The sequence below is a fragment of the Thermobia domestica genome, chromosome 15 (assembly GCF_964235325.1).
Source record: "Thermobia domestica chromosome 15, izTheDome1.hap1.1, whole genome shotgun sequence".
NCBI classification, from domain to species: Eukaryota; Metazoa; Arthropoda; class Insecta; order Zygentoma; family Lepismatidae; genus Thermobia; species Thermobia domestica.
Genome location: NC_137468.1, coordinates 74,476,901 through 74,600,189, shown reverse-complemented (window position 1 = coordinate 74,600,189; position 123,289 = coordinate 74,476,901). Strand labels below are relative to the sequence as shown.

Below are 123,289 nucleotides of genomic sequence, written 5' to 3'. Positions count from 1 at the left end.
TGTTCTTTGTTTTCGTCACATGTACGAATCCCTTTCCCTCTGAGAGATGAGGGAGAAAGAACGGGTCTGAAAAAAATTGGCAACAAATGACAATCGATTCGTGTTGCGAAATGTGGAAGGAAAATAATAGGACATATTTTTTTCGCAATTGTTTCGCTACTAAAAGGAGATGAGTTAGTGCGGCAAAGGGTATTTCGTGCAACTGGTGATCGTATCTGAATCTGTTTCAGGTGGAAGAGAGAAAAGAATAAAGAATGTGCCGTAACGTTCTGTAGCTAATAGCATGCCAAAATTAAACATTGTGTACGAATGACAATTTAATATTGATCTTTATTACCTACTGTGGGTTTAGGTACAAAACCTCGCGGTCCTGGTCTTGGGACACAATCTCGCCTGGTGTAAACTACGCGGAACGTAATCTCGTCTGGGAAGAAATGTCGTCACGACGATTTCTTCAATGTAGAATGCTCTATATATTGTTATATGTATATATTTTGTAATAACACATAATTGCATTAAAATAATGAGAAGAAAAAAATTCTAATGCGAGCTTTGAAAATCTATCCTATATAAAAAGTAAAATGACTATGTTTGTGACATCATACCTCTTGAGCCACCCGATCGATCTCAATGAAATTTTCAACATAGATGAGGTTCGGGCCTGGGGTTTATTTTATAATTTCACTTTGACGACACAACGAAAGGAAGGGGGATATATATAAAAATAAGTAAAACTTAATAACTCTTGAACCATGAGACCAAATTCGATCTAATTTGTTACACAGATCAGGTTAGAGCTTAGGATGACTTTTATCATTTCACTTTGATGGAAAGGGGGAGACCTATAGAAATACAAAAATGAAAGTGGCTGCGTTTGTGACTTAATAACACGTGAACCACCCGACCGGTCTCTATCAAATTTTCAACATATATGTGTTTTGAGTCTGGGATGGTTTTTATTTCATTTTGACGGTGACCTTAGGAAATTGTAACAAAAAGGAAATAATATCTGAGTTTTTACATCCCTCGATTATGTCTTGTAGGTTAAAGGCAAGGATGTTATAAAATAGAGGATCTGCCCATACGTATCTTCATCATATAAACTCAATGAAGCCAAAAAAAACAACCGAGCATCGTCTCAACTGATTGGTTACTCTCGTTTCCGCCATGATTGTTGGCTCGAAACACTGCGATCCTAGTGGCTCAGAGTGGGCAGAGTGGGTGTGGCGAAGCTGTGATGTATGGCTTCACGATTTTGTTGTATGGGCAGATCCTCTATTTTATAACATCCTTGGTTAAAGGAGAGTAGATGATCAGGATGAAGGAAATGATGGAAGGAAGAAAGAAGGAGGAAAAGGGAATACCCCGAAGAAGTCCACGCACGATGTTTTGTATCTCTTCTTCGTCTTTTTCTTCTTCTTATTATTATTATTATTATTTGTAATATGGAATTGCATATTAAGAAACTCATTGAGTAAATTTTAAGGAAAGGTTTCATTCTGCGAGGTTTTGACCAGGCGAGATTTTGGGCGGCGATGTTTTGGGCCAACCGAGGTTTTAGCCCCGCGAGATTTTGTCCGTATCCCTAGGTTTTTATATTGTATCAATAATTTTTACTATTTATAAAATACTAACTAATACATAGTTAATAATTAGTTGCCGCTTTAGAAACGCCTATATTACATTCTATAATAGTTTTTACTTCAAAATACATATGTTTTCAGTAAGTTAGCCTCGTTTCAGTAGAATCAGTGCTACCGAACATTGCCAAGTTTCACTTTACTAATACGAAATTGTTACGTTTCATATTGAGTTTGGGTTTTGTGTCGTGCTTCCTTATGCACCATCGAGGTTATGAACTAAGGACCTTGTATTAACATGAACCTCCAAATTACCGCAGTTGTTTTGTTAACACTAACAAGACTTCAAAATTCTTAACTTTTCAGGAGAAGCGTTTGAAAATTTCAGGACGCAATGAAAACAAATGGGCTCTAAAACGACACAAAGTTCTCTCTAGCGTCCAGTTTTGGAAGCACAACTGTGAAATGTTTACCAGAGATCGACATCAACATTAGCTTTCATTTTCTGCCCATAAGTCAATAATGGCGAGTTTTGAGCTATGTCACTCTTGAAATAAACAAGCGATGTGATACTCTTAATCTTTGTCGAGCTCCCTCTTGGCTAAGAAGTTAGTGTACTCGCCTTTGGCGTAGGGGACTCGGATTCGATTCCCGGCGGGAACCCATGTGGTTCGAATCCCACGTTAAACAGAAAGTCCACGTCTTATATAGCCTCGCTGCTGATAAGGATGCTAAACTAAACTAAAATCAAATCTAATCTATTATTTGTCATTGTTATATTATGTTGGTGTGAATAAAATGTCCAACGCAGTTGCGTCATTTTCAAAGGCCAAACAAACGAAAACCATCATCATAATAGTTGCCGTCTGCGACCACATAATTTTGTCTTCACTCGGTCAACAATTGGATTCCGCGGGAAAAGAAATTTGGGGCCTTATGCAGAGTCGTTCTGACAAGTGATTAGTGCCATACTAAAGAGTTCGACTAACATGCTTCCTGCAGTAGTCAGGCCTTTAGTATGACGCTAACTATACGTCAAAACGACTCTGCATAAGGCAGTTGGATTTTACGATAGGAATAAGTCCTCAACCGCATGTTGCACAGCCCGCTAATCAGGGAAGTTCTTCTTCTTAAGAAATGTTCGAGATGTGAGGAGACGCCAGCAGAATACACTGGGTAAGGAAGGATTTCATACTTACACACGACATGTAGGTGTAAATTATCATGCAACATGAAGATATCATGTCAGTAGATCGTTGATAGATGCTTGCGGAAAAGTTCGCGGTGTATTTCATGGAGTTTAATACTGTAACGAACTGCATTGATAGTTTCACCGCACCTGAGAAAGACATAATGGGTGGTATTCAGAGAGAATTCGTTAATCAATAGTTAGTCACCGACTAGTTAGTGTCATACTAGCACTTCAGTAAGGAAGGTGTACTTTTTGGTATTCAGAGTCTACTTTGAGTACAACTAAAAAATTGATTTGGGTATGATTAACTAATATAACCCAATGCATCAGGCGAGAAAAATAAATGTGGCAAGTACGGAAAAGAGATGTGCGCATGCGTAGTCTGTAAAAATGGAAATACATGACATACGAAATCCGAAATGTGACGCACAAGGTAAACCGTGGCTAAAAGGGTACCCTCTGCTCTAGATTAACTAGTCACATGTAATAAACTCCGTCGATTACTACGTCCTAATCAGAAACTCTGAATACACTTTTGATAACTATCTGTTAGTCAACCTCGTAGTATTGCCTTAATCAGACGTCAAAACGACTTTGCATAAGGCCCAATAGATCACCCCCTCCGTAGACTACCACACCACAAAGCCCTCTGTGGACGAAAAGGTGGTTTAGGAAACCATCCTGATATTTTATCACTATCCAACTATTCTCGTAATTAATCAAAATATGGCATTTGGCCATATTACAAGAAATCATGAATAATACTATTTATTGTGATCTTTGACCACATTTGTCATTTTATGGTTGCTTCTTAAATTTTGCTCACCTTTGTACCGGAAATATAAGTCACATTGCTTACAGTTGTAGTGGAATGCAATTATAGAGAGCAGGAGCGGTTCTCTAATGTAGTCTCAAAGTCACATTCCTTCCCAATTAATATGAAGAAAAATCATTAAGAAGAAATATTGATATTTATTCCTGTATATGAATGACAAACACTCAAAGAAAAAAGATCTTAAGTTCGCAACCTTAATTGATGCCTACGAAAGATTTGATAACATAGTCTAAGTCATGATGCTTGATACTACTCTCTGTTCCCGTGTTCTGGCTTGGCTCTTTCTACCGATCGCCTCTCTCACACAGAGTTGTAGTGTCAAATTTATCTGAAAGATAAGAGACCAAAAAAACACAATGTAAACATAAACACAAAACTGAAATCAAATTACGAATGTTTATATTTTATTGTGAGACAATACATAACAGAAACAGCCATAGTATGTACTGGTTGTTTTTCATAAAAGAATATCCTTTTTTGTTTGGAAAAAGGGAAGGAGTAAATTAAGGAGGGGAGACAATTAGCTGAGTAGATATGAAAAAAATGATGGCAAGTAAGCTAATCAATTAATTTTCTGTTTACCTTTGATCAAATATTAAAAACAACTTTGAGCACTTCTCCTGTATGTTAAAAGTACGTTTTTCATTTTTTTTTTATTTCGTCTTCCCTGAACTAAAAAAGCAGGTTTTCCTGATTTTGCTCCGGAGTGTCACTTCTCCCTCAAAAGGTGTAGCGAACGTCGCTCTGCTCTGGCTTCACTACAGCTTTGGCCTCAAAGCAGGCCTTGCTCTTACGTACAAAGTAATCACACATTTTTCGTGACTAACAAAAGTATACATTTCGATCAGCAAACGGGACCGCGGGAGTAACAGTACTTGTTTTTCTGATTTAAGTTGTTCCTGTTCCTTGAAAATAATGAGTTTAAAAGATGGTTGGAAAGTGATCATTGTCACATGTATTAAAATAAGTATTCCATTCTGAATCGATAAAATGTTTATTTTTAACGAATGTTAAATTAGGCATACTGTACCCATTGACTGATATTCTCATTGGAGAACCATCATTAAGGAAAAATAAGAAGTTTGAGACAAAACTTCTAGTAGATATTCGCCTGCGTTATCAGCTCCATTAGAGCCCCGTAAGATCTAATGTATGCTAAGATCATCATCTATATAGTCAATTTATTTATTTATTTATTTATTTATTTTTTTATGTTTCCAAAAGAAAACTGTCGGTCATGAAAATCTAGTTGTTTGCACAAATTTACACACGCTTACAACTGCTAAAACATGTGCCAACTTTTGTCATACTTTCTGCGAACTCCAATCTAATCTATGAATTTAACCTATTCCTAACAATAATGCAACCAACTTTCATTCTGGGTAACAAACCGATTCAAGAAACCATTTTTAGAGTTCGGAAAATCAACTGAGATGTTACACGTTTGGGTTTCTCATCGGCGTAAAGTTTGAATACCTCGCGGAAAGCTCTTGTGTTACCATCTGATCATGGATTATTGACCAAACACGTTCGTTGGGTATGTGCAAGATGTCAGTTATCTCTTGAACTGAAATTCCTTTGTTACTCAAAATCAGGTCATGAATCTGATCCACTTGTCTAGACTTGACATTGACAATGGTCTCCCATACCTTTCATCACCTTCCATTAAAAAATTACCACGGTTCAACTTTGGGCCAGGTGTAAAAGTGAGGGAGAACGCGAGTCCCCTCACGTCCCAAAAATATGTACGGCCTCCTCCCAGTTCCTAAAAAAAATTACAATGGGCTAAGATAGGCAGGCGGACTGCGGGACGTCATGCCGCGACCTACAATCCCCCTACCTTTTCTGATTCACTTTTACCCCTGGTTTGAATGTTCTTTTATTATTATTATTATTATTATTATTATTATTATTATTATTATTATTATTATTATTATTATTATTATTATTATTATTATTATTATTATTATTATTATTATTATTATTTTTACAGTGGAGTTTGAAGAGCAATCCACACCCAATGAGTATAATGTCTAACCAGAAGTGTTCTTCGGCGATTTCTGCTACAGGAAGAAGAACTTCATGACTTCTCGCAACTTCGTGGCGAATTCAACATTTTTAGCTGCGTCGTTAGTGCTATGATCATTCCAGATGGACAAAAAAAGATCAATGATAGGAAGAAATGAGTCAATCCAATTGCATCTAAGTATGTACATTAGGGCCGAGAGAGAAGAATATAAAAGTCAAACAAAAGCTAATGGGTATACAACATCAAAAATAATCCAGGCAGTTCAATTATAGAAAGGAAATCAAGAATTGTATGTGTAGGTTGTAACCAGATATCGACTACAAACGAATGGAATCATTTGTATATTAATTAGCGTAGTAGCACAAAAAGGTATGAAAATTCAAACTTTTGATGTGAGGACAGCTTACTTGTACGGTAAGTTAAACGAGAATGTTTACATGGAACAACCTCTTGAATATGTAACTAAAGGTAGTGAAAACATGATATGGAAACTTGAGAAAAGCATCTATGGTTTTCTTGAAAGCGGTGTAATGTGAAATAATAAACGAAACATATATTACGAAGTATAGGGTGTATATGACTTCAAAATGATTTTTGATTACAAAAAGGTCAAAATTTATATATATATATATATATATATATATATATATATATATATATATATATATATATATATATATATATATATATATTATATATATATATATAGTGTCCGGTGAGGAAAGTCAAAGATTTTGGGAAGTGATAGGGGAGGTCATTCTAAGAAAAAATGCTTATGTGAAAATAGGGTCTATTTCCCTTCGTTCCGGAAATAGGTGTGGGGATAACTTTTTTGCCTCTTATACTTGCCTATTTTCGTTTGAAATATTCTAGCACACCCTGTAGTTGGGGTTATTTTACATGTTATACCTCGTTTGAAAGCTAATGAAACAGGCTTGCAGGTGGTATACAGATTGTCGCAGGTACTACATACAAGAGGGAAGTAACGAAGGGAAAATTTTCGAATTTCCCTATAAAATTCCCTTTTTTAAACAATTTTGCACTGGTCTTCAGTGGAAACACTGTCGCTAGAGAAACAGTATCTAACTAAATGAAAATGATACTGTATACCGAAGATCCAGGTGAGGTGTCAAGTTGTTAGCTTCATTAGAAGTCATACAGAAAGCATTCTCCTAACTCCTTACTCTAATAACATACCAATGTTCCAACTTTCCATTAATGACATTGGTCACGAATGTTAATAAATGAACGTTTTTATGCAAAATTGGAAATACTATACTATTCCCTAACATACGAGAGCTCTTCATTTCTATGCGGGAACACTAATTACAGTTCTGAACAACAGATGGCAGTAAAACAAAACCCACTTGAATTGAAGTTTTCGTACAACATACTACACTAGAATGTCCATTGCAATAGAGTTGTCGGAGTCATAAATAATTACTTCTATTACATAAACAATGGTTACTTCTAGTACATACAAATAGAGACATAACTCTACAAGCGTCAACCTTCAACGTAATTATTTTGTACATGCAGCAAATGTTCAATGATCCTCCTCAATGCACTTTGCACACCCTCCCAAGCAAAGTCCAAATGAGTAAGATTCGGGAAGCGGGGTAGCCAGTAAATAATCGACATCCGTCCTCCGCGACCCATTCATCGATGTAGAAACTTGTAGTCAAGATATCGACATACAGCTTGTGTTGCATGAGATGTAACCCTGTCGTGCTGGAAGTACATGGACGCACGAGTTTGAAGAGTCACATCTTCCAGTAGTACTGGTAATTCATGGCGCAGGAAATGCAAATAATATTCACCAGTCAAATGCTGGGGCAAAAAAAAAAAAAAAAAAAAAGGGACTAATGTTCCGATCACAGATAATCCCAACCCAAACATTTACAGAAAATCATTCTTGATATTATTTTACGGTGATTGCCCTAGAATTTTCGTCACTCCAACGGTGCCAGTTGTGGATGTTGTTTAATCCCATTCCTGGTGAAAGTGGCCTCATCGGTGAACAAGATGAATGGCGAAACATTAAGATGCTCCTGTACACATTGGGAGAAACCAACACGTAGTTCACTGTCTCCTGGATGAAGATGTTGCACTCTTTGTGCAAGTTCATTAGAAAGTCTCCTAATGCTGGTGGTTGGACTTCGCTGTACAGCCTAAATAACGTTGTCTTCTTGTTGAGGGGTGTATTTTCAAGCTAGTTCAGATAGCTTCACGCTGAAAAGCGCATCAGTTTCCCGAAGTTTAGTATACACCAGTTTGCCGCAGTTAGTGTGCATTAGAAGTAATTATTTAGAGGGTGCGAATTACCGGGAGGATGAGGGGGATTTTCCCCCTCAATCACATTTTGTACCCCCCCCCAAAGAAGTCAGCTGAAGTATCCCAACCGGAGATGCTTGCTTTTCCCCCCAAAACTAAGCTTGGTATAATCCCAAATTTCACTGATTTTGTCGTTTCTTGTAAGTTTAATCTTCTAGCTGTATTTCGAAATGAGCGATGTAAACTATTCACTTTTGGTCATTTCTAATTTTCCCAACTAATTTCATCGTTGTTTAGTTGAACTATATTATTATGAGTACGGTTGTTACTTGCAATCGTATCTTCATACCCTTCAGTTCGTCGTCGTTCGTGAATTTGAATGTACTAATTGCGCATAGCAAACTCACAAATGGATTTATAAATGCTCTTAACGGTTGGCCAAGAAGAAGTAAATAAATAATTTCTTCCACCATACGAAGGTCGGACATGTTATATTCAGGGACGTAGTGTCCATTGAGGCTATAAGGCTTAGCCTAACCATTTATTTATACATCAGCCTGAAATCTTGCTTTTGGACATTGATACAATTAATTTTATTAAATTGATTTATTTTATGATGCACTGTTTAATCATCACGCGAGAATAGATTGAAGCTTCTGCAAGAACGCATTGTAGGCTATGAGCCGCTAGCCTTCCGCTTTTCTCATGTAATCTTAAGAATGGGGCGGTGACAATCGCCTTCCCGTCACCCTCAGCAGACGAAAACCATGAGCAATACACAAATTCAACACGATGCAACGAACGTGGGCGAATGTTGACGAAAGGCTAGCCTTCGGGTGTTGGGGAAAAAAAAGCGAAAAGACACGGTCTTGTAAGAAAGTGTAAAACAGAGAGACTATGAAAAATTTAGGAGCTCGCATTCAGTAACAAGTTCTGAGAAAGAGAAAAAGAGAGAGAGAGATTTAAAATCTAACTATGAATAGTACTAATACATTAGGGATCTAATTGCGTAGTGGTTTCCGCTATCGCAGCGTAAAATTTGCATTTTAGTTGGCGATAATTGACATAGCAATTATAAATGCTTGTTGCATTTTTTGCGTTGCGTTGCGGCCCGCAAGTTTTGCGAAGGGCGGTATGAATGAGGCCTCAGATGAGGTATAGTGCCTTTTGTCGTACTAGCTTTTTCTGTTAAAAGTTCCTCTAAAACTAGCTTTATATATATATATAAAGCATAAATTGACTGTGAGCTGCAGCACTACTGTTTTCCATTAGTATGCTGATAGATGTTGTGGGTGAAGTTCTTAAGTTTGTGTCTATGATTTGGAGAATTTAATATTAAGATAGTCCTATATCCGTTTTTATTTGTTTCTTTGAAATAGTAATACAGTGTATGTGGGATGTGCGAATATCGTGTATATAAGGAAACCGTATATGTAAGGGAAATATGAAGCAGAACTACTCTTATACTTTTTCTTGCATTGTATGAAAAATCTATTGCATGAATTAGCATTTTTCTGTTAAACATTACAGCCAGGTCCGTAGTCAGAACACTAAGACGTGATCGTTTAAATAAGGGCGGTATAGTTTTTTTTGGGGGGGGGGCGCAATTTGAATTCACTTTACACTCATATATACATACAACAAACAATTGCAAGTTTTAGGGGACTGGGCCCCTCCTAGCCACCCTCTAGCTACGAATCTAATTTCAGCCTACCTATTTCAAAACTTCACGCTACGTCACTGGTTATATTCATCCTCTACATTTGTATCGATTATCATCCCGTTTCTTATTTATGTCGTATTTCATTTTCAAGTATATTCCTTGTTAGCGCATTGTCCACATTTCCTAGTAGTTTGCGTGTATACAACTCAAAAGTTGTGTTTAATTTGAGGTAGCATAGTAATCACTGCCTTTTACAGTTTATGGAAATGAACTTTTGAAACTGTACTCAAAATCTGAGATATACAGGGTGTTCATTTATTATGTAGCCAAAATCCACCCATGAAATCCTCACATCTAAACAAAAAGTCCATATGAACATAGGGCGAAAAACGCGTTGTTTCAAAGTTACGGGATAGCGAAATCGAGAAAATTGTAGCTTTGAGTTTGCCTAGCTCGAAAGCTATGAGAGATATCAACGGCGGTTAAAGACATATTAGAGGAACTAGTTTGCTCTCTATCTAAATAACCATGTTTCAGAGTTGAGACGTATCGGCACAACGGATTTTATAGAGGGAGCTGCGGTATAGCTTCCGCTCTTCCTCCCCTCTCTAAAATCATATGCGCCGATACAACCCAACCCTGAAACATGGTTATTTAGATAGACAGTGTACTAGTTCCTCTAATATTTATTTAACCGCCTTTAATATCTCTCATAGTTTTCCAGCTAGGCAGCCTCAAAATTACAATTTTCTCGATTTCGGCATCCCGTAACTTTGAAACAACGCGTTTTTCGACCTATGTTCGTATGGGCCTTTTTTTTTTTTAATGTTTAGGTGTGAGGATTGCACCAATGAATTTTGACTACACAATAAATGAACATCCTGTATATATTCTCTCGTTGCTATATGTTAACGTACACGCTGGGGATTCACCCCCTAGCAGACATGTTAGTGAAGGTGAGTAAGCGCATAATTGAAGATTTGCTTCAGCATTTGCTACAACGATTGGTTCTCCATGTCATCTGTGTCTGTATAAGCATTTCAACTGGAGCGGGCTTTTTAAAGTTAACCGTTCATTTTTCCATCTTTCTTTTCGCTGTACAGTTTGCTGTCCACGCCAATAATGTTGGCTGGAAAACTTCAATGTAACGTTTGTATTTCATCTGAATAAAGTAGCACATAGTGAATAAACTCATCTGTAACCTAATAGTAAAGTAATTGTAAGTGTTGACTTCTTGAGCTCCGTGGCGAAATCGGTCTTTGAAAAAAAAAAACAAAAAAAAAGAAACAAACAAAAAAAAAGAAAGAAAAAGAAGGAAAGAAAAAGCATGAAGAACGCAGGTTTAGCGAGGAGTAGAAGCGCAAGCTCGAAATTTGAATTGAGAGTTTTTAAATATTTGACCTTTGATTTGACCTTGATGCCAGAAATAGGAAACAGCAACAATCCATTTCTCGTATGATAGGCTAATACCTAGATTTTTAAAAAAAGTAAGTCCGGTTTAACTGAACTCATACTTTTAGTGGTTTTCATAATGCTGAAGTAGCAGGCCCGCAACTAGGGTTTCTGTTACCCGGGGCAAATACACAATTCGGCGCCCCCCCCCAAGATTTAGTCGAAAAGTATCACTTATGGATTGCAACTGTAAATAACATTCTTAATGAAACCAGTTATATCGATTTTTAAGTACTTTAACCCTCCAATACGCGCGCGGGCTACCATTGTATCCCAGCGTTTTTATTTTCCTTGCCGCAAAGTAATTCGAGATGATAACTCAAAGGGTTCTGTGTATCTTTCTATCAACTATCATTCTGCGTGTTTAGGGTGTGGTCAAACGTAAAATCGAAAGGATCTCATTGTTATTCTGCTTGAAAGTTTCATGAGCTACATCTGTAGCCCGCGAGACTATTGATGTCATGGGTGTTCCAAAGCGTCAAAGTTTTTTTCATTATAGTTTGAGTGTTGATCAGATGGTCAATGAGTTTGCAAAATGCCAATTCTGATGAGAAATGTTTTTAAAACCAATATTTACGATCCAAAATCATTGAGAACATAACAATGCAACAATGAAAAGCTTATTTTTGTTTCTGTAAATTTTTCGGTGTAATCCTTTGATGTGGAGAAAAGAAGAAAACTTTCCATCAACAATGAAGCACACAAGAACTCCACACTATATTGTTATGTGTACCTCTCGAACTTGAGCACTTTCTCTACCTTTTGGGCACCTTTCTGTATACTTTCTCTTTCTGTATATATGCACCTCTAAGGTGCACACAAGTGATAGAAAAAACTGATTCGAGCAAAGCATCTCTCTTTACAGTGCATTAACTAGAAAGTTCATTAAATATGAAAGAAATTGCTTCATAAAATATTAATAAATAGATCAAGATATTTAGATTATTTAATGTATAGTAAATATTATACATTATAAACGATTAATGTAAAAAAATGATTGAAATTAACAATAAAGCATAAGTTGGACTGATGGATAACAATTCAAAATGCCTCGAAGAGCTCTCAAGCAAAACTAATAGATAAAGCTTCATACAGCCTTCACTCGCAAAATCTCTTGGTAGGCGTACAAGAAACAATTAAATACACCGAGGCGTGTAAATTATCTTTTCCGCCACAAAACTGCCCTCTAGTTTAAAAACATTACAGCAATTGCGTAACATTACAGGGGGCGCGTCTGAGCTAGACTCTTCAACCACCAGCAAGCAACAAAAATCGGGAACTTTTCGCCCCCGCCCCTATTGATAACAGCGTTTTAAACTTCAGAGCTGTTCTCAATGGAATTACACAAAAAACAGCTCCTTGTGGTAGGAAAAGGAAAGGGGGCGGATTCTCTGTGGTCGCCAAAGGGAACAAATGCATGCAATATTCGGTTTTTAATGTATGACATTACACCTATTTAGATGAGACTCTCTCTCTCTCTCTCTCTCTCTCTCTCTCTCTCTCTCTCTCTCTCTCTCTCTCTCTCTATATATATATATATATATATATATATATATATATATATATATATATATATATATATATATATATATATATATATATATATATATATATATAACTTTTGATTTCTTTTAACCTCTAGAATAAGTTCCTCAAGGGAAAGGGTGCGATTTTTAAAACAATTGATATATCTTCTTTCCGGCGCCCCCTCCAACTATATATATAGGGTGTCCGGTGAGGAAAGTCAAAGATTTTGAGAGGTGATAGGAGAGGTCATTCTAAGAAAAAATGCTTATGTGCACATAGGATCTATTCCCTTTTGTTTCGGAGATAGGGTGGAGGTAACTTTTTTGCCTCTTGTACTTGCCTATTTTCCTTTAAAATATTCTAGCACACTCTGTAGTTGGGGTTATATATATATATATATATATATATATATATATATATATATATATATATATAGGGTGTCCGGTGAGGAAAGTCAAAGATTTTGAGAGGTGATAGGAGAGGTCATTCTAAGAAAAAATGCTTATGTGCACATAGGATCTATTCCCTTTTGTTTCGGAGATAGGGTGGAGGTAACTTTTTTGCCTCTTGTACTTGCCTATTTTCCTTAAAAATATTCTAGCACACTCTGTAGTTGGGGTTATGTTACATGTTGTACCTCGTTTGAAAGCTAATGAAACAGGCTTGCAGGTGGTATACAGATTGTCGCAGGTACTACATACAAGAGGGAAGTAACGAAGGGAAAATTTTCGAATTTCCCTATAAATGACATTGGTCACGAATGTTAATAAATGAACGTTTTTATGCAAAATTGGAAATACTATACTATTCCCTAACATACGAGAGCTCTTCATTTCTATGCGGGAACACTAATTACAGTTCTGAACAACAGATGGCAATAAAACAAAACCCACTTGAATTGAAGTTTTCGTACAACATACTACACTAGAATGTCCATTGCAATAGGGTTGTCGGAGCCATAAATAATTAGTGTGCGAATTAGATCATCTATATTGGGGGGGGGGGATAAAATTAGGCCAACAGGACGTAAAGTCTAAAGATGCAATAATTCAAAATGAGACAATAATAACTTACCTCCCCACACACATAAATATGACATTTGTAATAAATAAGAGATTTATTAATTCAATAAATCTAGACAATAACTATGTACTGTACGTACATATTGTCTGATATGTACACACCACGTTGTATTCACTCTTGTGCCTGTAATTCTCTAAGGTCTCTATATATATATCAGGAATGCTTGCAGATATGAAATGAACAAGTGTTGTCAACTTGAAATATTATAAAGGTCCATCTCGAGAGGCAAAAAATCCCATTTTGCCTCTGATTTCCTACGTTATATTAATTACAAATATGTTATGAAAAATGAAACTTTTGTGTTCTCACTTTTTACAATATATGAATGAAATATCTGGAAATTGTGCTCTTCTATATTTATAAAATAGTTATAAATGAGAATATAGAACCAAAAATTATATATATATAATAGATATCAAGTATATTTTGTTATCAGAAATGCTGTGTCCACATCAAAACTTTGTGCCATGAGGAACCCTATACTGAGAGTAATGACACTAAGAGACGTGTTCTCCTCATATTTTATGAGGAATTTTTGTAAATTAATTGTTTCTTGTTTGATATTTGACCATATTGCTTCATTAATTTTTCACTTCTTAAATACCCGAATACAAATCTTATAACTTGGTGCTTTGGTTTTAAGTGGAGCATATGATTAACTCACTTCACAAAACACTTCTCTACTATTATGCACATTTCCAACACCAAAGGAGAGACTTCATGCAGACTTCAAGTTTAACGAACAACATTGATTTCTCGCTTTTTAATGACTCAGTATGTCCATTTTCCACCAACAGAAAATTCTGTTGATGTGGATTTTATATATGTGTGTATATGAAAAACTCTATACATGTTGTCCCTTATCCCTTTCCGAAGAATTAATGTCAAAAAAATCCCACGAAACGAAAATTTTCCCGCAGGTTGGCATCACTAACGGTAATGGAGTTGACTTGTGTCTTGGTTGTGTAATGTAGACTATATGCCTACCGCAATAAAACAATAAGATGAAAATATACACTCCATTAGGTTTCAAAACAAAATCAGGAAGGCTCAGTTGAAATATTGTAATGATAAAGAAGTTACTTTGCACGAAATAACCGCTGGTAAAATGTAAAGGAAGAAATGGAATAATATATCCACGAGTATTAGTGAAAAGGGTGATGATAAATATGTAGAAGTACAGCACATACCAAAATATGTAACAAGAAAATTTCATCAGTAGCTGTAAATTCAAGCGCAAGTTTGGTTTCGATCATTTGTAGTAAAGACGTTAATGCAAAAATTGAAAGTAACTCACACCTTAAGAAGTCAGAACTAAAAACAAAATAAATAGAGGTCAGGAAAAGAAACGACAAATTAAAAGGAGATTCGAAATAGTAAGAAAAATGCTAAACCCGTTCGTGAAATTCAGAAAAGATATCCGAATAAATTGAAAGTTGTTAAAAATAAATATATGCCATTTAAACGCCAGTTCCATATAAAACTTTGCGAAGAGGATTGTTATGAAAAAATTAAAATATACATTTACGAAATTGAAATCTCGAGAAATATGTGAGGATTGTAGCAGAATAAGCAGGAAGTACAGACAAAACTTTTAGTGAAACAAGTTAGTGTTATTAATGTTGGAAGTTGATCAGTTGATTCTAACATCTATGAGATACAAAGCATAAAAGAGAGTAGAAATCAGAAACAAATGTTTGGCAGGAGTAACAAAATGCCATTTAAAGTATTTGGAATTTTGCAGTCAACAAGTCGACATTTTTGCATATGATATAGCATTGAAACAGATGCGCAAAGGTATTGCATAAGTACCAATAAATACTGTACAGTCATTGATAGTAAAGGCGACTTATTCTTTGTTGCTGGTTTCTTAGACAATTGTTAGCAACATTTTCCGGAAAGGGAAACTATAAGGATATTTTCGTAAAATATGTGCGTTTGTGAACAAAATTTTAGAAAACTACATAAATACAAGTATTTCAGATTTTATATTAATCATTTGTATGGAGAAGTATAATGTTCATTTGTAATTCAATATAAATTTTGATTTAGAAAGTCTATTTGTGTTATTAGAATATAACAGCTATAAGGTTATGGCGATTAGCAGTAGGTATTGTACTTATGTGGCGAACTATTGCAGTTCACTGTCACTACACTATCCTTTTAGAAGGCCACCAGGCAATAACATAAATAATGAGAGAATTTTGTAGTGCGTACTGTATAAATTTTCTTTGCGTGTCGAGCTCCTCCGTGGCTAAGCGGTTAGCGTACGCGCGGGAGACCCGGGTTCGATTCCCGGCGGGAGCTCATGTGGTTTGGAGTCCACGTTAATCAGTAGGTTTACGTCTCATATAGCCTCGCTGCTGAAAAGGGACGTTAAACTCCAACTCAACTCTTTGCGTAAATTTTCTTCATAAACACTATCATCTTTAGCTGTGTAACCAATAACAAAATTATTTTAAATTTTCATATGCAAGTGTAGTGTAATCTCAGTATGAAATATCAATTGTTTTGTAATATATTTGATACATGTTTTCGAAACCACGAAAATAGGAAAGATAAAATGTGATGTTCCTGAATACTTAATATTAAGAAATGTTGAATTTAAATATACTAATACTATATGTTTTTGCACAAATAATATTCAGCAATTGTTTGTGAACAATAATGTTAATAAATATAAAAATACAGAAACTACATAGTTTTAGATATTTTTCTTCCCTGTCACATTGTAGTTAGACAATCAGTGAAACACACATATATCAAGATGTATATTTTTCAGGAACTTGAAAAGATGGTTAAGCAACCAATATGACGTTCGCATATGGTGGTTGCCTAACGTATACTAACTGGGAACTACTGCAATGCCAATGTAGAAACTAATCAAGACAAACAGCCCAGCACTGAACATAGGACTCGTAAGTTCTGGGTGTTGTAAACACACTTTCTTAATTGTAGAATCTACCACAGGAAAACAAAAGTAGGACTTGAACAAGAGATTTATAATAAGTCAGAAAAGCGAAAATTTAATCTTTCTTTCGAGCAACAGGGCCTTTTATTAGAGAAACTCTATCGCAAAAATGGCCAGCTTTGTTCCATATCTAATTTTATTATGGAGATTTCCACTAGACGTCAACCCACCTAACTTTTGATTAGCATTTATTCTTTCTGATCAGAAAGATAAGAAATATCAATAGCATAATTCATCACACACGTAGCACAATCAGTTAAGCGTAATTTGAAATGTATTTTGAAATATTTTAAATGGTGGATATTTTCACTTGAAGTAACTATTGACACATCATTTAGTTTATTATACTGTATATTTTGTTTGATAATACAACGGGAATTTCAACAACACAAACGAGCATAACCTTAGCACAATCGGTACGAAATCGTTTTGAACATTTCGGAATATATTTTAAATAATGGCGATTTTCACTTGACGTCAAGCTAGCATAGCCACCTAATTTTGATAAGCATTTTTGTTACTCATAGAACAGATAAAAAATATTGACAAAATGTAACGCAACTGATTACACATAATTTGAAATTAATTTTAAAATATATTAAATGGTGGCGATTTTGAATTGACTGTCAAGCCAGAATCGCCACTTTATTTTGTTTATTATTTATTCACATTGATAGCTCAATCGGAAATTTTAACAGCACATACATAAAAATATGTATATAAAATGGTAAATATTGTAGTTACAAACAGGCGTTTTTTGTAAGTAGTACAATTTTTACTGTTTTATATGTTTTTTAACTGTGATTTACAGTAAATGGTTGAAAATGTTTGCACCATACCAAAATCCGACACAAAATGGCACTGGATTTATTCATCTTAAAGATGTAAACCAAGATTCTTCTCGTAGATGGAAATTTTACCCTCATGGAACTGTTTATAGCTGCATTACATTATTATTATTATTATTATTATTATTATTATTATTATTATTATTATTATTATTATTATTATTATTATTATTATTATTATTATTATTATTATTGTCCAACCATGTTACATTACAATCATATATTCGTATTATCGTACCTATGTCATATTCCCGCGTCTATTTTGAAGACAGCAGTTCAAAATCAGTTTGCCTCCCCAGCTGAAAAACACTTCAGACGCCACTGCTTGCATTCAATTGCCGAACCCTTGTTACACAATACTTTCATCATCCGATATTGGTTACTACAAAACTAAAAAAAAAAAAAAAAAGTATTTTGTTAAAGCTGTGCATTTATAATTCTCTGTAACTAAATTTGCAATTCTCTTATTTCGCTTATGAGCGTTTATACATTAACATCGAATGAGGAGTTGATTTAATCTATAATCCTAGAATTCTCTATTTAGAATCTCATCCATGCATCGTGACATGTAAAATTCTTGGAACGATTGACGTCATACCCACAATTCCCCACTCGACTTCCGTTTAAGAACTATTTCATGTGCGGCGGACATATTGTCGGGTGACTAGTATTAGTGGAAGAATTGTATTTTTAGAAGAAATTAAACGTGTAGTAACATGGCTACACAAAAGCAAGATAATCAAGTTATTTCTACTGTCAAATCTGGAGCAAAACCATATGGTAGTGTGGTTCTTACGCTTAAAAATTGCCTGTTACCAGAAGAGAAGATGATCACTACTCCATCACAATTAGATGGATTGGATCATGGAACAGAGACTGATTTAAGAATATTAGGATGTGAGTTAATTCAAACTGCGGGCATTCTACTGAAGTTACCTCAGGTAGGTCAAGCTCTTGCACATCTGAGGGAAATGTGATGCAGGACGTGAGGTTTAATAGTAGAGTATTTAGTCAATATTCGCTAATGGTAAAAGGAGCTTTCGTCCGACATTTTGTTTTGAGTTGGATAGTAGGCTTGTGTAACATCTGATTTGTTGAATTATTCTGGGTATGTTATTTCTTAGTAAATTGAGTATTGATATGAATGTTGGTGTAAGCTCGATATTGCTGTAATTTTACTGCGCGTAGTAAAATGCCATAAAAAATAGCAGCTATACCTATTACATGCCACAACAAATCCTCAGGATTGTGTGAAAGTCGAACTTTATATTCTCACAAGTACGCTTCCTAATTGACAACCCTCGAGGAGTGAAAATAGTATTTCGAATTGAATTGGTGATGAGCAGCTATTTCGTTAGTACTTCGTGATCTTGTCGCTTAGTAATTTTTATTTAGAATACGATATAAAAGGGAGCAGAATGAGTTTTAATTTGCAACTTTATTGGATTTTAAAACGTAATTGTAGCCGCTTTTTATTTTTTAAGATTCTCATCACGGTGCATATTCGAATTACCTGCATAAAATTTTTGGCAAGATTTTACTTTAGGTAGTTATTCATTTATGTGAACCACTTGGATGTTCATTCAATATTTAATACAATGTTAACCTGGATGTTTTTCTGTGATACTCACTTTCATGCTATCCTATTTTATAGGAGCATATATATATATATATATTCATTCTTAAAATGTAAATTTTCCTTAGCAGGAAATGCACTCTTACTACCTTAGATTTGTTTTTTAAGGGAGGGGTTGCATTAATATGTGCAGATTCACTACAGGACAGCTGAGTATAAAACACGAACTTAAAAGCACAAACTAACTTCTACTAGGTGGCCACTAAAGGACACGAATGCTATCTAAACCAAATGAGGATAGGAGCACAGCAAAGGCCTGAGCGTTAGCAGTGTGCGTCCGTAGGTGACAGGCGCATCATCGATTGTGGGTATATGCGTAAACTTCATTTGCCACCATATGCCTTCCACGGGAATTTTCAGCAATCCGTCGTTTCTGCGCATATTTTTACTATCAACTTATTTATTTTTCACGTATTATTTTGCTGCATATCATACGAAGTCATCAATTGATTCATTTCTTTTTCTTAATGTCACATGCTCGTCGTATTTCTGACATATTACATCACACTTGAGTAACTCTCTTGTAAATATTGAATTACGTTCTCTTCCTATAACCTAAAATTATGAAGAATCGAAGGTTAGGAATTCCTTGGAGTCTTAATGTTTTGTCCTTTCACACGTCAGACAATTCTTATTGCGGTTTTAATGTTCTTTCAATTTTGTACATGATATACTCGCGTTTTACTTATGCTATAGGTAAAATTTACATATAGGCCTATTCCGATTTCTTATATATGTTCCTCTTTCGAAATCAGAATTCATATTATTTGCCGTACTTCTACGAAACTACGCCACCATAAAATAGAATAGCACCCTCACTTTTTCATTTATTCATTCAGTTGTATTCATGGAATGTTGATTTCTTCATTATAGCAGAATTGAACGTATCTAATGTAACCTTAATCACAAAAATTTCGTCATACGTAAATATTAATTAATTAAATCATCCATTGTAAAGAACGAGTTGCCTAAAGTAAAATCTTACAGCGTGATTTAATTGAGGGCCATATATCTGCATGACCAGGGCTACATATTTAGTAAGACATGGGAGATAAATATAGTGATAAGAGCACGAAATTTCCGGTCGCTGTTGGCGAGCAATCGACCTTTACTGTATTTGCCTTCAAATTGCAAAGGAGAGATGGCGACCGAATTCTCTGATATGGTTACTGAATTCAGATCTAATAATGACTATCATAGTATTACAAGCATACCATTATTTTGTCTAAGTTTCATTAACAGATTTTACATTGCAAATACGGATTAAGTTCGTTAACAAGAATAATTAGTGAAATTAAAATGTTACTTTTAACACACTAGTTGTTATTGATACGTATACACGAAAAGTGGAAGTGTTGTGCAACAGATGATTTTTGTTGTAACTCTATTGGGTTTTTGAAGTAGGTTGGAAACCTTGGTTATCCACTTTCTTCTAAAGTGCAGGAACTAAGTGCGCAGATATGGTAGGTTCTTTAAAATAGTAATATTATTAATTTCATTTTTCAGCACGGTGACCTGTATAGCATTGCTAACAAGTTTTCATTGAATTAGTCCAGTGATTTCGCTAGTAAATTACTTGCGCTTAGAAATTGTTTCGTACTAGAATTAGGAAAGTATCATATATTGTAGTATTATTCTATTGAACAACCCACAGTTGTTCACCAATTATTTCTAAAATGTGTCCATCCATCTTTAAGATAATTTGATGTCATCACTGATAGCCTGCTTACATTTCCCCGTCCCATGTATGTGGCTTAACGTTGTCAGATCTCTTGTGGTGGTCTTTCAGCCGAGATGGGAATTTCTTTTCCTTGTACTTAGAATTTGCGTCGTTGGACAATACAGTACAAGGATAATTTGTGGACTTCAGTAGTTAATTTACGTGACTGACCTAGGGTAGTACCAGCATCACCACTAAGCCTACAAACTTCATGATCATGGTATTTTGAGAACTAACTTCAGTCTTTAAAAATCGTTGAATACGCATGCAGTTCAAAGCAAAACTGGTCTTGCAGTGTTGAGTGCTGTAGTTATAATAGAAAATTTCGATAAATCTGTACTATTTACGGAGCTCTTAATAAGGGTGAGTTAGGAAATTTTAGGTACTACGAATGGTGGATAAGCATCCAAAGGTAGGTATTCTTATTTATAATACACTCTGTAGCTTCAGTCAGCGAATATAGATGACATCTATCTTTTAAGCCTCATGAAAGTTGAATTTTAAGACACAAAGTGTCGTTAAACTACTGGGATTTCATGTTGAAGTTCAATTGTTTCGGAGCAGATGTTTAAACGTAGGAGTCATACATATTTGCTTTCTGTTGCACCTGATTTCCCAACTCATCTAAAGAGCTGCATAAAGGTAACACTAGAAAGTAGTTGAAATAATCAGTTATAAAATTGAACGCTACAAGATTAATTTCAGGTCATTTCAAGTTTAGATAATGCACTGATAAGATGCATATTTAATAATGAACTACTGACGTTGAGCTCCACTTATGTTTCGCATCATTGATTTATTCGTATATGTTTCGATGAGTGCTTGCCATCATTTTGAGGGGGTGTTCTTTGCTTACAATTACCTATTCAGTTTTCCCAGTGTTCCGAGCTCAGGTTGTTTTTTTAAAGCACAGCACAATGCTACACACATGAATCTATATGAATTTTGATTGTATTTTATTTAATCTGTGACATACGGGATTAAGGCGTTTGCATTGCAGATTAATGCTTCGAATCTGCCGAATGATCATGCAGATTTGTAGCAGGGAAATATTTTTCAGCTATAGTTTCGTGAAAGGAATATAATCGTACATGATCATTTTCTCGGTTGAAGTATACGAGAGCTACTTCCCGTTTGGGAAGGAGGGGAAAAATCATTTTCTATGTCGCGGGAACACCGTGTGCGTAGGTTTTCTCGGGGTTCACCGTTTCCTCCCACTTTCTTCATTTCACCATGTTATTCATTTCCTATCATCACCGTCTCCTTTAGGCAGCCCACCATAACGTCGCGGGTATGACGAAGATGCTTTAATTTCTTTTGTCTAATACACGCATTGTTTTGTGTGGGGGAGACAGTGGCTCAGTAGTAAAGCAGTTACCTCTATCCCTTCGATCCCTCCCAAGTAAGTTTCTAGTGGACAACATCGTGTCCGTAGTTTTCTCGGGGTACTTCAATTTCCTCCCACATTCTCATTCCACTAATTTATCCATCACCCTTTACTTGCCTTAATCGTAGTCTTCCTTAGCCTAAAGGGAATAGCGTGGGACGTCAAACTGAAAGATTTATTTGTGTGTTGAAAACGCTGTGATCGTGTCGTTTTGCAGCACCGTAGTAATTATGGAAAAAGAATCTTACCCAAAAGATTATTGTTATTGTAATATTTATGTAGGTCATACGTAGAACGACTAAATGTGGAAATTAACTGTTCCAGGCTGAACTTAATTTTTTTTCCTCAGGGTAACTAGATAAGGTCTTTGAGGAGAGAGAACTTCATCTGGACACCTTGGGGAAGATCACAAAGGAACGATTGATATTTATAGAACAAAAATCCTAGTAAAAATAGGTTAAAGTTGTTGAGTAATTGTATAAATGTGTGTCGACTGCACGATTTCAAATTTAGGTAATAAATTGTTTGTGAAGGATCTAGTTTTCATGGCTCTGACGTTAATCATTTTTTAAGATATTGTACTTTAATACTAATTAAGTTCTGAAGATACTTCTTTTGTGTGTTTCTGTCGCTGTAGAGACAAATTCCAGTCTTTCGACCTTACTGTGTATCAGCCCATTTGAGGTATAAAGTTTAGTAGGTGAAGGTTTATTTGTGAAATAATCGAAAGTAGTGCGTTTCATGTGTGTATGTCTGTTGTTTGGAAGTCACCAGGAAATCATCTTCAAATATTGAAATTTGAAAGCATCTCTATAGTTACATTTGATTCAGCCAGTTCTATTTCTTTTTCTTTCTTTCTGTCCCAACATATATCACCTTGGGTATTTTCATACTCATTTAGAAAGAAATTTGCCTTCCCTTATCACTTCCATGATAACGATAATTTTTTCACGTTAAATATAAAGGTAAGCGCGAAAGTTCTGTTGCGTTTTCACCCACTACCTTCGAACATCGATATGTCACCTAAGATGTACCTGGAAGATCAAAAATAGTTCCCATCAGCATTGACGACCTTCTGCCAACGTTCTGGTAGGCCATGGATTCCATCGCGGTAGAACTTGGTGGGCCGTGAAGCGAAGAAGGTATCAAGTGCATTTTGCACCTCCATTAGGATTTGAACTGGCGTCCTCTAAGGTGATTGTCCAAGGAATAGGACGTGATAATCGGACAGTGCAATGTCCGGGGAGTATGTCGGATGTAATAGTTTTTCCCATCCTAGCTACGTGGGACTTAACGTTGTCCTGTAACAGGAGGACCCCTTTGCGATTCAGAATTGTTGGCTCCAGAATTGATTTTTTTTTTTTTTGAACACGGCTCAACTGCTGACAGTACACAGTTGCATTGATGCTCTGACCAGCTGGTAGCAGTTCACGAAGCACGATGCCGCGAGAAGTCCACCAGACACACAGGAGGACCTTCTGGTGTAGTGCTGGTATCGTTTGTTTTGGAACCGGTTCATGGAATGCTGACCAATGACGACAGGACCGTGGAGTTTCGTACAGGACCGACTTCTCATCACATGTCAACACCCTGTCCAGAAATGACTGCATCCTCAGACGAGACAACAAAGAAACACAGGTGTCTGCTCGCGTTGCTTTCTGGTCTGGAGTCAAATCATGTGGGACCCATCGACCCAATTTGATGGAGGTGCTGCCGAATGGTTTCTCCACTCATTGAATTGTAGTCCTAGTTTCTCACATGTGGCTGTTGTTCTCCTCAGTTGTTGCCTGAATGTCTTCATTTTGTATATATGTTGGTCTTCCGGTACGTGGTACGTCTTCGAGTGTTTCGTCACCGTTTTTAAACTTGTTAAACCACTGCTACAGAGACGTTTGACCTCAGTTTGAACTCTTACAGCATACACGCCCTTGTTGGTCCCATGTTCATTCGGTCCTTACGCAAGTTTACGGTGTAACTGAACTGCCACAACCAGGTAATATTTTGGATATACCCACACCAATAACTGACTTTCGCCTTAATCTAGATTCGCATTCAACTCACGGTGTAAGGGCCAGTGGGACACAGACCTGCACAAAAAGCGACAGAACTTTCTTGGTTACCTTTATAATACTATTTATATACTTCGCTTATAAATGATAATACTAGACTATCGAACTTTACCCATGTCATATATTGATTTTGGTTATAAGTGTCTCAAGGAATATCGTTCAAAACATTATTGTCTACGAAGTCGCCAGTTATTACCACCCCATGCGAGGATATGTACCATTAGCCAATTTTTGTCAGAATGCAAATTTTATACCGTGATACGGTTATCCATAGTAAACTGATTAGCATTATGAATAATAAATGACATTTAATCCGTATTGTTCGCCTCTCATAAATATGTGACTAGCACCAAGAGACATTTTGTAAGTTTTATTGTATCATAATGCATTTAGAAACAAACAGATTTAGAAAATGGAGTATAAAAAATGAAAGTGTGCTATGGGGTTGAAAATGGAACCTGGTCTTTGGTAGCACATTTTTCACTCTTTAAATTTCTTTTATGTACTGTATATCTTCAGAGAAGTGTAGTATAAAATGCAGTTTTTTATTCCTGTGCTTCTTAACATGTAATTCCAACGGTAATTTAGAAGGTAATCTTAGTTAGGTTCTCCGGATAAGAACAAAGGTTTTTGTTTCATGAATATTCCTTGCTGACAGCATTGTGATATCTTCCAATATATTGCGCTGTACAGCAGATTTGTCAAGCACCTTTATATATGTATTGTGGAAAGTGTACACCCCGTGAAGTTAGAATGTATTTAGCACATTTTATGAAGTTTTTCTACATAGGAATATCACACTAGTGTGCAAAGGATCTGTGTAGCAAGTAAATGTATAGTCATTAAATAAGAAGCTTTCAATTTGTGTATTTTAATTCAATAAGACTTCTTTGTTGTTTTTCATGTTTTACGTGGTGATCGACTTCGAAATCTTTTCCCAATAAAATCTTACGTATAAATGAAAAGTATTTTATGATAGGTATGGACATTTTAGTTCTGTATTTAAATTACTGTAAACACATTGGTTGTACGTATGATGTAAGGTTGGAGTCTGTCTCTCTCTCTCTAGTTGGGTTTCCGTAGTACATAATTTAACGTTTTTATGTTGTATATTATTATTATTATTTATTTACTGATATGCTCTAATAAATACATACTTTCCCCCCTCGTTATAGAAATTGTAGCTGGAATGTTTTTCTAAGCACATGAAAGTGGGTGTGGTATAAAATATTCCAGGAACTTTATTTTGAACCCACTTTTTGTTTACGTTCATCCTTTTGCTGTTCTTCATGCTTTTGCTTAACGAAGTGAATATTTAGATGAGTGTCAGTTATAGAAATGTACCACATATTTATCCATTAACCTTGTAATATATATATATATATATATATATATATATATATATATATATATATATATATATAACGTTGAGGCATGCTTTGCTTTTTTTTCTTTTTTGTATTAGTTGTTAGTCATAATCTACTATTTACTGGCTTTTTCGTTGGAATTGAATTTTTAGTTGGTTTTTCTCGGCTTATATTTACTTCGAAAATCTATGGGACCCTCACTTTGCATGACTGTGTGGTTGTATTATTTATTTATTTGAAGTTCTTTAATTGTTTATTTTTAAAAATTAAGTCTCTTTGTTTCACTTGGGTTCAACCAATAATGTCCTTGGAAATGGTAAACATAATATTAATGGAACTAAGTGACCGTATATATATATATATATATATATATATATATATATATATATATATATATGTGTGTGTGTGTGTGTGTGTGTGTGTGTGTGTGTGTGAGAGAGTGAGTCAGGAAGTGAAATAAAAAGAATCTGCTTTATTTAGTTATAAATCATGAAGTTAGTAGTTGGAGCTCACTGACACTTGACCATTGCTTGATGCTTGCGGATAAGTTCACGGTGCATTTCATGGAGTTCAGTTCTGTTACGATCTGTATTGATGGTTTCACCTCACCTGAAACACGTGGTAGATCACTCGCACCGTTGACTACTCTACTGGTAACAATACTGTGGTCGAAGGAGAGGTAGTTTCGGAAATCGTCTTTGGTGTTGATCACGATTGTCTGACCAGATATTTGTTCTAAAGGCCACATTGACAATGCCAATTTCTCAAGATGATCTCATATAATTGTTTTGAATAGACCTATTATTTGTAGTTATTTTCCAGCTATTAGATACGTACATGTAGTTACATTAAATGATTATTTAGTGAGGATTTTTGACAATAGATCCAGAAGACTTCACTTTATGATTGAAGGTTCTCTACCCCTGATCTGACCGTTTACGATTGTTATAGATCCATTTTTCATATGAAGTGATAACCTGATGCAGGAAACCTTGCACTTGGCGAACTACGCCACCTCTGGATGGCGATTCTTCGTGGCCGCTGTCAACTCATGTGGCACTCATGAATCGAACTCTTTCCCCGTACCGATTGCACACAGCCGCCAAACGACAATGGTAAAGTGTATGCAGAACTTGTATGCGAACATTTCTCCGAGTGTCGGTGCCCACGGGGCCCGGTTTGCAATGCTGTGTCACCGGAACAAAATTGGACTAATTAACGGTAAATGGTGCGTTCATTCGCCATTCCTGGCCCATTTGCACTGTTAACGTTTGTGTGGTTTGCTGTCTTTGTAGACAATTTCTTAGTTTGATTTCATAACGAAAGTTCACTCGCAGTTGTGTGTTCTCCATTGTGTATTTTCATATATATAACCCTGAAAAAAAAAAAAAAAAACTGATTGCCTTTATACTCCAGCTTATTTGCGGGAACTGTATAGGCATTGTCACGTTCAATGCTGCACCTTAGTCTATCCCTGAGTTGTGGTGTTTTCCACCAGACGTCAAAACGGGCGTTTCATTTACACCAACCTAATATTTGAATGATTTCATGAAAAAACAAGGCATCCGTCGTTGAATTTAGTGTAAGGCAATATAGATAAGGAATGGATTTTCGAACTTGATCAAAAATATTAAATTTACAAAGCCTCTTCTAGCTTTATGTATATTGCAGCCGTTTGTAGGCTTGGATAGTAGTCTTTTAAGAGCTATAATTATACAAGGTGGCTCAGGGATAGGTATACAGTCCTACAAAGTATGACATTTGAGTTTATCAAGATAATTAGTTTATTTGCTTCTGTTTGTTCCAAGCTTAAGGTATGAGTGAAAAGAGATGAAAAACAAACAATAAAGAAACTGTAAGTCACTGCTTGTATGGATAACAATAAATAAATTATATAAAATGCCATGAGCCGGTCAGTACGGGACTGTATGTATACCTACTTTTGGGCCATCGTGTATATTGGTTAAATCTGGTAGCGATTACCTTGACGCAATTACGAATATGTTTCTTAATAATTTGAGATATTTGTATCATAATTTATGCATATTGAGATATTTCTATTGGAATTTTATGCATATTGAATGATTTTTCACTTAATATACTGTTAGAACTACATAAAAAGAATTAAAAACAAAAAAGATTTACCAGTTTCATATGTGAGTTGTACTTTGTGATAACGTAACAACCTGCTGGTTTGTTAAAATTGTCTTGAACGCAGTGTGTTTAGAGTTCAGTGAGTTTTTCTGCAGAGAAGCTACCAGAAATATGCATTTATCGATACTGATATTTTTACATTTCTTTGCTACGACAGCAGGAGACCGATCAGCCTGTAAAATATTCTGCAAATATGAATTTTAGGTACATACTTTTCAACTGTAGGCAGTTGTGCTTTTTTCAGTGTCGCATCGCATGAATCCCAGATGGCAATAGTATTCCATCTATTGATCCTGATAAGATGTATTGTTACTACTGTTCCTTCCATTCTTCATTTCGCTGTTATTAATCGACGACAATACAGTCAGATTCCGAATACTTTAAAATAGTAAAGGACTAGAGAAATACCTTGCATAACACAGATTGTGCTATTTTTTGTTACGAATTATTGTTTGTTTTTAATTATCCTTGCCGTGGTATTCAATTTAAACTCATTGTAGGTAGACCTTTAATAATGGCGTTTTGCATATCTCAGAACTAATTAATCGTGTTATGCAAGATATTTGTGTAATTTGATAAATATGTTAATACAGTTCTGCAACCAACCGGTTTCACTGATCAATGTCTTGTGAAGAAATGTACCTAGAGTTTCATGTCAGCTTCTACTGCATAAGTGTAGCCAGTTAATTACTTTTGAAGAAACTTGTTCCCTCGTTAGCTTTTTTTTTTTATTTTTATTTTTTTTTTTTTAAACATACATGAAATCTAATGTTATTTACTGCTTTCAGATTTATTTTTTCTCGGGGAGAAGGATATTAAATGAATGAAAACCTTGTACAGCGGTGGACACTTCTAAATGGTACACCTTAGCCGTAAATCTCCATATGGCTGTACCATTTAGAAGTGTCCACCGCTGTACATATGACTAATCTAATTAACCAGTTAATGATCTTTTTCGTTGTTCTTTGACTTTTTGTTGCTTATGTACTTACTGTCACCGTCATTTCATGTAATTATCTAGACAAACTTTTCTGAATTTGTGTATGAAGCAAGTGAAAAATGTATATGTTCGCTTTTTATATATCACGGTCACGGAAACGTATCTCCGTGAGCAGAAGAGGCGACTGCTGTCACAAGAAGTCTTAGTGCAGTAAATATAGGTGGAATACCGCTTCGTTTAATAGTTTGATTCTACGGCAAATAAGGTTGGACATATTTATCTGCTATATATATATTTTTATGTTTTCGCAAGCTTCGTGTTCTGAAGAAGCTATATTAGACCTATGTTCACTAATAGCTTTTTTTTAAATTATTATTATCTGTCGTCCTTTTATAATGCTACGAGGACGGATCAATAAGTAACGCACAATTTATGTAGAAGAAAGTATCATATGTAACACAACAAGAAGATATACAAGGTTAATGCTCACATTAAAGCTGCATTTCAATATGGCGGCCAAGTCATTCAACACATCTTTAATCGTAGCATCACTTCCAAAGCACCCTGTTCATAGGAGTCCGTCTTTTCGAGAATATAGCCATCTGTGTATAACTGGTTTGACTTCCCACCATATTTGAAACGTTGGCTCGCCAAGAATTTCTTAATCGGTCCAAAATGATAATAGTCGCAACCTACCAATTCGAGAGCATATGGCGCGTCTCGGGTACCTTCCACCCAAATTTTTCGAGTTTCTCACCAGCACAATCAACAACATGGGAGCGTGCATTGTCATGAAGGAGTTTGCAGCATTAATGTTAAGGCGTTTGTCAAGCACTGCGCAATTTCATCAATGTTGTTTCATATTATGAAGCATTCTAGTAGCTCCGCGTGTTGGAAAATTCACCAGAGAAGCCCTTACATATCCAAGAATACAGTAACTGAACTTATCGAAGATTGAGTCACTGAGGGAATCGGTGTTTCCATTTGATGAATCCGCTTTGTTTGTCATGTTACCTGTAACAATACCTTTCAGAAAAACACTTCCTTCAGCGTACCGTGCCATGTGCTCCACGCATATCATCATTCAATGTCCCCTATCGGAGTTCGTTGCACCACAATTATACACTGTGCCATACGAAATGTTAAACATTTCGACAATGTTTGAAAATAGATTCGTCGGTTATTACAAATTGCTTTTTCAATAGTTGTGACATTATGTTCGCTTGATGCTGCTACTGGACGGCTGGCACCTGGGAATCCGCGAGGTTCACACGCCTTCTTTAAAAGAAAGAAAGAAAAAAAATCACCTGGAGATGTTTGTATGGTACATGCATTCTTCTTCATACATACACATAATTTCCCTTTGTTTTTTTCCGTCCCCAACCCCCCACCCCGAAAAAAAAGATGTCTGTGCTCTGCACAAGCAGGTGACTGTAACACATGCGCCATCTTTCTTTAGAGTTCATGCTTCTGCTGCTAGATAACACACGATCAAACTACTACCGATTGCAGTGCGAACTTCACAGAACTTGGCTTTCATTTTTCACTGTCGGGATCAGCATAATATTGCCTGAAGAAAATCGTGCGGTACCTATTTATCCGCCCTCGTGTATTACACGATGTTGAGAAATTGGAAAATTTTTGTTAGTAGCAGGAGAAAGAAGTACCACATTTAAGAGAGTTACCGAGAGATATAGATGAACCTGATATAGGAAGATAAGTTTGTCTGCAAACATAAATGATTCTTCACGTTTTGATCATATTTTAATTCTGAAATAATCTTATTGTGTTCTAAGGGAGGATGACAATTCCCGTTTTAGTTCCGTATGACTCGTTAAAAATAGCCATACGTGCGTTTTTCTAGAAGTGTGAAATTGACATTAAAATTTTCTGTAATTTTTGTGACTTGATAATCGAGCGTAACATAGAAGTAGATTGAACTGAGTGTCATAGAAGTAACACACTTAAGTTTTATCACTTGTCGATGTCATTTTTACATCATCAGTCCGACATCTGTCTTTATTCTACCTATATTGTTCAGCAATTAAAATGACGAGAGACAGTTTGCTTACACATGAGATCATCAGTCAATATGTGCGAACAGGTGGTCACCGAATGTTTGGCAACAGTACTTGCGAACACACAGTACCACATGACTAATGTATTTCTGCGTCCTTTCAGTACCATGTCGATCAAGTATTGTCAATGGATTATCGGTCTCTCTGATGCCACTCAGAGCACTTTTGATCTCGCTGTTGTACGCCATGAAATGCATTTGAATCACTGTTAATCATTACCTCACTCGCTGCACGTAGCCTTTTATTTATAATTTTACCTCATGTAGTATTTTATAGCCAATATTTACATTGTGCTGTGATATAGTAGGTTAATTACTAATCGAGCGGTCTTTAGAGATTGAGGGGGGATAGGAGATATAGCAATACATTTCTGTTAGTGCGGAGGATTTGCAAGAAATGCAGTTTGTGGACAAGAACTTCATTATTCGTTGGCAGTCATGTTGACAGTGTGGTTTTATATATCACGTATAAACAAAATCAGCAATGATAATTTATTGTAATATTAATTTGTGCATCTTCTATCATAAAGAGCAAAATGTATTCTCTTAAATAAAGTCAGTAACTTGAATCTAATATACTCAGTCTGGTCCAAGGTTCTGTTTCAAGGTTAGTAGACCATAAAAATGAAAGGAAGTATGGAAAAAAAGAAATGTGTAATGCAATATGCACAAGAGTAAGTGACAAATCAATGGGTACGACAGTTATTCAGAATATTGTCCCTGTACGTGAACACAGGTCGTAAACGACTCGACTAATCATCAATGGCAGCACGCACCCCATTAATGTCTGTCAACCAGTACTTTCACTACAGCGGTCCACAGTACGTGAGGTTGAGCATTCTTTCTCCTGCAAATAGAATCAGATCTTGTAGTCAAGATGATTTAAGTCTAGATTGGACGAGGTTCATTCTCGGTACTAAAGAACGCAATTTTGTTGCGATGAAATCATTCGTGCGTCTTCTTCGCCTTGTGAGCTAATGCTGAGTTGAAAATAGCAGTGCCAGGGGGTTTCACCACCTTGTCGAGAATGCCCTCCTGGTACTTTGGCCCCCATGTTAACGCCTTTCTGGCAAAAATGGACGTTAGCGGGAGCGAGTAACTTTTTATTTTAGTTTTTTTAAAACTAAAAGTTACTTTTTTTTTCAAGTTGGTCACTAAAAGTTACTTTTTTGGGAGGTAGAGTGACTTTTTCGTGTGATTTATGTTTTGCATTGGCAGTTGTCTAAGAAAAATATAAAAATAAATCGAAAAAGACAGAAACTTGTTAGTCATTACCCTCTGAAAGCTTCAGTACTTGCTGCCACATGTGAAACAGTCAGCTTTATTCTCACTTCAGCTTTTATTCTTTCTAAAGCACAGTGGATGGTTGGTGGATGCTTAAGCTCTCAAGGTAGGGTTGAGAACTCTTCTGTGTATTCTTTTTTCTATCATAATAGTCTTTTAGTTTCCTTTCGTAATAGTTAACGCTCCGCGGAACGTTGTGTGTGTGGGGGGTGGTGTGGTATGGGGTTCATTATGTTCGTCTTGTGATATGCTTCTTGTATGTTCTTCTTAAGAGTAGGTGATAAATTTGAATATTTCATGGCTTTGAGTACTCTCAATGCTAAGTGAAATATAATGTCTGAGATGAAGAAATTCGGAAATAGGCCAGAACTGGTTCCACTTACTTAGAAGCTTCTTACATCTGTTAAGTCTGCATACCGTAACTATAAAGCATACTTAGAAAACCTAAGTAGGGAGGAAGCTCAAAAAGAAGTAAAGATGAAACAAAACAACAAACAGAGAGAGAGGTGATAGAGAGATTGACAAAGGAAAAAAGGGGGATGATGAGATTTTGGTCACTTTTTCGTGTGCTTTTGGTCACTATTTCGTTGTGCTTTTGATTACATTTCAGCTATTTACAAGAGACCAGACCACTGTGAGCTCTGTGATTGTAGCATACACCATATTCTGTCTGTTGAAGTATTCTTCATATGTGAACAAAACTTATCGATGCTTGTTATCCGCGTACTGCTGCAGGAGCACCTTTGATCTATCGCCTTGCATTCTTATCAAGCGCTGATTTAATTTCTTGTCCGTCATTCTGCGATAGGCATGCATTCTTAGGTTTTCATTGATTGCGACGTATTCATTTGCAGCACCATCAATTTCTGTGTACGAATCGGATTCTTGCCTTGTCTTTACTGCCTTAATGACACCTGATGTCCTAACGGAGCGAGTTCTACCAGTGCGAGGCTTTTCCTCGACAGACAGTGTTTCATTATATCACTATATTGTGTGATAAACTAATTTCTCTGTAATATTCAGTTTCTGCAGTAACTTACCAAAGACGGTGGTTGGAAGGTGTCCGCACTTGGGTAGGGCCAAAACTGTAACACGACCTTTTTTTTTTTTCCCAATTCCATCTTCATTCTGCAAGAAACAAAGGACAATAATGGTATTGTAAGTTCAATCAATATTAGGGTTTCACAACAATGTTAGATTGTTTTCGTACATTATTTCTAACTACTGGCATTTTTCGTACGTGTTTTGGACAAAACTTTTGACCAGACTGTGTAGCTTGAAAGCTCATAAAAGCTAATAAATTATTAATTCGCACACATTTGATAACCTGAAAATTCGAACATTTTTGTTTTTAAGTTTTTGAGTTTGGCACCTTTGTTTCCATCTACTTCGAAAATACGTAATATACCTCAGTCTCGATAGGATATTATAGGATATATTTCATATATAATAAAAAATATTGTACATATTGTTTTGTTCATTAAATATTAAAAGTGAGTAATCTAGAATTAATAAGTTCCTGGTTATCCTCAGGTTTTGCAGGATTCCGGTTTCAGTCGCTTGAACGTGTGGGCAAGATGAATTGACAATTTGATCCCCACATTGGATGACATTCATGGAAAGGTCATCCGTACGCATGGTCGACACATTACCAAGAAGATTCTTCACTGGATTCTTCTGAAAACGTCTGATTTTGTAGCTTGAAATCAGTGAATATTTTGATTTATTCTTTGTAAGAGTATTGCTGTATTTTAAAATTAGAAGGTTCATGAATATTAATTTCACTGAGTATAGTATAATCGTAACATGTTGTTACTGATTGTTTGTCGAGGTCCTATATGTACATTGATATCTAGTGGAGATTTTTGAGTTAAAGAAAGCAGTCCAGTATACGTACCAGTAAAAGTGTATACTCACCCCATGTCTGTTAATGAACTTCGGAGCGAGTGAACCAATTTGAGAGCTGTTTTCGGCCGCGTACTGTTTAACGTTATCTTTAGATGTACGAAACTACTGAAATTGATCCATTCGTTCCGAAGCCAGTCACAAAACATTACAGTGTAGTTACTGGTTTCTCTGGAGCCTACAAATATCAGAAGTTGGTAATGGCATGAGATTTTCTACTAGTATAGTTAACGAATAAAACTTATTATTTTCTGTAAATTATTTAACGAGACTAGCAATTAGTCATATACTTGTGAATTTATATGAAACAGTGTGGAGCGATTACTTTACAAAAGAAAATAGAGGGGAAAGTCGAAATTCATTTCGTTCTTGAGCCTAGTAGGAAAGAAAATTGAGGACTACATGATACAAATAGGAGTGGTTTTATAGATATTAAATTACGCTCAGGAATGTATCTATTTATTGATGCTGAAATATTCAAATGGAATTCGCAGTTTTATCGTCGGCTTACTTATTTGCATAAATACGGCTGTTTTAATCAAGTCTCATGGCTTCCAATATACAATGAAAAATCAATTTAGTTGTAGTTACCTGTAACATCATGAAAAATTATATAAACCATGCCATGCTCGATATAATAGCTTTAGATACACTCATATTCATGTTCCAGTGAGATATTGGGATTTAGTTAGGGTTGTGAAAAATAGTTTTTTTTTTTTTTTAACCAGCCCAGTGTGTTTTATTGTGCAAAAATTTGCGTTTTATTAAATCTTGTACGTATATTTAAAGTCATATTCCTGTTTAAAATAACATTTAGGCATTCATGTTCATACACATGAAACTATGGAATTTTCTGCCAGACCGCTGTTGCGCTCACCTCTGGCGAATGTGTTCCCGGTTCGATCCCACCTCCCGCCAATTGGGCTTCGTTGTGAACAGACACTATGTGCATGGGTTTTCTGGGCATTATCTCGTTCCTCCCACTTTCGTCATGCCACTATTGCTATTCATCTCATTATCGCCATTTCCCTTAGCCTCGATGCATAGTCGTGAGACATGGAACTAAAAATAAAAATAAAAAAAGAATCTCGCACAAGGGATTCCGTAGATCCGTATCCACGTTTCCTGAGGTACACTCGCTTTCGATTAAAAAAAAAAAAAAAAAAAAGGAGGTAGACAACTTTGTAGAGTAACAAAGTTGTGGGAAATTTTAAATAATGTAGAATAAGAATAAAATTCCCTATTGCACTCAGGATTCAAATTCCTGAACCAGCTGTCGTGACTGAAGATTCCTTTAATTTCCCTCAAAACACGCCAAGCAAATACGAGGATAGTACCTCTAAGTTCAAGAGCTAGAGTTAAGAAAAAGACCTTTATTAAATAGATATATTTTTTTTTTTACTTAAGTTGCCGACGTGCTTTCTTACGATGGATTTTATGATTAAAGGGCCTCTATAATATATGATAATTGTACTATACGTGATATACCCCACCATGTACGCAAGAAGAATTCGGGGGTTTCACGATCTGATTGCGTTAGTGTTTAGAAGATAGAGGTATATCTTTAGTCATTTTCTTACATGAAGCTTTCTAGATTATAATTAACTGATACATGAAGGATACATTAACTGATGCATGGAACATTTTATTTGTTTGTTCTAATACGCGAGTATGTACTATAAAAACAAAGGAAATGTCGCATTGCTTTTTATTCCCGAGTAGCTGAAATGCCCGTTCTTTGCACGGGAAGAATTAAGTTCATAAACAGTATTTGAGCCTCCTCTCTCCCCTAGGGTATGCATATCAATGAAAGTGTAATAATATAAAGTCTATAAATTAGACACTCTATTTTTGGCATAAATTTTGAACCCAGTTCGCCCTCAGGATATAGTGTTTGAGCAAAGTTACATGATACAATCCCAGCTTTAGGTAGCTACTAATGCTGATCCAAAACTTATTTCAAACTGTTTAACTATTTCTCTGTGAAGCGTTCATAAACAACAGGTAACGTCGATTTAAATGTAAAGAAAAATAATGTAACAAATGCCCTCCTTTCGCCTTTAAAAGGGAAGTTTTCAGTAACTGTGGGAGACTTGACCCTTATTTTTAATAAAGAGTTTATATACCAAGTTTCAGCTACCTAACTTGACGTGTTCATGAGATACTGTACTTTTCGCTGGACTTTTAAACCCTTTCTGCCTTGATTAAGATGTGCTCTTCAATCAAAGTAACGTAATAACAGTTCAAGTTAGATATTAACTATGTTCCAAAATTCATTTCAAATTTCAGCTATTTCCCCGCGATGCATTCACAACCAAAAGGCAACATCGCTTTTAATACACACACACACACACACATACACACACACACATATATATATATATATACAGGAGGTAGAAAAAAAACACTTCATACAGGTCACGTAATTTTGGCCCTCCACTGTACAATACCTGTTCTTGTTGCCGATCGATTTTTGTTTTCAGTTTGTCGTGTGTACCTTCCTCTTCCGTCCGCAGTAACCAGTTCACCTGTGAGTGTCGTGGTGTGAAAGTGGTGCGGTAAAATGGGCGACCTGACACACTTCCAAGGAGGCATGATCGTTGGTGCCCGTCTGGTTGGAGCTTCACTGGTAAAATACACAATTCATGGGAAAACGACGTCAACAAAGCACAATAGTGGTCGAAAACAATCCTGTCAGATATGGACTGGAGGGCATTAAAAGGGATTATAGCAGCTAAATTACGTCTGAACTCAATTCCGGACTACAGAACCCGGTTTCATCGAAAACAGCGCGACAGGAACTTCATAAAATGAAAATTCATGGCAGGGCTGCTATTGCCAAACCCGTAGTCAAAGGACCACAAAGCGTGGACTCAGGAACAGTGGAAACACGTAATGTGGTCCAATGAATCTACCTTCACTTTGTTTCCAACAACCGATCGTGTTTACGTATGGAGAACAGCATCGCAGGCCTATGATACAGACTGTCTGCTCCCAACTGTAAAGCATGGGGGTGGTTCTGTTACAGTATGGGCAGTGATACCGTGGTTTTCTGCAGGTCCCTTCAACCTCCTAATGAAGTGAATGCTAAGGCGTATAAGGCCATTTTGGGGGACCAGGTTCTACCCATGGCCCAAATATTGTTCTCTGATGGTAATGTCATTTACCAAGATAATTTGGCACCATGTCTCGCTGCAAAAACGAAATCATGGTTTGAGGAGTATGGCCAGGAGCTATCACACCACCCGTGGATCCCACAATCACCAGATCTGAACATCATTAAGCTATTGTGGTCTGAGTTAGAAAGGCGTCGTCGGTCTCATTACCCTCCACCAGCATCCCTTAAGGAACTGGAGCGTGTTTTGGAGGAACAATGGTACAAAATTCCACACACCACGATTCAGGAACTGTATACGTCCATTCCACGTCGGATCCAAGTTGTTTTGGACGTGAAAGGAGGCCCCACACCATTCTAGATATGATTTTCACACTTTTGGAGATGTTTTAAATTTTTTTGTCCAACCCCTATATATATAGAAAATAGTCCCCTTAAAACTGAAATCTTCAGAAACGGGAAGAGACCTGTCCCCTTATTTTAAATAAAGGGTTTATATACAGAGTTTTACCTTTCTTACTTGGCGAGCTCACGAGATAACTATATTTTTTTAAAAATATAATTTTAACTCCCTCTACCCTCGCCCCTCGGGAATGCGCCTTTAACATTTTTAAGTTTTTTCGGTCGTTTTCGACCGATATTGTAGTGTCTTAAAGATTCGATTAAAAAAGAACTAAGAATGCTATTTAGTTCCGGTTTTTTTTCTATTTTCCAAGGAAGGAGGCATTCAAGAAAGTCTTGGAAGGGTCTATACGCTTCCGAGCGTGAGAACATAGGGGGGTATGACGTCATCAATTTACAAATTCCCTTTTTTTACTGAGGTCTAACTTCAACATTTTTTGGTGAGCTTCTGTTTAATCCTAGAATCCTAACATTTTCCCTAAACAATCAGTGGACCAATAATTTTTTATGAGAATTTTTTCAGATCTCTTCAACACAGAAGGGGGGTTCAAAGGGACAAAAGGGTAAAAAAGGGATATTTTTTGATCAAAAATCCCACTTTCGCGATTCTTGCTCCGCTCGGCTACATGATAGGGACATTTCAGTGGTACTTTTTGAAAGCCTAATCGATTCTGAAGAGGAGGTCGTATGAATCATCATCCTACGATAATTAGGGACGTGTCAGGAAATTTTTGATGTTTGTATAGTATCCTTGGGAAATTTCGGAAATATTCACAGAAGAGGAAAATATTTTTCCCGCTCCGTCCTTAGTATTGAAGATAGGAAATTGGTGTTTGGCACAAGTAATTAGTACACTACGTAGTATTTTTGAAAGTGATTTCCAGATCTCTATGTTTACCCAGGGCCGCACCAGAGGGCCCGAAAAAGGAAAAAAGGGATTTTCGGCAAAAATCCCTATTTATTCAATTTGTCCCTCCTTCGGGACGTCCGAGGGACATGAGGTTAATACAATCTGGAAGCTTGCTCTATTTTGAAGAGAATGGTGTATGAATCGTGATCCTACGATAATTAGGGACGTGTCAAGAAATTTTTGAAATTTATGTAGGGTATTGTGGGGCATTCTGGGAATATTCGCAGAAGAGGAAAATATTTTCCCGTCTTTAGTGTTAAAGATAGGAGATTGGTATTTGGTACAAGCAATTAGTATACTACGTAGTATTTTGAAAGTGATTTCTGGATCTCTATGTTTACCCAGAATCGCGCCAGAGCCCTCCAAACCGGGGAAAAAGGGATTTTTCAGCAAAAATCCCTGTTTTCCTCAAATTTTCCCTTCTTAGGGATGTTCTAGGGACATGCGGGTGATACCATCTGAAAGGCTACTCCATTCTGAAGAAAACGACGTATGAACCATAATTTTACGATCATTAGGGGCGTGTCAGAATTTTTTTAAAACTTTGTAGGGTGCATGTTAGGGAAATTTTGGGCGTTTTTTGATGCTCTCTCAAAATGGGTAAAAATTTTTCCCGCCCTTACTTTTGAAGACAGGAATTTCGAATTTGTCTGAAGTAATTAGTACACTACGTAGTATTTTTCCAAATTTTTGGAGGTTTGTGCGCAGACCCGGTAGGGCCTCAGGGGGTCCCAAACTTTGAAGAAGTTTTTTTTTTGGTAAAAAAAATCCCGATTTTCCCTCAAATAATTCCCTTCTGGCATATTATAGGGACATGTAAGTGGTACCGTTTGAAAGGCTGTTCCATTCTGGGAAAAACGAGGTATAAACCATGATCCTAGGATAAATAGGGATGACACTCGCTGCTTATCTGAGACTCAAGAAAAATGCCGAAAAAGGCAAGAATTTAAAAGGGTTAAAGCAAAGTGGTATGATAAATACTCAGTTTTAGGTAGGTACAAAGTTCAAAAATTAATTTCAAACTGTTCAACGGTTTCCCATAATGCAATCACAAACAACAGTGCAATATCGCTTTCAGTGTGAAGAAAAAAAAAAATAGATAGTACCCCTATTTCCTTAAAACGGGAATTCTCAAAAATACTGGGACACAGTTCCACTTATTTTTAATGAGGAATTTATATACCGAGTTTCACGTTCATAATTTGACAAGATCGTGAGATTCTCAATTTTTCGCATAGATTTTGATCCTCCACTACTCGCATTTTGGATACCCATTTTTTAATTAAAGTAACGTGATGGAGACCCAGTTCGAAGTACATGATAACTACATCCATAAATTCATTTAAAACGGTTTAGCCATTTCCTCGTGATGCGATCACAATCAAGATTCTTGTAAGTTTTATATAAAACATCTAGTATATTATAATTCGTTATCCATGATTCCCAAACATTTTATTTTCTATTGTGTTGTTTTCTTTTGATAAATACATATTTTAAGCCAATTTTGAAACTAGACATATACTAAGAAGCTCAATTGAAGAAAGTAAGTGTAAATACATTGTTATTATTTCAATCCAAGTTTAAAAGTATACTTTTTGGAGTTTTTTTGAATGTTGGTTTTACCCGAAAAACTCTCTGAGGATTTTTGCGCTGGGGGAAATTCTAACAACTGATTTCAATAGTATTGTGAATTTTTTGTTTTACATGTGTGGTTATGCTTGTCGATAATATATCGTAAAAACTAAATGGTTAAAAAACGCAGTAAATAGTTTATAGTATTTGGAGTAGCTTAAATACACAACTGATTTCATTTTCACCGATAGTTCAAAGTAACTGTGAACTGAAATAACTACTTGCAGCTTTGATTCCTTGAGCCATGATTCTCTAGGTGCGATGATTCACTACACATGCTGATGTCACTTGAATCCACTCACAATTTTACCATAAATATCAGATGTATTGCGTCTTCTGTAAGAAACAGCACTAAAACTTAATAAAGCTCATTGAAAATCTACTTGTGTTCATACCGTTGTGCTACGTAAGATGTGTTGGCAGCCCTGATATGATTAGATTTTCTTCCTTGCCTTCTGCTAAATTTTCTTTGATTCTAGTAGCTATGGTTCTTTTGGTCAGCCAGTGTACGTGTAAAGAATCCTACATTGGCGGAAGAGAAATACTAGAGTTTGGTCTCAAATAACACTCAAATCAAGGAAGATCTTAACACTTCAGACTTGACAAGACACCTTAATGTTTCAAAACACTAGATTAAGGAAATCAGAGTACATCACCAAACCAGATCTTGCATCGAAAGAAACATACCGTATAGCCCCGATTTTACGTACCCGCATTTAACGAAAAATAATGCAGAAGAAACACCAATTAAATACATATAAAATATTGGTACATATCGCTCATGGGACACCATATATCTACTAGAAAGTCCACTTGCATATGGGTTTAGATGGAAGAAGTCTGTTGCCAGTATTTCCATAACAATCGACTGACTCGGGGATCGACATAATTATGCAGAGTTCAAATATTGTAATGTAAACAATTCTTTTGCTTCAGATTTTTGTTAGCTTTTACTTTTGAAATGTTTAATCATTTTCACTCTGGATTTCAGTATGGTATTTTTCAGTCTCAGGAAGAAGAAAACTTTCGTTAGCGTACATTTATTTATTAATACAGTGAAGTCTGTCTCTTGGCCACATCAGTTACACTGCAAAGTGACTAACTTACAAAAAATGAAGGTTTTTGAAATAAAAACTTTGCAGATCGTAATAAGTACTTATAACAGTTACTAATCAACTGTTATAAATAATAACTAATCTGTGTATAAAACATAAGTGGTAAAATTGATTTCTGGATTATAAAAGTATCATACGAAATACGTATCTATCTTAGTTCATAAAATATAATTTCAGCATACTAATTAGCCTTCAAAACATTGCGTCTTTTCTTTGTCTTTCTCTCTCACGGAAAATCTACGTTCCATGGGAAAGTGACCAGCATAGACAGAAGACCAAGTTAACAGATTTTACTATAGTAGGTTAGATTTAATGGTTTGTCAAAATAATCTGGTTAAAACAAGATGTTTCTACATTTAGTTAAATATGTTAATTTGTAACCTTTGTAGTCGCCCTTTTTTGTTTAGTGGCCAGCTTGGAACTTCTTTAATTCACATTTCTTCTCTATCAAACCTCTATTTAGTGAAAACTCCAATTTAAGAAGAAAAAAAATCTCCAAGCAATTCGTTAAAAATCAGGATAATATTGAATCATATTTCATAAGGGAGAGAGAAAGAGAGAGAAAATAAAATTTAAATATAGACAAATGGAATATGGGCAAAAGATCGAATATCATTATTAACCTTTACGGCTCAAAGCCTGAGCCAGCAGTTCAAACCTCTATCGCTCCATTCCTAATTAACCTAGAGAGATTATTTAGGTGTCTGTCCCTTCAGTAAGAATGAAACTTTCTAACTGTGCAAATGGAGTCCAGCAGCGGAAGGGCAGCGGGGAAAAGTTGGATATTTTTAGTTCCCCCTCCCCCTCAGCATCTGGGGCAGGGAAACTCTCCCCCCAGAGGAGCTACAAGCATAAATAGGTATAAATAGGTAAACGTCCTAACTAACGATACCCTGTGTATGGCCATACTTGCGTACGACAAATAACAATGTTGCCAACTTCGACCACAAAAGTTACCTCTTCGGAATCTGACCCATAAGCTTTACAACGAGGTATGGCTTATATCCCGGTGACGATTAGGGGCGTCAGGGTAGACCAGAAAATTTCGAAAAATATATACAAGGGGATTCTCGTAGGAAACACGTTTGGAATTGTTTTCTCACTTGGTATTGAACTTTCACCCTTTTTTTTTCTTTTTTTTTTGTGATTGTTTCCAATGTCTCGCGTACAAGTGAATAGCGTACGACAAATAAGTGTTGCCATAGTTCTATAAGCTTCGAAAAAAATTTATTTTCTCCAAATTTTTGGAATTTATTCTTCCTCTTCTTTTACGGGTTGGGCACGGGGTGCACAAACGTTACCTCGGAATCTGTATCCCATGGGGGTTTCCAACAAGGTATCGTTCATGTCGCTGTGACAATTAGAAGGGGTACTAGGGCCGCCAACGTAAAGGTCTACGATTTTCTTGAAATCCTTATCCACCTGGAACTACGGAATCAAAGATATGTCACATTTGTTCTAGTTTCTTAAATAACACTTCGGTACCAGCATAAATAAGTCACAATGTTGTTCCTTACAGCTCCATTAAAGAAGACACAGTGGACATGTGATATTTATGTTAAAACTGAATATTCGAGTTCAACATGCGTAGTGAATCATTGCCGTATAGGAGTATGGCTCAAAAATCGAATTCCATTATTTCGATCTACTATTGAAAGAGAGATTTGCAGTTTTGTGTTAAGCTGCTTTAATGCATAAAATAATAAAAATAAGCGAGTACTATAGTTAAATTAAAGCGTGTATTTCATATGCTCTATCAGTCAAAATATTTTTTAACTATTTTGTTTTCGACAAGTATAAGTATACTGAAAAAAAAATCACAATACAATTGAAATCACAATAAACGACTGAAACACAAACATAAGTGTATTTAATACTATTATATCCATCATGGTATGGTTTCTGTAGTTTGTTTTTAGGATATTACAGGTATATAACATTTATGTAATGGAAGCAATGAGATGTGATTGGATCAGCAGTGTGTTTATGTAAATAAGCCCTCTGATAAAAGTAGGAGTTCCCGTTGAAAATTTTATCAGTAAGTATTTAAACTGTTCCTAAAAGTAATCTAATATTTATAATCATGCATTAGTTGAGTTCCTTCAATGGTTTTATAGCTAATATAAAAGTGTTTCAGAGACTCATGTAACTGCGTAACGTTGTGGGTGCTGCGCAAGTTTTTTTAAATAGCACGCCATTTCTTTACAGATTTTTCGTAGTTTCGTATGTCCTTTTGGTAAATCCTACTGTAGCATATCCTCAAGTTCGGAATAGACAATATTGACAATAGACTTGTGCAGATACTTTTATTTCGTTTGTTTTCATGGGAATTAGTTCTTCAGTATTACACAGGAATTATTTTATATATATATAATAGACATAATATTGGTGATGGAATCGATGATACACATACATTATCGAAGTTGTAGTAGGTGGGGGAGGGTAATTATTTAGGATATGATTTTGTTCAGTATTTATGGGTAATACATGCAAGAAAAAAGTGGTTTTGAGTAAGTGAACATATTTGTTGGAATACGAACGATACACATTATTGATTTCAAACTTGTTTATTGTATTTTGTTTTGTGTAATTGTAAGTAAATTTTATTAGACTTTTGTGGGCGGAACATATTGAATTTTTGGTATTTATTTCTATGTAGTTATCTACATTGGATCTAAGGATTTTGTTTCAGGCTTTCAAGCACACTTGGCATGTAACACAACCGCATTTGGGTCTTTAGGTGTAAATGTACTTACATGTACTTACCCATAACCATGGGTTCGAGATTTCCGTTAGATAATGTAACTTAACTGAGGTATGTTTAGACATGACAGTCGCCAAAGATTCCAGAACGTATCTTTTATCATCTCCCTGTACTTTAGGTAGTGACATATCACAGTAATTTAATGAAATTTAGGAACTGGATGCTCCAATTGTGCCCATAGAGAAGTTATTCAGTGAAAAGATTGTCTGAGCATAAATATATTTTGTTTCTTTCATTATTGAGAGAAATCAGCTATTAAAATCAGTTGTTGAGGTGTAAAAGTGCTCTTAACAATGAATAATACAAGCTAAAGAGTTCATAAGCAATCCTCTCAGTATTGATTCAGTTTTTTCTGGGCAGTTTCCACATCCGTATCGTGAATTAGACTGAATTATGATTATTTTCATCTCCATAAAGAGGTATTGAAAAAATAAGTGGAAACCATGTGTCATCTGTTGGCAATTTTTTATCTTCACATTTAAAGCAAATAAAAAGAATGAACATGAAGGTTTGATAACCCGAGTGGGCTATTTCGAGTTCGATAACCGAAAAATTGAAAGCAAAGACTCTCCATACCAAACATTATTCTTATCGTAAATTTTTAATGATTTTATTGTAAATTTATAAACATAAATTTACTAAAATAAATAGTAGCTCTTTAATTTTCATAGTACATTGTGTCCGCAGGGAATTTTGGAATTTAACTATAGTCACAGACATTAGAGAAGTTTGAAAACTGGAAAGTTACAGAAGTATTCGGGCTCTTAAACACTTGTTCTAATACATTTCATTTAAACTCTTGTGTTAACTCTACAATATTCATGTAATTTTGAAAGACTAAAAGAGGGAGAAAGAAAAAGGAAATCCGTTCCGAATGTAGATACTTTCAAAAAAGATTATTAAATACCATTACGTGAGACTGATTCATGCAAGTTTGTTTAAAGCTATTTCTTTCCCTCATTTTATTCCGACAAAAACCTAATAATCCCATATGGATTCAAAATGTACTTGTTACATAAAGTGTGAAACAGTAGTAGTTGGAGGAGTAAGGCGATAAAAGTATAAAACCAGGTGAAAACCAATAGCGATAATCCCCATATAAAGGAAGATTTAATATGAAACATTAATGTTTCTGATGGATGAATTTAGAAAAACAAGAACAAAGATTGGCGACTGACACATTAACTCAGGAATGACGTATGCAATGTGTTAACTTGAACAGAATTTTTCGTAAAATTGTAAGTGAGATACTCAGAAAAATTACAGGAAAGAAGAAGAAGAAGAAAAAAAAACAGCGCAGCAACATGAACTGTATCGTTTTTCGTAAGAACCAAAATCGTAGGATGACAACTGTCTAGGCGAGTGAACATTTCAGGGCAATTATTTGCATATTATAATATTTTCATTATTATTATCGCCGACTCCTTAACAAATTAAGCAAGTACTCATATAAATACTGCACTGAAATGGGTTAATGAACTTTCGAAATGATTCTGATTTGGAAAAGTAAGTGGTCTTGAAAAAAAAAAAATCCTGGATGCATCAACTATACATTTGTATTTACTGAAGATACGAAGGTTTGGAAGTGACAATTGAGGTGCATAACAATAGTTTGGAGTAATTGTTTATGATTGGAATCTCCTGTAGGAAGTAATACGTTCATTGAAGTTACTGAGAAATGCATTAGGATGCATATTTCAAAAAAGAAAATCTTAACTTGCATCTCATACTCTGACCCTATTTACAATTCGGTTCCACGATGTTTGAGTCTGCGATCATGATCACGTGCAGTATGCGATGTAAGTACAGACTGTCACTTATATTCCATTATGTAGACTGTTCGTTATCTTGAAAATTATAAAACAAGGACTCGCACACCGAAGGCGCACATGATTACCATTGAACCATGCAGGAGTGTTTACTTACTGAACTAAACAAAAAGATTGTGTTTAAGCCTCAAAGAAAAATTAGTACCATTTTGATGAATATTGGTTTGTTCACACACAAATTTCATTTTTATTAATTACAGAGTATGTTAATTTATTAAAGGAAAATGTCAAATATGGTATTGTTTAGTAAATAGTGTGAATGAAGTAGGAAGTGTATTTTTTTAAGTTTTTATTTTATTTTTTAAGAAAAAATGAAAAGTAACATGGTAGGGTCAATTTATTTCAAATCACCCAGGCAATGTTGCTCAACATTTTTTATTTTCCTGATTTTTTTAATCATGAGTTCCCTATAGGTAGATAGTCACAAAACACTGTTTGAAAAAAATTACATGCCATAGTTTTTTCTGGCAGCCATTTTTAAAATGGCGGTTGGGCAAATTTTAATAAAAAAACTTAGTTTCCGGAAACTTTAATTGCCAAACTATCTTTAAAGATATCAAAATAATTCAAAAACCAGTGTGTTCAGCATGAAATGAACTTCAGGTATACATTATTTTAATTTTTGTATCATGCAAGAGAGTCAGTCAAATTCTTTACTGGAAAAACTCGGATAAAATGTATAGATCAATTTTGAAGACCATTAGTTTTACGAAGGAGACTCACTCACAGTTGTCTCTGTGTTGAACACTTAATATATAACTACCTGCAGTATGTTTAAGTCCTGAAAATGCACTTTTTTTTTTCCTAGAGCTTTTCCAAAATGGCCGCAAACCTTAAAACGTCAATTTTCTCAAGTTAGTATCTAAAAAGGGACTGAATGAAAATAACTAAATTTTACAGATTGTTCTTTGTACAAATAGGAATATCTCACAAAAAAATTGACTGAGACACAACTATATTTAGAGTAATAGAACAATAAATTTCAGTAAAAACGGTACCCTTCTACACGTTCGTGCAATGCCAAGATAGCAAACTAGGGCTTGTTTAAATCATTACTCGAAGAAATAGTTTTCTCCAAAACGATTAACTTATATTTTGTTATTTAGGCCTACCTTATATTTATAATTAAAACTGATTTAAAACTAGAAATAATATACAGGGTGGTCCAAAAGTGTGGAAACATCTAAATAAATACAAACCGTCGAAAAGTTCCACCCGCAGGTCCCGTCGCTTAGCCCAAGAATGTGGTGTATCTTTTACGTCCATCCTGAAATTTGTATCTGTGCATAAGTGGCACCCATACAAGATACAGCTATTCCAGCATCTAACCGAGGATGATCCGGACCGCGGCTCGATTCGCATATGACGTGCTGTTCTCGAATGAGGCTTTTTTTTTTTTTTTTTTTTTATCGGGCGAGGTGAACAAGCACAATCACCGATATTGGTGTAACAATAATATACATTGGTACGACGATTCTCGGGTCGTTGTCTGACAAAATAATGCGGTGCGGAGTGTAGGTTACCCGTGTGGTGGGTCCATTCTTTATCGAGGGCAATTTAAGTACAATCACCAAGCTTAACATGCTTGAGGAGGAGATCCTGCTGTCCGTCGCATTAGAGAATGGCTCTTTTCCTTTGTTCTATCAACATGACGGGGCAACTCCTCATTTCGGATTATGTGCTCGTGATTACCTCGATGAGAAATTCCCACAGAAATGGTTAGGCTGGCGAGGACCTGTGGAATGCCGTGTTCCCCAGAACCGATTCCATTGGATTTTTTTTCTGTGAGGCTACATGAAATACGTTGTGTATTCTACTAAGATCAGTAACATTAACCACCCTAACGCAGGATTATTGACGCGTGTGCCAGCATTCCTAAAAACAGTGGGAAGGGTAATGGATGACTGGCAGCAGCGGATACATTTAACGATTGCTGAGAAGGGACGGCACATTGAACAATTGCTGTAACATTGGTCAGTGGGCCACACATTACTCGCAGTGGTATCTCCAGGTAAGTGTAGAGAATCGAGTAAAAGTTAGGCAAGAGGTGGTCGTAGAGCCAAAAGCATTTCACACTGGATTCCTGAAAAAATCTCAGCCCTATTTGATGTATCACACGATAGGGTTCCCATTTTAAAAAGTTCCCACCATTTCAAGATGGCAGCCAATGGTGCCATATGTCTCAAAAGATTTTCGACTCGTCTTTTATCATCATTTTTTCCTTTCCCCCCCAATTCTGAACGATTTAGATTTTATTTGGGTGTTCCCATACTTTTGGACCACTCAGTATATTATTTCTAGTTCTAAATTAGTTTTAATTATAAATATAAGGTAGGCCTAAATAATAAAATATAAGTTAATCGTTTTGGAGAAAACTATTTCTTCAAGTAATGATTTAAACAAGCCCTAGTTTGCTATCTTGGCGTTGCACGAGCGTGTAGAAGGGTAGCGTTTTTACTGAAATTCACTGTTCTATTACTCTAAATGTAGTTGAGTCTCAGTCAATTTTTTTGTGAGATATTCCTATTTGTACAAAGAACATTCTGTAAAATTTTCAGTTATTTTCATTCAGTCCCTTTTTAGATACTGACTTGAGAAAATTGACGTTTTAAGATTTCCGGCCATTTTGGGAAAGCTCTAGAAAAAAAAGTGCATTTTCAGGACTGAAACATACTGCAGGTAGTGTTCAACACAGAGACAACATATCATTAGTGAGCCTCCTTCATAAAACTAACTTCATAAAATTGTATTTTAGTAAGGAACACGCAGTATGTAAAAGCAAATTTTTGTGCAATTGTGAACATGCTCCACTTTGTTTTCCATTACCCGGATGGGCTTTTTTACGTTACTCTGTAATTTGCGTTCCAGCAGAATCCCCATGTATGGCTTTGTATAAAGGCAGAAGATACATATCACAGAATAAATTACTGAAGTTTAACAAAGTTGTGTATTGTACGTAGATAGTAGCAATAAGAGTAGAATTCACATAGTGACATCATCCATAGGATTTTCGTGTAATTTTATCGACCGAACATTCTGGCTTTTCTAAAAAAATTTGTTTTCATGTATATATGAAAAATATCAGATTTAGAATAAAGCTGCGATTGGATAGGTATGAGTACAGTTTGAAAAGTAAGTTTATTTTATACAGATTAATCAATTTATGAAAGTAAATGCTTAATTTTCAGCCAAGTGCTATTGAAAATCGGTGTAATGAGTTTGATTTCTTTTTGACAAATTTTAACGTTAGTAGAATTTGCTTCCAAAACTTTGTGTTTGAATAATTATTTCAAGTATTGTTACAATATTCAGTGTCCATAAAATTTAAGTTAAATTTTCAAACTTTTTGTGACCAGATTTTAAAGATATTCCTCTCTTCCACTATTCAGTTTCGAACTTCTGCATTTTCTTTTTTTCATGTAGTCTTCACCATCTTTATAGCTATCCAACTCTCACCTGAATAGCAACATAAACGTTTATTTTATTACTTTAAAAGCTAAAGAAATACGATAAAATTACATGAGTGAGTTTTTACTGAAATATTTTGCAAAGAACTCAAATTTCCATTTCTCTTTTCATCATAAACATGTTATGTTAAGGCAAGCAAGAAAGAAAAAAAACTTTTGAATAAATTCTATAAATAATATGCAATGAATATTAAACTATTACAATAATTGAATAATATCACCGGAATGAAAACAGAAGTTTCAGCAAGTCCACATTTTGCATTTTTGGGAAAAATTTTATTTTCTGAAAAAGTTCTAACTTTATTTCATATTTATGTCCCAACTTCTTTCTTGTCTTCCAGTTTCTTTATTTCATTGGCGATCTTTTTTTTTTTTTCTTTCTGTTTAGAATTATGTTGTTGTCTTTCTCAGTATTATGCCTTTGCAAGTAATCCTCATACTCCCTTTTTGCACTTTCTGTGAGGTCTTCTGACACTTCGTCATCTTCGAAGAAACGGTGGAGGCATTTCAACTTAGTACAACTAGCCAGTGATCGGTTTAAAATTACAGAAGGATCTAGGGAAGACAATTATTTTGAAACTTCTAACTGTAGTTCTTAAAAATGTCTGGCATTCTTTTCGGAATTGCAGCAATTCAAGTTCACTTGCCTGTACTTCCTTTAAGAACTTCTGGGTCCCCAAGCTGAAATGAACGTGCTTACAGTAAGAGCTGATTTTAACTCATGTGGCTGTATAAGCCGATTCATAGGTGATCTAATGGGATTATAGAATTTAGAGAATAAATATGGACTAGGGTACTTGTGGATTGAAAGTTTTAAATATGGACTAGGGTACTTGTGGATTGAAAGTGTATCAAAAGTGGCTGACATTCAGAAAAAATAGTCTTGAAAAAAGAATAACATTCGATAAATGTATCGTAAACATTCTGTGTAACAACTTTGTAAGGCTTTAACTTGACCATTTTGCACAGTAAATATAGTATGATATTTGTTGTAGTTACCAAAAGATGCGGAACATTCAGTACATACAAATGACATTGAAAATCGTGGTGAAATGCGTGTTTAATGTGTGTATGGACGTGTAAAGTTTATAACATGTTCTGTCGAATACTTGAGTAGAAGTTCCTTTGTTTACTTTATTGCATCTTATTTGAAATTGTAATAGAAACACGTTTAATTTAATAATCAAACAAATACTTCGTGCGATCTGCAATTAACTTCAGACTACGTATTACAGTGAAACCTCTGAATAACGGACACCAATGGGACGGGAATTTTTGTCCGTTACAGAGGTGTTACAGAAATTTAATTTCTCACAATGGTAATTATATACAGTAAATCCATTATGTTTTAATGTAAATACGTAAAATTTAATATGAAAATACTCTATGTGGTACGTATTTGAATTACTGGGAGGGATGAAGGAGAAATTAATTTCTGTTAAATATTATTATTGCTGGGGGATGTGTTAATATATTCGTACCGTGTGCGTGGGTTTTCTCGGGGTTCTCCCGTTTCCTCCCACGTTCTTCATTCCACCATTTCATCCATTACTCGTCATCACCGTCTCCTTTAGCCTAATCGGCATAACCATGGGACGTAAAACTCAAAAGATTTCATTTCATAATATATTCGTATACTACAAAAGATAATGCGTGTATGGTAATTTTCTTAATTACATGTCATCACCCTGTAAAAAATCCATTAATTCACGTACCGCCTATACTAAAAGTAAAAATATGTTAATAAGAGCATGCAGTATTATTATTAAATACTGAAAATGTGGAGAACATATTCAACAAGTATGTTTTTTTTTTTTGGGGGGGGGGGGGGTCCGCGTCCGTATCTGAGTGTGTCCGTAAAAGGGATGGTTTTGTTCCGTAAGAGAACGTATATTTTTGCCAGGACAAAAAAGTCTCTCCGTATTATACCTAGTTATATTATAAATACTGTTATAGGTTTGAATGTGAATAACACAGAGAGTATTTACACCAAGGCAATTTATTTTGGTCATGTTTTACATTGATATGTTGTACACCTGACCGTCGAATCGTTTTTCCAAAAGTCCCCCCTTGACCTTGATGCAGGGACGAAGTCTGTCCAGCCACTGGTCAATGGCATTACGCACCACGTCCATTGAAAAATTGTTCACTGCTCGGGTCAAGGATTGTTTCAGAGTGTCGACAGATGAATCCCGTTTATGGCAGACCTTTGCCTGAAGGACTGCCCAAAGTTTGTAGTCCAGCGGTAGAAATGAAGTTGGGGGCGTTCCGTGCCAGCGAGTCCTGGGTTGTTTTCGCTTTGTGGCCTGGAGCTGAATCCTGCTGGAACAGGGTGTCTATTGGTCACGAAAGTCAAGAAAAGTAGCTTTTGGGTCACGATTTTTTTTATCTGTATAAATGTAAGTAGAGACTGAAAAATTTTGTTATATAAAACGTGAAAATTCACCGCCAAAAATGTCTATGGGCGGCTGTAGACGCTACCAAATCGCAAGCAAAGCATGCTTCGCATCCATGACACTTCGGCCTAATTTGCTCCCAAATTCGCTCTTGAGAATGTTACAAAATTTTATGATTCTTTAAAGAAAAGGTCACGAAAGTCACGAAATTTCATTTTGAGATTTTAGTAGACACCTTGTGGAAGGTCCACCTTTCTCCAGGGAACATGGTAGCAGACAGTGGTTTCTCTATAGGTGTTAGCACTCTGTCATGGTACACCTTGGCAGATGTTTCCAACACTTTTTTTTTTCCGCAAAAATGCAGCTGAGTTGTGCCAGAGTAGCTCACTCCCCACCAAACCATCACTGAGGCAGGATGATGTGCCCTCTGAACCCTTGGAGCTGCCTCAGAAGCTGCAGTAGATGACGTGGCATACATACGGTCCTTTTGGGCGTTGTAGACCTGCTCAATTGTGAACACTTTTTCGTCAGTCAACAGAATCTTTCTGTGCAGATTGTTGGCATAATGCCGCAACAGTCTCTTTGATTTAAGGACCGTCTGCGACATTAATGTTTGGGTCAGAAAGTGAGCAGTCCGCCTCTTATACGCCCGTAGATGTAGGCCACTCTTAAGCACATGAGACATGGAATTTCTCCTGATGTTCATCTCAGCAGCCATCACACTTTGTATTCGAACAGGATTATTTCGAATTCTTGCTGCGACTGCTTTCTGGCCTGCGGGGTTCGCACCATTCGTGGTCTGCTACTCCTTGCGCGGTCAGCTGCCGTTCGTCTCGGTGTATCGCTGTATGGCGCGATACACGAATCTTGCTGATTCGTAGGGGTTTCAAGAGGTTGAAAATCTCCCCTCCTGTCTTCCCGACCTTGTGTAGTGCAATTACTGCTACATGATTTTCGTAATCGCCCCACTCCATCAGAACTCTGTACAATATCAACGTGTCATGAACAGTCAAACGCACACTGCATGCTTCTTCAGCTTTATCCACAAATGGCAGCACTGTGCCACTCTGGTTGCCTACAGCGCCACTCCGAACTTTGTGACAGTATTTATGATATAACTAGGTAGAGGTGTTCGTTAAGGGAGGTTTCACTGAATTAGACTTCTAAACTATGCCATGCATAAGTATCAGAAGTCTTATAGAACGGTTTTGTCCGTTCATTCATCAGTCGACAGGTATCAGAGCAAAAACATGAAGAGATGCTTTTTATTTATTTATTTATTTTTATTTATTTTTTTTCAATCTGTTAAGCGTCCTAAGGATAGGTTCCATCTCCTCCGTTAACTCTGTTCAAAACGGAAATGATTAAAATGGCCATTTATGGTTTCAAAGTTACCGACTTAGAACGGAAACAGTAACATAGCGAGATGCTGTTTTCTGTAAACGCTTCAGCGTCTCAAGACAAGTACCATGACTATTTCGAACACTATCAAAGCCAGAATTTGTCAAAATTTAATATTATTACTGGTTTCAATACTGATTTCCACTGAGGAAAAATAGTAAAGGATATCGAGATGCGCTTTTCTGCAATCGACTCAGGTTCTCAAGAATATGTTCCATCTTCTCTATTAACGTTGTATTCAAACCGGAAATGTTTTAAATTATCCATTTCCAGTTTCAACGTTAATTATTATAGAACGAAAAGAGTAACAGTGAGAAGCAGTTTTTTTGCAAACGATTCAGGGTTTCAATGAAATGCACCATGATTGTCTCGAACACTTTACCGAAACCGAAAGTGGTTGAAATTTTCTACTTCCTGTTTCAGTAGAAAACTACAAATTTTCATAGAACAGAAACTATAAGAGATAACAAGATGCGGTTTTTTGTAATTGATTTAGCGTTCAAAGAATAGGGTCTCTTCTGCGTTAACCCTCTATTCAAACCAGGAAGTAGTTAAAATATACCATTTCGTGTTTCAATATTCATCGCAATAGAACAAAATGGTATTAGATAGCGACAAGTAGTTTTCTGCAAACAATTCAAAGTGTCAGGAGAGCATACCATCTCAACTCACAACATCTTACTAAAACCAGAAGTGGTTGATATTTCTGGTTTCAGTACTAATTTCCATAGAGCAAAAACAGTAAGATATATAGATGCTTTTTTTTCAGTGGATTCAGCTCCTCTAGAATAGGTTCCGCTTTCTTCACTAACCTTCTATTCAAACCGGATGTAGTTCAAATTTACAATTTCCGGTTTTAACCTTTATCACCATACAACAAAAACAATAAGGTCATCAAGTAATGGGTTACTGATATGGATTCAGGGTTAGAGGAACAGGTTCTGTCTTTGATCCTATTAATTTATTGCAACCAGTTGTTATAGATGCACTATTTCAAATTTTAATATTGAATTCCTATAGTTTGGAAGTCTAGCGTAGTTTCACACTGTGAAACGAAACTCACTTATTGATTAGGTATTAACGTATTATGAATGTATTCTTAGTGATAGAACGTATAAGCCTACGTCCTTCCGGAAGGCTTCCGCCGCCCTGCCAGTCTTACCAACATGAATTTTTCTGTGCTAACACTAGAGCTTAACACCAGAAGAACTTTCTGAAATACACAAAGTACTCGAATATATAAACATGGTAGGACTTTTAGAACGTTACGTCCTGCCGGAAGGACTTTGTACGTTCTATCATTAAATAGGCCATATATATATATATATATATATATATATATATATATATATATATATATATATGTGTGTGTGTGTGTGTGTGTACATTCTTTGTTTCACTGAAGAATTTAATATTAGTGTAGAGCTTTCAGATTGCTTCTTATGTGTATGTGTCGTGCTAAATTAATAACTTACTGGTAAATTTTAATATTTCTACCGTAATGAGTTAATTAATAATGAGATGGATTGTGACAAGGGCGAACCTGAGTGACTTCTGAGTTTGAAGTAAGAAACTTAAGTTTATTAAGAATATAACGCGTTAATTCGGTATCCTAAATCGAAAGGTATGCTTTCGAAATCTCTGCTAAAGCTAATAAACTCGCCGTTGTAATTTCTCGCTTTGCTGAAGTCTAATTCGATGCCTAAAGCTCATCCGTACATTCCATAGCGTGATTTTGGTGAATAACTTGATAACAAAGAACATAAATTTAAAAAGCAAGCCGGATAAAGTATGCACAAAATACTGTTAAATTGCTTAATACTCGCTTCAGATATTCTTAATGCTAGAAATCTCAAGAGCCTAGTCAAAATAGCGAAATTTGAGCGAATGGTGTTTATAAGCCGATACTCAGCGTAGTTTGTCGCACCGACAATGAACACATATTTGGTTGGCTGCGGGAATGGCGGATATTTATTGTTTTGTGCCTGAGCTTTATAAACAAATTGGGAGTGTGGTCCAGTTAACAAAGGCCAAAAAAAAAAAAAAAAAAAAAAAAATCATGATTAAAAAAAAAATCGAAGTTTCAAATTTGGCACATTTGGGAGGAGTTTTACCCTATACGACACAGTAAAGTCTCTGGAATTGGGTGGCCGGCGGATGTTTGAGGGGAGGGGGGGTTAAAGGTAAGTTTTCTGAAATATATCAAAAGCCATAGAGTGTAGCAAAAGACATTTTAACTATATAAAACTTCCTATAAAAGTATTCTTATATCTTTTTCTTTCAAGGCTAGAGGTTCTTTTCCGTAGGATGAAAACTTCAGTAGATAGAGCAGGAATAAAAAGTACATATTGGAAAAAATTCTTGTAACTAAAAGTGTTTAAGTAACTTTCACAAGAACTTAATGTGTACACAACTTTATACAAAAGTAATATACAATTTCGTGCACACACATTGACGCGCGGGCTGCTTTTGTTCGAGTCGTTTGCGCTTTGTTTTCCACATGTTGCTTAGTTTTAACGCTCCGAGTGTGTGTGCAGACATAGTTTGTGTGTTCGTGTTATTCTGATATTATTTACAGCTACACAATGGACAACAATGGGTGAAAAATTAGAGGGGTAGAACACGATGTTATAGACTGTTGCTCTAAAACGCTACTTTTGAGTCTTTTAGTTGCGTGAGATCTTAATGCATTGATTCCTGGAAGAAGCTTGAACATCCCTTTCCATCCCTCTAAAAACTTGGTGCTTCCCATCCTTTCCAGCAATACTTTCCTTTTTTAATCTCTATATCTTTTTACCTACATCATTCTAATTACATTATCCTCATCATATAATACACATTTCCCAGCCATTGTCGTACACTTTGTAGTTGCTAATGGCAGTATAACACGCGAACACTAGACACATAGACTGTCTGCATATGCTCGGAGTGGTAGGAGAACTAAGCAAGATAACGGAATTCTACACACAAGCGACTGAGGGGACGTTTAGTATATCGTTTAGAGCATCCTTCCTCGACAACTGTCAAATTTCAAAAACTACGTTTTTTTTTTCTGTTTTTCCTTCGTTGAGTGGACTACTGTAACTTGTCGATGAGATGTGGAGAAAAAGGAAAAAAAAAGTACATTTTGTTAACGGTTGATTCGTGTGTTATTAATAAGCAGACACGTATTTATAAAGCGAAGACCTTAACGTGCTCGCATATGTATTTCATCGGAGATCGATGGAAAGAGTTAGGCCCTACGTATTTATGGCAGTTGCCGTTTAGTGATTAGATCCCAGACCATGTGAATTTGAGGTGGAGAACATCGTATTTGTGGGTTTTGTCTGGGTTCTTTTGTTTCCTCCCACATTCAAGCAATAATTTCATATTCATTCACTTTTATTAGCCATCCGTCTTGTATAGCCTACGTAACGTAACTCGACAAATTTCATTTTATTTTATGGTGCTCTAATGGTCATACATTGGACTTCTATGTTCAATATGAACTATTGTCAACTGAGTCGAGGGATTAAGTTTTTTCAACTTATTTATTTTTTAAAAGTTACTTGTGTGGCTTACAATATAAATGTCACCATAATTAGGGCTGAGTGATTTCTATCGAAATAATTAATTTTGAAATTCAGAGGAAGTCAGTGCTGGTCGATCTCGACGGCAGAATATTTACAGGTCATAACACGACATTTTATAATTGTTACCTGCCAGAACAAGCATGAATTCCTTCCTTTATTCTGGCTTAATCTCATCCATGTAGTGGTAAGTCGTGAAACGGTGGAGCTTTTATTATATTCGATTATAATCTGGGGGAAACTGATTAATGTCCAACATTTTCCTTAGAATGAAAATTGTGTGTAGCAATAGTGAACTACTGCTATTACTACTATTATTTCTAAGGTGTAATTCTTACTTAGCAATTCTTGTGATAACGGAAAACAATACCAAGCTATTTTTATGTTTACCTGCTAACATCACAGACTCTTCCTTTCCTTATAGTGATTTCCAGGAACACGATCAAATCTCGCCTTCTCTGCAATTGCAGTTGTGTGCTTCCACTCGGCATAAATATTCAGTAAACCCTAATACGAAAACTAGATAAAATACCACAATAATACAGATGCTACTGTTACATAAGTTTATCGTAAGTGATGTGGCGGCTTAGTAGAGCTTTTATATCTGGTACATGGGGTTCCTAGTTGATTTCATTTAGTGAGAGTTTGTGGTGGACAAGATTGTGTCCGTGGGTCGTCTCACTTCTTACATTCTTTTCCGTTTTCAGTCCATTTTCATCATCGCTCTTTATCCTGAAGCGCATACTCATGAAACACTGAATTAAAGATGCAGTTTTTAAATGTATCTTAAGTTGTAAATTGTTTTATCTCGCAACTAAACTCTCTATTCCTTTATTCTCATCGTAAAGAAACTTCTCTGTTCACATCAGAGATACACAGGTTAACTTTCAGAGTATAGCCCCTCGTGTTAGACTGTCTGCAGCCACCTTTCTGCCGGTTCCACATCGATCTTATTTTAAAATGGAAAGAAGTCAGTCATTGCCATTTCCACCTCTTACTGGTTGGTGAAGCATCGTGATTTCAGGAAGTATGCCATAGAAACAGATAGCAGTCCGAAGGTGCAAGGTCTTGACTATGCCGGGTGTGGCATCAATTGGATGCCATCAAGTTCCTGAATTTCTTGTTGCGCTTTTCCAGCCGAATGTGGTTTTGTGTTATCCTGTTGCAGCGGGTCGTGTTTCACTGGTGTAGGGCAGCATACATTCGATCCAACTGTATGAAATAAAGGTCGGCATTGATGGTACTACCAGTTTGCAAGGAAATTATTCCTGGTATTTCCACCACATAGAGCATGACTTTATATGCTCGAAACGGCCCTATTTGACGACCCGTTCTGGAAGTTGGCCTTTGCTCAGTCACTGTTTTCGCTGATTAGGATTTCGAAATACACTTGCTTTTAGTCACATATGACAATCCGTTTCGAGAAACTGCTGTAAATCTGAGTAGTGTGTGAGTTGAGTTGATTTTGAGTTAAAATCAACTCTTACTACTCAGATTTGCAGCAGTTGCCGGCGCAGAACCACTGTTCTCTGGGCCTGGGCTGGGGTCAACTCATGTGGCAGTTCCTGATGGTTTTCCCGCGATTGTGAAGGTAACGCACTACAGTGGACTGAGATATGCCGAGTTGGTTGGACAATAGTCGTGTGCTGGTAGATGGATTTTCTCAGTGGCGTGTCGTATGACTTCAGTATGTTATTCTGGGGCATCCGGCTCTGTGCAGATCTTCGATATCTTTACAACTTGCACGAAATTTTTGGAACAAGCGAGTTGCTGTACTGTGTTCACTACACCTTCCCCTTTTACTTGACAAATATTTTGGGTTGCTGCCGCAGCGTTATGCCCGAGTTCGAACTATATAGTAACAGTTCGCATATCACAATCCATGGTACTTCGAGTCTAATAACTAATACTGCCGTGTTGTTTATCGTATACCTATACACTTCCTTATATGTGAATTGCCATACTATCCAGTGTAAATTTAAAACCTATTAAGTTCAGAATGTGTAGTTACTGTTTAGTTTTGTTAAAATTCGAATTTTAAGAGCATTAGTGCTGTATGTATCGAGGTATTTGTTCAATTAGTGTTTGTGTCCATGATAATAATGTTATTCTGTATATTTGGACATTGTCATCATTGCGCCATCTCGCCACTGTAGTCCGTCAAAAATACATAGTTCAGTTTTGTTCACATATTGTTGATCCAGCCAGATTTGTACAAATAAAAATTGTTTAAATTAGAACATAAAGATACCGTTAGATGTGATACATTTTGTAACTTACAGCGATCGGCAGCTACTCAGTTAAGTACATTTCATTTTAACACATAAGCACATTGTATATTTCTTGTGGAAAATTATTTGCTAGTTGTATTTTAAGACCTACGTGACTGGTTTCAGTACATAATTAAATTCTTGCGCTAGATTGGAGCGTGAGAGCTGAAGTTTAAAAAATAAAATTTAGGGTTGCGCAAGTGAGCCTGTACTGTACACCTTCCTCATAGAGTAGATTAGGATGAATTGTTGAGTGTTAAAAAAACATGTGTTTAAAAGGACAAGTTGATTTTTTAATGCATTAAAGGCTAAAGAACTTCAAATGAGTACGATATGAAAGCCTATCACACGCGACCTTTTTAAAGGATTTTGTCACTTACGTAACCCAAATGATGTTTATATATATTTTGCATGCAAGAAAAATCCAGAAGTTCAGTTTCTCTGTACTTCATTGTTTACAACTTGTAAGAAACATTTGAACTTAGAGCTTAAATTTTATCTTTACAGGTGGCAATGGCGACAGGTCAGGTGCTTTTTCAGCGCTTTTATTATTCAAAATCGTTTGTTAGACATCCTATGGAAACTACAGCGATGGGTTGTGTATGTTTAGCTTCAAAAATAGAGGAAGCACCTAGGAGAATTAGGGATGTGATAAATGTATTTCATCATATAAAACAAGTGAAGAGTGGAAAGTAAGTACATTTCTTTTAATGTTCTATAATTACAATTTTCTGAATTTTAAGTACAATATATCCTTGACTAATTCGATCCATATAGTGGTATTCAGTTTTCATTAGCATTCTTGAATTATTTGAAATGCTTTTTCCTCTTAAAAGTTTGGTGTTTTTCGTAGCGTTTTAGTGCTGAATATTGCGACGTTGTAAAATGTACATTTTCTACTGCAACCCATAAATTTTTTAAATACTGATTACTGTCAGTGTGATATGTAGTAAACTACTTGGAAAGAAGAGAAAGAAACAGAAACAGTTTTTATGTAACTTTTGTAATTAATAATTAACAGTTAAAATTTTTCTTTTAGAAGCAGATGGTAAAAGTTAGATTTGCAGTTACACAGATATACTTCTTTGAAGGTGTGCTTATCACTTAGGTGATTATGTTAAACTTATTTCTTAGAAGTGTGTAGTGTAATGATATTTACTGTTAATAGCAAATCTAATTTTATCTATAAAGAAAATTATATAGCTTATGTTAATGATTCAATGTAGGAACTTAAGTGCATTTTAACGATCTACTGAATTCATATGTATGTATATAGAATGGTGCATGCTTTGCTTTGTGCCTTTTTATATATCAGACAAGATTCTTTAAAATGCATTATCACCACATCGAATAGCTTTGGGAATTAGTAAGGTAGGTGTTGCTCAGAGAGCTTTTACTTACTTTTCACAGATTTCCATCGGTGAGTCAATTCTTCACAATTTCCCTCAGAAGCCATGGTGCCCATCTGCTGTGGTGGGTCGGCGAAGCCAAGGTTATCACAGCCATCCAAGATGACGTCATTAAAAAAAATATAGAACAATTTTATAGGATCATTCCGTTGGACATTGTTTTCTAATGTGACTTCTTTGTTTACGCTGTATTGTGAGGGACAGCTGCAAAGTACAGATCGCTGGAAACTTGTCTGATAGAATGATTTTTTTTAATTAGTATAGCATTTATATGATGGTCTATAAAATATATTTTCTTGTGTACTTTATATATAAAGCTAAGTATAGTTAGTAGTAAATGGTCTATGCTGAGAAGTAACAGGTATTCTCGATAGTAATTCATTTATCACTTTACTATATTTTTAAGCCCTTTAAATATTTGAATATGTTTCTGTGTGATATGAAATATCACTAAAAGTATGTAATCTCAAATTCAGTGTTGATAATAACAAATTTCAGATAAAGTAAACTTGTCAATAGAAATTCATACGTTCATGAATTTTAACCAGCTGAGGGAAAGAAAATTGTTCGTGATCGTTGAATTAATTTTTTAGAAATATATAGTAAATTCTTTTACTGAATACGTTCAAAAAAATTTTTCATTTTATTACTAACAGTAGCTGTAGTTGGGTGCTTAAGAGGACGGTGTTCTTTTGCCATATGATTAAATAATCAAATGCCTTAATCAATCCCAAACTTTGATTATACAAAGTTTTATTGCAATGAAAGAGACGAAGACTTGATACTTAAATTCCTGAATATGTTTTAATAATTTCTTATTAGTGCAATATAATAAAATGGGTTAATGTTGGTTAATTTACGAACGTTATTGTGGTTTCATGTGAGTCTATTTGTAGAAGTTAATTCATTGTTAGTTACGTGAATAGTGGTTTACTTAATGTTAAGAAATTAAAATTTTATCAACACTTTTTTTTTTTTGGTTATATTTTACGTAGCAACTACTATTACCTATATGTTTCATGGTAGCTTCCAAAATAGTTTTTAGTTACACACTGATATATACTGAACGAATTTTGAAACAGCCAGTTCTGAGAAAATATCCTCTTCTATTGTTAAATAATTATTTTACTGTGAATTAAAACGTCAAATTAACTGAGATGTTCGCTTTTGGATAAGATAGTGCTATATACTAAGAAGAATTAAGAAAGTCGTTAAAATACGTACTTTATTTCAAACGTTCTGGTTCCAAGTGGTCAGTTGTAGAGATGATGAGATCTGTTAAATTCTTCGGAGCTTTTAGCCATTTGTAGAGAAGGTTCTTATGGATACGTTTTGTTTAAAAATTTAAAGAACCAACTGTAAAAATCTATTAACCCTTTAAATATTGATGGTATATATACACCCTCCTCAGTATAGAGTTGTAGTGCGGATGGCGTTTATATATACACTTTGAATTTAATTCTACTGGTTCTGAGTGTGGATTCCGTAAATATATTCCGAGATATTTTTCTTCTCAATTGCTTTACGGAGCGTAATAATAGTGTTGCAATGCATACAATAAAAAGAAATACTGATATTTCTGTTTTTATTTCTATTTGCAAACAAATTTGCTAAAATCATTTTACGATAAAATCTTATAACTATTCTATCAGACCTTGTTTTCATATTGTACTAAAACTCAGCAACACACTCAGCAAGGCTATGAGATAATATGTTTAAAAAAACACAATCACGTAACAGTTTCTGGAGTGGAAGTCTGATGAAGACCCAGTTATTGTGTTGAAACTGTTAGGTGATTATTTTTTTTATATACATACTATCACATAGTCTTGCTCAGTATGTTATTGCGTTTTAGTACGATCAAATCTTACTTAAAAAGCGACTTGTCCCCAAAAATTTCCACATTTGAGTGGTTAACATCTTTATTAAACTCATTAATCCATTTGTAACATGTTTGAATGCCATTACTGCTAGTCAGGTTCGCTGAATATATGGACGTCGTATGATTTGGGGTGTGATACATCTCAGAATATTTAGGTGAACACCATTGTTTCTACTTCCAGTTATAGTCTGTCCTTTATTAAAGCATAGTACACCTGCGTGTATGTTTATTTTTTTGAAGGTTAGCTTCCCTTGAGCATCGATGATACTACAGTTTAAGATGGAATTCGAACTCGGTAGTGCATTTAATGTTCTTCCATTGGGAATCGAACCCGGGACCACGTGCATCAAAGGCACGCATGCTAGACACAAGGCCACGAAATTGTCATTTGAGTAGAGGACCAAACATTATTCGCGCGAAGCTTTCTCGTCAAATGAGGCGAGTGGGTTTGAGATTTTTACAAGTTTATATGTTAACTAAAACTTACTTAGAAGAACCTTCTTCTCTAAAATGCTCCGAAGGAAATGGTAGTCTCGGGCACTGAAAACTAAGAAAAATTAAAGTTACCATCTTGGATCCAGTACAGTTGAAATCAGGCAATTTAAGTACTTTTTAATATTTGTCTTTTGCAAAACACCAAAAGATAGATTGTGTAGATGTAGGACAGGATTAAATAAAATAGAATACATAGAATTTAGAAGCTTAATAGTACAGGGTGAGGCAAACGTCCATCACCACCCTTTTATTTTTGAAACTGCGTGAAGAATGATGATGCAGTGTTGAATGTAGGTTATATTGGGTTGGGGGCGTACCAGATGGTGCCATTTGGCATCATGGCGTTCATCTTGAAATCAGAATAATCCAGATCCAATATTTCGAATGGGAAGGGAGCGTGCGGTACCTGATTTTAGGCTAGAATTTCACCAGAAATACGAATCTGAAGTTTATTTTTCACCTAACTTTAATCAGTAATGAAATTTTGTGAAGAAAACATTGCATTGGGATCCTACAAGATATACTCTGTATTCCTCTTTGTGTGCTGTACATAATGCAAGACGTTTTTTCCAATCCTGATAGACGCGGCTGGAAATAATACTTCCGGCGTCATAGAGCCACAAGTGTGCCTGATTCGTTGTTCGAGGTGTCGGAGATCATTTTTTTTTTCTTTCTTGATAAACAAGTGCCTTGAGATGGCACCATAGATAAAAGTTAAAGGGTGCCAGGTGGCGCGAACGGGGTGACCACTCAATTGGCCTGGGAACGGTGCATCCAACTACTCCCTGGCATAATGCATAGTGAGGAGAATCACTATCTTGTTGGAAAAAGGCAAAGAAGCCACTTGGGTTCAGCAGTGATGGGAACACCTGTTCCTGCAACATTTCAAGATATCGATCCCAGGGCTCATAGCGAGTCACTTTTTTTTTTAAAACTAAAAGTTACTTTTTTTTTTTTTTCAAATTTGTCACTAAAAGTTACTTTTTTGGGAGGTAAAGTGACTTTTTCGTGTGATTTATGTTTTGCATTGGCAGTTTTCTAAGAAAAATATAAAAATAAGTGGAAAAAGGCAGAAACTTGTTACTCATTATTCTTCTGAAAGCTTCAGTACTTGCTGTCACGTGTGAAACAGTCAGCTTTATTCTCACTTCAGCTTTTATTCTATCTAAATTACAATGGATGGTTGGTGGATACTTAAGCTCTCAAGGTGGGATTGAGGACCCTTCTGTGTCTATTCTTTCTTCTATCATAATAGTCTTTTAGTATTCTCTCGTAATAGTTAACGCTCCGTTCGACGTTGTGTGTGTGTGTATTTGTGTGGTTCATCATGTTCGTCTTGTGTTATGCTTCTTGTATGTTTTTCTTAAAAGTAGGTGATGAATTTGAATATTTCATGGCTTTGAGAACACTCAATGCTAAGTGAAATATAATGTCTGGGAAGAAGAAATTCGGAAATAGGCCAGAACTGGTTCCACTTACTTAGAAGCTTCTTACATCTGCTAAGTCTGCTTACCGTAACTTCAAAGCACACTTAGAAAACCTAAGAAAGGAGGAAGCTCAAAGAAGTAAAGAAGAAAAGATAAAACAACAAACAGAGAGAGAGGTGATGGAGAAATTGACAAAGGGGGAAAAGGGGCATAAGATTTTGGTCACTTTTCCTTGTGCTTTTTGTCACTTTTCAACTATTTACAAGAGATCAGACCACTATGAGCCCCTGCCATCCCCATTTAGATTCTCATGAATGAAGAACTGTCCGATGTTACGGGTGTTATATAGTCACACCATGCCATCATCTTTTCCACATCAATTACCCTTGAGGCATCTGTCCATGCTGGGTTTGTGTCTGACCAATAACAGCGATTCTGTTTATTTACCTCACCGTTTATATGGAACAGTCTAATCACTAAACACCACACTAAGAGGAAACGTGGGATCCTTGCATCACTTCGTCACAGCTCATTCTGCAAATTGCATTCTTCTATCTGGATCAACCTCCGTTAGGGATTGCTACAGTTGGAGTTTGGATGCCGCTTGTTTGTGTGCAACACACGGAGTATCAATCTCGCTGCAGCTGAACGTCTGGTACTGGGTTTCGGACTTTTCACTAAGGATGGTACAATCCGCGGCAAAAAAACCTGCAACATGAGGATGTAAGTTTATTGTGAAACTACGCCTAACAGCACAGGGAATGAACATAACGTCTAAGTGGAACGAATCATGCCAGGATAAACCTCGGCCTCCTCCCGTGCACACTTATTTTGGAGCAAAAGACTTCGTCATTTCACAATAAACTTATATGCTCATGTTGCAGGTTTTTTGCCGCGGATTGTACAATTGTTGTTGTTCTTGCCTCTTCCGTTGCAGTCCTCGGGTGTCGACTGCGTTGTTTGTCGTGTAGAGACCCAGAAACTTGAAATTTCTGCAAAATACGCAACACTGTGGTATGTGCAATATTGTCCGTCTCTGGATACCGGGCATTGAAGTCATCAGTGATGGCGCTGCGTCCCCCACTGATGAGAACAATTTCAGTCCTTTCTTGGCGGGTTAAAGTCATGTTTCATCACCTGAAAAGACAAATCAAAACTCTTTACATGATGCAGTGTGCAACATACAAAATTTCATTACTGATTAAAATTAGGTGAAAAATAACTTAAGATTCGTATTTCTTGTTAAATTCTAACCTCAAATCATGTGTCGCGTGCCTCGCTTCCTATTTGAAATATTGGATCTAAATTCAAGATGGCCACCATAATGCCAAATTGCACCATCTGGTACAGTCCGCAGCAAAAAGCCTGCAACATGAGCATGTACGTTTATTGTGAAACTACCAACAGCTTAGGGAATCAACATAACGTCTAAGTGGCACGAATCACGCGAGGAGAAACATCGACGTCCTCCCCCTGCACAACTTATTTTGGAGCAGAAGTCGTTTCACAATAAACTTAAATGCTTATGTTGCAGGTTTTTTGCTGCTGACTGTACACCCCCACCTCAGTTACCCACATTCAGAGTTTCGTCATTTTCCCTCAATTAGTTTCAAAAATACAAGGTTTGTGCTGGATTTTTCCCTCATCTTGTATTTGGAATAGTTTTTTGTTGACTCACTACAAACTAAAGAGCGTGAAGTTTTAGTTCATTGATGAAGTAGGCTATGGTTAGTCATAAATAAATGCAGTGCACTTCCAACTTCCAGATTATTTGAGTTTGACTCGAGAAATCTGTTTTGAATGGTAGTTTGGTGTCGGGTTTCTCTGCTGTCCAACCTTGTGTGGTTCGGATTCTATATGAAGCTGTAGATTCAAGTCTTGTATTATAGCATTGGTGCTGAAAAGTACAAAATTTTGGCGCTTGAGTGAAATTTCTAAATATTAGTATAGGTCCAGTATGTCCTCCAAATTCGTTTTTGTGAGTTCCGCCAAATCCCAGAAAAAGCAAAAGTACAATTAATTGCAGAATAGAAATTCTTTTCACGTTCTTGTTACTTTTTTATATACTTTGAATATAACCCATAAGTCAACTAACCTCCCGGAAATTAACTATGTTGCGAGTTAACATTCGATTTGTAGTACTGTTTCTCGTAATCTTGGATGGACGAGGACCTTCTATTTTGTTTTTTGTAAATGCTAATACCAGGAGCACTAATAACGAACATTTTTCAAAGCTATTTCCGCATAGAATCCTTTTAAGCATCCCATAAGATACAGCTTATTAAATATTCATATTAGTGTTCATGCTATTTCAATTTGTGGCCAGTAAGATTAGTTAATTGTTTTGTGTGTGAGCAAAAGAGAGGTAGCATCATCCTTTTGCAGATCTACTGATAGCGTTCTACCGTAATCAGTTCGTATTCTTGTGAGGAGAATAAACGTGTGCGTTGGCATTACATAGGCTTCTAGCAAATAAGGTAAGTACTAATGAAGGTAATCCGGAAGTTTGTAGTTCTTTTCTACATATTTATTTTTAATGGTGGAAAGAAAAGTCAGATCTAGAAGCTCCTTAATGTTTTTCACTTATTTCTTGAAGCAGAGAAAATTAAGAGTAGCAAAGTTGAAATCACATGTAATGATCAGAGTGAAATTTAATGTGATGAAAGTACTGTTGAAGTGTAGTAAGTGAGATTGTTCTTTTCTGTAATATTTAAATTCCTGTTACAAAAATTCCAGTAGATATGTAAAGGTCGTCATTGAAATCTAAGTAAGAATTAATATATGGAAATCATTATTAGTTTTATCCACTTGAAAAGCAAGCTAAAAATTTATTCACTTTGCTCTTCCGTCTCTTGTTACATATTCCTTCAAAAAATAATTTACCGATTTTTTGTTGACTGCTGACAAACATTTTCAAACTTCCTATATGGGTTTTCGTAGTGTATAAATGTTGTCATTATCCTTCTTTTGGGGCTGGTAACAACTATGAACGTCAATGATATTTCTACTTTGTCCATGTTGCTTACATCGGATCTAATTTTGATTCCTTAGAATCATCACGAAAATTCGTATAACTGTTTGTGAAGGATTTTTTTTTTTAAAATACTTTCAGCTTACCAATATTGTATTTTGTATCTAGATGTTTAGAAATACTTTATATTGTAGCGTTGTATTTGGCAACACGAATGTTTTTCCACGCGTCTTTGCACGAACATGAGTCTTCGTAGACGTGCGAAGTCCAGTGGATTAATGAACAGTCTTTTATACCCTGTAAAATTTTTCTCTTATGTTCTTTGGGTTGTAGTCCCATGTAACATAGAGAAAAACTTTATCAGGATATAAATGTTTATTTACTAATCCACTGTATTCCGCAGTTGTCTATAAATTTTCATATTTGTGGCAAGATACTTGCATAGCAAGATGATGAAAAGGGATTAAACATCAAATATATTCGTGATGCCAATAACTTTTTAAAACTAGGATTGGCTTTCTACTATTATTTTAAAACCGTTTCTTTCTTTTTGCAATCGTGAAAGGAACTAATGAGGTTTACTTTCCAGCGACGATAGAAAAAAATATGGTGAACGTTAAAAACAACAAGCCGAAAAAGTGATACTTAAATGGCCGTCTATCCTTCGTATCTCCCGATGTATGTACACTTGCCTGGAGGTATCGTTTAACGTATCCGCACATGTTCTGTGAGTATGGGGGTGGGAGGACAATGTCATATCCTAATTCCACTGCCTTCATCATGGATGCATGAGCGGAATGAGCTGGTGCGTTGTTTGGCAACAGTAGCACCCCTTTCGTAACCAATTCACGACGTTTCTTCTTCAGTTCCTCTCGTAGCTTAGTCAGGAGATAGGGACAGTAGGTAGTAATAGTTTACCCCTGTGGTAGGTAATGTCATGGTGACCCCTTCACAGTCCCAGAAAACGGCAAGCATCACCTTTGCGGCAGACTTCTCCACTCGTGGCTTTTTAGATTGTGAGGTCTAGGGGTGTTTCCATTGATTGTTCATTTTCTTGTTTCATAATGATCCATTCAGCTTCTATCCATTGTCACTAGTCTGCCGAAAAAAGTCCTCTTCATCCACCTTACAACGATGCAACATTTCTCGTATCGCGTCCTCGCGATTTCTCCTGGAACGATGTGAGAAGTCGTGGCATCTACCGTGCTGACACTTTCTGAAGATGGCACTGGTTGTGAATAATACTTTAGGCCGACCCATAACTCTCACGTACTTCACACATAACACTTTCAGTTGTTATCCTTCTGTTTTCCATTATGATCTCAACTTTCTCCAGCATGATCAGTGAAAGATGGTCTTCCAGATCTAGAGGCGTCCACGGTGGTCATGTGTCCCAATTAGGAATTTCCGTTTCCACTTGGATACCATCTCATAGGATGGACTTGCATCTCTTCGTGGTTCTATCTAGGTGATTTTTCCTGAAGATGGAGGAACTTAATGACGCTCCGTGCCTCGAGCTAATTAATCATAGCATCTTCAGTGTTTTTTTTATAAAGACTCATGGTTTAACACTGTAAAATGCATGTTCGAAGGGGTTCGTAGTTTATCATCTAAGTGATTACACGAACTTTTTGATACTTCCTCGTACGTAATATAAGCGATTTTCTCGAAAACTATTTTAACAGTTTTATTTATTTCATAGAATATTTCGTTAACAAGAGCAGTTTTCTCAAAAACCTGTAAGGCGATTTTTTCTTCATATTTCGTAAATGTTTCATTAAAAACTCTGCAACATGGAATAATCCATTTCTCTTTGAACAGATCCACAGAGGGTAATTTGCTCTTGTTCCTTAAACAATTTCGTCAAATATGGCTCTTGTGATTTTGTTGATGTTTGATAAATTAATAGCCCTTACATATAGAGTAAGTTACTCCACTTGAAAAATCCACGAGGAGTAGTTTATTTTTGAAGTTCAATTTTCTTAGGACGAAATTTTCTAGAAATTCCTTATTTCGTTCATAGTTCAGTTACGAATGTTTCAGTGATAATTGCAGTATAAAATGATTTAGTTTAAGAAATTGAAGAAAAAAAGTCTTTTATTTTAATTATTTTTAGAAAGTGTTACTAATATTTGCAAGAGAGGAATGCTAAAATAATTCCAAGTTAAAATGTAATTGACAACTGTTGCATGAATACCACAAGGAAATAAGTTTTGGTGGGTTTGTTTTTGAACATATGATTTAAAGTTCGGTGTATTCACCCGTGATAATGAGCAATGGCGACTGCCAGAATAAATAATCCCGCAGTTTGTTAAATCGCTCCGCATAACTTACATGAAATAACGTTTTCCTGTTGAGGAAATTCACCATAGATCGAGTGCCCAATCAGGTCATAGAGTAGTGACAATGTATCTTCACAATGACGTTAAATTCTTTCTATATAAAAGTAGTTCTGATTGACTGACTGACTGATCAACGCCCAGGACAGGTTTAATTGTTTAAGTTAGATATTTGAAAGTTTGGCAGAACGAAAGTACCACTGAGAAATGATATTTTGAAATTCGACGGGAAAGAGGGCTGGCAATTATTATTTTAAAATATCCTATCTTGGAATCTCTGAAGATTAGAGACATTAATTCGGTATATAGATTTCTCATTTGAAGTAACTAGACACGTATTTCACCGTTTGATATTTCTCCTACTTAAGAAAAGATGTTAAAGACTTACAATTGTTATAATTGGAGGTCCCTAACGTTAAAGACTTGAAAATTGGTATTTATTCTTTTAATTTAAATCAATTAAAGACATGTCTAAGTGTTTTTTGATGTTTTCCGTAGAAGGGAATAAAAATGGCTAGATGACAAAAGAAAGTGGTGGTTGCAACCCTCATAAAAAGATGGCCATATCTAAAAGTCCCTTAAGATTAGACATATATTAAGGATAGGTATATGAAACTTGGTATATGAACTCCTTATTGAAAACAAGTGGAGGCATATGCTACAATGTTTCAAGATATTGCGTCACAGCGTCTTCAGAAATTCCATTTTTAAAGAAAAGGGGACAGTTTATTTTTTTCCCCAATATAAGAAAATTATTTCGAGGTTGCCCGTCTCATCGTTACAGAGAAACGGATAAACCATTTGAAATAGGGGGGGAAAAGGCCGACATCGAATTTTATCATATTATTTTGAAATGCATAAGATTTTTTTTTTTTTTTTTTGCATAGACTAATGCCATGAACACTTTCTTGTCGTGCGAAAAATGGAAGTATTGGGTGAAATATGAGATATGACGCGGTAGACCGAGCAGACACAGGGTCTGTGGGCGAAGTACCCAGCTAGCCGAAAGGTAGTAAATAAGTAAATTGAATTCAGCTAGTGGAGAAGGTAGTAGCCGCTGTTTTTCCGTAGATCAGGATTATGATAAGTTTCCAGACCCGAAAACAATAATCGTAACTCAAGTTTACGGCAAAACGACGTGGCAAAACATATGTCCAAGTTCTACTGTCCGTATTGTTCAGAAAGTAAAGTTTCTATGGGAAATTTTCGGTCGCGCATTTTAACTACCAGGACTTGTATTTTTTGATCTCTTCGTTTACTTTTACTCCAAGAAGTTCTTTTCGTTCTTGCCTATGAGAGGGTAATGAGAAGCTTGAAATAACAATATTGAACAGTCGAACGCGATACTTCTTTTTCTTTTCTCCGCGGGGTACAAAATGTAAATTAAAGTATTGACAAAAAGAAGTACATATGTTTACAACTACCAAATATTTTTTTCCGTGATGAGTTTTTGAGGATTCATGGGATATTGAGTAACTTAATACATTTGCTTTCGTTGCGAGTGTATGCAAGTTAAAACATGGAATTGTAATGGCTTGACCCGATTAGTTGGTTGTATAACTATTCCACTTCAGTTCCCATCTCTCCCCTGGTGCAAATCTTGTTTCAAGTATCCTATAGCAAGGCATAAACTGGTACGAAACACTAACAGAATGCCAAAATTGCAGTGCTCCAGGGAAATTTCAAGACTATTTATCTTTTGGAAAACTCTCCGAAAGAGGTTATCAGATGTGCACTTCACTATATAGATTTGAAGTATAGGTATTAGTTCTCGCCACATTCCCCTTCAATTTTCTACACCTGTGGAAATAGAAAATATTGCAGAAACAACCACATTCGGTTCCTTCAAGGGATGGTGGTTTGAGACCAACTAATAAAATTTCCGGCAAAGGTGGATTGAGGTTAAGAAAAAAAACTCGAGCAGTGCATTCTCTTGCCGAAAATGGCGGACAACCAAGTATAAAAAGGGCTCTTCTTCCACAATTTTTTATTTAGGTTATAAGAATTACAGAGATTGTTAGGCGCCAAATATTCGTAAAAATATGTTTATTGCTTTTATATATAAAGGTAACCAAGAAAGTTCTATCGCTTTTTCACCCATCACGTTCGAACATCGATGTGTCACCTAAGACGTACCTGGAAGATCAAAAATAGTCCCCATCAGTATCGACGACCTTCTTCTGCCAACGTTCTGGAAGGCCATGGATTCCATCGCGGTAGAACTTGATGGGCCGTGAAGCGAAGAACATATCAAGTGCATTTTGCACCTCTATTAGGGATTTAAACTAGCGTTCTCTAAGGAGACTGTCCAAGGAATAGAACAGGTGATAATCGGACGGTGCAAAGTCCGAGGAGTATGGTGGATGTAATAGTGTTTCCCATCCAATGGTGTCCCGGGTCATCCTAGCCACGTGTGGCTTAGCGTTGTCCTCTAACAGGAGGACCTCTTCGCGATTCAAAAGTGCTAGTTCCAGAGTTTTGATTTTTTTCTTTTAACGGCTCAACTGCTGATAGTACACAGTTGCATTGATGCTCTGAGCAGCTGGTAGCAGTTCCTGATGCACGATGCCGCGAGCAGTCCACCAAACACACAGGAGGACCTTCTTCTCGCGTAGTGCTGGTTTCGGCTGTTTTGGAACCGATTCATAGGATGCTAACGAATGATGATGGCGCCGTGGAGCATCGTATAGGACCCACTTCTCATCACATGTCGATACTCTGTCCAGAAATGACTCCTTCCTCAGACGAGACAGCAAAGAAACACAGATGTTTGCTCACGTTGCCTTCTGGCCCTGAGTCTAATCATGTGGAACCCATCGACCTAACTAGTAGTGCTTCTGAAGTTGATGGAGGTACTGGCGAATGGCTTCTCCATTCACACTGAATTGTAGTCCGTTCCTTACATGTCTCGCCACTCTTTGCCTCAATTGTTGCCTGAAGATCTTCATTTTGTACATGTGTTGGACTTCCGGCACGTGGTACGTCTTCGAATGTTTCGTCACCGTCCTTAAACTTGTTAAACCACCGCTGCACTGTCCGCGTAGTCACGACAGCATAACCAAGGCCTGGCATATCTTCGCCCCGTTGCAGCGGCGTTTGACCCCAGTTTGAACTCATACAGCATACACGCCCTTACGACACTCTGTGGAGGTTCCATGTTCACTCTGTCCTTACGCAAGTACATGGTGTAACTGAACTTGGATATACTCATACCAACAAGTGACCTTATCCTTATCTCCAATCTTATTCAACTCATAGTCCGGGGAAGAAGCTGATGAACCATGATTTTTTTTTTCATATATAAGGTTTTTTCAGCTGATCTTATATGATTTCGGGGTGCTGATTTCGAATTCGATGAGTGCCACTCCGTAAACCTTGGGGAAACTTCGCAAACGGGGGTAAAGGGGGGCGGTTCTGTTAACATGTATCAAAATGCTGGATTCTCTCAGCATAGTTTCATTTTTCTCGTTTCCTATTCACAGTAGAATACCAATTCATGCCTATGTTATAAATAACCATACTAGTAACCTATTAACAGAATTTGATAATTTTCTCATAAATGTCAGGGTTGCCAACTATAATTAAAAATTTGCAAAAAATAATTTTTATAAAGAATATTTTATTTTACAAAATTTTCACATAGAAAATGTTAAGAACAAGAGAAGTGTCATATATATTCCAAATATACAGTCCTTAAACTCTCATATGGGCTATGAATAAAATCCAGACAATCACTAAAAGGGAAATATAGCCTTAAACGTTTTTGTTGTGTAGAAATTCTACTTTATCTCTTGAACGTCATAGTTGCCAACTATCATGGATTTTTTTATTATTATTATTTTGTGTCGAATTTTTAGTGATAAAAACGTAAAAGTAAACGAGATCTATGCAAAGTATATGCAATATTTTTATTTACTCTTCATGTCACTTCGAATATGCTATAATCGTAGGGAAACATTATTTATGAAGGCTACAATTTCGACAGCGATATGAGAATATTTCTTCCGTAAAACGGAGTAATACTGCCTAATTTTTTCACGCAGTACAACAAACCAATTATGTTTTTCCAACAGTATCTGCATACTTACCTGTTGTTGAGAGCATTATGGTATGTTGTTTGGAGAAAATAGAAACACAGTACAACAGTTTTATCAGAATTAACGCACAAGGAAAGCGTGGACTCCTCTTCATCACTCTCTTCTGTTTTTGGTCCATTCATATACTTGCTTTGGCAGATACATAACAACGTGAACTTCGATGACCATTTAAGGGAACCCGGCTGTGCACGAGCAGCAAATTAACTTTACTACTTCAGGCGCTATTAGTGTATCTGCGAGCAACATATGAGATACATTTTCTTTTGCAGCATATGGCAAATATTTCCATATGAAGTCTTTTGGATCTAGATCAGGAGGATTAGTTTCTTCAGCTGATTTTCTTACGACTGTCTGAAGATGAGCGCGCATATAATGTTCCTGCAATGCACCAACAGTTGGAGGAAGCTTAAAAAGGGATGGCAGACTTGTGATTGTCTTGCTAGCCATTTTTTCTTCCAGAGTCGAGCTCGTAAATCTTTGGTAACGTTTTGTCCAGGACTGTATAACTGAGCAACAAATGTATTACACTGCTTTGCTATTACACTTTCTTCAGCTTTGGGATTGCCAACTCCTTCAGGTGTGCCTCGAAACTTCGATAGAATGTTCAGCATTTTACCTTTACCAATCCCAACAAGAAATGAAGTATGTCACCGCCAGTTAGAGAATGGGTTGCCAGAATATTCACTATATACGGACTGTGCGTTCATACACCTTCATTTATGTCAATTACTTCTCTGGATCCAGCAATTTTTTCCATTACGATTGGTGTGGTTGTGGTTAGCTTTTGAACATATACATGATATGCAAGCAGCACTAGTACATCTGTATCATCTCGCTGCACCCGTACAGATTGGTCAGTAGCATTTTTTAGCCTCCCTAAGAACTGTGTGTACCATATTTACGTCAGCTTCTTCGTGTGTTGCTGGTTCACCCTATAGTCCAGCTCCCACTTCAATCGGCAATGGTTGTGGTCCTGTGGTAACCAATCTATGAGATTCATGTATGCTTATGTCCATTAACGATTCTATGACCAACGAAATAAGTTGCTTTTTCGTATTCATTGACGTCAATACGAACCTCTTTTGGGTAAAGAAATTGATAATGTAAGTTTTTTTTTTGTCTTGAATTTCCTTGTCGCTTCCTATATGTTGCTGCTTTGATGCTCTTCACAGTATCTATCGAATACGACATGCAGAATATGGGCTTGTTTGAGCCCACTTTTCACCATTGCTGTGAATGTCTTTACATATACAGTAGCGGATATGCTTGCCATGATACGTGCCAGAGTACTGCACAACTGTCAAGAATGACAGTTTGATGAGTGCTTATTAGCAATCTTGCTGATTTCATTACGGCGAATTTGTGTTGAAGCACATTTTTGGGGGTTTCTCGCATTTCGCTCTTCTCATTAAACAGAGCAGTTGGAACTGCAGCTAATTCGTGGTCAAGCACATTATTTACATCAACATCACGAAATGATACGAGCAGGACCACTGCACGAACATAAATAACACCGGTCTATTATCACTTCTCGTTTATCACTGAGCCTAACTTCACTGATTTCGTGACGTCTAACATTGTTTTCTGATGGCTACTACAATATATAGAATTCCAGATTCTTTAGACGATCATTAAGGTCATCCCCACGATGTCTAATACTTTCTATCTTTTTCGATTTATTTACGTTCTTCTCTTGACTACAAAAAAGAAAAATTTCATTTTTATCAATTTTGTTGTTACTTGTACTGAACGCACACGTTTACAAACAGTTCGTAAACACGTCCGTCACAAAGAGCTAAAGGAGTGTATAATTAAAATAAGCTACTTTCTTCTCAGATAACAAAAGTTAGGGTGAAAACTATCTGATTCTTCGCAGATATAAATTAGTTTACGACGTCGCCTAAACAACACAGAAGTTTGCATGTTCGTAATTTGAAAGCTTTTCGTTTGTTTTGATGTGTGAAAAATTACTTTGTACTGTTACTACATCTATGAAAGCAAAATTCAGATAAAATTTTCCTCCCAAATCTTTTCTCCCTTGCTTGTCTGAAATTCTATGAGTAAATACAAATGAAGGGTACGGGGAAAAAACAAGGAATGTCCATGTATGTGCTTTTTCGGATGCTTTGTCCTATCTGTTGGTGACTCTTGGCACTATTTGACTATCTATACCATGCATTCGTAGATGTAGAAATGTTCAGGTAAAAAGTGGCAAAATATTTCATAATCCTATTCTTTGTACGCGGTTTTCAATATTAAAACGCCGTTATCTCGAAAATGCAGTTTTGTGACATTCCTTGTTTTTTCCCCTTACCCTTCAAATGTTGTATATACTTTGCATAGATCTCGTTTACTTTTACGTTTTTATCACTGAAAATTCGACACAAAATAATAATAAAAAAAATCCATAATAGTTGGTAATTATGACGTTCAAGAGAGAAAGTAGAATTTCTACACAACGAACACGTTTAAGGCTATTCACAACTGATTAAGGCACAAACTTGAAACAGTTTACAAGAAATATATATATTTGAATTGTTCCGAATGTTTTATTTTTGTGCTAACCATATTTAAAAATCAAAACTTGTACTTTCCCATTTCCTTTTTAGTGATTATCTAGCTTTTATTCATAGCTCATATGAGAGTTTAAACACTGTATATTTGGAATATATATGATACTTCTCTTGTTCTTAACATTTTCTATGTGAAAATTTTGTAAAATAAAATATTCTTTATAAAAATTATTTTTGCAAATTTTTAATTATAGTTGGCAACCCTGACATTTGAGAAAATCATCAAATTCCGTTAATAGGTTACTAGTATGGTTATTTATAACATGCATGAATTGGTATTCTACTGTGAATAGGAAACGAGAAAAATGAAACTATGTTGAGAGAATTCAGTAATTTGATACATGTTAAGAGAACTGCCCGCCTTTACCGCCGTTTGCAAAGTTTCCCCAAGATTTACGGAGTGGCACTTATCGAATTCGAAATCAGCACCCCGAAATAAGATCAGCTGAAAAACCTTATATATATATCGTGTGTAGTAGTCCATTGTTAACAGTAAGACGTGCCATTTTACTTTAATAGGAATAACAACTTAGCAAATTTCTCAACTTTAATGTAGCTTCCTTTTAACTGAACTCAATTTGAGCATGAGAAGGGTAGTTATTTTAGAGTTGTGGAAACTCCTCTGTAGAATGTTTCACCTTTACCTATACCAGGACAGTTGGTTGCAGTTTTTCGAAGAATATAAATGGATGTTCGCAGGATAGTTTTCTTCAATGCCTGAATTGGTGGTAGTCTTGTGAGCGACCTTTTGGCTATAGGCATATGTGGCAGCAACTGGAAGTCCAATGACCTTGCTATATTAGCTTATTCATTTCATGTGGGAAGGCGCGTTGTCTTATGAAAGCACATCTCTCACCCAACTAGTTTCTTCTTGGGAATTGCGTAACACACGAAGGATGCATTCAGCTGATGATGCTGTACGTATTGGGGAACGCTGTAGTTATGTGTCTTCTGCCTGACTACCACTTATTTTTTTTCTGGTGAAACTCCCATATGGACAGAGCTGTGTGGGTAGGTGCGTTGTCATGAAGAAACCACGCGTTTCTCACGATAAGTTGTCGTTTGCGTCTCACTTTCTCAATCTTTGCAGCACTCTTGGTTGAATGTTGACCGTGGTAAAACTCATGGTAGCGATCCCACGAATAAATATATATATATATATATATATATATATATATATATATATATATATATATATATATATATATATATATATAAATAAAATGTTATTAACATTGTTTTGATTTGATTTTGATTGCTGAAACAACTTCGGTTGTGGGGAGTCAGGGTCGTATGTGAAGACTCTCTCCAACACTCTGTGCACACTTCCACCCTCGTTTGCTGTTTGTCGGTAAGATATTTTGGGACTATTTTGTCAAACTGCGCATAGCAAGGTTTTCAGCTAAGTTTCTTTATCAATGTTGACCTCATCTGCTATAAATCGCCTAATCAGTCGCCGATTTGAGCGCACAATTTGACGAACTTTGACAATGTCCTAGTCTATTGGATTCCTTACAGGGTAGCACACGATCATCAGTCACTCCGAGAATTGTTTAACTCATTTAAACAGTACTGTTTTCTTCATGGCATTCTCATCGTACACCTGCTGTAACATTTCCCGTATTTTACTGCCCTTCTTTCCAGGCTTCACCAAAAATTTCATGTTTGTTCGTTGCTTCAGTTCCAGTTGTAACATTTTCACGATAGAACTCACGCGCAAGCACAAACAATGCACCACTCATCATGAAACCCTGACGGCTCAACACAAACACTGCTGTAAGGCACTATAATAATAGACATGTGAAAAAAAAAAAAAAAAAAAAAAACCTGCTTGTATAGTGCTGCCCTGTCAAACACGGTAGCGAGTTCGCGAAGACCTTGTATGCTTATTAGCATGTCCAAAGACGATACGAACACGATTTAATAGTTCTCTTTAAGTTTGTAAACAGTGAAATGTTAAGTGTACTGCTGGGTATTATGTAAGTGCTTTTGCAGTTAAATCATGGAATTCTGCTTTTTATATTAATATAGTATAGAAAGTAAGTTTATTTTTTTCTTAAATTGTAATCATCACCGACCTCTTGCAGACAGTGTACAGTGTAAGTGGTGAAAATTATCAAGAGAAAATTTAAAATTATAGAACATGTCAGGAAGAAAGATAAAGGTAAACGCCTAGGATTTCACATGTAAGTCTTTTCCTCCTAAACTAGTTACTTTCTAATGTAAAGCGTGACGGCGAACAGAGTAATCCCACGTTAGACTGCAATTTGTTCACGCGTCTGTATAAGATATATTGTACAATAATTTTGTTCTAAATAAGTTAGCAATGTTCTTTCTTTCAGACGCAAAGCATTTGCTTAAACCAAGTGCAAGCACATTATGGCAGATTTGTTGTGGTAAGATGCAGATGTGTTTGACTTTCAAATTAAACCTTGGATCCTGTGACAATGTTTTTTATGTTTTCGTCCTTGAGGATGATTAAGTGATGTATAATCTCCAACATAATCTATCATCGTATATATTCGTGTAATTAATATTGTGGTTGATTTCAATTCACTGACTTTTAGATACTTTAGTATGATAATAATTGTGTAATAGTTTTTTTTAAATATTTCCAGGACTTTATAGTATATGCAATTTATAGACTTAAGAATTGTTTCACTACACCAGTGGGCTGCTATGTCGGTTTAAGTTCACATCTTTACGTATGAACATGTAACTTCTGAGCTCGCATTTATTATTGCGGTATTGTTCTTATAAATTATTAGTAAGACGTAGGATTAAGTGACATATTCACAAGTAGACGATATTTTTGTCCACACATGTAACTGAAGCATAAGATTTTTCCTTTGTTAGAAATTGAGACATATATGTACTCTTATTCTCCCCTTAGAGCGCGTCAGTAGCTGGCAGTCAGCCAGCGAGTAAATATAACGAACTATCACTGGATTTTCATCTGATGCGAAATTAGAGCAAATCAAAGAACTTGTGTCAAGCTTTACGCACAAGTTGGTGTTACCCAAATGAACCAAATTTAGTCCTGGTTCTAAATTCTAGTCCAAATTTTGATATTTTTCTTTTAAAACTTCCCTTGAGAATGATGTATTGCGAGTACGTGTCACAAAGTCAAAACATTACCTAATGTGCTTTATGGAGGCGTTCCATCGCCTTGGTGATGCTGTGCAGCGTAAATAACTAAATCAGAACAGCGAAAATTTTGTTAGAAGCATCACTACTACAACACTTACTTAGTCTTGTTACGTAATAGAGACTTTTCATTATTGTTCCTGACTTTTGACCATTTTTCCGGACCTTCTTGAAATCGTTGAGTTAGTTTTGTGATTTAAATCATGACAGGCTGGGAATGCTATAGCCCAGCTGTGCTTTTATTTTCAAGTAAAGTTACCAAAAAGGTTTGCAGCAACTGTAGAACTACCAGAAGGAGCGTGCACAGTCGCAGAGATCATCTCCAAAAAAAAAGTCAGACATTCAAGTGAGTAGTTGTATTTTTCCCAAGCACCAAAGATCTATTACACTTCTAGTGGAGCACGCAATCTCTTGTTCAACATTGGTGATACTTTGCGAACGGCTGTAACTGAAGTTACAAGCTCAAGTAAAAGATTATCCGCACTTTTGTGTTTCAGAATTAACACATTAACAAAATTATACAGAGTTGAGCACTGACGAATTTTCTTTTCATGAACTAGATCAGCAGTTCATAATAGTTCATCAGTACTTCATATTTCCTCAGGAAGAAAGTTTGGGTTTCTCATGCAACCATTTATGCAGTACTTCCGGTACTTCTTTGTCCGTAGAAACGACCTCGTAATGCATCGTTGATCTGTCCAAAAAGATGATAACCGCAAGGGGATAAGATCTGTGCTGTAGACAATGTGTTCGAATACCTTTCCAAGCTCTCCGGCAGATCTTGTTAATAACTACTTTTCGACCACATTTTATTTAAAATGAAAGGTGGTGGCAAATCGTACAAAAATTTTTTTTTTTTTTTTTTTTTTAAATCAACTTTTATACTGTAGTCAGAATACGAAATAACTCATTTTAAGTTGCAGGTAACCTTAAAAACTATTCTTAATGTCACTGTTTATTTCACTAGCAAGTTTAATGGTCTGAATTAGTTATTTGTTAATGTAAAATGATCACTTAATTTTATTTTATTGTTTGAAAGGCGAATTTGTGAAATATGTAATTTCATTTCGTGCAAAATTAGGTATAAGATATATATATTTAAACTGAAAACCAAGCAGAGTGCATAGTCATTAGTAAGTAATGGAAATAGGTAAGTTCTTTATAAATAAGTAGATCCAGTAGGATGATGCTATCTCCAATGTCGCGCTCACATATGCATTATTTTTAAGGTATGCACCATAAGTGGACATCTCAAGAAGATGCAATAAGAAATAAGGACTAACAGTTGTTCTAAGTAATAGTAATAGATTATTGAAACTTCTTTCTGTAGTTTTTATTTATTTTAAAAAAAGAATTGATATTACGAAACTAAACGGTGGTGAGTGCAAATTAACCTGATATATATATATATATATATATATATATATATATTCTTTCTTTTTGGTTCATTTTTGTTTTTAAGAGGGTTTATGAAATTGGAAGTATCATTTTAAAAAAGTGTAGTAAATTGCTGCATCAAGAACATTTTTAAAAAAATCAAAGGGTCAGAATATCAGTAAGTCGTAGTTTACAGAGTACAGCAACGTTCAACAAAATAATGAGTAGCTATGCAGATAAAACTATAAAAAAATAAATGGACATTGAAAATTTATGAAAGCGAAAGACACCAAACTTGTAGAGGAAATTCCGCATTTAACGAAATGCGTGGGAATCGAAAAATAGTAAACGATTTAAGTTTTTTAATTAAAAATTTATGGTCGAATTAGCTTATTATTAGAGGTATACCATGTAATGGTGTCATTCTCTCAGAAGTCAATTGGTTACTTCTGCGAGAATGACTATGATACGTACATCATGTTTTTACTATTGAAAATTTTTTTCTGTCTCTATGTATCAATTGGTACTATATGGATGCTTTTTCTCGGGAGAGTGTTCTTTCTTTCTTTCGTTCTAATATTGAAATGTTTCCTTTCTAGTTATTAATGAAAAATCTAGGTAGGAAACGTACGGCATCCAGTACAAGGAATCATTGGTCTTAAACGTTCTTTGAAAAGTCTTTCAATGAAAATATTCAAAGGTCAGAAAAAATATTTTCTGCATTAAACCAATAACGTAGTTTTTTTTTTTTTTTAAATTACAAAGTAGTAATAGGAGAGGGAAGGGATCTGAAACGGAAACTATTATTCATAGTAGTTTTAGTGTGGTTTTACTACAAAAATCAGTAACAGAATTGATACTTTCAAATGGTTTTTAATTTATTAGGCACCAATGCATTGAAGTTATATTTTGTACTCCTTCGTTATAACCTCCGAAAACCACATCTGTACGACATATTTTGTACCACTATAAATCTGGTGTTATAGGGCTGCCGGAAAACTGCCTACTATTACTATTACTAACAGTGGCGCTAGTGTTCCGCTATTATAAAATCCGAAAGAATAGATATTTCTATATTTAAATTATCTTTAACTCTATTATTTATTTTTCACAGGAGTCTAAAGTAGTGTAGGTGTTATTGTAAAGAACTGAAATTTCTCGTGAATACTTTCGAGAATTTTTTTTTAAATTTCATATTATTGTGTCGAACGACGTCATTTGGCTTTTGGGGATGAAACACCATCCAATGGGAATGTGCATAGTTGGTTTTCCGAATTCCAGCGTGGCCATTCATTTTCCAGTAATGAATTTCGTGAAGGTCATCCATCAACGGCTGTTTTGCGAGTATAATTATTCTGTGCGTGAAATGATTGAGAGAGATCGGCATGTGGCATACCGTGAGACGCAGGCATCCTTGAACATGAATGTGAAAGCGATACATATAATTTTATGTAGTCTCCTGAGCGTAAGCCGTACACAACTTGACAGAAAGGCAAAAACAGTGTCATGTCAATTAGTGTAAACTTTCAACCGAGGTCGGTCAAATTTGTGTACCACATCGTTACAGGGAATGAAACTTCAATCTATTCATACGAACCCGAAATTAAACAGCAACCCACTGTTTGGGAGTTTCAAACTGAGCGAAAACCCAACAAAAGTAATTCGTTCGAGGAGTGCTAGCAAGCAAATGATGGCTTATTTCTTCAGGGATATCGAACATACAGCAACTATAGGTTTAGAAGATCGAATGACTGTAAACGCCGAGTGGTGTACAACAATTTGTTTACAGAAGTCAACAAAGGGGTTGCGTAAAAGAAACTCAAATCACCACATCATTCTTCACCATTACAACATCATGTGTGCACCAAATCTTGTATCCAGCACCTTTTGTGAGGAGGTGTAGGATCTGGTGCACACAAATGTATTTTTTCCGCCTCGTTATAGAACGTATTCAGAAGGAAAGAAATACAATCCAGCCTTACATTCTGACCATTGGCTTTGCTAAACAAAGTTATTTTTCAAGTACTGGAATGAACAAAGAGAGTCTTTATTTTTTTTAAATTGTCTACTTGTATTTCGAATATTATTAATATTTTTCAAAAATGAGTTTTTAAAATCCTACCTGTTCAGTAGAATTATGGATGTAAATGAATTTCGGAAATAACGCAGTTTCATTTTTGAGCTCCTAGTTAAAATTTGGCTGATGTTGTTATTCCTGGCATTATTTTAGTCGTCAGATGCAAATTTCTTCTAGCATTTTTTTTTTTATTGTCAAGTCATTGAAATGTATGTTAGGCAGACCTACTAAAATAAATAAGTAAAATACAATTTTATCATAATTGCTCTGCCATCATTGCACACGAGAATTTTTTTCCTTCTTCAGAAAACCGAATTCAAAAAGGAAGATACCATCAACTATGAAGCAGGTACCATTGGGCTCAAACTACCTGTTTCCACGTTGTTTGTATATTGTAATTCACCTTCCAAGAGGATAAGATTGTTGAAAGTACTTCTCTGTGTATAAAGGATGAGAGAGCAATTAACTAAAAATGTGTATTTTTGCAAAACCATTCCCTAGCGCAGATATATTGATTAGGATAAGTTAAAACCTAACAAAGGAAATTTAAAGAACAGATCAATAGTATCTTAAGTTCTAATTTGTTTGTTCACTACAATCATCAAAGTCTGGTTCCGATGTGATGAATATTCTGTCTTGTGAGTCAGGAGTACAAAATGATTACTCATCCAGAATAGTGAAAAGTATATTCGGTGCTAAACATTTCATGAAGCATATACGGGGTAGTAATTAGCTTAACCATCAATACTATACAGTGTTGTGTTCCACCCTATATCTAAGAACACTGCTTCATTCCAGCATTTATGATCCTTCTCTGTTAGTCAAAAAGGCATATCCATTGAGCTTAATCCGAGGTTTCTTTGTTGACATATGTGTAAGACGCGTACTTTCTCTATGCGTGTAGACTCGGATGAAAACACAAGAAAGGTAGAGCGCTTACCTATGGTGCGTGGAGTCGCTGGTTCGATCTCCGGCTAAGTTGTTGGTGGTGGACATTGTGGGTTTTTTCAAGGTATTCCCGTTTCCGCCCACTTTCTCATTCCATCAATTCTTCCACCATTCACTTGTCTTAATCATCGTCTCCCTTAACCTAAAGGGCATCGTGGTTCGTTAAACTGAAGGATTTGGTTTCAAAAGGACAAGTAGTAGTTTGGATTGTACGTTAAGTACACTAAGTATGTAGTTAGTCTGGTGTCATTGAATGTTGAAAGATGTTACGAAACTTCAATCAGTGAATCGAAATAGGTAGGACCTTTGTTTCCTAGGCTGGGGTTTGTACTAATTCCATCGTTGATATATTTACCTCTTGACATGGGTGAAGATACTGAAACTGAGTGAAGTCTGTTGTACTAAAACCTCAAAACGTGTGAAAATTTCATCAAGTGATATTTATGAGGGAAAATCCGATTAGAAAGTAAAGCATCCGTATATTACAAGTAGTAACAATTAACTATAATGTAGCTTATATATCGACTTTATGTGACAGTACTCTTGTAGTGCTGTTTTTTTTTTTTTTTCTTTCTTTCTTCTCAAGACATAAGACCAGATTAAAAATATTTTCTATAGAATCGACATGTTGTAAATTTGCAGTAAATGGCACGTAGATTTCAAAGTAGTTTAGTTAAGTTGTGATATATAAAATTATTTTGGAATTCGATTTCAGGGGGAAAAAATGAACTGTTTCAAAGTTCAGCAGATCATTTTGGCAACTAGTTCCTCTCCCTGCATAGTATGATGATGGTTGTTTATAACATATCAAAACTATATCAGATTTTTTTTTTTTAACGGAGTTTGACACTTGTTTTCTTCTGTGTTTTTCAGAACAATTCAGCCAATGATTTTGGATCAGAACTATATCGCTCTTAAAACTCAAGTTATTAAAGCAGAAAGACGTGTACTCAAAGAATTAGGATTCTGTGTACATGTTAAACATCCTCACAAGGTAGAGTATACTTTACCTGCTTCTTCCAGTGTAGTGTTGCAAGCTGTAACAACTTTTCATATGGGCATGTTGTAAGAAGCCCTTCTTTAATTCCCATTAACTAAAAGCTCACTTTAAAAAATCCACGTTATTACAGTATCTTCAATGTGTGTTGGTAGGAATATTCAATTAATTGTAAAAAGTTTAAAATTATTATTCAAAAACTACATCAGAGTAGCAGTAGAGATTACTTTGTGTCTGGAACGTGAGTTCTCTAGTTCTGACTCATTATATGAGCATCGCATCGTTCATTCATTATATGAGCGGATTTCAGTTGTTACAGTTTGTTGCACCAAGCATGGGCTTCTAGAACTGTTTCTGGTTCAAAAGCCTATATGCATTTATTGATTTATTGCATGTACCCCGATTTATTCCATGTATTGTTAAAAGATAAGTTAGTTGTCCACATTTGTAACCAGCTTTTCTCATTTCATATTTACATTATTCTTAGCTCACAGAACATAGTTTTATGTATCTGAACGTCTCTATGAAACTTTTTTATTTACATACGTATGACAATTTTTCAGCGTCAGATATAAATAAACTGCATGTTATCGATAGATTCAAGAGTTATAATATAAATTTATAAGAGATTGTAATATAAATTTATAGACATAGCAAAACTGTATCCCATTAGAACATGGACTTAACCTGTTGGAAAAATACGAAAATTTTATCACTGGAGTAAGTGAGGAATTTGAACCCCAATTTATCTGTATTATTCGAGGACATCGACAGAGATAAATATTCGATATCATGTTAATTCAGCGATTAGTTTGTTTTTTTCTTTCTTTCTTTTATGGACACTGTTCAATATATACTGTTGTTTCAAGAAAATGAGAAATTAAGTCGTAATTTGTAAAGCAACGACCAGGTTGTTGTTTTTTTTTTCTTGTCCTTAGATTAAGATGTTTATTAAAATTTTCTTTGCTGATGTTATTCTTTAATGCATGTTATATAGTAATATTCTTTAGGACAGTGTTTTAAGGCTATTTTCTAGTTATCGTACTATGATAGACACCGAAATTATTTTTTAAAAATAATTAATATTCCTGTTTTTATAGTACTTTTAATGCATTATGTTGAGATTGTGAAATAACTGTAATATGGAAGGGTTAATATATTGTACTATGGAAAGTTAATGCTTGGGTAGTTCTTATTTTTAAGTATTAAACAATGGAATTGTATGCCTTGTTAAGTAAGCTGGTATTTTATAAATATTAGTAAGTAGAAAATCTTAATAATAGTGTATTGAACGCCGATGATTCTCATACTTTTAAGGGAAAAATAAATTAGTATGCTTGCTTTGTTATATGATAGTACATAATTTGAACAGAAGAATTGTGTTAAATCTCCTATTAAGTTACGTATATTTATATAATTTAATGTATTGGGGAATAGGTATGCTGTCTTGGAAGTACTTTTGTTAGTTATTAAGTACATCGTATCTTTGAGTCCAAAGCAGAATCATTGATTTATTTCAATGTACGCTATCGCTTGGGAAAAGTTTTCGAAAAACTGCATTTGTGTTCACTAAGAACTTCCGTTCTTTTCGAGCTTCTTCAGCGATATACGAAAATATTTTGATGATTCTTGTGTATGAATAAACGGAGAAAATAATTTCTTTGGTATCGCAAATAACGTTTATAAATTGCTTTTGATTCTATGGTGTTATTGCAAGACCATATTTTCGTTTTCGTTATGCAGGATGTTCACAGTATTCAGCTTACCCATATACTTGACATCTATGTCGCAGTATGCAAATTTTCTTAACGAAAAACGTATTGTAGTAGAGGCTTTATGTTGTATGAGAACAAATTATGAGCAGAGAGTAAATATATATAGTTGGAAAGAAAACGTGAAAATATTCTCAAAACACTAAAAATTACACTATAAGCCCTTCATCAAATCGGGAGGGGAGAAGGGAAAGAACAGGAACAAAAGAGCTGTGAGATGCGTATCTTTGAATGCAATCACGTGATAGTGTTGCAAAGTTGAAAGGTAATACATGTTTCGAGTGGACGACGATAAACCCAATGGGTAAGAGGCCTGAAAGAGACTAATGAAGGAGAAAAAGTATTTATGTATAATATATGAGAAACATTAAAAATATATATGGGAAGTGAGGAAGTATAAGGAGTTTTAAGATATAAACGATAAAAACGAGCGGTCGGTTTGCGAATAGGATGATAATGTGTTTTCCCATTTTTTTCTGAGGGTTGGAAGAGCTTTGCACTTTTTTAAAAGGATATTTACGCGGTGATGTGGCCATTTGTGCCTTTGTCTGAAGCTTGTGCGTTCTAGGACAGATAAATGGAGACTTCGGACGCTGTTATAGGATCGGTGATGTTTGTTGCGGGTCGAATGAAATTGGAAGAATCTCAACTACTGGAATGGTGGAAAGTATGTGCTAACTTTGTGAAGGGATATTGGAAGGTTAAACGAGTATCGGATATAGAATTGCTTCGGATGTCAGAGGTGGTGGTGGTTCGTGGGACGAATTAATGTAATGAGGGTGTGAACTTTGAGAGAGATCTTCGGCAAGTTATTTTGGGTAGAGACAGGGCGGTAAAAATTTTGCGGTTTTACGTGAGGTAGTAAGTATGGAAAGCAAGATTGTTCTTTCTGTAGGTCATGTAGAGTAAGGAAGTTGGGATATATATATATAACAAATTTCTCTCTCATCATTTTTTAGTCTTAAGCACTCTTACGTATCAATTCGTGGATTAATTTTATCTCCTTTTCCTATGTTCTGCTAGTTTCAACTGCCAACTATCATGTGATTGCATTCCTGCATAGCATGCACCGGTACGCGTCTGTGCAAGATTTTTGTTTAGTTTTTTCTTCTACATATTTTTATCCCTATCGGGTAGTGTTTAATGAAAAGGTTATAAGTATTTTCCACATAGTGTGATTGTTTTCTGTACTTTTTGGTGAAATTAGTTTTCTGCTTCACGTTTCATTATGTTAGTCTGTTATGAATTATGTAGGTTTTGACATGTAATCATTTTTGTTTTGTGGAATATATTGTTCGTTTAGTTTAACACTAGGGCAGCTTAAATAAAAATCATTTTAGGATATCTTCTTGGTAAGGGTAGTTGTAACACTTAAGTATGATGCATAATCATCACAACTTTCCTCGAATTTTCCTTGTATAGCATTTCCAAAGATATCCTAGTATTAAATTATTACAGCAATATAAATCCTTATCACTTACATGACACGTGAGTCTAACCATCACTTTATTTAATGTGATCTGAGTGTTTGCATTTAATTGTGACATCAGCAAAAGGGTGTTTCTGTCTCGAAGGTGAATATCATAAAATAAACTGTTGTAGAGTTCTAGACATATATTTTACTATAGTGTATTTAGTTCTAGCAATTAAAATTGACATGCTTTAATTACCTAGAAATATCTGCTTGTGATAATAATTGTACTATGGCAGTAACAGCGAAGACTAGTTTAGTGTAAAGGGTTCATTAAATGCACTGCATGCCAGGATTCAGTCTCTAGATTGTTTCGGTTTTGTGCTTTTCGATCAATTCGATGCGATGATTTCAAGAGCACATAATACGGGTCCCGAAGAAGTGTGGTGTTTGTCTTACTCCTATATGCCTTACTTCCTTTCTTCATTCCTTATATTTTGTCCCTACCCTACACCCGGAGAATTTCTGCCTGAAAATTTGTTTGAATAAACTAATCGACATTAAAGTTTGACGAGTGACTATGGTGACTATACTGAGGATAAATGTAATTTTATGAATGATCGAAAAGGTTACTTCTATCATTAATAATAGGTTACTTCTATTATCTTCAAACTAATGTTAGTTTGAAGGAAGTTGGGGTAGGACATTCATAATAAGAACAGATTTATTATAAGTTATTTTCTGTTCGTGAACACTGTTGCAGTTCTTTCACTGTATTTTTTTTTTTAATTCACAGTTTTCTTCAGTTATCGTTTGAATTGAGATTGATGCTATGATATATTAGTATACAAATTGTTCATAAGTGAGTTCATAAACTTCTCATTACATATGTAAATTTACACAAAAATGTATGACCTGCTTTCCTTGTGATATGCAGATAGGTGTCAATGGCAAAAATCAGTATATCATTACTTGCAGCCTTGTCAGGAACACCTTATCAACCTGTCTTTCGTTTTGTTGTGTAACGTTCGACACAATTGCTTTCCTGAAAGGCACATTAAATCGTGTTACGCCAAAAGCCCTGTTTTATAAGCTGAAATTAGTTTTAAAAAAGATGTGAATCCTCTGTGGTTGCTTAATATGTTTAAGACGAAGTATTAAATGCCCTATGTGCGGTTGTGAGAATACAGCCGTTTCAAGAGTCGGGTAGTTTTCAAATAAATAAGAATATATTTTATTTCGGACGAGAATGAGAGTTCTAAAAATAAAATAGAGTGGACAGATCTTTTCGAAGAAGGCTGTAAATGATTACTTCTAACATTGCTTAGGAATAATAAATATATAATATACAATGATAGATTTGATATTCTTTTATTAAATAATTTATTTTTGCCAAACATTACTTCAAATAGCCATTTTATAGATTCATATTTTGCATAATATAAGTAGGTTCCATATAAACTTAGGTTTTACTTTAACAGGTCATACTGTGCAAAGTGATTTTTATGGAACTGAGCACTTGATCCAAAATAGTTCTTTGTTAAAATTTTGATATTTCTATTGACAGTAACAGTAGTTTTGGTGGCTGAGTTAGTTTACATTTGCTATAACCGAAAAAAAAAGCTTTGTATATGATATTTCTACATTTCTATTTTTGTTAATCTGTATTTTAGAGAAACTAAACATAAATAGTGACTGTGAAGTCAGATATTCTCACCTTTTAGATTGTAAGTGCAATGAAAGACAATATTTCATCTGAGCTCTTCCTCTCATTTAGGCATCACCAGGCACAGACCTCATAAAAGTGGTTGAGGTGGTGATGCGACAACCCCAAAAACCTAAGAAGTGAACAGGACATGGTAAGATATGAAAAAAAAGTTTGTTCTAGAGGAGCACGAACAAACTGAACGAGAAAAATGATTCTTCAGCAAATCTTTAATGGTATCCTGCCATCTTAAAAGACACACTGAAGACGAGAATATTGGGAAAATGTGTGGCCATAAATACAAAATATGACATGCTAAAGTCTTGCAATGCGTGATGTCCGTAGTATCTTCGTCGTAAGTAAAGGAGCCGTTCATCATCCTGAAAGGCGTTGGGAAAATTGAGATAAAATTATATACGATGCCGGATCGTAAGTAGAATAATGGTAAGCTTATGGTAAGAATGTAAATTGTGTCAAGGTAAGACTGTTAATAATAGTAATCTTGAAAACCATTGAATTTCTTTTGTTTTAAAAGTGAATTCCTTAATAAGTGTATGGTGCGTTTTAATTCCGTAACTTGATATGCACAAATTACTATGTTTAAAGTTACGTATATGATTTCTGGTTTGTAATAAGTTTTTTTTAGAGCCTATTGCATCATGTAATATAATACAGATAGTACTCCTATTTGTAATAAAGTTAGCGTGTTTCTGTCAAAGTGCGTAGATTTTTTTTTTATTTGTTACTGAAATGTGTTCCAAATTTGTGACATTTTTTACGGCCATGATAAAAAATTGTGCAAGAAATCAATAGTGTAGCACCATATGTTGTGATCAGATTGACATTTTATCGATACATTTGAAGATTTTTTTTCGAGCTTATTTTAAAGCAAGAGATTAATTGTGAATTTCCTACCAAGAAACAGGAGAAAAGTTGGCAATATAGGAAAGAAATTTGAATTTAAAAACTATAAACCGTAAGTATAACAAGAAAATAGTTGATCCTGGTCAAATGAAATGTTAAGAACTTTGTATATATATTTATGACTTAAAATGCTGCAAGTATTGTGTTTTTAAAATGAAGTTTGTTTCAAGAAGTACATAATAAGGCTTGGAAAGTTTTAAGAAAGTGACTTGAAAAGTCGACATATTAAAACATTGAAACTAGACTATTGACATTAATTTCACTCTTCACAGTGAATAGTGAACTGTCGAAATGTTTTTCCAGGACATTTAGCCACCCTTAGGTGGTAAATGCTTCAAGTTTGGAAATATGTTACAAATAAAAGTGAACATTTAAGTAAAATATGTGCGAGGAAAAGTTGTGGAAATTTTGGTTTTTTGAATAGGGTATTTTGAATTAGAATACTAGAAGTAAATTGAATAACACAATATAACAGTTTATATTTATCAGATTGCACGAACATTAAGATGAGTAAAGCATCCTTTACATTTTGATTTGAAACTAGCTTAAAATCCTTCAAAAATCCGTATATTTGGAGATCGTTACATTCTTGACGTTGTGCTTGCTTTTATTCCCTATAGGTTTATCAATTACATGTGTGATTTGTACCCGTAGAAATAATCGTATTTAAAATATTCAGGCAAAACTGCTTCGTTTGCAATGGAGAAAGATATTTTCATCTCATTGATTACTGTACAACTGTTCCGGAATCGTTGCTTTGAGTCACTTTTCATTATTTTCTCTAATGGATTACGTGATAATTAGAGACTTCATACCGTGTTATTCAGAAAGGTTTTACAAACCTAACAGACTGATCCGTTTATGATGGCATAAAAAACAAAATGTTCTGGAATACACGGTGGTTTTTTACTGGCTCTATACGCCTAGGCAGCTTTTGACGGTAGAGAGATGTGAGTTGTAGGTTTTTCCGCCATTCCCGTGTGGATGCTCATGCTCCGTGGTTTATCCAGTAAAACCTGCCTTTAGCAGACACTTTTAGTAAACAAATTATTTTACATGGAAATGTTTCATAGTCCTTTGAATTTAGGGGCGAGACACATGTTAGATTCTCTTCATTAAACAGAAACTACGTATATTACTCGGCCAACAGAAATTAAAGTAAGTCTTTCAACGGAAAATTTCAAATTCCGAATGTTTTTAGACATCTTTTAGAGGCTTTATATATATAAAATATGAGGCGCATGTTAGAAGAAAGGGCCGATATTTTTTAAAAAGCAAAAAGTGATAGAAAATCATTGTGATTAATACACAAGTATATACCTTGGCTATTTTCGATGTAGTCACCATGAACCTCCAGACATCTCTAGTAGCGTGGCACAAATTGCTGTATACCCTCTATGTGAAAATCTGTCGCCTAAGAGTGTAGCCAGTCCAGAACTGATGTCTTGAGCACTTCACTATCGTTGAAGCTGCTCGATGCAAGGCACTTTTCAGGTGAAGAAAAAGAAAGAAATCGCTGGTGGCAAGGTTAAGGTTGTAAGAGGGTGATTGAAAAATTCCCATCGAAATCTTCGAAATGTCTCAATAGTACGAGCAACTGTGTATGGGCAGGCGTTGTCACTTATTAGAATAATTCCAGAGCGTAACATTCTTCTCCGCAGATTTTGGATGGCACGCAGATTTTTCAGTGTCGCAATACATATCAATAATTGTTCTTCCAGGTTCCAAGAATTACACAAGAATCACTCTCTTTTGGTCCCAAAACTTGGTTTGAATTTCTTCGCTTTAGGAGAACCAGAGTGCCGCAATTGCATAGACTGCTGCATCGACTCCCCAGTGACCTACGATATTCAGTTTTCATCCTTCGTCATTGTGTGAGAAAAGAAATCATCTCTATATCCTCTCCCCAGCAGACAAGAAAATCACGTGCATCTGTCATTCTTTGCTCTGTGTGAATGTACGTGTCAATCGTGATTTCGGTACACTGTTTTCGCAGACACCTCTTTGACGAGTATGTTGTTGTAAACCGGCGATTTAATCGCACTTTCACGTTAACGCGTTCCACAGGATTGTTCGTCTGAACACTAGGACTTCCGCTGTGCTAATTGTCACAAATATTGGAATGTCATTTCTGAAACTGCATCATTGCCTGACCTCTTCACTCATTATTGTCGGTCCGTAAATGACGCACAATTCCCGATGGATATCAGCTGCATTCTGTCCTTTGGCGTTCAGAAATCGTATGACATCTCATTTCACATTTGGCGGGGTTTTGTATTACGGCAACCATTTCACTTTACTGCTACTCAGACGTACGCAACTCCTCAGACTATTCTATCAAACACAATACTAAGGTATGCTCATGCTCATACTCAACTTAGCAGTGTTGCAAACCTTTCTTTTTATTTTTATTTTATTATACATGCATCTCGTATAAGTTAACGTGTGTACAGTATTTTTTCTGTTCATTAATACATTCAAAATTGTTCATACAGGTTTGCGTGTATTAACACTAGAACACCCACAGATGGATAAAATGTCCTTTCCTTTTGTCTTTTGTTTACTAAACCATCAAGGTTGAATCCAAGTTACTTTTCAGTATTTGAACTAAACAAAATGTTTCACAGAAAATTATGTTAGTATTGCTCAAGGTTTTCTAGAAAAACAGTATTTCACCTCAAATACGCTCAATAGTGGACAATTTGTCCGCCATCAGGAACCCTTGATTTAGTATTGTAATAAGTAATTTTCACTTCAATTTTTATTAGATGTTGGCCGTTTTTCGTGTAAGCCAGTAACTTCACTTACCTCTGATAATAATCTCACAAACAATGAAAAAATGGTGTTTATTACCACGTATGTAACTATACCAATAAAATGTAGAAATATACGAATACTATGTACCCTAGTGTTGGCAACGCTAAAGGCATTTCTAAAAGCATCTATATAGTTCAATTCATTACAGACCTCATTATAGTAATTCTCGCCTGCTGTTGTAGAGAGTATAGCATACTTGTTTATTTGTCTTTCCTTTCTAAGGATGCAGAACTTCAAAATATGTCTTGATGAGTGTGATGTGGTGAACTAAATTTTGGAGACACAGAATGAAAACCTATATTACTGCAGGGAGAACTCAACTAAAGAACCTACAAGCGGTTCACGAGTGTGAAAACAGACCTCAGACAAGAAAGTTCACGTGGGAAAATTACCCTCATTAAAATAATAATAATTAATGTTGAGTTTCCTTCAAACCAACCCTACATAACCATATATAAATAACTCTTCTCGAGAAAGACTGTCCATTTACGTGGTTCATTGTCTCAAAACCGGACAGTAGTGATGATAGCAATGCAACTACCGTGAACGTATATGTAATAGGGTTAGACATATCGCGATTATTCAGAAATTCATAGAGGATCTTCGTGCTGAATATATATATATATTAGGTTGTCCCTTATTTTGTGTAATTTCATATTGCGATATCTACACCCCCAAATGTATTCTGTGTGACCATAAACACGCATTAGTGAAATAGCAGCTCTCTACGAGAACGTTAACCCGTGCCGACAACAACAAAGCCATGAAATTACAATCCACATAATATAATAATTTAGAATTTCCAATTGTGATAAGGGAGAAACTAAAGAGACAGAGAAACGAAACTTCACACGAAGCAACTAGAGTAAGGGCGTCATCTGCTCGTGTGACAAACACAACCGAATGAACAGTGTTGCCAACTCAAGAGAAAGTTTTGTTTTTGTAAATGGAATGACCTAAATTGAATATCATCATTGGAAACAACAATAAAATAAAGACAAAAGAGATGGTAAACGCAGATCAGTGTTACAAACTTCTCGAGAAATAACGTGTAATATTTGTTGGCGCACACAGGGAGTGAGGTACTAACGTTTTGTACACCTTAAATCAGAAATTGACAAGAACTGTTTTCGTTGCCTCTAAGTCTAGAAGGATTCGCTGAACAGTGTTGCCATCAACAGAAGAGAAAAATTGAGTTTGGAAAACATACAATAACGGAAAAGTTCACTAATGCTTTATGCTTGAAAACCTATAATGCAGGGCGGTAGAGCATGAGGAATAGAACCATGGTTGTGTGAGATCGATAACTGGCCGAGATACACGATATCTTGTAAAAGCTGACAAGTAAGATTTGTGAAAGGTAGCAACGCTGCACAGCTGTTTGGAATCCCAACAACCTGGTTAAAATATGAAAACAGCGTTCAATTTGCATAGGTTTATGCACCCGTGGGCTTTTAAGGACGCTGATAACCATGATGACATCAAGAGTAAAGCCATCTTTTATAAACCTTAGTTCTCTGCTTTAATAAGATACCGAATATATCTGTCAGTACGTGAGTTATCAAGCTCACATAACCACAGCTCTACTCCTCATGCTCTACTGCCTTGCATTATAGGTTTTAAGCATAAAGCATTAGTGACCTTTCCGAGTTATTGTATGTTTTCCAAACTCAATTTTTCTCTTCTGTTGATGGCAACACTGTTCAGCGGATCCTTCTAGACTTAGAGGCAACGCAAACTGTTCTTGTCAATATCTGATTTAAGGTGTACAAAACGTTATACCTCACTCCGTGTGCACCAACACATATTACACGTTATGTCTCGAGAAGTTTACAATACTGATCTGCGTTTACCATCTCTTCTGTATTTATTTTTATTGTTGCTTCCAATGATATATTCAATTTAGGTCATTCCATTTACAAAAACAAAACTTTCTCTTGGGTTGGCAACACTGTTCATCCGGTGATGTTTGTCAATACACGAGCAGATGTCGCCCTTATTCTAGTTGCTTCGTGTAAAGTTTCGTTTCACAGTCTCTTAGTTTCTCCATTATCACGGTTGGACATTCTAAATTATATTATAATGTGGATCGTAATTTTATGACTTTGTCGTTAAGTCGGCACAGGTTAACGTTCTCGTAGAGCTGCTACTTCACTAATGCGTGTTTATCGTCACATAGAATATATTTGAGGGGTGTGCATTAGGGTGGAGTGAAAAATTGAAGTTTACACATCAGTATTCTAATAGTGCGGGATTGTTGCTCCTTAGTAAGTATTTTCAAAATCAGTATTTATTTTTGTTGAAATCTATTATCTTCGGGTGCCACCAGCATGGTTAACTCTTTCTTTCCGCAAAATTTTCCGAATTTTAGGTTGGCGAGCAAAGAGGAATGGTTGATATCCTGCCAAATAATTGTCTTAAACTTGAACTAAAAAGAATTGAAATGGAGAGTATGTGTTTTTATTCTGGCAAAGCATTTTACAATACGTAGACTGAAAATATTTCAAATATTCGTTGAAAGTGAAAAATTTCACTACATTTTCTAAACTGGAATTTCAACAAAGCCAAAAACTAGTTATAGTGGATAGTCTGTTTACTCTGACATAACGAAATGACTGAATATTGTAAGGTTCCGCATGTCTTCATATCATGCGATAACCATGTGTGTACTACACGTGTTGACAGTAAACAAATACAACGCAGACGACAGTACCGAAGAGGAGTCGCTCACAATTACCAGCAGTCGGCAGGACGGAGATCACCGAAAGTAGCCGACATTTTAGAATAAAAGACAGGAGCACGCCTCAACAAGCATCTATCTATCCAGGTTGATCAAACCACCTAAAGCCCTAAGGCGCCCGGCCATTGGGTTCCCTTTCTCTCTCACGACGCCCGGTCACCGTGAGAGACCTAATCACACAAAAATTATCCCCTCTCACGTCGCCCGGTCAAAGAGAGAAACCTCACCTACAAAGCCCTACGACGCCTGGTCATTGAGTTCCTTCCACTTTCTTACCTAAAATTATTAAAGGAACCACTTATTGTAATATATTTCTGTATTAAGAAGATCTTTTATAATAAAAGGTGATGGGAAAGTCCAAATTCCCGTGTACAATAATTACTCCAGCTTACATAAACTGAGAGAATTTTACAATATTTTCAAAAGAAAGATGTTAAATCTGGAAAGGCTTCGAGCTGTAGGATGTGATGGGACTGCTACAAATACTGGCAGAAAAGGTGGAATAATACGACGTTTAGAAGAGTCTGTTCAGAGACCTTTGCAATGGTTGGTTTGTCTGCTGCACTTAAATGAGCTCCCTTTAAGACATTTGCTAGAATCAATTGATGGTAAGACAACAGGTCCTCATGCATTTTCTGGACAGATTGGAAGATCATCATCAAATTGTGAAAACCAACCAGTTGTGGAATATGATGTAATTGAGAGTCTCTTTCAGATTTCGAGAATTATAATGATTTCAGTGTGGATCAGAAGTATTTGTATGAGATTTGCAAGGCTGTTTCAAATGGATATTTCCTGATTTTTTTTGGCAAAACGCTATCTAGGAAACATTTCGCACGCCAGGTGGGTTACTACAGCAAACAGAATTCTTCGATTGTATGTAGCTACACCAAACCCTTCAGAAGAATTAAAAGTGCTCTCTCAGTATGTTGTAAATATGTATGCGCCAGTCTGGTTCAGCATAAAACAGAAACCTTTTTGCACAGATGGATCAAGACATTTCTTCAAAATGATTCAGTTATCGCGCTTCCTTCCTGAAAAGTACAAGGCTGTCATTGATCCTGTACTTCAAAGAAATGGATACTTTGCGCATGCTGAAAACATTCTCCTCTTTATGATGACAGATCAGAAGAAACATATCAGAGAACTGGACTTCAGACGAGTCCTTAAGACAAAAACCTCGCAAATGCCTGGAATCAGAAATTACGACATTCCATTACTCAATTTGGAAGCTGAATACTACACAGAACTGATAAATTGGACAGATTTGGCTATAACTTTCCTTCCACTTATTATGGATCTCACTGCTGCGGATATTTATAGAGTCATTCAAGGTGATACCACAAATATTGATATTCCGAATCTTCCATGCCATAGCCAAGGTGTAGAACGATGTGTAAAATTGGTAACAGAAGTATCGTGTTCTGTTTGTGGTGTAAGTGAACGAGATGGATACATAAGGGCAAGACTCGAGTCCAGAAGCCGTATGCGTCTTCAATACAACGTCAGAGTTTCCTACAGTGTAATGTATGTTGACATGTATTATTTTGATATGAAGTTTTCCTAACTCATTTTCAAGAATAGAAAGTAATGTGTTTTGTCATGTTCTCACATATTATTTGTATATTAAGATTTCCTAGGTTATTTCCAAACTGAGATCAGAAATATTCATGTCATTACAGGACTTTTCCTATATTTGTAATTAATCTAGAAATTGTGTGTAGATGTCTATTGTAACATACACTACACACAAACCTAAGTCATATGTTTGTACTGAGTGATGTACTTTTGTCATCTTTTTTTCACATATCATATTATAAAGCTTTCTTAGCTTATATCCAAACTAAGATAAGAAACAAAAAAGTTGATGTTATGAAACTTCTGTAATATTTGTAATAAAGATGCTGTATTCGAATATAGCATATATGTAAGATACTTTAGTTTCATTTTTTCATTCAAGCATAATGTAAAAATGTAAGTACGTTACAACTCACTTTTCGAGCCCTCTATACCTATAGCACTAAAAGGAACTGACTCAGCGGAGTGAGGATCTGTGATACAACACTGTTGTATAGCAACTTTTCCGTATAGAAAAAAATTGCCTCATTTCATAATACTGTTAAGAATATATATTTCAGCGAAACTTCAAGTCCATATAGCACCCAAAGGAAATGACTCAGGAGACTAATATTTCTGTGGCACAGTACTCTATTGGTAAGGCAACTTTTCCGCTCTATTAGAAAAATTAATACAGAAAAAAATAATTTTGTTCCTTTTACCAATCTATATATATAAAAGAGAACGCACAAATCCTTTGTTACCTCATCACGCTAATACGGCTGAAACAATTTCTTTTATTTTTGGGGGGTTATTAGGATTTGGACCCTAGATGGTTTTTATCATATAACTTTAATTTTTAATTACCAGTGTCTTGAGATAATTGACCATTCAAGTGTCCATAACGTACAAATCCTTTGTTAGTTCATCATAGGTAAAAATAAACGTATTTATATGCAACCCGCATGACCGTGTCACTCGGCGGGTTAACATAAATGACAGGCGATATAATGTTAACATTTACTGCAATCTACTATGGTTTTTATCATATCACTTGAAAGCGAAAACTTACGGGGTGACCGCAGCGAAGCGGGGCGGGTTAACATAAATGACAGGCGATATAATGTTAACATTTAATGCAATCTTCTATGGTTTTTATCATATCACTTGAAAGCGAAAAAGTAAAAATTATCTAAGTAACAAAGTTTATTGCGTTCCGGGGTGACCGCAGCGAAGCGGGGTGAACGCTGCTAGTACGGTTAAAAATAGTGGATTTCAGTCAAATTTCAAGTCCTGTGTGGCACCCAAAGGAATTAATTAACGAGACTAATATTTTTGTGACACAGTACTCTAATGGTAAGGCAACTTTTCCGCCCTATTAGAAAAATTAATACCCCCCAAAAATTTTTGACCACTATTTCACTCCACCCTAGTGTGCATATCGCAACACGAAATTACCCAAAATAAGGGACACACTAATATACAGTATATAATATTCAATCATAGGACAGCAAACTTCATGTGAAAAGAACAAAAAGTTGTTACAACGTGTGGAAATTGTTAACAAAGTACGAACTGATCAAGATTATCCCTTACTCTGAGGCCAAGGACCTCCTAATCTTACTGGTTATGACACTGTTTCGCCAGCTTGATTTACACAGTAGGAATCACAGAAACCAATTATGGCATATCCCTAATGTTTAGAACATAAAACGTCATTAAGGACAAATTGTCCATCCGTGGGCGTTTAAGGTTTTTAAAAATCCTGGGTATTCGAGTGTTAGTTCGTAGTAGAAATAAATACTATCAATTGACAAAGGTTTGTACAGAATCTTATTTTGTCTCAGAATCCATTATATAAAGGCATTTATTATTATTATTATTATTATTATTATTATTATTATTATTATTATTATTATTATTATTATTTCTACCTTCGTTGACTGGAAACTTAACGGAATATTTTTCGTTCGATTTCGCTAAAGACAGGTTTTACTGTACTACGAATTATTTGAGTAGATTGTAACAATTTGTAATACTACAGTTCGAGCGAGATGGTTTTCTAAACAACATAATTTCCCAACGAGATTACTCTATTACTTCGAGCAGTCCCCTGAATGAATTTTTTGATGAAACTTATAACTACCGGTGATATGGCCGCAGTGAACTCATCCCTTGACCTCAAATTAACTTTCTTGATACTTTCGTGTGCGTGATGTACACAAATCAGACTAAAAATTCTTGAGACCATATGACGTAATCTGTTCTCCAGGTTTGAAGTTTGCTAGGTCGGCTATAGTGAGGAGGTGGACTACTAGATTGTTTCACACGATTACCATGATACTTTGTATCCAAGTGTATTAATGTGTACAAAGCCTTATGGCATCCTAATCTGATCATCCCCCAGGTAAATACGCCAGAAAACTGATCGCTGAGGCTAAACTATTATATTAGAATGTCCATTTTGTCGTATCTGTCTGTATTAGAATTATGATTAGACATTTTTGTACATCCTGATTCAGGAATTCAACAAGGAGCAAACATGATGCTTGAATTCCAGGTTAGAATAACGCAACATTACGTAAGTGTTTATTGAATCTGTGTATTTGTTATTTACAGACAAGGTAAGCACTGTATATATGTTTTGTAGATTTGACACTATTTCAGTGGATAATATAAAATTTAGATAAACTTATCTGCAGTATATTAATTAACTGTACAGTGGAGTGAAAGAGGAAGTTGAAAGAATAGCAAGAATCGAAGACTTCTGTTACTTGACTCTTTGTGTTTATCACTTTGTGCTATCAGTCTTTTCATTTGCAGACACTTCACTTCCGTACATTGGCTCAGTGGTGACAGTGTGAACTGAATTCCTGGTGGTTGTGATCAGTGCATAGAAACCAGCTTTATCATCATGTATAGTTGGAAGTGTAACGTTCTAGTGTATTATAAATAAATGAATATTTGTCGTTAGTGGTAAAAGCATTAATTTTATTGAGAATATTTTTGGTGTACCATGGAAAATAGAGGTAACATAAATTCTTAAGTGTTGAGTTGAAATACCCTTTTTGGAATGTCGAATTATTCTTTAATGCGGTAAGTAGTAAGTGACATTTCGAGAGTTAAAAGATGTATTATGTACTTCATTTTTGTATTTTGAGTAAACATTTACAGCAAGGCATACATTTTCCATTGTATTGTGAGATTGTTTTATTTGCTCGTCAATGTTTTCCATAGTACAAGCCAGAGTTTACAGGGTCAGGTTCATTTTAAAAGTTTTCTGATATCACAGGTAAGTTGGGAGTTTGTTAGGACATAGTTTCATGATTTTACACTTGATGTTCATATGCTGCCGTTCGTATATTGTGAATTATGAATTTTGTAGGAAATATTCAATATTACTGTTGATGTCGTTGAGAACCGAATAGTGCAGTTTATTTCTATATAATACTACTAATGACATTAGATTGTTATTTAGTTTTAATGTTGCGCACAAGACATAATATTTAATAATTTTTGTTTTTTCACTTATCTGACCAAAGTATTCATTTCTTGTGATTGAGTAATACGTTTCGGAGGCTTTCAAGAGAATGAGAAATCAGACTGAATTTTCTATACTGTACGTTTGCACAGAGGAAGCTACAGGGTACGGTATCGAAAATTCAAGTAACAACGGAATTTTTATGGTAGCATTTGAACTAAATGGATTGTTCTGATTTTATATGTATATATTAAAAAAACGTAAGTTATGTACTGAACAGATAAAATCAAGAAAGTCTATAAAGAATCGTATCAGCGAGTTTTTTCGACCATGTAGCAAACTTGAATGAATACTGATAAGCATGAAAGGTTGTTAAATAAATGATAGATAACTTTACGGAGGAATAAGGATTAATTGTACGGCCATGAATACTGTGAATTGTGGAAAGAACTTAAAACTATAAATAAGATTAAATCATTTCTTTTCCCAGCTACAGATGAAGGTGCAATGTTATTTTCAAGTGGGTGACTTTTTTTCTTTTAAGTAACGAGACTGCACATTGAGTTAAAAAAAAAAAAAATCATTGTGCCTTTAATGGATATCATAATATAGACTTTCTTAATATATTGTAATAATATACTAAGAGTCTGGTTGTTCTTGGCATGGTAAGCTTTTTACCAATGTCTAATATATATATATATTTTCTCTCTTTCTTTTCAGATTATTGTAATGTATCTCCAGGTATTAGGATTTGAGAAGAACCAAAATCTAATGCAGGTGTCATGGTAAGTGTCAGATATTTGTAACAGTTTCACATTTTGATGAACAATAGTGAACTGAGCTAAACATTTGTCTTTTAGCACATGATTTAAAATTTAGTTTGTAACTGTGTATGTATTTCTCCACTTGTTGGTTCCGACGTGTAGACTAATGAAAATATAATGGTGTATCTATTGTTGGAAATTTCTTCAAGTTCAGGACAAAGACTATAGTAAGTATATAGTGAAATTAGAATGAAAAGTACCATAAAGTAACTGTTCTCATACGAAAGGTTGAGTGTCAGGGTAGCCTATGTCCATACTTTTCCAGCTTTTCTGTTTTAACCAAGGATGTTATAAAATAGAGGATCTGCCCATATGTATCTTCATCCTATTAACTCAATGAAGAAAGAAAGAAAAAAAAAAAACAACGGAGCATCGGCACGTCTGATTCGCTACTCTCGTTTCCGCCATCGTCTGATTTGCGGCTTTCGTTTCCGCCATGAATGTTGGCTCAAAACATTGCGATCTTATTGAACAGAGTGGGAATGATAAAACTGACATGTGGCTTCAAGAATTTGTTGTAAAGGCAAATCTAGATTAATGTCTCCTTGGGTAAAGAGTGGCATCTAGAGGCGGTCCTGGACCTAAGTGAGAATTTTATATTTTGATACTTAGACGATTGTGGCACTCAACCTTCCCCCCTACTTCATCAAATGATATTCTTTGTCCTACAAGAACTCCTAGAAGAGAATCTGCACAAAGCAGGTGAAAAATGATAGGGAGATTGAAACTTCATTTTACATATCGAGAATGGTATATTTTTTAATGTGTGCAATATTCTCAAACTATTAATTTCTTGAGATTAAATAAAGCTGTATAGCAATGAAGAAATTATTCTCAATACTGAAATAGCGTGTTCTACTAGCACAATTCGGATCGAATCGTGAAATTGACTACTTCAGTAATAGTTCTGCTGACTTCCAGTGTTGGTTTTATTGATTGTTTATCACCCACCCTGAAACGCACGTAATCCTTGCGAGTAGCGAGCTCTGGTCTGTTAAACTAAAGATATCTTCTATTACCTTCTGTTCAAGAATAGGCAATTACCATCCATCTTGTTAAGGATAAAATGTTTAATTGTTTTTCTTTCTTTAATTTTCAGGAATTATATGAATGACTCCTTACGGACTGATGTTTTTGTGCGATATCAGCCGGAAACCATTGCTTGTGCCTGTATATACCTCACGGCGCGTAAGCTAAAAATAGCACTGCCGAAGAATCCTGCGTGGTATCATTTATTTGGGGTGACGGAAGAAGATATCCAAGATGTTTGTCTACGTATACTCAGGTTATATAAAAGACCAAAGGTAATTTGATTTATGTACTTCTAAGTGCAAAGAAATGTAACGAGATCGGACATTGTTTCAAGTTGTATCAAAGTAAACGAAAGGAAATCTAAAATAAATTGTTTCAGCAACTTCTTTGGAACTAATGTTCGCAAATTAGCTTTGGGTACATTTGTTTGGAAAGGAAAGGCTGCATGTGAATATGCCTCAAACTACTATTAATTCGACCATTTTTGAGATCAGTAATTTATATACATCTTCAGGTTTCCCATAGACCGGAAAAGTCAGTGTGTGTGTGTCAGGGAGAAACATGGAAATTGTTGAGAAGTTTAGGTATAATGTCAGGGAAATTATTGAAAAGATCGTTAATATCAGGGAAATCAAATAGTCCTTTTTGGTAGGATCTTGATAGTAGTTATCGGGACTAGATCATGAAACTCCTCAACGGTTGATAGTGCCAATTTCACAATTAACCGACTTCATTGTGTACATGCTCACCCATAACTTCAACATGGATTTACAAAAAAGTGGAAAAATTAAACCTTTGTCAAGCAAAACAGTACAAAAATCTGTGAGAACCCTAACCTCTCCCATATCCCTCCGAAATTCCTGGGCAACATACTAATTCTCATTTCCATTATAATCAAGGGCGCCGACTCCGGGATATTCCGGTGCTCGAGTGCCCTACATAATTTTTATATGGGTACTCAAGATAAGAAAAAAAGGTGAAAGTAAAATTCTAGTCTCTTGCAGTATTCCTCAGATGATGATAGCTTCCGATGTTTTCAGAGAGAGGAAGGGAGGGGTATAAACTTTGGACAGACTTTTCCATTGATGAAAAGACATAAAATTCCGGTATTGTGGCGCAGATCAAAATGGCATGACGAAAACTAGAACCCTAGGGAAGTTAGAACCCTAAAACATTCTTGGTTTACGCCATCATACTCTGAAGTTATTCAAGGATATTTTCCAGTGTCCGAAGGAAAAAAAAATCGGAAGGATCAGTTTTTAAAATATTTTTTTCGATAGAGAAACCCCGGAACCCCACGAAGCCTGGAGGGTATTCCATACCCCATACCTCCCTGTTTTAGAACACCCCCGGCACTGTTGGTTAGAATTGTAGTGGAAATCAGTTATTTCAGTACTAGAGTTTCGAGAATGTTTGTCATTCGATTGTAATTACTTCAATTCCAAGAGGAGATTCTTTAGTTTGGTATGGAAATGGAACAAGAATTTGTACACTTACAAAAATTTTAGTATATGCATAGCTGTGTATAATTGAGTGTCCTTTGAAATAATATTGATTTCTGGTTCAGATTTTGAATTAACCTGGACTTTGAAATAAAAGCTTTTGCAGTCACCACATAATATAATTTGCTATAAGTTCCTTTAATAATAGTTGAGAAGTAACAGTTCTTGTGAAGTAGTAGTGTCTTCCTGTCACACATGTGAAAAGTAATTGTTTATTGATTGCATTGTTTATTAGGTGACAGGTTTTGACGATATTTCTTATTACTACAAAAGTGAGTTGTAAGTCTTGAAATATTCCAACAACCTGAACAGCAGGCAGTGTATACGCCGTAATCGACCTTAAGTACGAGATCAAAGTGATCCAGAAAATAGTATAGTAAGCGGACTATTTTATACGGAAACCGCTGTTCCTTCAGTATCCCCGTCAGTTTTTGTGACACTGACGATGGTTGTCAGCAACGTCTGATATGTAACTGTCAGTGTATGAGTTGGAACTCGGGCATAACGCTACGGCAGCAATTGGGAAAACGATTAGGAGCTGCCTCGTGAGGTAACCTAGCTCAGGCCCAGAGGAAACTGGATATGTGCCAACAACTCCTGCTAAATCCACGTGATGTGTTTCCAGAAACGGATTGTCACGTAACGGAAAGTCTTTTTTTTTTTTTTTTTCTTTTTTGATTCCGAAATCCGAATGCGCAGAAACAATAGTTGAGCAAGGCCAACTTCCAAAACTGGTCGTCAAATAGGACCACTTCAAGCATAGTCATGCTGTGTGTGGTGGAACTACAAGGGGGTAATTCACTTCAGTTACGATCAATGCCAATCTCTCTTCCGAACAGTTGAATCGGATGTAGGCAGCACTACACCAAAAGTATCCTGTATTGGTGAACCGAAAGTGCATCCTGGTGGTAACAGGATGACTCAAACTCACACTTCGTTTAAAAAACCTTACAAAAAATTCAGAAACTTGATGGCATCAAACTGATGCTACACCCCAGCATATAGATCTGACCTTGCCTCGTCTGATTACTACCTGTTTCGGTCCATGGCACGCTTCGTGAAATCAGGATGCTCCACCAACCACAGGAGATGGAAACAACAGCGATTGACTTCTGTGCCTCGGAGAACAAGACGTATTATCGACATTGAATCGGCAAATTGGCAGGAAGGTGGCTGCAGATAGCCCAACGCGAGAGGCTATACTTCGAAGCTTAGCCGACTGCCATTGTACTGTAATACAGGTATAGTGTGCATCAGCATATTGCAAGACTACAACCCTTCCTTATAGTATAAATTTTATATTTAGAAAAACAGTGAAACTTACTTTAAACGTTATATATATATATATATATATATATATATATATATACACATACAATATCAGGGATGCAAATAATCAGTCGCCCAGGCGAGTGGTTCATCGGTGCGGGCGAGTTTTTAATATCACTATTGTTTATTTCAAAGGTAAGTAAATGAAGGGTAAGGGGAAATAACAAGGAATGTCCATGTGTGTACTTTATCAGTTTCTTTGTCTTATCTGTTGGTGAGTCTGGGCACTATTTGACTGAATATACCATGTATGCGTAGATGTAGAAATGTCCCAAGGAAAAGGGCAAAAGATTTGACTAACCCTATTCATTGTATACGCGGTTTTCAATATTAAAACGCCGTTTTCTCAAAATGCAGTTTTGTGACATTCCTTGTTTTTTTCCCTTACCCTTCAAATGATTTCTATTGTAAAATGTGAGCTAGTAAAACTTTGTTGCTTATTTGCATCTCTGATATATAATTCTGCTTAATTAAGGGAATACACTTTACTATTGAGCAAGTGCAATATACGCTCTCGTTGTAATATGTATTTTTTTTTTTTAATTTGTATTGTAGGCTGCTTGAAGGTATTCCCTATCCCACACGCTTTCAGTATGCGAGTTTGAACATAGCTTAAATGTTTTAAGATGAGTAAATTGCTCTTTTGAATGTATGTGACACATTTTCATACTACAGGGAATTACGAAGTATTATCCAGACTGTTCTAGTATTGATTACTTGACGCTTTTCCCCATTTAATGTTGCTTTCTAACTTGTTCACATACTACTATTGGTTTATGGATATGATATTTTGAATATTGAAATTCGTTAGAAGCAGTGAATTAATCTCGTAAGTCATTAACCTTGCTTCAAGATTACTCGTATTCCAATGTGGGAAAGCGAAGTTGGTTGATCTGTGTAAATATTTCTTTTTAATAATGGTGACCAATCATTTACAGCAATCAGTCATAGGTAACTAGTTTTATTGCAGCTTTCGAAAATATAAAGACCTCAGTGTAGTCACATTCTAAAACTAAAAACAAGACTGTGAAGCTACAGTGTTCATCCGCAGATATCGAAATGTGTTTCATTATAAAAGAAAGCAACTTAGTGAAGTTAATAATTGCAGATTCCTTTGTTTGTTTGTGTTGTCTCCTTAATACTGAATAAATTAATTTAGATTAATTTCAGTGATAATGAGCTTTCCAAAATAATGTTTTTTCTCTTTCTTTCGTTCTTTAGCCCAACGCAGAGGAACTGGATCGACGGGTAGACGAACTAAGAAGACAGTATCAAGAAGCCAGGTTAAAAGCTCGAGGGCTAGGTCAGTCAGGGAATAATACCCCTGCGGGTGGAAGCAATAGTCCAAGTTCACGGCCGTCGTCTCCTTCTAGGTTGCATGGAAGTCCTACTAGAAAAGACAAACACGGAAGTTCCGATTCTCCAAGATGGGGATTTATAAGGTAGGTCAGCTTTTGTACTGTGACTTCTTTTCGTTTGTTGGAATAGATAAGTAAAATGTATTCCTCTCATGTTTTACTTTATTTTGTTTCAAAAAGAGGGTGTGTGATATTTTGAAGTAAAAATACTACATACAATTTTGCTAGTTATTTATGTATATTTTTTCTTTAAAACAAGTACTTTTGTATATAAAGAGGTTAAATTTTTTTATATATTTTGGTTATTTCTGTGGAATTCGTAATGTAAATATGTTAAGTATTAAAAAAATCTTCGAAATTCATGGTTTATTTTAGAGGTTATATAATATTATTATCTGCATCAACCACTAATTAAATGGGTTTTGTGTTGTAGAAAAGCGAAGCAGAAAAAACAGTTTTTTTCCCCCTCAAAAAAGCAGTTTTTTCCGAGCCCTTGCATCTCTAGTACACAGTCCGTCAGTTATGTAATGAGACTGATTTTGGTCACTGAAATGAAACAAGACAACTGAATGAAACCTGTATTTTTATTTAAAATACGTTCCTCCTGAATTGATACGATTGCCACAATCGAACGATCATTGGAACGACTCTAGACGTTTTACACATCTGAAATCGGACAATCAGGTCTTGCTTCATCTTCAGTTGATTCCATATCACTCTCAGATTGCTCATACCATTTGAGTATCTGTGCACGAGACAAAGAAGTATTTTCATATACTTGTCCCATCATTTCCACTACCTTGGTGGCATTTTTACCGACTTCAAAACTGAATTTAATGTTCGCTCGTTGCTCCATGACGCTACTGTGACAATACACTCCCTTGCTTTTGACTGAATGACGTCGTAGTTCCCGTCATGCTTTGCCTACAACGATCAATGTTGTCAGTTCGTAGACAAAGGTTAAGTCTTCTCTTAACATACAATCATTTCTTTCTAACATCTATCTTTTCTCCACAAGAAAATCAGTCTCACCATATAATCGTCGGACTGAGTATATGCATATAGCGCTTCGTGTTAAATTGTAAGCATGCTACTAACCTTAACTCTTAGTAGAATATAAACTTATTCTTGATTGTAGTAATTCCTCAATGTTTCTGATAATACAGTGATCAAATAGTTCTTATCATTCATGTTGGGGACAAAGATTAGATTAATAATGTAGTATATGTATTGAGGTTGTTCCATGTATATGTGGCCAAATTGTACTTACGGAATAGTTACGAAAATCCATTGCGCCTGGTGCGGCACTGCTCAATGTGTCTTTTCTGGTTCCGAACGTTGGTCCGGCAATGTGTTGCCATTACACAAGACTTCACTGGAAAATTACAAAGGGGATTCTTGTTCCATTCCTTTTTTTTTCCTCCAGCTTTCCAGAGTCTACTTTCAGCTGTTACAGATCTTTTGCCCAAAGCTTTTTTAAGCAGTTCAAATCTTCATTAGTCCATTGGATTTTATTCATGGAGACTTGACAGGTATCTCGTTGAAAGATATGACCTGAATTCTAACAGCCTTCCTTATATACTAGTAGATTGCGAAGAAAGATCTAGAATTGTGTGATGAAGATTTGTCTTGATAGATGTGTCCATGTTTATCTTGTTTGCGTGTATTTCTTGTAGCTCCTGCTTATACATCGGCCTCAGTATCTCTTTGTGGTTACTGCGAGTTGATTTTGCTGTTCTTCACCCTGCAAATTTTCAGTTTGTCTCGGTTACAGTACCGGCATTCACTATGAACTTTTCCATGTTCGGACCCATTTTATGAAGCACTTTGCACCTTTGTCTCTTACATAATGGCTCTTAGTAGGGTGCAGCTGGAAGGGTGCACCTACATCTCATCCAATTCATAGTGTGAGTGAAAACAAAAAAAAATTAATTTCACAATTATTCACTTCATTAATCTCTCCCCTAAAGGAAATAACTGAAACATTAAAACTGTTTTTAGTGTGTCATCCAATATAGCGACGTACCACTAGCTTAAACACTTTTGTAGGCTTCAGTCGTTGGTGCAGGAGAAGTTTGACAATTTCCGAAGACAAATTTAGACCATTCATACCTACACCTATCTTTGGATCGGGGAATTCTGTAAAGTTTCGCCTGCATGCTGACTGTTGCATTGTGGCCGTGTTCTTTGTTGGGGAACCGAACGCTAGGGCCACAATCCTTATACCAGCCGATCACGGTCCTGATTAAAGTCAAGCTGTGCTTCCTGGTCATTCAAACATTAATATTAGCTTCGTTAAGAGCTACAATGTCTCTTTTTCAAAAGCGACTCAGTTTTGACGTCATTTTCGGCACAGTGAGAAAACACATGCACTGCGAAAATCAATTGATTGGATTTAAATGTAGCGTTCCGTTCAGCAGCGAGGCTATAAGACTTGGACATTCAGCTTAACATGGGATCCAAACCACATGAGCTAACGCCAGGAATCACACTTGTGTCTCCCACACCAAAGGTGTATACACGGACAAACACTCACAGCAGTTTGAGTTTATTCTGCGCGCGGAGGTAGGGATCATGTTTAACCAAACATAAGAGGGGCAGTTTCCTGTAGTGGATATCACGATAAGTTCTTCATACACGTCACACATAGGATCGGCACAGAGAAAAACGTAAAATGCAAAAATTAAATCTAATGTACAGGGTCGTGAATGTGTTCATTTGTGATTTACAAGTAGTTTGTGAACGAGTTTTCCTATTGGTACGTTAAACAAAATATTTTGTACTGGAAATAGTTCGAGGAATTCTGATAAATTCTGAACATGATTTTTCTGTATCGTAAGACTAAGATTATATTTGTTCCTCTTATATCTTGACGGAAGTTAAATTTATTTGGAGAAATAAAATAAAGAAATTAGAGCCTAGGAAGAGCTGAGTCTTAAAATTATTAGTCGTATAAAGAAAATCATGTAGCCAATTTTATTATACTTATCCTCAGGCTAACATAATAGGAACATTCCTTCTGTACGTGCTGAGGTATTGAAGAAATAAATCACGTTTGGCGTGATTGCCGCTCTTGTGGGTAGTGATGTCCAGTGATCTATCAATGGTGTACACGTTGGGGGGCAGTGGATTTCCACAACAGACGTAACCCCATCCAGCCAGTATCTCCCGCAACATCTTGAGTTCTGAAAACAAAGAGCATTCAGGTGACTGTAACTAACAGGATGGCAACCACAAGTGCAAGTGGAGCCACCATGTCCTTCATATGAACATACGAATACTAAAGAGTCGGTTATTTTAAGTTTCGTTAACAAATCAAGCTCTCTCGTGGCTAAGTGGTTAGCGTACGTACGTTTGGCGTGGGAGACCCGGGTTCGATTCCCGGCGGGAGCTCGTGGTTCGGATTTCATGTTAATCATTAGGTCCCGTCTCATATAGCCTCGTTGCTGAAAGGGATGTTAAACTCAAAATTAGCTCATTAGCAAGTAGTACGATTATCCCTCCCTATTGCTTATCACTGAGAACATCTTTGATGCTATGGATAGAGACGGCATTGGTGATGTGAATGATAAGATTAGTATGTGTCTCGGACACAATGATTGTGACAAGGATAAATAGCTTGATGCTCACGTCTTGTTAAACATACAATCCAATCGGATTTAGTTACTTGTCTATAGACATTGTCTATAGACTTGTCTATAGTTAGCAATGTGCTTGTCTATAGACGTTGAGTTGGTAGGTCCAGCATTATTGGCACTTGCCACACAGGACACAAAATAGATGCAGTTGGCATCCCAGAATGGCTATGGAAAACTAATTATTACAGAAAATTGTGAAAATACCCAGGTTTTGACGCTTTGGGTGCTTCATAGTTAACTTTACGTCATTTTCTGTCTGAAGCATGTAGTGAATGAATGGGTGAATTTTGTTAGTATTTTTATAACAGTACTTCAATTATTTAATTATTTTCTTCAGTTTCTGTTAATGATTCTTTTTCCTTCCCTTTCTTCAGCAAGAACAATCATACAGTAGACAAACATGTACATGGGAAGGATTCTCACAGCCGTAGTAGATCAAGGTCTAATAGCCATAGCCCACCATTGAAGCATAAAAAGCTTATGAAGAAGGGAAGGTAAGTAATGAATTATAGATATGAGTTTTAAATCTTTAAAATGTAACATAATAACGTAACATCTTACCTTGTAATATTTGTCACTTAGCTAAAGCAGCGTAAAAAAATCTTTACAGGATGTGTAATTAGGAAACATTAATCCCTAATCAAAATTTTCTTTTTTCCATTTGATTTTTTGATATTTATGATCAATACATGTTTCTTATGCCTTTTACGCCATCATTTTTATTACATGATGTACTTATTAACCATTTCGTGGCTGTAATAGTTTCATCTGAGTTAACACACACTAAGGATTTTAATTGCGGTTTGAACGTAAGAAAACCTTCCTGGTGTGGTCACTGATGAGCAATAAGATTGTCATAGTGAATAGTCCGTGAAGTGTTGTTACTATTTCACAGTTAGTAGTTTAAAGTAAATTACTTTTGATGCTGTGTTGAAGCATAGGTAAATGCACGATCTGAATTTGCGAAAGTATGTATAAAGATTTATGCTTCGTATCTCACAGCATTAGAATTTCATAACGTTGGTGTTTAAGACCAGTTGATTGGTACTTTTTTAAAGCGTGTTTCTCAAGAAATAAAGTTTCTTTGCATTTTATGTTGTAAATTATATGTAAGTAAGTACTTTCTATGAAACCTAAGCGTAATTTCGTAAAAGCCTGGACTGGCCTTTTAAATAAGTTGAATTACTAAAATCTCAGTGGTAAACTGTACCAAAACAAAGAGTTTCCTTCTAGTATTATTCCTTCTACACATTTCCAGTTTTTAAGAGCTACAAAAAATCACTGGTAAAACCCTTTTGAAATTTTGCGTACCTTATTATATTCAGAGTGGTGCAAACTTTCAAATCATACCACACACATGTCACAATTCATAAATTCGAGAAAGACATTTTCCTGAAAAGTTCTTATTTGAACATCCCTGTCCGGGGTTCAAAATCAGATACCTGCATGAAAATTGCCCCTAAAATTTCTGCATCTCGTAGCTAGGTTATATGTTTGCCAAGTTTTATTTACGTAAGGTTAGTAGGCATGAAGATGTAGGAGGTTTCCAAACCAAAAACTTCAATTTCTGTGGAGGGGGAGGAATGGGGGAGTGAGAGGGTACCGTAAGTGTCAGAAAGTTTGCATAACCATCGCTTAGTGTAATTATGGTAATTACCAGTGAAATTAAATTTCTTCATGTTAATGGTTGAACCTGCTTAAACAACTTGTCATTTGAAAGAGCGTGGTCAATAAATACAGAAATCAAAATAACTTTCTATAGTTCGCACAGAATGAAAGATTAGCTATGAAGTGCCGTAACAAAATTGAATGAGAAAAACCAATTTAAAATGTTTCACGAGGAGGAAGAAAAGAGAGAGATCAAGCAGCCTACGAGACCAGGCTTATTGCAGAATGACTAGGCTCTTAGTAAATGAGCAAAATTAGTAAACTTCCCACCACGAGTTGAATATGTGTGAAAAAGAGATACCATAATCATAACTTTCAAGACACTTCGTATCATGCCATTTGCAGGAAAACAGATATTATAGCTACTGCATATTACATAACGTGTGATTTACTTTCTCCTCTTTTTTCTGTTAATAGAGTAAATTAGCTATTCAGAATATTCCTTTATAGGATTTGCCGTAATATACCTATGTACACTCATGTCCAAAATTATTGCCGCATGTCTATAAATATGTTGCTGTAGGAATATAATTTGATAACGAATTCGTCCGGTATTTCTTACAATGTTAGTACGTGTATAATTGGCAAAGACATGTATGACAAATTTCATGTCAAAAGAGCAGTAATTAAGAACAATAAAACAAAAATAAAACTTTCTTGTACATTTAGCAACATTTTGTTTTACTTACTCGAATTTTCGTATATATAATTCTATTCCTGTGAAATTTGCCACAATGTACGTACATTTCCCGATTATACACACAGTATCAGTATTAAAGGTATCCTGCAAAATCATTATCTAATTATATCTTAAAGAAAACAGTTATAGATATGGCAACAATCATTTTGGACATGAGTGTACATATTTATATAGCGTATTTGATGCGCTAAACACAAATTCAGACTGAACATTCATATACTTCTCCCGCTCCGAACGTAAACTATTTTCCAAAACAAAATGTTCGGTGATTTCTTCACGCGTCCCTTGGTCCATAATTTGGCTTTCTCCTCTTGTTAATGAGGACTTCCTTTCTCCAGAAAGAAGACTAAATCGCAAGAATATAACAAAGTTTGAAGAGTTTTTAAATCAGATTAACATATATATATATTGGTTGCTTAAAAAAAAGTAAAAGTTGGGTGACCCAGAGGAAAGGAAATCGTTGTCATTTTTCAAAATTATTAACGAAAGAAGGTAACTGATATTACCGAATTATTCGGAAATTGCCTTTTCGGGCACTGAGGTGAGAGACAGTCCTCTGTGTATTGTTATTCGTATGCATTTGAGTATTATGTATGCTTCAGTTTTTACTTTCGTCCTATATTCATCTTATTTTTGATGTAACGTGTTGAAATGTTACTTTCAGGTCAAGTTCCAGTTCGAGATCAAGATCTCGTTCCAGATCGTATGAAAGAAAAAAGAAGTCACACAAAAATAGGCGCAGCTATTCCCGCAGCAGATCACCAAGTATATCTCCTCATAAAAATAGTCGGAAGTCTCACAGGTAAATTTTTACTAATCAGAAAAGTTAACATAATTTAGCTTTAAAAGTTGTTAAAAATCGTGTAACCTTTTCATGAACATTCTACAGGAAATATCCAATAAAACTTAATATATTTGAACACCATCTTTAAATGTTTGTATGTAATAAATAATTAGGTAACTAGTCATCTCGTAAGTAGTTCTACGACATTAGACAGGTATAGCAGAAAGAAAAACAGAAATGTATGAAAAAAACACCATTATTTATTGCCTACAAATACACTTCATTGATAGTAATTCAAAGTAATCTCTGGCTTTCATACATACCTTCAATGGCGTGGCAAATCATCAGTCGCGTACGTATGTATGTTATTGAAGTCCAAATTGTTCATTACGCGTTTTAGACTGTCAGAATTTCGGTTCTTGAAAAGTAGACTTCAGTCTCCAAAACATCCCACAATTCAAATAGGGACTTGAGGAAGATGGACAGTCTTTGTGCTCAGTGAACTCGGGAATGTTGTGCTTAAATTACTTTTGCACGATGTGCAGGTGCGGAGTCCTACTGCAACACCCAGTGTTCGTTTCAGAACATGAATTAAGAGGTTTTCAACGTAATAAAAAAATATTCTTGTACACTTCATCGTTTGGTTGCACGCAGTGACGCCAGGGATGATGTCTTCTATATACGAGGAACTATCTGATGGCCTTCTTATTCCTTGTCATTTTATTTTAGTTTCTTCTTAATCGTCAACATTTTTTCATCTGTAAAGAGAACGCTCTTGTGCCAATTGTGCGAATGCCAGCGGAAGAGGTTCTTCGCTCTTTCCAGCCTAATTGTCTTCAGCCATGGTGATAACAGCTGACCAATGCTCCGATCGTAGGTTCGCAGCCCTGTATCTTCATTAAGAATTGTAGACGCTCTGCATTTTGGAGATTTTCATCTGATACGCCACATTTTGCTTTTGACCAGCATTTCTGCAAATTAATTCTCGCAGGCTTTTGACCATTGTTCGAGTACTAACCGAGGTCGACCCGTTTTTTTTTTTTTTTTTTTTTTTTTTTTTTTTTTTTTTTTTTTTTTTTTTTAAGCAATAGTACTAAGTTCGTCATACCGCTTAAAACCGTTCGACAAATAAACTTGATATTAAACTGTTTCAACAGCTTGAATATTGTTCTTGCTGCGTAATTACATTTATGTAGCGCAATAACTGCTACTCTGTTTCCTTGTGGACCTCTTCAGGACACCATCTCATAGTATACTGACGACATTGTTTATTTCTCTACGTAATTACCTTATCAACGGCATTGAACCGTCTTTGAGGATTTGTTTGGTCAAGAATTGGTGAAATGAACTTGCGATAAAACTTACGGGTAACTAGATGCGGTATGACTCTCAGCTGTTTTGTGGAAAATAGTTTGTAAGAAAATGGGTGTGCGTTAAATCGGAGTAACTAATAGAAAGTATGTGAAAGAATCAGCAAACAAAGATTGGGATAATTTTGAATTTGGGGGGCCAAAATCATTTGAGAGGGAGAATGTTTGCAGGGTAAATGAGTTGATGTTACGAAAACGTAATTACTAAGCGAAGGCAAGTACAAAGTTAACCTAGCCTGAACAAACAAACAAACAAACAAACAAAAAAAAAAGAAAATATAGCAAAAAAGTACGAATTTTAACCAAAAAAATCCTCCCCTCTTAAATCCAGAAATATGCCCAAAGATTTTCCTTATCTGGTATCATACATAATCAAAGTACGCTTACTGATGTTTACATGAGTTAGGAGTTAAAAGAGAGGTAATCCCCTTGTCGTCATATACTTGAAAATGAAGAAAATAGTGAATATATATTACTCATTGTTATGATTCCTCAATGTAACTAGTAAAATTTAACGTCTAAATGAGTACGCAGTTGAAGCAGATTTTTATTTTGTACTTTTTCAGCACAATTATTAAACGAAATTAAAATACCTACTTCTCTAAATCTCCAGTAAGTAGTTAAAAAAGTAAGTTTTAAATTTTGAAGGTTATAACATATTAAAACATATTGAGTTTACAATTTTATATATATATATATATAATCAGTTTATGTGGATAGATTAAACATTAGTAAGAAAGCATGGAAACATGGAATCGTGTAAAACACAAAATGATTATGCTGAAAATTAAAGCCTTCTCTCGTCCTGATAATCTTCCAAATATGTAATATAACAGAAACGTACTTGCACATTGTGGTCCATTAGAAAAAAAAATCCGTCGTAACAAAGAACGTGATGATTTCAGTATTCAGGGCTCAAAATTACGTAATTTCAGAAAGAATACCTAGCAATAATTCTTCACTGTTAGCCAACATATTAGGTTTTATGAGATTTTTGTGAGCTAATTTTCAGCCGGTTCTGTGGCTTTCGTCAGACTCAGATTTCGTTAAAAAGTCAGACATCTCTCTTCTTGAAGACTAATTTTTACATTCATTTTTAATTTTTTTTTCTTTCTTTCTTCCAATTCTAAACATTTAATCTATATGGGGAACTTGCATAGTGAACACACAAAGTTCCTCAAAATATTGTTGAAGAACTTCAGAAAACTCGAATATGTTGGTGGCCCCGCGTAGCGAAGTTGTATGTTGGTGCTCGTATGTCGGTGTGAGCGGTCCCGGGTTCGATTCCCGGTGGGGTCGAAAAAGTGTAAAACGCTTTTTCAGGTCAGTCACCATGAATGAGGTTTACCTGGGTTTTCCTCATTCACACCAGGCAAATGTCGGAGTGGTACCTAACTTAAAGGTCCCAGACCGCTTCCCTTCCCTCGGATAGTGTGCTCGCCGAAGGACGTCATCCATCAAAACGTGATGGGCTAAATGGCCTTAGATATCGAAAGCCCAGAAATCTAAATCCTAAAATTCTAATCAAATATGTTGGCAAAATTTCAAAATCTAAAAAGGACCTCTAGGTGTAAATCTGGGAGCTAGTCTGGTGCTGTTACGTACTGGTAAGGCATGTTATTTGAACACGGTTAAAGCAAGAGAAAATTGCTGGTGTAATGCACCAAACAAAGCAGAATACTACTAATAACCAATTTCTCAATCAATTAGGGATGTTAGGGAAGGAAGAAAGAAATCAGTTTTGTTGGGCACTGAAGAAGAAAAATATTTTTGTACTAATATGAGTATTTAACCTGCGATGTAAATCTGTTGTGAGAGAGATACTTTCGTCTGTGCTTTATTTTGTTACAATTCTGTTAATGTTCTTTACTCCAGTTTATTCCTCTTATTATTTTATCTAACCTAATTTGCATAAATATCTTATTCTAAAACTATAATAAATAATAATAATAATAATACTGATTAAGCTATTACTATTACTGTTGAAATAGTAAAATATTCCCAATGTTTTTTTGAGTTGTTCTGGATCAATCCAGATAGGACTACATGCTAGAAAGCAACTTTGTCCCAGATCGGACGATTTTGCAGCTCGTAATTACCAGGACCACTGGTTGATTAGAATCAAATCAAATTTGATATTTAGAAACAATTATTCTGCAGTATTGCAGTTGATTATTGTATTATTACAAGAGCACACTTAATTTCCAGTAGGAAATAATGACGTTCGGATCCCACGTGAAGGTGTAGATCCACGTCTCATATAGCCTTAATACTGAAAGAGACGCTAAACACTAATCCAACCAATCAACTACAACATACTTCAGTTATTTCAGTGCTGTTTTTTTAACTGTAAGCACGTGTGAATCACACTGTAATTACAAAAAGGAACTTCTTAGGTTTAAATTCTAACAAGGAAAGATGATATAGTATCGTAGAACATTTCATTCTATATAGCTTAGTCTTTTACATATATTTCCTTATTTTATTTTTGTTTGTTTTTTAGGGAGAAGATTCGATACAGGTCACGGTCTCGTTCTCATGACCGAGACAGGAGAGAGAGATCTAGATCTAGAAGCCATGACAAGTACGATCGATATGATAAGTTTCATGACAAGTATTATGAGAAGAAATCGAAGAGTAAACACAGAGACGACGATCACATCAAATCCAGAAATAAGGATCAAAGAAGATAAATGTTAGTATTGGGGGGAATGGATTAATTACCTAGGCTAAGATATATTTTCTAATTATGATTACAGTTGCTCCGATGAGAAGTGAAGAAGGAATCAATAAAGAAGTGAATGATTCGCGGGTGAAAGCAACTGCTTACACTGTAAGCTACTGTGTAGCTATTAATCTGTATATATCTTAAACATGAACTACTACGTTAACATTGGTTCATATGCAAAGTTTTTCTTTGCGAAGCATAATTTATTCTTACAGAATGACGTTGACTGTTAATGATGATGCAATTAAAATATAGTGATATCTGATCAGAAGGGCAAAAGGAGACCATTTTGTAATACATACATATGTGAATTCATTATTTTTTTTAACGTCCTCTTTTTTCAAGTGTTGAAAATAGAAGTAATAAAATATCATTTTTTAAAAAGGACAAAGCCAATGAAAAATAAATATTTGAATTCCAGGGATATATATTATTTGTATATAAGATTTGTTAATGTTTTCTGAAGATCTAGTGCATCAGTAACAAAATAGAAATATTGCATCATTATGTTTATAAGAGACAAATGTTGTATTTTCAATACATTTATCAGTGTAAAAAAGTGTGATGATAATGTACTGTGTCCATTACTGGCGAACAACTTTGTAATTAAAAACGAATTTTTTATTGTAATAGTGTTCTCTTTATTACTTGTATATTTCGCAGGAAGATCGGTTTAATTACTATGCAGCCAACAGTCAGCACGAATGTTTTTATTTGTACCTGATTAATTATAGAGCAGGTTTTAAATGCTAACTTGGTATCGTAAGGTCAGCATTGTACAGTGGAGTCCCGATAATCCGAACACGTATAATCAGAACATCCGGTTAATCTGAACAGGTCCGGGAGTTTTTTTTTTTTTTGTTTGTTTGTTTGTTTGTTGCGAAAACACGCAGTTTTAGGAAATCAATAACCAAAAGGATGAAAATGGGTGCATGTTTTCGTAGAAAACAAAGTAAACTTTCGTTAAATACATTTTTTCTTTAACACCTGTATTAGGCCTGAAGCCACACTATGACAATTACACAAAATTTGAAATAAAATACAGTGTACGTACTATATAATATTGAAACTTACAAGTTTAGTATGACTGAAATACAGTAATGTAGTAGAATAAGTACTCTGCTGTAACATAAAACTGAACGTACAGTAAAAGGTATTGTACTAGTATCTACCGTAGTACTGTGCTAGTATTACTTGTTACAAGACATGAACTCAGTTATTGTCTTTTATCGCAGTGAAGAGAGAGTATTGGACGACTAGTTTCGCCTACTATTATAACACAATAGACCCATTCACCTGCTTCAATCCACTATTTTACTGTTATTCCGGTTAATCCGAACAATCACATATTCCGAACAGGATTCGATCCCAGTTAGTTTGGATTAGCGGTACTCCACTGTATATCATTCAAATTAGAAACACTATTTTTCCCTTCTACAATTAACTTTTTTAATGGATTTTTTCATCTTTTACGAATATGTTCACGCATTACGAATTTAAAAATTGAGAATTAAAAAAAAAAAATGGTGAAAGGGATAGCAAAATTGAGGTGGACCACATTTCAAATCCAGTACGCTCAGGTACCCTCTCATACCCCATTGTCGTTGTAATCATTCAGGTTAATTGTTCGTAAAAGAATTAATCGTGGAAGAAAAACATGATTAAACTATCTGGTGTAATCAGAATGTCCTCCTATATCTGCTGTAATCAGAATGTCCTACAGGCAGTATCTCAGGGAATTCGAGCAGTTCAATTCTTACATGGGACATTATCCGTTGGCAGCCCCAGAAAAACCCAATCTACGTATAGATGGCGGTAGTTGTTCGTAAAACTTACTATGGTCGAAAGTACCAACCTTTTAAAGCTTAAGTTTGAAGACGCTACGTTGTTTGGTGTTTCTGTGGCAGGCATCAATAGTGAATGCTCTCAGTGAGTTTGTGAACATGGAAAAAAGTGGGTCATCGTTATGTGATACAATACTTTCATTTGAAATATCTCAGTCCAACCAAGATCAAAGCGAGCTAGATTCTACTCTGGAAAAGTCTCCTCCTTCGTTTACAACAGTGTGGGATAATTTTCATTGATTATCTTCAAAAAGCATGAACTATCAACGGCAAATACTATGTACTTACTGCAGCGTTTCAGTGATTAAATCAAGAAAAAAACTACCGCATTTGGCGAAAAAAAGTAGTTTCATGAAGATAATGTGCACCAGTTCACACATCCATTATCGTGATGGCCAAAATCGATTAATTCAAGTTCGAATTGCTTTCTCACGCACCCAGATTGTATCCTCCTCGGATTATTTTCTCTTTCCAAACTTGAAAACAATGGCTTGGTGGTAAAAGATTTGCCAACAGTAGAGAGGTTGAGACTGAGGTCAATGATTATTTTGAGGGGCTCAATGGTTTACACTATAAACAGGGTATCGAAGCTTTTGAACATCACTGGAAAAACTGTATTGAGCTAAAAGAAGACTAGATTGAGAAATAAAGCTAGTTTTTCCCAAATTATTTGTTTTCTTTGGTCGGATAGTTTTGGGACTGCCCAGGTAAGATTATTCAGCTAGCAGAATGTAACAATTTCTACTTCTGCAAATTTTGAATACTGAGCTATTAAAAAAAGAAAAAAAAGTTTGTCCTCCTGGAAAGAACATTTAAATACGCTTAATACGCGTATTCTTCAAATTAGTCTTGAGCCTGTACACAAATTCCAGTGATCCTGCTACTTTTCATAACAGATGAATCTTGACCTATTGTAAAATATCGACACAGCTGCGTTGTTCCAACCTGGTGCCTTTCCGTAGGGCTTTACGATGGTTTGAGAGGCATTGAATTTGAATGGTTGCGATCGCGGTGGCTCAGTGGTAGGGCGTTCACCTCTATGCATGGGGTCTTTCGATTCCAACTCGCGCCAAGTGAGCTTTGTAGTGGACAAACACCGTGTGCGTGTGTTTTCTCGGGGTTCTCCCGTTTCCTCCCACTTGGCTCCTTCATTTCTTATCATCACGGTCTCCTTTAGCCTAGCCGGCATAACCGTGGGACATCTTAAGTTTGAAAGTTGCATCTTAATCCGTATACTAATAGGATCTTAATAATGCAAATTTAAACAAAATATTGGAGTATAGTTAATGGGTTAAGAATTTGTCACTGTACTGACTCCATCCACTCATATTGTACAGGAGACTTGAGGAGAAAACTCAATCCACTTACCATTCAATACTCACAATTTTTAGCTCATAATTGTACATAACGACGTCGTCTGTCCCATAATAGGAAAACTGTGGAAACGTTTGAAATGAAGTTTTAAACGTGATTAATATTTGAAACTAATCAATTTTTTACATGTCACTTTCATTAAAATGCATATTCTAAAGGTGTTGGAAGAGGGGATTTAACATGCATTTCAAAAATTGAGTATCTCACGAACCTAAATAAGTGTCCACATTCCCCAGTTTTAGGCAATTCCACGGGGGGGGGGGGGGGGGAGGAAATTTGTTATTCCCAATATATAAAAAGAACGTGGTCGTCGTCTGTTTCATCATGGAAAAATTGTGAACCTTTTTTTTTTTTTTTTTTTTTTTTTTTTTTTTTTTTTTTTTTTTTTTAAATACATAGTTGGCACGGCTCGAGCCATGTTTTCATCTTGTCACTTTCACCAAAATGCATATCCTAAGTGGGAGGGGTTCAGAATATGACAAAAATATGTATTTCACGAATCCTTGAAGTTGGGGAAATGGAATTCGGTGTATAAAATCCTTATTGAAAATAAGTTTAGACGTCCCAAATTTTTGAAAATTCTATTTCTGAGGGAGAAACGTATTTGTAATAATTTAATTTTCTAAGTGAGGACACGGTTAAACCGTTTAAAATTAAGTTTTAAACATAACTTAGGTTGACCTGGGTATTTATCATTAGCTCTACACTTGGATTGAAGCGTGCGTTGTGAATGGGAAAGGTGGCGCTAATTTTTCACAAACAATAACTGCTTCACCGTTGTAAAGGAATTTTTGAAGATAGCACTTTGGTTGAGTTAGGTTTCTATCTTTGCATTTCGATTCTAAGGAAGGGTAGAAAAGATAGTTGAATATGCTTTCCGTATGTTTGCCATAAACCTATTCCTTCCGTGCTACAGTGACCGCGACGACTCCTGAAGCGTGGGCTCTACGCCAATCATAGAAGTGATTTGCCTCACGTGTGATGCATCGGGAGAATTCGGTACGATTCGTGGAGCTGCTTTCCGAACGTACATTTGAGAAAACTTGGAAAAAAAAAACAAGTTCACCAACAATGTTTAGAAGACAATGCGAACAAGCGACAAGAAAACTGCACTTAAAGAACTATATAAAACAATAGCGACACAAACAAAACGAAACTTAGCGGCAATTCGACAACACTGTATCCTCAGATGTTCTCGTATAACACGAGAGATGACACTGGCAATATTCCATAGACGCGGGCTGACAACTGGGAAACACCCTCGCGTTTTATTGAGTGGTGAAATTGGTAGATTTAGGTCAAGCTTCACGATTTGTTGCGATCATTATAAGAACGGGCATTTCAGCTAGTGAAGAAACCTAAAAATATATTTGAAAAAAATCTTGATTAGAAACACATTACTACTGAAAGATCTTTGAGCGCAGATAACTTAAAAGCAGATATTTACATTCATACTCAATTCGTGTTGATATGCAAGTTTACCTTGAATAATTTTACAGTTTGAATCAAAAGATGCCAATATTCATTACGAGAAGGTTATTATTAAAGAGTTTAAAATAAAATGTATTATATATGCGAGGTGCATACCAAAAGTACGTGCCACTTCGTTCTAATTTCCAAGAACGATGAAATACAAGGAACTATAGCACGGCCAACAAGAGATGGTCTCTGACGTTTCTTACCACATGCGGTGGGATATTGCAACCCCTACTTTGATACCAGTGTTACCAACCACGATCACTCTGTCTTATACCATTAATTAAATTGCCACTACAGTTGCACCGAAAAAAACCTTGACACGCGAGTAGTGGCAATGTCACTGCGAGCTGTCAGAGACGTTCTCTTACTGGACGCACTATAACTCATGTCTATTTCTCGACAAGCTCTCCCTCTTTATTGATACACAGTTGCCATCGCTCCGTCCATTTTGTGTAGCATGTGGCATACTCATCTTCCAGGTACTGGAAAACAGCACTTCATAAGGTTGATCTACTGGCAAAGTGGCGTCCACGAAGAGAATCTTGAGATCTGGGAAAAACCAGAAGCCACGCGGGGCTAAATTTGGTGAGTAGGGTAGGTGTAACACCAAGTTCAATACCATGTTCAGCCAAGAATGAGGTCACATTAGC

The 123,289-nt window shown here is 35.7% G+C and overlaps 1 protein-coding gene and 1 long non-coding RNA gene across 3 annotated transcripts; both read left to right on the top strand.

Annotated features, from left to right (window-relative positions):
* Positions 1-18,071: 18,071 nt before the first annotated feature.
* Positions 18,072-118,572, top strand: LOC145671086 (cyclin-L1). 2 transcript variants are annotated; one of them, XM_081739833.1, is made up of 10 exons: positions 18,256-18,395; positions 33,622-33,820; positions 59,371-59,555; positions 84,479-84,599; positions 101,730-101,794; positions 102,933-103,137; positions 106,918-107,138; positions 111,067-111,186; positions 113,725-113,862; positions 117,718-118,572. In XM_081739833.1, the coding sequence occupies exons 3-10, from the start codon at positions 59,377-59,379 to the stop codon at positions 117,905-117,907; spliced, it is 1,239 nt and encodes a 412-aa protein (XP_081595959.1). In that variant the 5' UTR covers positions 18,256-18,395; positions 33,622-33,820; positions 59,371-59,376; the 3' UTR covers positions 117,908-118,572. The 2 variants fall into 2 exon arrangements, with proteins under 2 accessions (XP_081595958.1, XP_081595959.1); XM_081739832.1 differs by lacking the exon at positions 33,622-33,820 and having other exon boundaries at positions 18,072-18,395.
* LOC145671087 (uncharacterized) lies at positions 60,362-80,050 on the top strand. The gene is made up of 2 exons (XR_014128442.1): positions 60,362-66,553; positions 78,399-80,050. It is a non-coding gene; the product is annotated as an uncharacterized LOC145671087 (long non-coding RNA).
* Positions 118,573-123,289: the final 4,717 nt, after the last annotated feature.

Coding starts and splice junctions, on each gene's coding strand:
- LOC145671086 (XM_081739832.1), top strand. CDS start 18,171: ATGGCTACACAAAAGCAAGATAATCAAGTTATTTCTACTGTCAAATCT. Junction 18,396..59,370: donor TTCTACTGAAGTTACCTCAG/GTAGGTCAAGCT, acceptor TTATCTTTACAG/GTGGCAATGGCGACAGGTCA. Junction 59,556..84,478: donor AAACAAGTGAAGAGTGGAAA/GTAAGTACATTT, acceptor TGTGTTTTTCAG/AACAATTCAGCCAATGATTT.